The sequence below is a fragment of the Ruditapes philippinarum genome, unplaced genomic scaffold (assembly GCF_026571515.1).
Source record: "Ruditapes philippinarum isolate M1 unplaced genomic scaffold, ASM2657151v2 ctg281_1_1_1_1, whole genome shotgun sequence".
In the NCBI taxonomy this organism is placed as follows: Eukaryota; Metazoa; Mollusca; class Bivalvia; order Venerida; family Veneridae; genus Ruditapes; species Ruditapes philippinarum.
This window is the reverse complement of record NW_026851635.1, coordinates 4,423-129,363: the sequence shown is the minus strand read 5'-3', so window position 1 is coordinate 129,363 and position 124,941 is coordinate 4,423. Positions and strand designations below refer to the sequence as shown.

General features: G+C 32.6%; 4 protein-coding genes and 3 long non-coding RNA genes across 10 annotated transcripts; 3 read left to right on the top strand and 4 right to left on the bottom strand.

The window, feature by feature from the left end:
* Nucleotides 1-5,322: 5,322 nt before the first annotated feature.
* Nucleotides 5,323-7,879, bottom strand: LOC132725114 (uncharacterized). Its single transcript, XR_009625011.1, has 3 exons — nucleotides 7,578-7,879; nucleotides 5,826-5,976; nucleotides 5,323-5,622 (listed from the first exon to the last, which is right to left on the bottom strand). It is a non-coding gene; the product is annotated as an uncharacterized LOC132725114 (long non-coding RNA).
* A 36,850-nt stretch (nucleotides 7,880-44,729) lies between these two features.
* LOC132725059 (E3 ubiquitin-protein ligase RNF113A-like) lies at nucleotides 44,730-53,205 on the bottom strand. The gene is made up of 8 exons (XM_060710092.1): nucleotides 53,062-53,205; nucleotides 51,982-52,058; nucleotides 50,802-50,903; nucleotides 49,804-49,911; nucleotides 49,104-49,213; nucleotides 48,422-48,528; nucleotides 45,518-45,607; nucleotides 44,730-44,887 (listed from the first exon to the last, which is right to left on the bottom strand). The coding sequence occupies exons 1-8, from the start codon at nucleotides 53,159-53,161 to the stop codon at nucleotides 44,790-44,792; spliced, it is 792 nt and encodes a 263-aa protein (XP_060566075.1). The 5' UTR covers nucleotides 53,162-53,205; the 3' UTR covers nucleotides 44,730-44,789.
* A 9,482-nt stretch (nucleotides 53,206-62,687) lies between these two features.
* On the top strand, nucleotides 62,688-78,316 carry LOC132725480 (UBX domain-containing protein 4-like). 2 transcript variants are annotated; one of them, XM_060710717.1, is made up of 12 exons: nucleotides 62,688-62,847; nucleotides 67,839-67,944; nucleotides 68,450-68,478; nucleotides 69,301-69,419; nucleotides 70,047-70,225; nucleotides 71,187-71,241; nucleotides 71,934-72,103; nucleotides 72,552-72,674; nucleotides 73,363-73,465; nucleotides 73,996-74,118; nucleotides 74,313-74,533; nucleotides 75,900-78,316. In XM_060710717.1, the coding sequence occupies exons 1-12, from the start codon at nucleotides 62,766-62,768 to the stop codon at nucleotides 76,021-76,023; spliced, it is 1,434 nt and encodes a 477-aa protein (XP_060566700.1). In that variant the 5' UTR covers nucleotides 62,688-62,765; the 3' UTR covers nucleotides 76,024-78,316. The 2 variants fall into 2 exon arrangements, with proteins under 2 accessions (XP_060566700.1, XP_060566634.1); XM_060710651.1 differs by having other exon boundaries at nucleotides 71,187-71,268.
* On the bottom strand, nucleotides 63,863-64,862 carry LOC132725626 (uncharacterized). Its single transcript, XR_009625092.1, has 2 exons — nucleotides 64,477-64,862; nucleotides 63,863-64,035 (listed from the first exon to the last, which is right to left on the bottom strand). It is a non-coding gene; the product is annotated as an uncharacterized LOC132725626 (long non-coding RNA).
* A 1,473-nt stretch (nucleotides 78,317-79,789) lies between the features above and the next one.
* LOC132725266 (uncharacterized) lies at nucleotides 79,790-106,761 on the bottom strand. 3 transcript variants are annotated; one of them, XM_060710401.1, is made up of 9 exons: nucleotides 106,617-106,761; nucleotides 98,554-98,719; nucleotides 96,380-96,620; nucleotides 95,217-95,427; nucleotides 92,695-94,037; nucleotides 92,154-92,238; nucleotides 91,768-91,902; nucleotides 90,602-90,782; nucleotides 79,790-90,097 (listed from the first exon to the last, which is right to left on the bottom strand). In XM_060710401.1, the coding sequence occupies exons 1-9, from the start codon at nucleotides 106,692-106,694 to the stop codon at nucleotides 89,880-89,882; spliced, it is 2,658 nt and encodes an 885-aa protein (XP_060566384.1). In that variant the 5' UTR covers nucleotides 106,695-106,761; the 3' UTR covers nucleotides 79,790-89,879. The 3 variants fall into 3 exon arrangements, with proteins under 3 accessions (XP_060566384.1, XP_060566451.1, XP_060566526.1); XM_060710468.1 differs by having other exon boundaries at nucleotides 92,154-92,235; XM_060710543.1 differs by having other exon boundaries at nucleotides 95,217-95,412.
* Nucleotides 103,651-104,913, top strand: LOC132725690 (uncharacterized). The gene is made up of 3 exons (XR_009625101.1): nucleotides 103,651-103,988; nucleotides 104,519-104,605; nucleotides 104,774-104,913. It is a non-coding gene; the product is annotated as an uncharacterized LOC132725690 (long non-coding RNA).
* Nucleotides 106,762-109,815: 3,054 nt separating the features above from the next.
* On the top strand, nucleotides 109,816-112,611 carry LOC132724964 (C-type lectin domain family 10 member A-like). Its single transcript, XM_060709989.1, has 5 exons — nucleotides 109,816-109,948; nucleotides 110,113-110,198; nucleotides 110,543-110,633; nucleotides 111,897-112,119; nucleotides 112,509-112,611. The coding sequence occupies exons 1-5, from the start codon at nucleotides 109,906-109,908 to the stop codon at nucleotides 112,528-112,530; spliced, it is 465 nt and encodes a 154-aa protein (XP_060565972.1). The 5' UTR covers nucleotides 109,816-109,905; the 3' UTR covers nucleotides 112,531-112,611.
* Nucleotides 112,612-124,941: the final 12,330 nt, after the last annotated feature.

Here is a 124,941-nt window from a genome sequence, read left to right as displayed (position 1 = left end):
GAGAATAGAAATCTACATGTATTTCAGAACTGGTGACCTTGACCCAACTGAACCATAACTCCAACCAAAGGAGAAGACCTCAATTCCATGTTCCTACCAAATATAAAAGACATCTTTCAAAAGAATAATAATAAAAAACACCTGTAAAAATGTTTAAAAATCTATTTTTGGCATCGGTGACTTTGGCCTTTACCCACAGGACCCCCAAAACTAAACCCCAAAGGAAGAGAACCTCCCTTGGCATGTTTGTATTAAACATGAAATACATAATCTTAACAATAAAGGCTTAATGAGCAAAAATGTTATAAAAAATCACACAAGTGACCTTGACACTAGAGACCCCTTACTCCATGAAAAATACACGGCCATTAATGGTATCCACCTACCAAATATGGAGGATATCATTAAATAAATTTTTAAGATAAATCCAACTTACCGGAATAGGTTAACCATACAAGATCCTATTTTCAAAGTAAAAAAAAGGAATATAACTTAGGAAAATGGATGGCAAAATCATGAACTTTTTATAAATAAGTAAGTGTGGAAATTATGAAGCCATAAGTATTCACAGTACTTAAATAAATCCAACTGCCGGTTTAGGTTAACGATATTCATTCTCAAACTGCTGAAAATGACAATAACTTGATTAAAATTTATGCAATAATTATGTTACTTGCCAGGATCAAGTATATTGTATTGATTCATAAATGTGTAAATTATGAAGCCATTTGTAACGAGTAGATTTTAGGAAAAAATCCAACTTGCCGTTTTATTATTTTGATCGTTCCATTTTTTATAACATGACACCAATTTTAGGGCTGCCAGGCTCCTAGGACTGCCAGCTTTAGGCTATTAGACTACAAAGTTAAGTGCCCTAAAGTAAAGGCGTTTTTTTTCCCATAATCATTGCATGTGTATGTGCTTTTGCATGACCTTTCATAGTGATTTTACCTGTATTTTAAATTGTTTCCATATTTATAATATAAGTCACTAACTTTAAACTACTTAGGGGCTGCCGACTCTAAGCTGTTGGATTGCCAAACTTCAGGTTGCAAAGCTGACATCGATAGGCTGTTAGGATGTTAGGCGGCCTCCTCAGAATTACTAGGCTGCCAACGTAAGGCTAACAGGGCGTTAGGCAAACTCCTAAGGCCAGGGCGTCAGCAATTTAGGCTTCCTCTTCCAACAGCGAGACCAATTTGCCTCCTCAGTCAACTAGGGCCATCAGACTGCCACCTCAGGCAGCCCTGTCTCTTCTTCCATTTTACAGACACAATTGTACTAAAACTCTAATTACAGAACAATGTCAATTTTGCAGTTTTATCAAATAGTAGACAATTGTATAATTATCAATATGTACTTGCATAGATCAGCTAAAAATCGAACGCAAAACAAATATACATTTATTTTTACAAGATGAGTATCATCGCCGCCTAAATTGTAGCGCAGTTCCATATATAATAAATTCACTCGCTTTCAAATTGAGTAGGCAGATTAAATTAATATGATACAACAATAAAACTTGAGTTCAACATAAAATTACATCTTGCGACATTTAACGGTAGTGTTGCGACATTTAACGGTAAGGGAAATTCGTGCGACATTAAACGTTAACATTGCGACATTTAACGTCAAATGGTTTTGCAACATTTAGCGGCAAGTGCGACATTTAGCGGCGTTGCGACATATAACGGCGCCACAATGATCACCTGGCCAGCGGCCGTTAACTATTCGCTGATTGGTTGCTTTACAGAGATCAAGTAAATAATCACCGAACCGATTTGACGTAGTATCTCGAGAAATGCGAGGCATGGGATTATCAATAGTTATTAAGTCACCAGTACTGATATTTCTGTCAAACTGAATAAAATCAGCTTTACAACCAGTTCTACTATTAAGATCGCCTACTACAAATATTTTGCCTAGCAAATTATAGTCCATAATATCTTGTTCAAGTTGTGAAAAACTATCAATATTGTAAACGTTATGTACAGGGGAAGCATTTCAGGTGCGATGTATGTAAAAAAATATATATATATCATCTCTAATATTGAAAATGTTTTATCTATTTTTTTAACCAAATAATCAGTCTATAGAATTTTAACATTTTTATTCTTGCTATAGTGTCTTTAATATTATACCACAAGTCGCCCGCTTGACGCTTACCTACGGTGTTAAATTTGCCGATATGAATGAATTGGGTTTGAATAGCCTTTAGTTCAATATTTGACGATTTGTTTGTCCATGTCTCATTAGACGATGATATATCATTTTTACATAATATGTTAAAAATCCTTGCATTTTTTTTCCACAGTAAGTCCTTCTACGTTCACGATATATATTTTAAAATCCCAACTTGGTTCTAGCATGATTCTCTATAAAGCTGATTGTTAATGTAAAGTTTGTCCATCTTAAGGTATGCTTCCATTTCCATCCTCGGCGGGCCTGTTACATGATAGGGATTAACTTCCGGCGTTGATCTACTATTTCTTTCGGATACTGTTCTGATATGCCATAGATAGATCCCTTCAGCTCCTTAGCAGCTCGTCGCACCCGCTCACGATCGGGGAAGTCCGTGATACATGCATTAACATAATTGATATAACTAGGCTCATATATTAAACAAGGGGGGGGGGGTAGGCATTGGCCCCAAAGCGCTCATCTGACATGTCTGATGTCAGACAGTTTTTTGTGTAATGGTAAATTTTGAGTCTATGACATCTCGACCCCTTGACACCCCGACCTCTAAGACATCTCGACCCATGACACTTAGACCCCTAAGACACTTAGACCCCTTAAATTGACCGGACATTTCGACCCCTTATTCTATAATGTTCTTGAAGACGTTCACATCGAAAACATAATGATAAAGACGTAAATATTAAAAAAAAGATTAATTTGTTCCAGTACTTGAATACTCTTGAACCACCCTTAGGATATATGACATGCTTTTTGAATTTGTCTTCTGATGTTATATCCATGGAAATGCAGGCTTCATAACCTGTAACCCACTTTCAAAATTCCACTTTATTTAGTTCTCGTTAAGGGCAAACGCATTGTTTTCTTGGAGATCATATGCCGCTTTTCATGGAATGGCATCAACGTGTCACATTGAAGGTTCCACATGAACACATCTGCGGATGTTTCAAAATTCCAAATTTTACCAGTTTATGTTCAATGTTGATTACTGCTTAAGCCGGTGCTAGGGGACATTGACGGTAACTTGCACTTACCAGTACCGTCCATGAACAGGCTCAATCAGACCGAGCCTGCATCATTTTCAATTTGGCCGTGTCTGGCTTTCTCTCTTTTATATAACTACCACTCAAGCTTTACTATTGTTTAGCATAAATAATTATATTTGATCCTTGATCTCATTATTGTTGTCATTTTAAAATGTCATTTATTTGTTTAAACATGACCCGGAGTTGGAAAGAAAAGATATTCCAACTATAAACTTTTCTTATTTTTATAAAATATTCTATTCTAATTTGTCTTCTACCATGCATAAATTAATGAAACTTTCTCCAAAGACCGAAAAATCCTACATTTCAATGCAGTTTTTTTTACAGTATTTTGCCATGGCAAACTTTATGTAATTGCCATGGCAAATTTGCCATGGCAAATGTAGGACAAAAAAAGTCCCATGGGAAATGCAATCTTTGAATGCATTTTTATAAAAGAAGTAGTAAAGATAGGAAAACAAAACATATTAACTTTTAAACGTTTTAGTAAATGTAACACAATTTAAGATAGTTTTCATTTTTGTTAAGAAAAAAAGGATTGAATTTGCCAAAATTCCGCGTGGCAAAAAGAAACCGGCAGCTATTTTTCAATCTTATATATAAAACAAATATTTTTTCTTTTTATTTCCTGCTTTTTAAGGGATTTTTTTACTGATTTTGTCGCGTAAGGTCGCGAATTTCCTTAAAGAGTATCGCATATGACGTCACTAATATTTTAAAAATAAAGAAATTGTTAATTTTCAAATTTTGTTACTTTTTTTAATATGTTTGATAAAATCGATTTTTTAAAAAAGAAAAAATTTACGTAAACAGCATTTTATTTCCTGTTTTCCCCATTTGTTTTTATTTTTTTTAAAACCCATTCAGTTATTTTAGTCGGCTAAGTAAAAATTTAAATTTTTATAATTTCCTATTTTTTTCAGAATTATATTATATTTAAAATAAAACACTGGAAAAGAAATAAAATTTTTTGATTTAAAGAAAAATATAGATTGTATATAATTGTATTATCTGAGAATAAATCTTTATCCCCCTAATACCAGTTCATAAAAGCTTCAGGGCTTTACGGATCGGTTGTTGACGCTCGCGGTCTGACCAACTCTCTTTGCATTAACGTTGATTTTCTTTGAGAAACTTCACGTTAAACGTGTTACATGCTTGCAATTAATTAAGAAAACAACAAGAAAAAATGAATTGAAACTTTATATTAACGTTAAAGTAAAACATAGGTTATTATCCAAACGATTATATGATATCTTATATTTTAAGTTGTTGAGTAAAAAATATATATCTATCTAAGAAGTCTCAAACGCTTGCCCATCGTACACAAAAATGTTTAATGAACTCTCATCGCACACGGGAAACACAGTAATTTAAAGAAACACTCAAAACAAAAAGAGTTACACTGTTCAGTTAAATGATAACGGCGGAAACCTCAACAATAATCAAAGTCATCCAGGCTGTAAGACTTGAACCATCAGCTGTTAAAGAAAGAAAAACTATATATTGAAGACGGTATCAAACGACTTCTTTTATACTCGTAGACTAATACAGACGGGGTATGGCAAAATGATTTTTCATGCCTTATTTAATAATGTATTTGTCTCAATGAGTGAATGTGAAAATATCCTTGTTTAATTAACAATATTTTTATCTTAAATCTCTAGTACGATTAATAAGATAAAGATATTATATCCAAAAGAAAAAACAACAACTGTAAATTCAGTTATAATAACAGTGGAAATATTCAATGCTTCCTTAAACATACGGATTCGATTCGTAAAAATAAATTTGTATTCGGGTCGGATTATTACAATAGGTTGTATTCTTGTAATTGTATGATCAGTCAATACTTCAACGACATAAATTAATTAACTTTAGCAAACGATCTTCACTTGATCTATAGGAAGAGAAATTGTTATAAGCATTCAAAAAGATGCAAACGATACCATGTTACCCTCTATCCGTGATGACTTATGTATCTTATTGTCACGATTCACAATTGATGGTTTGTTACGTTATAAACAAAAGGTAAAGTTACATCTCGTATAATACTCACATGATTCTCTAAATGGTGCTACTGGAATAGATGTACAGATCTCGGTATTCAATTGTTTTGCACAACAGAAAGCCACCTCTTCATCTTTGACATTGTATACGTTAATGTCGAGAGATTGCGATATACTTTTACCATTATACTCCGAGTCAGCAATGATTGGCTGATAATTACTTGTGATAATAGAGTTAGTTGAGGCTACATCTTCATTCCCCTTATACCAATTTAACATAGCTACAGGGTTTGACGAATCGGTTGTGCAGTTTAGGGTTAAGGTTTTATCATCTTTACTTGCAGTAATGTTGACATATGTTGGTGGAACTGAATGAAAAAAATGTTACATCTTTTCATATTATTGCATTATTTAGTGTCACATTATAAATACTATTTAAGTTGTGCTTAAATATTAACTTGGCTTATAATAAAATTTAGATACCTTTACATCATTTAAAATCAACGCAAACAACAACAACAGTAACAAAACACAACCACAAAAAAATAAGTTTTTACAACAATTGACTTACAGTAAAACATATTTTTTGGAGTAAGTGTTAAGATGTTCCCAAGGTTTTTGTAATGGAATTTGCATTGGTTTTCTTCGCGACCGTTACTTTCTTTTGTTATTCCTATTGTTGTTACAACGCCACACAATGTTCGATTTTCACGAGTTAGATCCTATGTAAAGCAATAAAAATGTAAACAATGACAAAATGCTTTATAAACCTGCGACGAAATGTTTTCAATACCAATGAATGAATATCAAATCCAGCTAGCGCTTACAAATTTCAAAGCCTGAAAGTTCGAGGAAAATTTGGGGCGTCATGGATTTCAGTTACATAAAAATAGTTAAAGCTAGTTTTGAGCTCACTGGTTAAAGGTAACGTATGCCAGGGGCAATAGTTTCAATGGAATACTATTCGAGATAATAATAATTGCACTACGGTCTAAGTAACAGAAAGAGCATCGAAACACGAGGCTATCTGATTTGTACGAGGCTATCAGATTGCCGAGTGTTTTGATGTTTTTTCTCATTTGTATCATAGACAAAAATGAAAACAAGTTCCCTGTTGTCACATTATGAAACCCCAGAAAAAAGTCAAAAGTAGCCCAAGAACAATCATTTGGATATGATATTTCTGTCACTATTCCGTTCTCTGTTGTTACAATAAGTAAACCCCAAGACAATGAGCCAATCAATAGGCATGTTTCCAGTTAATGTGCATGTATATGTATACGATTTAACTCTGACACATTTTCAATAGAAAGGTTCCCAGACTATGATACAAATGGGTTGTTGTATCATAGTTTGAGGACCTTTCTGTTGCCCATTGATCGGCTCATTTTTGCTGTGGTTTACTTATTGTGACGGCAGAGAAAGAGAAAGCGATAGAAATATTATACTCAAATGCTCGCACTTTGGTTACTTTTTTCTGGGGTTTCATATAGTGACAACATGGATTATGTTTTTTTATGTTTAACTATGATACAAAAGAGAAAGAACATCAAAACACTCGGCAATCTGATAAATATTCGGGGGATACGCACTCTCGTCCAAATCAGACAGCTTCGTGTTTCGATGCTCTTTCTTTCACTTAAAGTAGCTAATTTCATGGCAGCTATAAGATCTCTGCAATATTCTTCCGTGGTATTAATACAGTCAGTTAATCTAATATGAGATGTGACTTTTTTAAAGATAATTTAGACCCCGTTTTGAATAAGTCCATTTGTCAGTTCAATTAAAACATAGCAAAAATAATTTTAAAAAATGCCTTTACGTTCTGTGCAAAACCCATTTATTGTTGTCAATCGCATCTTCTCGGTCCTCTGCGTTTAACTGCAGATAAGGACATTCAACACAATGGTATAAATAAAAAGAACAGCCTAACCTCAGCTCAAACTAATCATGTAGACAAAAGTGTATTTAATTCTAGGATTATTTAGGCATTTTATATGCATGATATCGTGTACAAGTCCCTTTTATAGGCATACGAGTAAAATAAATTATTTTGATATGAACTATTAACAATCCAACTGTACTAACTCCGGGAGTATTATGAATAATAGTCGAGTTGTTCCGATTGTCATTATTGCATATAAATTTATATCAATAGCTCGATGCTAGAATATAACTGTTTAGGATATGAAAGTTGGGACACAAATGTTATGAAAATAAGACTTTGACAAACATACCAAAGTTCCATGGATATAATTGTCACTGTAATTTAATTCAAATCATATCCTACATTTAGGAGTAATGCCAAAGGAACGGAACTTACTGGTTCACAAGGATATGTCTTATTGAAAACAATGTCAGGTGTGTGATAGGAATAAGTAACAAAAAATATTTGACAAGGTGGGTTACAATGGCAAATACAAGTAAGCACCGCCGTTGTATTCTCTGTTGAAGCTGCAGATAAATTCGCCACGGGTAAATAATCTGTGAAAAGAGTAAAAGTTCGAAATGTTATAATTTTTCCCTACGAGAAATATGATACGACTTATGAAAATGTGAATCTATAAACATAAGAGCAAGAGTTTGGTTATCATTTAGAAATTGCACTCATACGGGATTTCTATCTGTTATCAAAACAACATGAAGTAGCTTATAATAAAATATAAGCATTGATGTCCTTTCTATAAAGATACTGTCAGCAAATGTTTCTCTTGTAAACCAATTGGAACGGTCATAATTCCACCTTAATAAGTAGTATTGTAACTGGAGAATTTTTACACATTTAAGAAGTTGATTTAATCATTTACCATACTGTTGAAATCAATTTGATGCGTTGTCGTACCCAGATTGACACTCAATAGCATACTTACAACCGCATGCATGTTACTTGCATATCACCACATAAAATATAATAAAAATTGTGTACGTACATTGAACATCAAGTTCTGTTGTCTGACTGTTACCCTTATCATCTGAACATGTATAATTGCCATCATGTTTCAGCAATACCTCCACGATAATGAGCTTTCCTATAAACAACTTTATGCCCACTTCATTTACTGTTTCTCCGGTAACAAGAGGGTTCGCCAGTCCACTAGGTCCAGTCCATGTTGGATATTGCACGTTTAAATCGCATGGAAGGGAAGCCGATGACCCTTCATTTCTTTCTACCAAAGCAGCTTGTGCGATACCTAAAATGATCATGGTATCAATTGAAAATATAAGATTTGCTAAGGAGCTTAGCTGATACTTTACTATTTAAAAACTTTTTATAAAGATTAAAGAATAAAAAAGGGACAATAAAATAAAGATGTACTGTCCTCGAATTTCAAGTAAAAAATAAAGAAGTGAATAGAATTAAATACAACTTTTTTTTATAATACCTATGACCCAATTTCTATTCTCCTATTATAAATAAAAGGTGTATTTCTTTATTAAAGACTACTTCCGTCTTCATATTCATTCATAAAAATATTGTTATATATAAGCAGGATAAAAGCTGATAGTTACTATGCTAGAAATAACATATACTACTTGGAAGAATCTATGCAGAAAGGTAATCAATACGCAAAAATGACTACTACAACCATTATCACAAGTGTAACAAAACGTTGCCAGCATCAAACCCATCATTCTTTACGTAAACGTAAGTAAAAAATACCATTACTGTATCAAAAGTAACTCTACGCGAATAATGATGGAACAGTCAATGCAGAAGTTGTAGTAAGAAGGTCTATCCTTGGTAATATCTTAATGACCAATTCATATATGGTGTCGATAAAGTGTTTGCTCATTTAAAACGGCAAACCACTTACTACATTGACAACCATTATACAGCTATGCTTTATTCACGCTCTGCTACAAATATTTATTCTTTAAGGCTTTAATTGAGCGGAGAAAGAGATGAAATTCACGTTGAATTTTTTTATCAGATAATCAAGTTACAATATAAAATGCAATACTTACAGTTTTCCTTATCAGTAAAAGTTAATTTTATTGCGTTGGCAACGTTTGACAATACAATATAAAAGCATTAACATTATCTCTTGCTATATATAGTTAATGGTTATCTTAGTCGAGTAACAACATGGGACTAGGTAGTTGAATAACATTAGATAGGAAGATGGTTGAAGTAAAATACATCGATGCATATCAACTCGTGTCCTTGATAGATTTAAATAAAATAATTTAGCGAATCCTTCTTAGTGCTCGCCTGCAACATGACTTATATATATTCACCTCCAACAGATATATATATATATAATTTTAATACTCTGGTAGCATTTTCATTGTCTTCTCTTAACATATTACTTTGAACACACCAATATCATAAAAGCATTATGTTTGCGCTAGACACAAATTTCAACCTAAAATGTATTTACTTTTTGGACATTGAAAAGAAAAATATGTAGGCAAGTTCATGCTATCGACAGTTGGTGAATCAAATAATATTTTCTTGTTTTGGAAAGTCTTCAGCATTTTTGTGCGACGACCATTGTCATTTATCAACATGACGTTTCCTCAACATGTTGCGGGTCATCGTTTTTTTTCTGATTTGCCATAAGATAAAACAACCTTGATGAATGGCGGGACCATCGCATATATCAGACTTGCTACACTTATCGACCATATGGTTTTAACAATGTTAATGTCATTTATTTATTTTTCTTTGGTGAAAAGGTGACTTCACGGATAGAACGTGTGCCGTTTCAGTCGTTTGTACAATTTGTGCTTTATGGCTGACTTCTATGAAATGAATCTTCTGTTTAAACAAGTGTAAGTTTGAATGTCTTAATTTAAGGATATGTATCTGCCATGAAGACACTTATTACTAATGAAGCACATGACATACATACTTCAACTTTGTGCTCAATTTTCTACATACCATTTTCGAGTAGATCACAAAGTTTAGTGAGCGACAGACACAGCTTGCGTAGACGTATTTTATGTTGCAACTTAACAGTTGTGATGTGGTATATGTTGTAAAAACCAAAAGTTATTTCATTATATTAAATATAGAACTGATTTTTACACGGAACAGTATGTATTGAAAATTGAAATTTTGAAATTTAGAAAATGTTCAGCGTTGTTTTGAACATGATGACTGAACATGATTGATATGTTGGTGTCGAACATGTTTGTATTGTGATGGAAATGTTGTAGATGAGTTTCATTTTGTGAAGACTTTGTATACATATATTCGCATTAAAGTATTTAACTGCCATTTAGTTTGATGTTCCAACACTGTTAAAGATTGTTTAAAGGAGGATAATGCCAGGTTCTGATATAAACACTATAAAAACTTAGCAATGCATATTTTTCATGCTTTTCAAAAGACATATTTATTTATCTGTGTAAAAGTAATTTCATTACATGTACAACTATTTTCTCATATTATTTTATTTATATTGTGATATTTCACATTATCGAGTGAGATAGCGTTCTTGTTGTTATTTATTTCATTTAGAATCACCGTAGTCACGTTTTTAAAATAAATGCATTTATTAACAAGCAAACTCTTTGAGCCGAGTACTGATTATAACTAACACAATAATTGAAGACATAAGGCTTTATATATATATATATATATATATATATATATATATGTGTATATCTGTCATGGTGTAAACAGTATTATTTTCTGTGTACATGAAAAATATTCAGGGCAATAACAGAGCCATAACTCTGTGTTAAAAAGTTATATCTGGACATGCCAATGAGATGTTAATTGCCTTTTTGTATCGGTAGTTCCCATACACTTTTGTTGAAATCAGTACAGCAGTTGCAAAGAAAGAGCAATATTGCTTTATATGCATACATGATACTACATAACTACTGAAGGGCCATAACTCTGTAATGAAGGGTCTGGTCTGAACAAGGCAACAAATTATGCACATCTCCTCATGATATTAATGTTTCCCATAAATTTTAATTGGATTCCAGCCAGTAGTTGCAGAGAAGTAGCGGGGAAATAATTATAGCTCTATATGCATAACTAATCAAGGGCCATAACTCTGAGTTAAAGTGTCTGATCAGAACAAGCAGAAGATATGCTCATCTCGTCTTGGTATTGAAGGTTCCCATAAAGTTTCGTTGAATTTCAGCCAGTAGATGCAGAGAAGTAGCGCGGAAATAATTTTGCTCTATAAGCATAATGCAAAACAAATTAAAGGCCATAACTCTGAGTTGGAACAAGCCGACGACATGCGCATCTTCTCTTAATATTGATGATTTCCATAAAGTTTCGTTGGATTCCAGACAGAAGTTGCAGAGAAGAAGCGTGGAAACGTTTATTGCTCTATATGAATACTGCATAACTAATCAAAGGCCATAATTCTGAGTTAAAGAGTCTGACTGGAACAAGCCACCGATATGCGCATCTCCTCTTAATATTGATGATTCCCATAAAGTTTCATTGAAATACATCCAGTAGTTGCAGAGAACTAGCGCGGAAACAAAATTCGGACGGACGGATGGACGGACGGACGGACGGACAACGCCAAAACAATATCCCCCTTCCGATTTCATCGGCGGGAGATAACAATAATAGCAACGTTAAAATAAAAAATTACCGAAAAAAAAAACGCTACTCACCTGTACAAAACAATATATAAAAGGTATACTGTTTAAAATGCATACTTCTTTATACACAACAGTCCACTCGATATATAGCGTTTCAATAAATTCCAAAACATCTTTTAAATAATTCCAGCCGTGCCACGTGCAAGGTTTAGTTTGCATTCTATTGGGTACTTAAACTTGCTTGCATTAAGGATATTGCATGACAAAGACATGAAAGTATCTTTTGTTACATTTAGCAATTAATTTGATTAAAGCAATAAAATCAAAGTGAAAACATATTCATTCTTTCTTTTTAACTGTCCATATTCTGGTAGTCATTTATGAAAAGCCATTAACGAATAAGTTTTTTTAGGTTGTACAAAGTGCTGGAAAAGCAAAGCAAAAATTACTAAAACCATTATGATTTTATTATGATGTCTTTTATATTTTCATCTTTTTTCTAAGACAAAATTTCTTTGTTATTTGCTAGTTGGTTATTTCTTTTACAGTGTGTGTAAGATGAAAACAGAATTAAAATTTCTGGACTTTGAATTAAAATTACAAAAAACACGTTTTACTTTATGAGTGTTTTTGAAAAACTTACATTTGATAGTATTGACTAACGTTCCTTTAATTTGCTCATTTATTTATTCCTTAAATTCTTTGTGACATATTACTTCTACTAAATGTAAAACCGAGAGGTGATTTATAGGTGCATTTACATAATTGATATAAATTTGCTCATATATCAAACAAGGTTGCCATTGGCGCCAAAGCGCTCAGCCAAAGACATACTGTTTTTTGTATAATGGTAAATATTGACACTGGAGGCAAACTTTGAATGACTTTGGTAGAGGAATTAAATACATGTTATTTTACACCAAATATCAAAGCTCAAAGCCGTGTACCTTCATAAAAGAAGAATTTATAAGTTTTTTACTATAAGTAAAAATGAAAATAAATGACCCCCATCCCCTCCCCGCAATTTTGACCCAAGGACTATAATGTTTCAGGGGAGATATTATTTAGGAAAGATGTGTTGTTGATTCGTGTTGTCGTGTTGATTAAGAGTAGAGATAATGATTGGCTTTGACGAAAAAATCGAATTTTAGTATAAGCAAGGGGAGTCATTGGCCGAGTGGTTAAGGTCGTTGACATCAAACCACTTGTCCCTCACCGCTGTGGGTTCGAATCCCGACAGGGACTTTGGATTCTTTCATGTGAGAAAGCTATTCAGCTGGTTTACGGAACGTCGGTGGTTCTACTCAGATACCCGTTCGTGCCCGAAATAATGGAGATCTTCCTCTACCCCTAAAGCTGGAACGTCGCCATATGACATATAATGTGTCGGTGTGACCTAAAACCCAATTAATCAAACAAGCAAATTAGTATAAGTAAACTTATAAAACCCATAATCATTACGTCAAATTTGAATAAAAATTTATTTCAAGTCAAAATAAGATACTTCTGATCGAGACTCATAAAAGGGATGTCAAGCCTTCATACGACAAGAATACTGATGATAATATGCCCAAAGCAAGATGAAGTCATCAAATTTTTCATTCCCATCGAATTTAATTCATTTAATTTGAAGCTTATTACTCTTTACTCCATGCAAAATGCTTCGCTATTAAACTAAGGCAAGATAGTGAAAACAGTTGGGACATACTGTTAAAAATATTTCTTTTACTGCGAAATAAAACGACTTTCTAGTTTGTTTAGTTTATATGACTGATCGAAACGCAATATAATTAAGTGTATTATTGTCGTTTGAACAATTAATCCCACTGTACTAACCTGTTAATATAAACGAGGTTTGATCGAAAAGTTCTCGACCCGATAAACTTCTAGCCACTACACTGATATTGACACACGATACGTCGATACCGATATCTTATTGAAGATTACTGACCTAGTTTCTTGCGGTATTACACAGATTAAGTAACATTAAACACACTTTGATGAGGTTAGGGCATCGGTATATATTCCGTACATACTACATTATCTGTTATCTATTATTATTAGATAATGTAGTATGTACGGAATATATACCGTGGGTAGCCGATGACGAGGATAGGGGTGTATCATTTAGACCAAATAGAGAAAGTTGAAATCAGGGCCTTCTTGAGTACCTCTTGAAGAAAGGGATGTCCCCAAGGAAATCCATGAAGACTTCATTGATACACTTTGGAAGGAGTCACCTTCCTATAGCACTGTGAAAAAATGGGCTGCTGAATTAAAGAGGGGCAGGGAGAGGATTGGAGATAATGTGCGGCCTGGGCGGCCAAAAGAGGCCACCAACGATGAAACTGTCGAAGCTGTGCACGATCTGGTCATGGGCGACAGAAGGCGAGACATGCTAAGCATTGCTAGGGAAGTGCGTATAAACCTTGGTTTTGTTCAGGCAATTCTGACTGATGACTATGGCATGTCAAAGGTTTACGCTAGATGGGTCCCCAGACAGTTGGCTACCAGGTTTGACATTTCAAGATATCTTTTGTCTCGCTACGAGGTTAAACCTGATTTTATCAACCGGTCGTAACTCGGGATGAAACATGGGTCCCATCACTTTGGTCCAGAATACCCGTCCCCCCCCCCCCCCCCCAAAAAAAAAAAAAACAGAAACACAGAGCATGTAGTGGAAGCACCCTGGCTCACCCCCTTCGAAGAATTTCAAGATTCTTCCCAATCCCCAGTTTTTATTCTCCGGATCTGGCCCCCTCTAACTTCTACCAGTTTCCGAAACTGAAAACCTAGCTTCTTGATAGACGTTTTGGAAGCAATGAAAGTGTCATGTGGGCGGTCTTTAACACCAAAATTGAGAGTTCCGAAGGGTTAAACAAGTTGGAGCAAAGGTGGGCAAAGTGCATTGATGTAGAGGGTGATTACTAGTATATTGAAAAATAAGACCATTAGTTGGATTCTCTGACTACCGGAAGTAAATAGGGCCAAAAGCGTTTTGATCAATCCTTGTTTATATATTTGATCATTTTCATGTTTCCACGTGTGTACTTAAGGCACCGTAAAAAATCTGGTAATGCGTCTATAAATCAAATATTTATTCAGTAACGTCGATCGAAGAAAGATCTTTCCATGTGGGGTTTATGCTCTTGAAGAAATTCGGTGGGGAAATCGACTTACTGAGCTATTGAGACCATTGCACTTGTCTATCTGGCAATTTGACATAGATTCGACCTTCAAGTCTTCCATAAAATGAACAGTCTTCCATCAAATAAAACATACTTGTAAGTAAATCTTAAAATTATACAGCTATATATAAAGTATGGTGCAAAAGAAAATAATGCCAGTAATTATCAGTCGAAAAGATTAAACATGTGGTGTTAGAATTCAGTACATAAAAACAAAACACTTACGATTCCATTAGATATATATCATATCTTTAATACAAAACGCAAACTTAACAACTGAAAATAATTCAAAATGTTTGAAATCAAATGTACAGCAGTAAATCGAAGAAGCTAATGTGGAAATCACAAAATCACACTTTTTCATCAAAGTAATGCAAACTTAACAAAGGCAAAAACCAAAATGAAAATCGAAAACAAAGTCACTCCTAAATGTCTATTAGTAATGTCTCCGTCGGGATCTTTAGAAACGACAAGGTTCTCCATCAGCGTCTCTTACAGATGTACATCGTCGCCTTATAGACCTTACGGTGCGGATAGTCGCCTGTGGAATATGACGCCATTCGGCCAGTAGGTAGTGTAGTGCGAAAACGCTGGTGAAGACGAGTAATTGTAGACCGATGGACACCAAAACGGTTGGCGCTTTTTTTGTAAGATAGACCAGACTGAATCTGTCCTAAATCTACACAGCGGTTATTTCTTTGTAGAAACTTTGCATACAATTTGCTAGCAAGTCTTCAGTAGTGTTTGAAATTTAGCACCTTTTATAGAGGAAAAGTGTGTATATGCAATATCCAATTGAGCTTTTACGATTTCTAAAACTGACCATTGGAAAAGTTTAATATTCATTTTCATTAAGATTTTAATTACTCATTTGTGTCTAACATTTATAGAAAGGTGTGAAAAACAAGTTAATAATTAACAGTTTAAAAAAATAAATAATTTCATTTTATAAAGTAACCATGAATTGGTTCAATCTGTTTTTCTTTTGTAATCTTATCACAATTAGCCAAAAGTGTTACTTTTGATTTTTCGGGTACTGTCTTTATTATGCAATAACTTCATTAAAATGCAACTATTTTTCATAACTTTGGTATCTAAATGACCGGAATGCATTCGGTTTTATGAAACAGATAAAAAATATTTAAAAGAGATATAATTTACTTGTTAAAATGCAATTATCCCGACCGTGCGTTTTCATTGTCCTTAAGTATATATATTATAGCACATATTTTTGTGACAAGTCAGAGTCATGTTGAGGTCGACACACTATTTCTTCGAAACATGAAATGTTTTGCGAATTGTTTTGTGCTAGATTAACGATGTATTGTTTCAAAAATTCGCTGGAATTATTAAAAACTTGGAATCATTTTACAACGCCTAGCAGTAAGAAATTTTATAAGCTATTTCCTACAAATCGATTAGCCCGCCATTTACTTTTTGTCCAGAAAGATACGTTGTCTCGGTCGGAAGTATGATATTTTGACTTTGCGCGGAAAAGTTGTGGTAAACGCCCTTTCACCGTGTTATTAACATAATTTGTATTCCATCAAATAAAAAATAAGAATTCCTAAAAAAAGTCCAAAACAACAAAATTGAAATGTAACAGACCCGGGTTGATTAAGTCTGTTCATGCACAGTATTGTTAAGTGCAAACTACCGTCCATGTCCCCTAGCACCGACTTAAGCAGAATTCAACATTTAAACATTTAAATGGCGAGATTTTGAATTTAGAATCATCCGCAGATGATGTCTTCATAAGGCGGTTATCATGGAACCTTCAATGTGACACTTTCTTGTCACTTCCGTGTCATTCCATGAAAAGCTGAGTATGGTCCACTTGTGTCTTAAACGAGAAAACAATGGGCGAAACTAAACAAAATAGAAATTTGAAATGGGATCAGAGGTTATGGAGCCTGTACATCACAGATAAGACGTCAAAAGACATAATTAAAAAGCAGGCAACATATCCTAAGGGTGCAACGTATATTTTTTGGCTCTCGTTTTTTTATTTTATGCTAAAATGTGACATATATAGGAGTTAACTGTTTGTGGGACAATTTGCCAGTGTAATTTATGTAATTTATATTTTTCTGGTCCTTCGGGATCATTGATGCCAGCACTATTAAGTGTTGAGAATTGAGTACCGCTCAAGCCGGTGCTAGGGGGCGTGAGGGATGTTGCACTTCTTCAGTATCCCTCATGTACAGACTCAATCAAACCGAGTCTGCAATTCTTATGTAATTTGGTTGTGATTAATGCTTCCGAGGGATCACTTTGTTTCCAGATTTTTATACTTCACAACAGCAGGTGTCAAGTGCTGGGAAAGTCGCCCCGCACTTCACTTCAGTGTTGTTAATATTTTTTCTGGTCCTTTTGGATCATTGATGCCAGCACTATTAAGTGTTGAGAATTGAGTACCGCTCAAGCCGGTGCTAGGGGGCGTGAGGGATGTTGCACTTCTTCAGTATCCCTCATGTACAGACTCAATCAAACCGAGTCTGCAACTCTTATGTAATTTTGTTGTGATTAATGCTTCCGAGGGATCACTTTGTTTCCAGATTTTTATGTTAAAAACATCAATACATTTATGTAAGAAATTATACGTTTTAATCAGAAAATGAAATATTCTATGTTTCTAACATTGGATAAAGTTTTATCTCAACGTTTACCAACAATACAGGATTGTGAATGTAACGGTAACGATAAAATAGATATTCTTGATAAACGACTGCAGATATAACCGTAAGCTATAACAATACTACCTTAAACAGTTATGTTACATAAACAGTCATTCCGTTCTGATTAAAGATCATTGTGTTTATGATTTCATCAGTCGACATTTGAGCTTGTCATATCGCCATCACGTCATTACGTCAATATAATGAACATAAATACTCCAGTTTCCTCGCAATCCAACAAACGAGAACTTAGTTCACCTATTAATGAAATTGATTTAAAGAGGAATAACATTAATCAAAGAGATGAGTCTTCCCAGTACCACCGAAGAAACTGAATTTTCAAATGAGAAAAATCCTGTCCCTTGTATAACTATACCTCAAGAAGAAATGGAAAAAAATTGAAATCTTCTTGTAACAACATTCGAATGTCAGATCGAATCTTCACAAAATTGTTTCTTGTGTAACTGAAAAGCTGACGTCTAGAATTGTAGCCCTGGAAGTTGTAAATAGTGAATAGGTCAAGGACAACAATAATTTGCGTGAACAAATTAAATATTTCCAAGACTCATTTGAGCTTCCTCGTGATGACCTTGAACAATACTCACTTCGCAACAATATCAGAATCTCAGGCGTGAAAGAAACAAAAGATGAAGACACTGGAGAAATTGTAGCTCAAATTCGTTCAGCAGCAAACACAAATATTTCAATAAATGAGATCGACCGTTTGCATCGGGTTGGGAAGCCTTTATCTGGTAGACTTCGTGACTATATTGTCAAATTTACATATTGTCGCTTACGTCAACACTTATATACACATCGCTCCATTACAAAAGATTGCGGATACGCCGGCACATATCTGAATGAAGATTTCACCAAGAAGCGCAATTATTTACTGTTTCGAGCCAGACAATTAGTTCGTTCTACACATTTGATGGGTGCTTGGTCATCGGATGGCAATATTCTCGTTAAAGACAATAAATTGAAAGTACACCGTATCCAATAAGAGCAACAAATTGATCTATTCCTTCTCAACCCACAAAGAAATGAAGGATCAGCCTAGAATGTTTAACTCTTGATGTAAAAACTTTTCCCGTTATGACATTGAATATGCTGAAGTTCAAAGGTATAACTGAAACATACATTCTGAGCTAATTAATATACAACATAAGTGAATCAATGTTGTATAAATTATATACTTCATATTTTGTGATGTATTTAGCGTCTTATTGACAATAAGCTATTTGAAACTAACGCACTGAACCATGTAGTTAATTGATCTACTCGTTCCAATGTTTTGTATGATAAGTGATAGTAGTTCAATTCTTCTTTAAGACATGCATCTTTTGAATCGCATTGTTCTTAATATACACACTAGTGACAAAATTGTAATGTCATGAATGTCATTTGTAATTTATGTTGTTGATTTTTGTGTTTCATTATATAACGATCCCAAACATTTTTGTTTAAAATTTGTTACACTATCGCAATGTACAAACATAAATAACATAAATCACATTAATCACATGTACATGTACCTGGACATAATTATTACGGAAAATCTTATTGAGACGTAATGGTCTATTAAAGCTGAAAGTCTTTTCATATTAGCATTTAATACATGGACACTTATAAATAATGGTCTAACCAAATATTGATGTCACAGCCTTAATTAATGATTGTTATTTCAATATGTCCACGTTTTGATTTTTTGAGTGTAATACTAAGACAGTTTCAAAACTATTTGTTATAATTACACGTAACATGACCTATATAATTATAGACAGTTGTCTGTTTCAAATAATGAATATCACTTCCTTTTATAATGTGTGTTCTAACGCACTTTTTATGAATATTTATATTTTCTAAAAATTGTGTATTCTACGTTAGTTTAAGATTCAAGAGTTGTCTATTTAATGCTGATTTGCGCCAACAGAATTGCAATTTGTTTCAATTTTTATGTATGGGTAAGAATACGAATGTCGACTTATCTATTTTAGTGTTGTAACCTGCGTAGAATGTACTTTATGTGTTTATATACCGAATAATCAGTAAAGATCAAAGCAAATATTTATCAAAAATTTGAGTAAGTTAACATGTTCACGAATGTCGTATATCATCGGTTTCTTGCTATACTCGGTCATGCATATAATCTTATACATATGTAATGGTTAACAGTGTGAGTTACTAATTTGCATTAGTATATGATTGTCTGATAGGTATTTTAGTTTGAACTAGTGACAAAATAATCTTCCATAAAAACACCTAACGTGTAAATATGTTGACGACCAAATGCAGATTAAATAATATTTTATGCTAGATATGAATCTGTACTATAACGTGACAGTTTTTCAACATTCCATTAATATGGTTCCTCAAACACTATTTTATTTAAATATTATGTTTCCTTTTTTCTTCCGTATTTTTTTGTTTGTTTAGTTTTACTTTTTCATATTGTTCCGTTTTTAAGTTCGTTGTTTCTTTTTTTTCCCCTTAATTTGTCTATTGTAAACTGTTATATTATATATGTTTGTGCTGTTATTTGTAACCAATGCTTAGTTTTATTACCTAATGGGTAACGATTTAGCTTCATACAGAGCCACCATTGGACTTTTTAACTGTAGATTTCAAAAGCTTCATAAGAATGAATTATTTCTATCTCAATTTTTCCCTTTTATTTCGACTGAAAATTTCATTGCTTTACTTATTACTCTTAAGTTATTTTTTAGTATGTTTATACGGAAAATTTTAACTTGCGTCTTAAATCTAGAATTTGTATTTTTATTAACGATATTATTGATAAATTCAGGAGACGTTGAAATGAATCTGGGTCCTCTAGTTCTAACTTCTGATGAATCAAGCATATTAATTCTACATCTCAACATTAGTTCTATAAGAAACAAACTTGATTTTTAAAGGAAAACTTGTTAGACTACGATATTCTTTGTTTTACTGAAACACACCTTACAGACAGTATAGGAACCAATGAGTTATTACTAGAGAGTTCACACACTTAATTGTGTTTATCGTAGAGATGTAACTGCTCATTCTAGTGGAATTATAATTTATGTATCTGAAAATTTACTTTCATGTAGAAAAGAAGGGTATGAAATGCATTATGTGGTCGCAATATGTTTAGAAATGAAGTTTCTTGCAATTTCCGTGTTACTTTGTTGTGTATATAGAGCTCCAAGTAAACCCGTAGCTTTTTGGAATGCTTTTGGAATAATGATTGACAATGCTTTGGATAAATATGAAAACATAGCAATTGTAGGTGACATTAATGAAAATCAACTAATAAACAATACCTATCTTAAACAAATCATGCTTTTATACAATCTTACAAATGTTATTTCGTCACCAACTAAAGTAACAAATTCAACATCTACACTAATAGACCCTATACTCATATCTGATGGTTAAAGATGTTTACATAGTGGCGTGATAGCAGTTCCTTCTAACATTAACGACCATAACTCAACAAATATATTTTTCAAATCTGCTTAAGATGTCATAAAGCAATAAAAAGAAAAGTTTGGATATACAATAAAGCTGAGTTTAAATAATTGTATATCAAATGCAAATTGGAATTTTATTAATAATACATGTATAAATATATTGACGATGGTGCAGTACAATTTACAGAAAAGTTTATCGAAACGTCTGAGAAATTTATTCCATATAAAGAAGTAACAATTCGGCCGTATGATAAACCATGGTACGACTCCAAAATTAGATTATATCCAGACAAAAATCAATAACCATTGGACAATGTATAAACATTTAAGGAACAAAGTAAACAATCTAAAGAAAAATGACAAGTTTTATTCTTATTTAGAGAAACAAATGCAAATAATTCAAGCAATATTGGAAGTGAATACGCCATTTCATAATCAAAGCACAGAAGGCGCTGAATTTGGTTGTGTCTCAGAATGTCAGAAAGGTGTTCGAAGGTTGTGAGATTATAAACCAATTTGTTTGTATAGTGTCACCAATGTTGTTTCCATTGTTATATACGGTAGTGAATTGGCTATAAGACTTATTGCAACACTAATATTCAATTCAATGTTAATTTGGCAGAATACCATATTATTCTAAATTAGAGTTTGTAACCCTTATCAATTTAGATATATTTTGTTCACGGTAAACGTGTTGTTTAACACTGAAGTAAATAATCATGGAGCTGAATATCGGCATGTATATCTGTAAGAATAACACAATATATGAAATCTTCCACCAATCGGGAATTATTTTTTCGTTTCGAAAATTAATGCGCCTGTCATTTGTCAATCTTTACGCAGTGATCTCCCCTTAATTTTTCGGCGTTAATGTATATATGAAGGGAAGTAACCGCTTCGAGGAGTTTGGACTACTCTCGGTATTTGCAAATAAGAACATCAAGGTCTGAAATTTCGCTACCATTATTTGTTTGGTCTAACGACCCAAACAAATAAAACAGAAAGATGTTCAGAAATCATTCCGCCTTTTTAGACTACAAATAACGATGGTGAATAATCCTTTTATTTCTCAGACGTAGAGAACGCCAATTGCTTAAATACATATTATGCCTCCATTTCTCATTAAAACGATACTGACAAGACCCTTCCCACTTTAGATGATAACATACATTCTATTATTGCTGAAATAGTACTAAACGAAAACGAAATAATTGATATTATAAGGAATTTAGATATAAATAAGGCAGTAGGTGAAGATCTAATTAGTCATAAATGGCTCAAAAACATATGTAGTGCTGTGTGTAAACCCCTATGTTTATTAATAAATAGGTCACTAGCAGTTTGTATATTTCCTTCCATATGGAAATCCGCTATTGCAATGCCTCTTTTTAAGAAAGGTGATACAAATTTAAATTCAAACTATCGTCCGTTTTCATTGTTAAGTTGTATAGGAAAATTAATGGAAAGAATTGTTTATTAACATAATATATACAATCATTTAATAGTCAATAATTTGCTTTATTCGAAACAGTCAGGGTTACTTTAAGGTCATTCAACGATTTTTTTCAATTATTAGATATATACCACCAAATAGTTAAATCTTTAGATGATAGAACATTTTCTTGTGTAGTTTTTTTTTGTGACAAATCAAAAGCGTTTGATAGAGTATGGCACAAAGATTCACTTCTGAAACTTCAGAAAAATGGTATCAACGGCAACTTGTTGAAATGGATAGAAAGTTATCTAATTAATATAAGTCAAAAGGTCTTTGTAGGGCCTTTATCACAACCAATGACTGTAAACGCAGAGGTCATCCAAGGCTCGGTGCTTAGGCCACTATTCTTCCTTGTTTACGTTAATGATTTTGTAGAAAATGTGTTATGTATAACTCGTTTATTTGCAGACGACACCTCTTTGTCTTGTACAACATCATCAATATTCGATCTGTAAATTCAACATCTACACTAATAGACCCTATACTCATATCTGATGGTTAAAGATGTTTACATAGTGGCGTGATAGCAGTTCCTTCTAACATTAACGACCATAACTCAACAAATATATTTTTCAAATCTGCTTTAAGATGTCATAAAGCAATAAAAAGAAAAGTTTGGATATACAATAAAGCTGAGTTTAAATAATTGTATATCAAATGCAAATTGGAATTTTATTAATAATACATGTATAAATATATTGACGATGGTGCAGTACAATTTACAGAAAAGTTTATCGAAACGTCTGAGAAATTTATTCCATATAAAGAAGTAACAATTCGGCCGTATGATAAACCATGGTACGACTCCAAAATTAGATTATATCCAGACAAAAATCAATAACCATTGGACAATGTATAAACATTTAAGGAACAAAGTAAACAATCTAAAGAAAAATGACAAGTTTTATTCTTATTTAGAGAAACAAATGCAAATAATTCAAGCAATATTGGAAGTGAATACGCCATTTCATAATCAAAGCACAGAAGGCGCTGAATTTGGTTGTGTCTCAGAATGTCAGAAAGGTGTTCGAAGGTTGTGAGATTATAAACCAATTTGTTTGTATAGTGTCACCAATGTTGTTTCCATTGTTATATACGGTAGTGAATTGGCTATAAGACTTATTGCAACACTAATATTCAATTCAATGTTAATTTGGCAGAATACCATATTATTCTAAATTAGAGTTTGTAACCCTTATCAATTTAGATATATTTTGTTCACGGTAAACGTGTTGTTTTAAACACTGAAGTAAATAATCATGGAGCTGAATATCGGCATGTATATCTGTAAGAATAACACAATATATGAAATCTTCCACCAATCGGGAATTATTTTTTCGTTTCGAAAATTAATGCGCCTGTCATTTGTCAATCTTTACGCAGTGATCTCCCCTTAATTTTTCGGCGTTAATGTATATATGAAGGGAAGTAACCGCTTCGAGGAGTTTGGACTACTCTCGGTATTTGCAAATAAGAACATCAAGGTCTGAAATTTCGCTACCATTATTTGTTTGGTCTAACGACCCAAACAAATAAAACAGAAAGATGTTCAGAAATCATTCCGCCTTTTTAGACTACAAATAACGATGGTGAATAATCCTTTTATTTCTCAGACGTAGAGAACGCCAATTGCTTAAATACATATTATGCCTCCATTTCTCATTAAAACGATACTGACAAGACCCTTCCCACTTTAGATGATAACATACATTCTATTATTGCTGAAATAGTACTAAACGAAAACGAAATAATTGATATTATAAGGAATTTAGATATAAATAAGGCAGTAGGTGAAGATCTAATTAGTCATAAATGGCTCAAAAACATATGTAGTGCTGTGTGTAAACCCCTATGTTTTATTAATAATAGGTCACTAGCAGTTTGTATATTTCCTTCCATATGGAAATCCGCTATTGCAATGCCTCTTTTTAAGAAAGGTGATACAAATTTAAAATTCAAACTATCGTCCGTTTTCATTGTTAAGTTGTATAGGAAAATTAATGGAAAGAAATTGTTTATTAACATAATATATACAATCATTTAATAGTCAATAATTTGCTTTATTCGAAACAGTCAGGGTTACTTTAAGGTCATTCAACGATTTTTTCAATTATTAGATATATACCACCAAATAGTTAAATCTTTAGATGATAGAACATTTTCTTGTGTAGTTTTTTGTGTGACAAATCAAAAGCGTTTGATAGAGTATGGCACACAGATTCATTTCTGAAACTTCAGAAAAATGGTATCAACGGCAACTTGTTGAAATGGATAGAAAGTTATCTAATTAATATAAGTCAAAAGGTCTTTGTAGGGCCTTTATCACAACCAATGACTGTAAACGCAGAGGTCATCCAAGGCTCGGTGCTTAGGCCACTATTCTTCCTTGTTTACGTTAATGATTTTGTAGAAAATGTGTTATGTATAACTCGTTTATTTGCAGACGACACCTCTTTGTCTTGTACAACATCATCAATATTCGATCTAGAAGGAATTATTAATCATGATTTAGAAGTGATGTACTTATGGTCTTAAAAATGGCTTGTAGATTATAATCCTAACAAAACAGAAGCGATTGTTTTTACTTTACAATCCAAAGATAATAAACCAAAATGGCAGTCATACACATTTAGGTTTAACATTTAGTTCTAATGGAAAATTGCACGATCATATCAAAAATATAACATTATCTGCTTCTAAATTATTAGGTACAATGAGAAAACTGAAATATTCCCTTAAAAGTGAAATCCTAAACCAAATTTATATTTCATTTCCTTAACCTCTTTTAGAATATGCCTCTGGGATGGGTGTACAAATTATGAAAAAGATACCTTAGATAAAATTCAGCATGAGGCAGCCAGAATCGTAAGCGGTCTAATCCGTTCAGTTTCTTTTTAAAATCTATATAAAGCAATTACTTGGCTCTCATTATCTGATAAAGGAACGTACCAAAACTTATTTTAACATATAAATTTCATAATGGAGATGTTCCTAATTATTTAAGTAATATTGTTCCAGAAATAGTTCATAATACAACACCATACAACCTTAGGAACTCAGAAGATTTAAAATTTGCAACTTTAAACAGACGAACTCATATATTTTCTTCTTTTTTGTGCCTTCGTCCGTGATGCTATGGAACAATTTGCAGCCTGAAACAAGATCTGTAGAATCTCTGTCATCTTTCAAATCTCTATTAAAGATATCAACCTTTCTATCTACAGACACTTCAAAATGGTACCTAACAGGTGAAAGAAAACTCTCTTTTTCACACTGCAGACTGAGAAGTGCATGCAGTAACTTAAATGTCTACTTATTCTGCAATCATTTGTCACAGGATTCAAATTGTTCATGTGGTTATGAGATAGAAGATGTTAACCCGTTTTTGTTTACTTGTCCGAAATATTGAAATGAGAGAATAGATCTTTTTTTACCAAATAAAGGCAATTTCACCCTTTCAATGTCTAATTACTTTTAGTTGGTAACAAAGAGTTGTCTTTAGAAAATAATAATAAAATATTTCTAACTGTTCAGCATTTCATAAAAGTAAACAAACGCTTTTGATTTTGAAATCAAACCAGCACAATCTCAATAAATATTAATGTTCTTTTTCTTTCAAAACAACAGACAAGATTTTTTTCTTCTTTTTTTTTCTTCTATATTTCATTTTCTCAAAATCTTTTTGCATTCTGTTTGTTTTTGTTATATTTGGCAAATGTACATGTTTTCTAAGTCATTGAAACGTAAATTATACAAAAATCAGTTACATTGTTAAATACTATTCAAACTAGAGAACATGTGCACCCAATCATTTTTATTGTAAAGGACAATAAAAATGATTGGGTGCACAAAATCTAAAATCATTTTTTAAAGCCATGTACTATGTGTGTGTGAGTTTTGTTACTTCTATCTAACTGGTAGTCATTCTTGTAATATATGTTATTGTAACTAATTGCATCACGGACGACCTGTTGATAATGTTGAGAGAACTTGTGGGTCAACCCTTTTGCCAAATATGTCATGCCATTGTATTGTAACTGTTTACATGTATGTATATGTATTTTTTGGCAATAAAATATGTTTAAATCAATTGATTTGTGTATAATTGTATTATCTGAGTCTAAATCTTTGTCCCCTTTATACCAGTTCATCAAAGCTACAGGGCTTAAAAATCGTTTGAGCAGTTGAGGGTCATGGTCTGCATTAACGTCGATTTTGTTTTGAGGAACTGCATGTAAAACGTGTAACATGTTTACAATTCATTCAGAAAACAACAACAACAAAAACAATAAATTGAAAGTACATATTAACGTAAAGGTTAAATATAGGTTATTATCCGAACGATTTTATGATATCTAATATTATAAGCTTATTATAGATTGTTGAGTACAAAATATATTTCTATCGAAGATGTCTAAAACGCTCGCCCATCGTACACAATAATGTATAATAAACCCTCCTTGCACACCATCGATTTCCATGGGGAAACACAGATAGAGTTATACTGTTCAGTTAAATGATGACGTTGGAAACCGCAACAATAATCAATGTCATCTTGAACCACCAGCTGTAAAAGAAAACAAATCTATATTTTGAAGACGGTATTAAACAGCCAGTTTATGTCAAAAAGAGTGTCATGCCGTATTAAAATATATATTTGGCTCAATGAATGATTTTGAAAATATCCTGGTTTAACAATATTTTTATCTTAAATCTCTAGAACGATTGATATGATAAAGCTATATGTTCAGGGGGGAAATAAAAACTATAAATTCAGCTTTGAGTTATAATAACGGAGAAACTATTCAATGCTTCTTTAAACGTATGGATCCGATTCGTGAAAATAAATTTGTTATTTGTTCATCGGATTATTACAATAGGCTGTAACAGATGTTTAATTTTATGTGATTAAATTCTTGTAATTGTATGATCAGTCAATATATGAATAAATTAACTTTAGCAAACTGTTTTCACTTGATCTATAGAAAAAGTAATTGCGATAAGCATTCAAAATGATGTAAAAGATACGCTGTTATTCCATAATCCGCGATGACTTACGTTTTAATATGTATCGTATGTCAATATATGAACAAATTAACTTTAGCAAACTGTTTTCACTTGATCTATAGAAAAAGGAATTGCGATAAGCATTCAAAATGATGTGAAAGATACCCTGTTACCCATAATCCGCGATGACTTACGTTTTAATATGTATCGTAAGTGTATTATCACGATTTTTAATTGATGGTTTGTTACGTTAAGTTACATCATGTATGATACTCACATGTTTCTCTAAATGGTTGTCGTTAGAATTGATTTACAGATCCTGGTATTCAATTGCTTTGCACAACAGAAAGCCATCTCTCCATCTTTAACATCGTCTACGTTGATATCGAGAGATTGCGATATACTTTTACCATTATACTCCGCGTCAGCAATGACTTGCTGATAATTACTTGTGATAACAGAGTTATTTGAGGCTACATCTTCATTCCCCTTATACCAGTTTAACATAGCTGCAGGGTTTGACGAATCGGATGTGCAATTTAGTGTCAGGGTTTTATCGTCTTTATTTGCAGTAATGTTGACATATGTTGGTGGAACTGAATGTAAAATATGTTACATCTTTTTACATGTATTAATTGCATTATCTATTGTCACATTATAACTACTATTTAAGTTGTGCTTAAATATTATTTTTGCTTGATATAATAAGTTTTAGATACCTTTATATCATTTACAATCAACGCAAACAACAACAATCGTAACAAAACACAACCACAAAAAAATAAGTTTTGACAACAATTGACTTACAGTAAAACGTATTTTTTGGAGTTAGTGTTAAGATGTTCCCAAGGTTTTTGTAATGGAATTCGCATTGATTTTTTTCGCGGCCGTTACTTTCTTTTGTTATTCCTATTGTTGTTACAGCGCTACACAATGTTCGATTTTCACGAGTTAGATCCTATGTAAAACAATAAAAATGTAACCATTGACAAAAATGCTTTATCAACCTGCGACGAAATGATTTCAGTATCAACTAATAAGTATCAAATCCTGCTAGCGCTAACAAATTTCAAAAACTGAAAGTTCGTGGAAAATTTTGGGCGTCATGGATTTCAGATTAATTTAAATATTTAAGCTAGTTTTGAGATCGGAGCTCACCGGTTAAATTTAACGTATGCCAGGGACATAATGGAGTACTATTCGAGGTATTAACTATTGCACTATCAAACATGTAAAGGTTTTAATGGGTCGTGAATTAAAACTTTTAACCGTTACACTAGTTAATTTCTTTGACATTATAAATGGCAGCTACAAGAACTGAAATATTCTTCCGTAGTATTTATACAGTCAGTTAATCTATAAAGAGATGTGCCTTTACGTGCTGTGCAAAACCCATTTATTTTGTCAATCGCATCTTGTCGGTCCTCTGGGTTTAACTGCAGATAAGGACATTCAACACAAAAATAAAAAGAACAGCCGTACCTTTGCTAAAAATCATGTAGACAAAAAGTATTTAATTCTGGGATTTTTTAGGCATTTTATTTGCATGATATAATGTACAAGTCCCTTTTACAGGCATACAAGTAAGATAAATTATTTTGTTATTAACTATTAACAATCAAACTGTTTTAACTCCGAGATTATTATGAATAATATTCGAAGTGTTCCCATTGTCATTATTGCATATAAATTAATATCAATAACTCGATGCAAAAATATAATGAAAACTACAAAAGATGTTTGCATTAAACTCTGATTTTAGAAAATTTCAAAACATTTAGGATATGAAAGTTTGGACACACATTTTATGGTTCACAATTTGAGCTCATTTAAATACGACTCTGACAAACAGACCAAAGTTCAATAGATATAATCGTCACCGTAATTGAATTCAAATCATATCTTACATTTAGGAGTTATGCCAAAGGAACGGAACTTACTGGTTCACAAGGATATTTCTTATGGAAATCAATATCAGGTCTGTGATAGGAATAAGTAACAAAAATATTTGACAAGGTGGGTTACTATGGCAACGACAGGTAAACACCGCTGTTGAATTCTCTGTTGAAGCTGCAGATAAATTTGCCATTGGTAAAAAATCTGTGAAAAGAGTAAAAGTTTGAAATGTTATATTTTTTTCCTACGAGAAATATGATACGGCTTATGAAAATAGGAATCTTTAAAATCAAATTCTAAACATAAGAGCTATAGTTTATCATTTAAAGAGTTGCACTCATACGAGATGACCTTATTTTCTGTCATCAAAACAACATGTAATAGCTTATAACGAAACATTAGCATTGATGGCATATCTATATTCATGGTACTGCGAGATGCTCTCAGCAATGTTTCTCTTGTAAGGCAATCGAATAGGCCTTAATTCCACCTTATTAAATAGTATTATAACTGGAGTATTTTTACACATTTAAAAAGTTAATTTGATTTCATGTTCCATACTGTTGAAATAAATTGTATGCGCTGCCGTCCCCACATTTATATTCAATTGCATATGTACGTTTTGAATGAAACATTACTTGCATATAACATAAAATATAGTTGACATTGTGTACGTACATTGAACATCATGTTCTGTTGTCTGACTGTTACCCTTATCATCTGAACATGTATAATTGCCATCATGTTTCAGTGATGTCTTTATGATAATGCGATTCCCTTTATACAGCTTTATGCCCTCTTCATTTATTGTTTGTCCGGTAATAAGAGGGTCCGCCAGTCCACTAGGTCCGGTCCAAGTTGTATATTGCACGTTTAATTCGCATGGAATTTTGGCCGATGAACCTTCCCCTACTTCTACCAAAGCAGCATGTGTGATGCCTAAAAAGAAGCATGGTATAAACTGAAAATATAAGATTTGCTATGGAGCTAAGCTGATGGTTTTCTATTAAAAAAAAACAATTATAAAAATCAAAGAATAAAAAAGAAATAATTAAATGGCGTCTTCTTTCTGGACACCGGTCGATATTCTAAAGGTACCCGGCAGACTGCCGTACGATCTTCTGTTATCTGGCCTGTTTGTAACAATCGTACGGTGACGGTAAAGTATACGTGCGATATCTGGTCGGCTGTCGGACGGTATTCATATGGCATGCTATCCCATTTTCCAGCCGTTATTCACACCCCCTCTTTGTTGGCATTTTTTCTTGTCTTCTTCTCCTCTGATTTCTCCCCCACCCCTTCTTTGCTTTCTGTTTTAGAAGGTTAATTACACTCTGAAATCAAAGTTTTCTATAAAAGATTGTAAATGAAACTTGAAAACTTTTAGAAACCTCCATGGACGTGTGTGAAAACTGAGAGAACAATGTGTGCAATTGAGTTTCTAAATACTCGCCATCGGTTGCCCGTATAGGCGAGTCCTCCAGAAGAGTATTAGTCGTTCTAGATGTTTGAGGACAGCGCAAGATACAGATAATAAGGTGTCCCAATTTCAGAAAAATATGAAAAACAAGATCAATAAGGAATGCGGCGTTCAATGAACGCAAACCCGACACTATCTAGCAACACAGGATGACCAACGTCAGACTACAAACAATCTTCTCCTTCTTTTTTACCTATACAAGTGTTTAAGTACTCATTCAGGGGACCTCGCTTTAAAGTCTCGTCTGAAAGATTCCTAGTAATTTCAGTTGGTCATCCCGGGAATCGAACCCACAATGTACAGATTACAAGGCCAGCGATTTAATCGATTCAGCTCTGCACGCTGGATAATGAGAGAATGGTGCTATTATTTATAATTTACTCTGATGACTTTGGCAGTAAGCCAACTTGAATATACATACCAGAGCACAGTTCAGCCACCGCATCTTTCCTGGACAGTCTGTCAAGCAGTTAAACAGTAAAAATCTTTTTTACTTTCGCAAGGTACTGATAACATCTGTACAATGAAAGTGACTTTCACCGTCGTCCGAGAATTGAACACAGGTCAAAGGCTTTACCTGCCGTAAGGTCTGTTTAATAACCCTAACGCTATCCTTACGGACATTTTAGGACCGTACGTGCGACGTACTGCATCCATCCGGGTCCCGGTCAGTAACCTGCCATGACGCCTTCTGTGACCGCTCAGATACCGCTCGAAAACTGAAGGAATATTTGGCGCCCAGGAGGTAAAAATTCTAACCGGTATGTAACCGATAACAAAAGGTCTCCGGCCGGGTATCGGAGGGTATTTTACCGTGTCTTCTACGTTGCGCTGGCGATGTAACGGATGCCGGAAGAAAATCACTCTGCACTAAAATTCTCCGATTACCCGTACGGTGCCCCACCGGTCACTTGACACCGGAGGGTCACCGACCGGAGACATTTAAAAAATTGACAATTTCAGCCCGTTCAGGCATCAGTACTCGATCGTAAACCTAATCGGAGTGTAATGTGACGCAGGCTTTAGCAATGTGTATTTATCATGCCTTTAAAAAAGACACATTTATTTATCTGTGTAACAAGTATATCTATTTTCTTGTCTTTTTTACTTCCATTTCGATTTTCACCTTTTCGAGTGAGGTAACGTTCTTGGTTAAGAATCACCGTAGAAACGTTTTTTTTAAATAAATACATTTATTAACAATAATAACAACAGTAAAATAAAAAAATACATAGAAAAGACGCTTCTTACTTGTACAAAACAAAATATATAAGGTATATTGTTTAGTATGCATACTTTTTATACTAAACAGTCCACTCGATATAGCGCTTCTACAAATTCTAAAACACCTGCTTTATATTTCCAGCCGTGTCACGTGTCTTTGCATTGTATTGGGTACTTTAAAAACTTGATTGCATTAAGGATATTGCATAAAAAAGACATGAAAGTATCTTTTGTAGCACTTAGCCATTAATTTGATTAAAACAATAAAAATCATAAAATAAAAGTAAAATTTTATTCATTCGTTCTTTTTAACTTTCTATGTTCAGAGAGTTAGTTATAAAAATTCATTAACGAATAGGTGTTTTAGATTGTACAAAGTGCTGGAAAAACGAAGCAAAAATTACTAAAACCATTATGGTTTTTATGATGAAATCTTTTATAGTTATACAAAATTGTTATTTGCTTGTTGGTTATTTGTTTTAGTGTGTGGGTGTGTATGTGTTGGATGAAAACAGAATTTTAATTTCTGGACTAGGAATTTAATTACAAAAAAAAATATTTTGTTTTAAGTGTTTTTGAAAAACTTTCGTTTGATAGTACTTAGTAATTTGTTCTTTATCTTATTTCTTCATTTTTTGTGACATATAACTTCTTTTTAATGTAAAACCGAGATGTACATGCATTAACATAATTGATATAAAATGGCTCATATATAAAACAAGGGGGGCATTGGCTCTAAAGCGCTCACCTTAAGACAGACTGTTATTTGGGGCAAACTTTGAACAACTTTGGAAGGGGATTTATACATAATATTGTATACCAAATATCAAAGCTGTAAGCATTGTACCTTCAAAAAAGAAGAATTTATAAGTTTTTACTATAAGCAAAAATGAAAATTAATGACCCCATCCGCTCCTCGCCATTTTGACACCATGGCCATAATTTGAACAATCTTGGTAGAGGACCCCTACAAAATGTTTCATGACAAATAGCTAACCTCTAGCCTTTGTCAATTCAGATGAGATTTCTATTTTTTCTAAATGTTTACTATATACATGTGTATGTAGTATAGGGGCCATATGAGCGCCACTTACTGCGCTACTGGAATTTTTCATTCCATCGAATGTTTCATTTAATTTTATACTCTTTACTTCACGCAAAATGTTTCGCTGACTAAGTCAAGATAGTGAAAACAGTTGGGACATAATGTGAAAACCTATTGCTTTGATTGCGAAATATAGCCACCGTATAGTTTATATGACTGCTCGAAATGCAATATGAATATGCATATTATTGTCGATTAACAATTACACCACAATAATAACCTGTTTTTTTTAAATATATATTTGATATGATTTTCATGTTTCCACATGTGTACAACTTGGTTAATAATAAAATGTGAACACCGCATTATTCGTCCTTAAATCACCGCATTTATTTTTTTTCAGTAACGCCGGTCGAAAAAAGATCTTTCCATGTGGGATTTATGCATTTGAGGAACTTCGAAAAAATAAATCGAAAAATATCGACTTACTAGTCTACTGAGACCATTGCATTTATCTAACCGGTATTGTTGACATATATTCGACCTTAAAGTCTTCCTTAAAAAGCATTTTATTATTAAAACAAAAAGTGAACAGTCTTCCATCAAATGAAACATATTTGTATGTAGATGTAACTTATTAAGTACGGTACAAAAGAAAACAATTCCAGTAATTACCAGTCGAACGGGATAAAAATGCGGTGTTAGAATTCAGTGATGTGCAGTGCTCCATGAGTCGTGGCAGTATGACTTTTTCCACCATAAATTCCCAAACAACTTATAATAGAAACACGCCATTTTGTGTGGAACTTGAATTATGCTTAACCATTATACACGACCTTTTGTAAACACTATCTCTCCGAAATATGTGATGTTTTGCGAATTGTAAAACACAGGTGAATGCTTGACATTGAGGAATCTTCTCATTTTCCCTCGGAACGTGCTCGTCGCTGAGAAGGCACAGGGCATCGGCAGAAGATTTGAAGACTTGGGATGGCGCAAAAGATCAGAACTTGTACGAGCTGCCGATGGCCTGACTAATGCCGAGAGAAGCGGCCCTACAAAGTAGGCTAAGACGATGAGAATGGTGTGCTAGGGTGGGTGAGCGCCTAGTACAGATAGACGGCTTGAACGGGCACCAACAGCTCTTTTACAGGCTACCCTTTCATTATTTCTCAGGTTACTGTACATTTAGGTTCACATTGACCGCCGTACAGTGACCTTCTTTTGGCTTAACCTTTATATCTTTGGCTAATACTCCGTGGAAAGGCATGAACCACTTTGTGCTTCAAAATTGACTTTTTATGGGCATGACTGGTGACATGCCCGTCGTCCGTAATCGACAGCGAAAGCTGCATTTTGTGCCCTTGCGGGCGGATGGCCCTCAACACATATACATTGAGGAGTTTGTATGTTTGCAGCGCGATGAACAAGTCTTTAATCCTAAATGCTATACCTACTTTTTATATTCTTAGCTGCACAGTGCATAGCGTTGTCATTTAAAGAAGAAAGAAAGCAATGATTAACTTTAGATAAGCAAAGAAAGAATAATTTATTAGTAGAGATATAGAAAACGAGATAGAGGGAAAATAAATATTAAATAGGATTTCATACGATATTCAATTTAGTAGTTGTTATATACGTGTATTAATCATTATTTGTCTTTCAAGTAAAAGACAAGGAAGTCTCGAAGGAAATTATATCTATATATTTAATTCAATTTGGTGATTCATGCACATTTGCTAAGTAATTGAAATCATTTGTCTTAAATCAAATAATCATAAGGCAAAGAAACCGGAGGAAATTTTAATATCATATATAGTACAGTCCCTGAGGATCTTTTGTGTGCAAAAATGTCCATAGATAAATGTTATATCAATGTAAAGCTACATATTTGAAATTTACATAAAGTTTGGGTAGACATGTCAAATCATGGTACGTTTTGAGAAATCCGAGATGGCCGCCATCATGGCCGCCAATGTATTGAAAAATGGCTCATACGCATTTTATTAGTTATTTTTGTATTTATTTACAGTATACGTGGTGAAAATGGGGCCTTTTCCATTATTTATACATATGCTCTGGATTTCATAGATAAATTCTGCTTAAAAAAAGCATGAAAAATATACAAAAAATCGACAAAGGGTTGACATTTTTTCGTATAAGTCAATGCATAGCGGAGAAAATGAATATTTTTACCAGATATTACAAAAACCTGGACAACCTCTTAGTTATTGTATCCTTACTTTTATCTTTATTGTGTAAATATGGATTCTGATATTCCTAAAGTGGGTGGGATACACAACAATTAAGTCCCAATTTCTAGTGAATTGATATATTAGGATTATTAAGATTAAGAATAACTAACATGCAGTGAATTTTGAAATGTTCTTAAATCTATACTAATTTTGTAAAGGTAGATTTGCATTCTACCAACAATATTAATTGGTTCTGTTGACATGGCAACCAATTGGTAAAATAAAAGACACGTAAAATAAAAGATTCCCGGAACATACGAGGCTTTCAATTTAAAAAAAAAAAATATCATTACAAGCATGTTGTAGAAATAAATGTCATAATATGTCATAATTATGCATTACAGACCTCAAAAATCTGGAAACAAAAAGATCCCAAAGTTGGGTAAAATTACGCACACTGTTGCAATTGAAACATAAATAAATCATCTCAAACATCTCTTCATTTACTTTCACGAAAAGAAATACAAATTTGAAATTTAACGGCTTTAACATGTTTGCTGAATCGTTACTGTTGCAACACACTCAGAGAAATAAAAATCGCTCTGTCATCAGGACTTAAATTTTTTAGGTTGATATGCAAATAGTTTTACAAATTCATAAGAATTGTATAATTGTTGATATTTTATTTAAATGTTTAATAATCTTACTTATTTTCATAATGTTCATAACTATGACATATATATATTTATTGACTAAAATACATTTGAATATGTTTTATATACATTGTATAAGAAAGACACTTTATAAATTTGCATGGTGTTAAAACAACAACAACAACAACAACAACAATAATAATAGTAATAAAAATAATAATAAATTAACAAGATTTTCAATGCATTTTCGTCCTTTTTTACCAAAAATCAGCAAAATATGTTTGTAAAACTTTCGGAACGATTTTCACAACAATTAAACGCCCCACTCACGCAAAAAAGTATGTAAATTGTCGTCATGTAGTTATACGCTATAACTGATCATACAGGTAAGCATTCAAAACAATCTCAAAGACATTGGTAATCATATCAATGTCACAGTTTCATGATTTTCTTATCATCAATAAATATTAATAAAACATGTGGAATAACCCGTGGCTGAACGTATCCAAAATTGATATAAACAAGTCATTATAAAAGTGCAGTCTTAAAACCATAAATATCATTGGAGAGGAGGAAAAATATCATTTCTCATATTGTCCGGTAACATGTAATGCACATGGACACCAATCTGTTCTGTTCAAGATGTTTTTGAATATGGAATCAGAGGTTAAATGTTTTCTTTATTTGCATAGGCCAAATTTCACTTTCTTATAGACTTTGTAATTCTGATTTTTCTTTATAGATGACCAGAATGTGTAATGCACAGACACAAACTCTTCCTCCATCAGTAAAGCAGGAAAGTCGTCATATGGCCTTAAAGTGTTGATGCGAGGTAAAATCCAACCAAATATCACTTGTCACATAGTGACATAGTAAGCTTTTCGAATTTGGTCGTCCGTCAAGTAGGCTAGATTTCATAAAATTTGGCAGAAATATTGTTTTCTTGTTGTTGTTTTGCACGGATCTTTACTAACTGGGTTTATTGCATATCTTGGTCACAGAAGTTAAAAATAGAACTGACAATGTGTAATATTTTCAAATTTTCTCAGAAATAAAAAGATCTCAAGCTACATTGTGTAACTTCTTCAGAGTGAACTCAACTAAGCTTGCTTAAATTATAACCATGTGATCAAAGTTCGCAAGCTACGGAGGTAACTTGCTTTACACAGTGTAAATGCATGTATAGTAAAAACATGAAAAAATTCTTCTCCATAGCTGCAGGAAATAAAGCATACATATTTTATAACACATTGCCTAGTAGATTATTATTAACTTTGCTAAAATCACGACCCTAAGGTCAAATTCATTCATGCAAGGGGTCACTAAGGAAAAGCTGGAAAAAACGCCCTTCTCCCGAATCGATGCATACAGCTAAATATTTCGTATGTAGCCTTGTAAAGCTCACTACTTAATTAATTCAAATCATGACCATAAGGTGAAAATTTGACCCATCCCGGGGTCACTTAATTTTAAATGGAGACATATAGGAAGAAATCTTAAAATTTTTTTTTCAAAACCAAATGCCTAGAGCCTAGAATTTTAGTGTAAAACATTGTCAAAAACATTGTCATAGACACCATCGGGTCAAAGTTGACGCAGCCCCAGGTGTCATTTTACATAGTGTTACATAGAAAAGGCTTTGAAAGTTATCTTCTCCAAAAATAAAATGCTTAGGCATTTATTGTGAAGCATTTTCTCGTTGACTTTTATTAATTTCTGTCATGATATTGTAAATACCAAGCTTGTTTAAATGACGACCTGTTTGATCAAAATTAACTTTCCAAAGGTTTACTTGATTTACATAGTCTTGTATAAGAAATCCTTAAAAATCACCCCGTAAACCCAATTGTTTAGAGCTTGTGAGCTTTTCTTGTAGACTGTATCACGTTTCTTCAAATTATGTTTGGGCCCGTCCCTTGGGTCATTTTATTTTACACATACGTATATAGGAAAATTCTTAAAAACCTATTTCCTTTATGAATGCAAGGTACGGAATTTGAATATATTACCTCTAGAATGTAAACAACATTTTCCATAATTTGGGTTGTGTGACCTAGTTTTTGATCCCAGATGACCCATACTCAAACATGACCTAGAAACCATCTTTTTGACTAATTTCCAGGATATTTGACCTAAACAGAGTCCTCTATAGTGTAAACAAGGTTCTCTCATATTTGGGCTGTGTAACCTTGTTATTGACCGCAGATGAACTATATTTGAACGTTAGCTAGAAATCAAGCAAACAAACTTGCCGACCAATTTCCAGGATGTTTTGACCAAAACAGTAGCCTCTTAAGTGCTTATGATGTTTTTCAATATTTGGGCTGTATGACCTATTTTTTGACCCAAGATGACCAATATTTGAACTTGTGCTAGAAGTCATCTTAACAACATATTTTATCTATATCTAGGATATTTGGACCAAAACATTAGCATGTTTTTCCATATTTGGGCTGTGTGACTTTTGTTACCTCAGAGGACTCATATTTGAAACAGCCCTAGAATTTCCGACTAATTTCAAGGATATTTGGACTCAAATAGTAGTCTGTAGAGTGTTATTCCATATTTAAAAACTTATCCCAGGGGTGGGCCAATTTTGACACTAGAGGCAAACTTGAACAACTTTGTTAGAGGTCATATATAGATGATATCATATACCAAATACCAAGCTCTAACCAATATATCTTCAGAAGAGGATTTTTTTAAACTCAGTTTCACTAGATGATGCTTCACACAAAATATCTAAGCTCTAGGCCTTGCACTTTAAGAGGAGAATGTTTTTTTTATGTTTTTACTATAAGTTCATAATGAAAATCAATGACCCCCTGGGGCAGGGCCAATTTTGACCCCAGGGCTATAATTTGAACAATTTTGTTAGAAGTCCAATACACAATGTTTCATGCCAAATATCTAATCTAGCATTTGTCAATTAAAAGAAAAAGATTGTTTAAGTTTTTACTATGTACATATAAGAAAAATCAATGATCCCCTAGGCTGAGGCCAATTTTGCATAGAGTTTCATGAAATTATGCTTCACACAAAATATCTAAGCTCTAGGCCCTGCACTTTCAGAGGAAGATTTTTAAAGATTTTATTTTAAAAATCTATTTACCCTTTATGACCCAGATGTTGAATGGAGCAGAACCATTGGAACAAATTAGTAGAGCTTAATGCTAGGAACATCCCAGGAAAATTTCATCAAATTTGGCCAGGCGATTTATGAGAAGAAGTCGTTTGTATAATAAGTTGACAACTGACGCACTGACATAGTCAAATTACAATCATTAATACACCTTTTAATGAGAAATACAGCAGGATTAAGAAGACAGTCAATTTTCATAGCATAGCCAGTTGTACTTCTTTTCTATGAATTAGCCATATGAACCCAATTTTCTTATACATTGGAACATTACTTTGTATGATTGGGTTTTACATCAAACCGACACAGTATAGGTCAAATGGCCATGTTATAGCGTTACTGATGTAGGAAGACCTCAGGTGCCCTTTTTGCATTATTTCAGACACGAACGTGCACCTGAGTAGAACCACCGACGTTCCGTAAGTTAGATGGATAGCTTTCTCACATGAAAGAATTCAAAGTCCCTGTCGGGATACGAACACACAGTGATGAGGGGCAAGTGGTTTAGTCAACAACTTTAACCACTCTGCCAAGGAGGCCTCTTGGAACATTAGAAGAAAAACTTTTACTCTGAGATTGCAGCCTAGGTTTGACTTAATTGTCATTATTGTGTAATTATATTTATATAATGCAATCATTGTGATCATTATCAAGGCTTTCATTCCTGAATGTTAGAGAAAAAGTTCTTTTGTAGAAAAATGTTATATTGAATGTAAAAATGCATATACTTCTTCAAATTATGTTGTTAAGTATGATTATACGTTAATGGCTTAATGATCAACGTTAGTATAAATGATGTACAAGTTGAAGAGTAATGTTAACTTTTTTATGGAATCTTACACTTGTTACCACTATAGACAGGACTATTTAAATACTAGTTAACATAGAGCTAAATATTCCCCTCAGAAATGGCAGCAAATGTTTGATTATTTTTCTTGTGTACTTTGTGTATTGTGTTACTCTATCATCCATGTATAAAGAAGGAAAATAAGTAATGAAAAGTAATATAGTCATTTAGTTATATTTTAGTTCAATTGAACGGTGAGGTATTTGGAAATACAACAATGCAAAGCACCATGAAATGCTTCCCATGACGTATTTAATTAAGTCTTATGTAGAAGTAAAACTGTATAACTCTTTATAAAATGATTACAAAAATTTATATCACAATATTGCAAACCTTGAAGGCAACTGAAGACACTTCTTGGTGGACAACATTTGTTATACATGTAGAATATTTAGGACACAACCGGAATATATTTGAACAAGTATAGGGAGAAACCATAATGGACAAGCCACAAAAAATGTCCCATATTGTGCTGAGCAATTCAATGCAGTATGGTTTTATTATTGACCCTTAAAGATCGTTCAGCACGACATTATTGTTGTGTTTGTAGTATTTTTAGTTGCAACTTTACGGCATTTTCTAGTTGGGTGGTTCCAATATTCCTACTTGAATAATGTTGAATCACCCTTAGGATATGTTGCCTGCTTTTTAAATTTGTCTTTTGACGTCTTATATGTGATACGCAGGCTTCATAACCTCTGATCCCCTTTCAAAATTCCATTTTATTTAGTTCCGCCCATTGTTTTCTCGTTTAGGGCACACGCTTTTTATTACTCGGGGACCATACGCCGCTTTTCATGGAATGGCACGGAAGTGTCACATTGAAGGTTCCATGATAACCGCCGTATGAATACATCTGCGGATGTTTCTAAATTCAAAATTTTACTATTTCATGTTTAAATGTTGAATTCTGCTTAAGCCGGTGCTAGGGGCGTGGACGGTAGTTTGCACTTGACAGTACCGTTCATGAACAGGCTCAATCAAACCGAGCCTGCAACATTTTCAATTTTGCCGCGTTGGGCTTTCTTTAGGGATTCTGTATTTATCTATTTTATGATCACATTCGTGTTATTTGTGCCGTGTGGCGGCTGTAAAAAGAGCCGCAACATTTTCAATTTTGCCGCGTTGGGCTTTCTTTAGGGATTCTGTATTTAAATTCTAATTTTATTAAAAATCATTCAGTCCAGGTATATACTTTTTTGTCACTAATTGGTGTTTAATTCTGAAGCAGTATGTAGAAAGGGTGAGGCACTAATGTTCCATAACTTTACATAAAACATTTGTATTTATTTCGTAAATTAAACAAGCATTTATGACAGAAATATATTTCAACCCGTAGACAGACAGACAAACAAGACTGACTAAGAAAACCAACATTAAATGACGCCAAGTAAGTCCCATATCCTACAGAACAATTTCATTATCAGTAATGAAGAAACAGTGTTCATTCTGAAAGAGAAAAGGTCAGCAACACTGTAGTAATAAATTTTGGATGTTGCATAGAAAGGTAATAAATATTTGTGTCCAACAATCATAGGTTGAAGTTATATAACAGTGGATTTGATATAAATCTTCGAGGACCCAAGCAGGGAGCAGCACAGACTAACCACCCAATCAATACATAACAACGAGCTCCACTTAGGTGGCGGTAACATAAAACAAATTTAAGAAATAAAATTGATGGATAGCAAAAAGGACTAATCAAAGTATGAACGATATTTCATTAAGATATAAAATATTGAAGTTTTCTGCTGACAGCAACTAGGAATGACAACTATAATTAATTCTTCGAAAAAAGTATTATAAGATTGAATGTTTACTAAGAATTATAATCGGTAACCTAGTTTGAATATTATTTTATTTTCATTATTTAAAGTTAAAAAAACCTGAAACTAATTAGTTTGGAAACAAAAGTTCATTATATGGATGTTTCACCTTAAAGTCAATCAAGAGTATATAAAGTGTTTAATTTCAACTGAGACTTGGAATAACTAATATATATAATATATCAGTTCAATGAAAACAAATGCTTTTCTACATTTTTTCTTTCAACGGGTTAGTCTTCTCTCAGTAAACTTTTTTTTTAATTAAGAAAATTAGTCATTGGCTAAATTTTGACTGCCAATATTAATAAAACAGTAAACAAAGAAAATAAGCTGATACAAGAAATTTAGTTCTAAAAATATTACTGACATTCAACAGTATCTTATATCAGCTGGTATTTGTACATGATTATTTCTCCTTTATTTCACATATTTTCATTATAATACAGGAATTTTACATTAGATTAAATATAAAGATATTTAAAATCAATAACAATCACGTCAGTTTTCTAGATTTTGTTTATTTTTAAAGTGTTTGATAAAACATATTAAAATCTTTATGAAAAAAAAACAACAACAAAAAACAGGATAAATAAAGAAAATCCATCATTTACTGTGAATTAACTTAAATTTTGTGGACATGAAATTTCGTTGCTTTTGTCATAAAGAACAATTATTTTTGTGGGCACTTAAATTTGGTGGACGTTTATTTTTTCCAAAAAGGTAAAATGTAAATAATGGTGATGCAATATAATCTTACAGCAGACAAAATGAAAAATTTCGTTGAATCTTTTTAATTCATGGATTGACCTATCCAAGAAAATAAGTGCACAAAGTATAATAATGATTTTGCATGTATTTGTCATCTGCATGCTAAGTTTTGAAACTCAAATAAATAAACTCCTCGCACTTCACTAAATATTATGATCATCAATCTGAGCACTAAATTGGTAAATGTAAAATGTACATTTATGCATTACATTGACCAATTGTTCAGGATTGGCATTGCTTAGTAAAAAACAAACATTTTGAACACAACTGAAATCTTGTAGGGTAGTGTTGTCAGTCATTATCATCATCACTATCACTATCAGGGGTCTGCAATTCCTTCTTCCTTCCTTTTCTTTAATTTGGCAATCAATTCTGTAGGGGAGATAAAGTTTCTGATATATAAAAAGCTTGAAAGAACAATTTAACAATGTAAATACTCAATTGGAGGAGGCATACTTTTTCATCATTGTAAAGTTGAGCTAAAATCACCTCTCTATAAACATCTGAATGTCATATTTTTTCTTCAAGTTCTTGTTTGATTAAATGCAATAAAAGTTTCAGAAGCATAGAAATGTTCACAATTCCATGTGTTTGCTACATGTTTTCATTGGCTTTTTAAAACAACTTTTACAGAATGAAATATTCTAATTAACACATCTTTTTATTACAAAATCTGTCAATAGATGACAACACAACTTATCTAACACTGCACACAGTTAAAGGAAGACAAAACTATGAAAGATCAATTATGATATAAATATAGTTTATGTATCAGTATCACGACAGCACTCAATGTTCACATTTCCGCATCATAAACAAACATTTGACCATATAAAAAAGTTTGAACAGAAATTTTATGCTCTTCATAGCACATGTTTTAATCATTCACAGCTGCCATTACTTTTGTGGATACAATAACCTATTTGACATTGTGTATTACCTTTTTGCCGGGTTAAATACTCCATGGTCTGTCATTACAAACCAAAACATCTCTGAGACTTTTTGTACTGGGCAAATGCACACTTTTCACAAAAATGTTTACATCTACATAAATAGAAACAACAGAATACATCAACAAATGCTCAACATCATGATAAAATAAAAATTCTACTTAGATATGGTTTATAAATTTTTGACAACAAATAAGCATACACTAAAACTGAAGCAAGTTTAAAGAGGTAAACAAAGGCAACTGCTTGACTATTCTCTTTATTTAATGTAAAATAACGACTTTCATAATGTAGGTATCAACAAAGAGAGGTTTTTGGGATATTGACCTTAGAATTAACACATGTACACAAAGGGCCATAAATCAGTCAAAATTCAAGTCAAAGTTATAGGCCTTACAGGCTTAGACATTTACTTCCAATTCTGGTCATCAATATACATGTATCTAGATTCAAGTGAATACCTTCTATAGTTTTGAAGTGACATCCATATATCCCTATGTAGATTAATGATAGTTCATGATAAGGATATTTCGCTGTGTGTCTCGTAATATGATTTGCATTTACATACATATTATGTATGAAACTTAACAAATTATTTGCTGATGGTGATCCATTTGTAGTTCAACATCATCAAATACTTCAAGTAGTATTAAAAAAAATGTCCATGTTAACTATAACCAGAATTTTTTAAGACACAAAGGGCAATAAATCTGTCAAAATTAATGCTAGAGTTATGGGCCTTGGATAATGACCTCCCATTATGATCTCAAAGACCTGTGTGAACTTGCACACAAAATATCTTAAGTAGTTCATGAGTTGAACAAGATGCTGCATGTAAAACATTAACCAAAGTGTTACCCTGAAGCTGACATCACATTTAGTAGGATCATTTTACATAGCACACCGAGTTATGTTTATCAAAAATCATACAATGGTGTATGCCCTCTTTATTTTATCACTTAATTAATGCATGTTTTTTCACCTTAAATGTACACCTTCATTTGCAGTTTATGTTATTTTAAGAGTGTCATTGATGATATTTTTAACTGACTGAAGTCCCATTAAAAATGGTATTCAATTGCACATTGCATATTTATAAGTGGTTAAAATATGGAACATTCTACCCATCAAATAGATGAATATAAAATCTAGTCAATATCATTATACTTACTTTGTAATGACAGGGTTAACAAAAGATTTTCTACATATAAAACATCTGAAAGGGAGCTCATCCTCGTCGCTACTGATCTCGTAATTCTCCTCCTCTAAAACAAACAACTTCCTAACATTACTATACTGGTTACATGTCATCAAAATCACAAATTTTATCATATCCCTAAATGTACAAGATCTTTCTAATTTCCATATTAATCATGTTCTTTGCATTGTAAATTTTTCACTTTGTAAATAACATGCAATGCTTAAACAAAAGCAACTTAAATGAATTATAAGATTTTAAATATGAATGTAGTAGTATGGAATTCAATGTATTATATGAAGGATGATCCAGAATTTGTTTAAAAATCCTGCAAATTTTCATTTTGTCTTCATTAAATTTATACACATGTACCTGTGTTAAGTTTAATGTGTCATGTATGTACATTGTAATCGCAAATTATATTATTTAATAACCTTCAGTACAGTTTCAGTGTGCTTTTAAATAGCATGGTAATGCCACAGCAGCAAAGCTCATAAAATATATTGTTGAATTTTATAATACACCAAAATTGCCTGAAACAAACAGGGATTTTGTAAAAAATTTGAAGAAAATAATTGTTAAGATATGCATGTACTGATTATAATTTCTTTTATTGTTAGCTTTTTTTTTTATTGTACAGAACTACAGATGATATACTTATTACTCATTAATGTACTGTTTGTATAAATGTACTTACGTCCATGTCCGTATGTACCTTGCTCCATCTCCCTTTCTAGTTGCCAGCCATGTTTATAATCACTTCTGTCATGCAAAAATTTACAACTGTCTGTAAACATATAAAATTTAGATTTAATAAAACATTGTTTTATCTCCTTTTTTCAGCTTGGTTTTCAGTCACATAAACAGATACTGTAAAAGGTCTTATGGTGACTTTCCAGCTTACCTGTTAAGGAAGATATCATACGCCCTTTACAGGGCTTCCGTTAGGTTTCAATATTTTGAAGTCGGAAACTTCAAATTGTCTGACATTGGAAGTCACATTATAAAGGGAAAGGTATATATTGGAAGTCACAAGCCAAAATCAAGGAGTAAATAAATGACTCCCAGACTTCCACTAATGGAAGCTTTATATTAATTATTTCAGGCTGGGAAAAGACCAATGAATAGAACCAACAACCTAACATAATTTATGTTCAAACCTTTCTAAATTAAGAGGTATTCATTTTCAGTGGACAGATTCAAACTCACAACTGAGCTAATTTATAAAATGTCATTAACATGAGCCACTATGCCCAGGAGATCACTTAATTAATACAAAATTAAAGTAACTCTCTGATCAAACATTCTGTAAAATGAACATAATTTTTCAAGTTGAATCAGCAATATATAGATAATGTAGCAACTTTCCAGGACACTGATAACACTTAAGTTTTGCCACCTTGACTATATTTCAAGCAGAATCTTACTCTAATCAACTTGTCAAGGTCAAAATTAATGACACTATTGTCTCGACTATATGTGTGAGACCCAAACCTCTGATAAAATGTAAGCAGTTAGGAAAGAACTGAACATTTGTATTGTCATTGATAATTTCTTAAAACAATGAACTATTGATGTCTTTCCTCAAAGCTCATACTTTAAATTTTGGGTGAAAAAAATACAGTGGTTGTCAAGCATTGTAGGATAAACCCAATGCAAAAGTACATTTTATAAATGATACTCATTCACAAAAAATTCAAAAATCAAATACTCATTGCCATAACATCTAACCCTGATATTAATTATGTCTCCCCCACCTCGGGGGGAGACATATTGTTTTTGCCCTGTCCGTCCGTCCGTCAGTCTGTCCGTCCGTCCGTCAGTCAGTCCGTCCATTCTTCGTTTCCGGATGATAACTAGAGTTCCTTTTGACCTACAGCCCTCAAACTTCATAGGATGATTGGTCTTATAGAGCTGATGATCCCTATTGTTTTTGGGGTCAGTAGGTCAAAGGTCAAGGTCACACTGACCGTTGGTCAATTTCTCGTTTCCGGATGATAACTAGAGTTCCTTTAGACCTACAGACCTCAAACTTCATAGGATGATTGGTCTTATTGAGCAGATGATCCCTATTGTTTTTGGGGTCAGTAGGTCAAAGGTCAAGGTCACACTGACCGTTGGTCAATTTCTCGTTTCCGGATGATAACTAGAGTTCCTTTAGACCTACAGACCTCAAACTTCATAGGATGATTTGTCTTATTGAGCAGATGATCCCTATTGTTTTTGGGGTCAGTAGTTCAAAGGTCAAGGTCACAGTGACCGTTGGTCAATTTCTCGTTTCCGGATGATAACTAGAGTTCCTTTTGACCTACAACCCTCAAACTTCATAGGATGATTGGTCTTATAGAGCTGATGATCCCTATTGTTTTTGGGGTCAGTAGTTCAAAGGTCAAGGTCACAGTGACCGTTGGTCAATTTCTCGTTTCCGGATGATAACTAGAGTTCCTTTTGACCTACAGCCCTCAAACTTCATAGGATGATTGGTCTTATAGAGCAGATGATCCCTATTGTTTTTGGGGTCAGTAGGTCAAAGGTCAAGGTCACAGTGACCGTTGGTCAATTTCTCGTTTCCGGATGATAACTAGAGTTCCTTTTGACCTACAGCCCTCAAACTTCATAGGATGATTGGTCTTATATAGCTGATGATCCCTATTGTTTTTGGGTCAGTAGGTCAAAGGTCAAGGTCACACTGACCGTTGGTCAATTTCTCGTTTTTGGATGATAACTAGAGTTCCTTTTAGACCTACAGACCTCAAACTTCATAGGATGATTGGTCTTATTGAGCAGATGATCCCTATTGTTTTTGGGTCAGTAGTTCAAAGGTCAAGGTCACAGTGACCGTTGGTCAATTTCTCGTTTCCGGATGATAACAAGAGTTCCTTTTTGACCTACAGCCCTCAAACTTCATAGGATGATTGGTCTTATAGAGCAGATGATCCCTATTGTTTTTGGGTCAGTAGGTCAAAGGTCAAGGTCACAGTGACCGTTGGTCAATTTCTCGTTTCCGGATGATAACTAGAGTTCCTTTTGACCTACAGCTCTCAAACTTCATAGGATGATTGGTCTTATAGAGCAGATGATCCCTATTGTTTTTGGGGTCAGTAGGTCAAAGGTCACAGTGCAGTGGGGGAGACATGCGCTTTTTTACAAAAGCATCCTCTAGTTTATTATTCATTTATTATAAACTTCGAATCAAAGACACATTATTTTAATTAAGTCAATCAAAAATTAACATACAGGTAGTTTATATCATGGGAACATTCAAGGCAATGTACTACTGCTGGATTTCACTAACTGATACTTTGTGTTTGGTTTAACAGCGCACAAACACAGTTTAGGTCATATGGCGCTGAAACAGAAAAGATGATTTTGGCTAACCGCAGGCAAACTTCAAAGCAATGCCAGGGATCAAAACTACCTCCCCTGCTGGAGCTAAGAGATACATAGATTCCAGTTATTCAAACCCATTAAGTAACCTCTTATGATTAGTACCTGTAATTCTTATGCCTCAACCCTTAAAAGGCAACCCCTCAGCCACAAGGGGCAATATTATGGCAGTATATCACTGTCTCTGAAATCACAATACAACATGAAAACATACCTCCAAAGCCACACATTCCAGTTTCTTTATAATCTTTACATATATCAGGCTGATAATCCCACCTTACTGTTGCTCTCAAATGAGCAGGTGCCCGCAGAGGTCCTTTCCTACAAAGAACAAAAATGCATTTCAAAGGTAATTTCACTACTTACATAAGCTACAGCTTTAACAATTCAAGAAAAAAAAATATTTTGAATTGGGTTTAAAATAATTAGATCTATAAAATATAGTGAAATAATTTATCATTTCTTTAACAAAATGTACATGTGTTTATCTAGTTCTGGGAACATTATAAGTGGCATGATGTACCTTTCATATTCCTTCAAATTTTTTACAGTCTTATACATGTAGATACATCTCAAACATTGACAAATTTCATTTCATCTAAAATATACATATAAATTTTCATGAAGTCTTTTACAAAATCTTGATTAAATTTTAAGAGTTGATTTATTTACATACAAATGAATACAATTTAGTTTGTAGTTACCACAGTTTAATAAAAAACATTGGTCTGTTGACAGATTTTTATTAGACATAACAAAGTGTTAATTTATGTTTTAAACTATGAAAATAATGTAAAAGAATATCTTGGTAAGCAAGTGCAGCAACTTGAAAATATGAGCTATTCCAAGTTACTTGCTGAGAGTCATGTATATGATAACAAAAAACAGAACTGTACCTGACAGAGTTACTTGCTGCATTACCCTGAGCCGTGTCTCTCTTTTCATAGAACACCTGATAATTGTTGATCCCTCTGTATACCTTGTCATCTTCTTTACCTTTTAACTCCTGTACAGTGAATACTTCAACATTTAAATTTCTCTCCTATACATTACATGTAACATGAAATATTACCTGCATTGTCACAAAATTAACTGTCAAACAATTAATACATGTGAATATATTCATATTTTTTTCTCCATCGTTCTTTTTGTATTTATTTTTAATTATATATCCTACCATGTGTATTAAATACACAGGACCAGCAAAATCTGATTTTGACTATCTTGTCCATTTTATCTGAATATATATATTTTTTTACTTGTATATACAATATAAAATTTATAATTTCTTGAAAAATTCACTTGTCCGTACAGACAAATAATTTTGCCACCCCTGCTACAAATGGCAACTTTCCAGCTTTTGCTCTCAGAAAAATAACAAAGATACATAATATTCAAGAGACCACTTAATTAACACAGAATGTATGAATAATGATAATGAGTTATTATGCATATTTTTCCCAAATGTTTGAAAACAACATTGACCTACAACATTTAACAGCAGAAAATATAGCAAACAAGTTATTATCTTTTTTCAAAATGTTCAAATTAATCGGCAAAAATTTATATTAATTATTATTTAGATAACATACAAACCTTGTTGACTTCTTGCTGTTTCTCAAAGATAGCCCTGGCATCATTTGCTAGGTCCGTATCAATCTGAACTGTTGATGTTGCACCCATATCTTGTGGTCCCTCACTTTTCTACAATACATACATCATTATCACATTTTAATTCTGAAGTTTACTTGATAAAATATAACTGATGGAACTGATACAAATGTCACTGTTCTGGAGCACATAGGTCATCCCCTACCTACATAGCATTTTGTCAGTAGGGTATAACTAGTTTCCAAGTTGATACATTATATTGACATAAGTTATACTAAGCTCTTGACAACAAAAAAAGACAAAGGGTAGTTACTTTAAAATTATGTAAATGAGAGTTGTGGTTCTTGGGCACTGCACTTCTCCTGAATGAAATATATCCACCTTTTGAATTTCAAGATACCCCAAACAGTTTTTTGAGCTATGCCCCATACAAACTCTCACTGCAGACTGATAAACAAACAGACCAGCTAAAACCAGAAATATCACCTTTATAATTTTTTAGTTTTCAAAATGCCTAAATTTCAAACTTCCTTCAAAATCTATATCATCTGAAGATTGTGAATGTTATATTCATAAATTTTACACGTGTCTACATGTACATTGTTATCTCATTTGCATCAATTTCTAGTTCGGTTTTCAAGCTTTCCTTAGTTTCAATAGTTTTCAAATGAAAAGATGGCAATGTGTCTTATAAATATTCTAATAAAGTTGTTAAAAGTATGGCCTAGCTTCTGTTCTATTAGGAAATGTAGGAAATCTATTTTTAGCTTCAGTGTTCTGGACAATGACCCAGTAGACAATAAGTAGAGGTCCATTGAATATACTTACACACACAAATCAGATATCATTATATGTCAGTCAATAATTGAAGGTGAAAAAAGAACATTAAATTTTATGTGATAGAAAAGTCTGAAGAACAAACAAATTTGCATCTATTTGCTTCACTGAAAAATTTCGTTACCATAAAAACAGAGATGACTTACCCCTGTTCTAGATGATTTATAAGTCACTGCTACCGACTTTCTTACATCCACATCACTGTCACTGTCAGATATATCATCATATCCAACCTTCTTTGTCTTCGTCTAAACAAAATCAAAACATGGTACTAAATAATAAGGAAATCAACTTAAGTAGTACTTCATGGAAAATAGTCCCCAAGTCATATTTTTTAAATTTTTACTTCAAAACTAACTTCACCCATAATCTGCTAAATATCTTAAAAGGACATGTCCTGACAATACCATTCATTGTTTAATTTTTAGTTATTTTGCTTATTTTAATACTGCACGCTTTTTATTGGATAATTGTGACGTTTATATAGTTTTATGTACACGGCTGCTGTCGATTTATAAAGAAATATCGCTTTATTCCTCTAAAAATGATGCTTGCTGTATCATAAATTAGTTATAAATATTTCTGACAGGTTATATAGCTGTATATAAAGGGTTGTTTGCAATATAACCCTCACCTTATATTTACACACAACCATTTATATAGGGCCATATAACCTGTCAAAAAATCTTTATAACTAATAACATATACTGGCTTTGTAGGGAATAGTGCAGACCCTGATCAGATTGCACAGTTTTTACTTGTTGCATGGGTAGAAGATGTTGATAGTGCAGGGTTATCAATGTTCCAAGTTTGTTTGTTTGATTTTTTAATTCAAAAGGTAGCACAATCATAAGTTAACCAAGAACTATAAGGTTATTGATTTTAGATTTAAACATTTTAAAGATGTTTTCGGAAGTTTTCATAGTGACATAGGCAAAATTAAAACTGTTCAATACAGTAGAATTTCTATAAACTGTGCATGTTGTTACAATATGATGACAGCAATATTTTGAGAGGGTGGGAGTTAAGGGAATGTTTCTGGATACTTTAATTAAAAAAAATATCAATAGCACGGTACTTACTAGTATATGTATAAACAGTACATTGACCCTTACAAGCATGAGCTTTAAGTCATAAGCCTTTGTACCAGTAAAGAACTTGGTCAGTAATCACATCCGTGAAGTTTGACAAGTCAAGTATATCTAAGACATTTTGCAGATTAACTATAAGCAGTCATGAAATGTGAGTTGATAGACTGATTCACATGTTCTCACAACATACGATCTGTCTTTCCAAAATAAAGCTAAAGGAACTGAAGGTACTTACTGACTGAACCATTCTTTGTGGTCCTCTAGCTCTCTTTGCTTTGATAACAACGTTTCCGTCATTTTCATCACTGCTCTCTAAAAATAGAAAATATTAACAAACTTTGTTACAAAGTGAATTAACAGTTTTCAAAGTAAATGATTAAATATTGAGAGCAGAAAAAAGTTTATGTCAGAGCGATCTGTCTTTCAGACCAACAAATTCATGAACTAAATAATATAGGTCAGGTGCTGAACATTAAGTCGTGATTCTGGTGAAGAATGTGCACAGGCATGTCATGGGAAAATATAGCACTTTTAAGGGAAAATATGCCTAGTTTGGGCTAGGTTATAATTGTTTGTAAAATATAGGGGAAAAAATCTGTAGACAGATGTTTTGTGGCACTATTGATTTGAACTGGTGTGTAGAATAAAATCATCACATAGTGACCAGCCTTAACAACCAATCAAATTCCACGAGAATACTAAAAAGCACCTGCTTCACATAAAGGGTGAAGGTCAGTATATACAAGCGATAATATTATTTGTTTTGCTTAAAGTTCCTTCTTCCTATATAGTGTGTTAATAAGGTATTTCTCTGTGTATCAGGCTATTAAAAAAATACTGTAACAAAATGTTTTATAAATATTGTCAAACCAAGTTTAGTCCTTTGCCCCTTAGCAGTCCTTAGAGGTGCTGCAACAGTCATAACGTCTATCATCAAAATTATAGTTTATCTTAAAATTATACATTTTTTGTCACTAAACATACTACCATATCTTATAAGAATGACCTAGGAGGTATTTTAAGGTCCTTTCAGTTTGAGCCTCCCTAGCAGTCCTTAGTGCCCCTTAGCAGTCCGGCAACTCATTGGGTAATCCTCTGAAGTCATATTTGAAAAAAAAATGGTTGGGTACCCCTATATAACAAGATAATTTTTATGTGTCAGACATTTCATTCTAGATGTGCTGGAAAAATCACCTCAATAAGAAAATCAATGCATAAGTCTGACCTCTTGGGCATTCGACATCGCTTATAATATTCGTTCAAGTATGAAAAAATGGTCAAAAATTATGATAAAACTATAGCTCATGTAATTAACCTGAACCACTTGATTGTGATTTACGCTGAAAATGAGGTCTTCTTATTGTTTTCTTAATAAATGTGCACACTTTTTTCTCCTCAACACTTTCGTCGGCCATTTTGAATGTTGTGCCTTAATACCGGAAAAGACCGATTGCGAAATGAGTTTTTTTTTTCGCGAAATGAACATTTAACATATTGTATCCTGGTTGTACTATCTACCGGAGTGTAAGCCTTATTAGGCCCACCATCATATAATACAGAAAAAATCTAGGATAAAATAGTTATTTTCTGTAGAAGGTACCATTTTTTGATGAAAATAAAAATCATTCAAAAGAAAATTTAACTGTACTGTACATCAAAAAGATCGTTCGTATCGATTTATTCAGGGAATAGACATATACACATATACACATACAATTTTATCACAGATATCAACTTGCATATATAAAAACACACACATATAAATGCAACAAAATTAATTATAAGATTAATGAATGCGTAAGTTCTATGTAACCCTAGGATAGCCCATTAAGCTAAAAGCTTATTTCCAATGGGGTCCATTTTCTGTAAAATTATTACACTAACTTACATAATAATAAATGAGTTATAAAGAAGTTAAAATAAATGACAGTTTTCAACAATCAAGACACATTTTTCAATATAATAAGATCTGTTAATAACCTCATATGAGTGGCAACCATCTTTGTTTTTAAGTACTTAATACCAGGAATGACTTTTAAGCAATCAATAAAAAGTTAAAAACATATGTAAATGGTCTATATTACTGTTAGTGATACTAAAGTTCTATTCAATATTTATCAGTTATCACACAGTAAAAGGGTAACAATTTGATAAGCATTGCACACACATTCAAAATATAATGTTGCATGGGTCCAAATCGTTAGCAGTATTACTGGTTTTTATACGTAAAACACATTTATGTGAATAGGGTTATTAAAACTTTGAATTTTCTTCAAAAAATGCTATGTTTTGTATGAAATTAATGAGAAAAACACTTGCATACAAAAGAAATTTTTTATGTTAGTATTGTTTGTAATATCTGGACATTCCCGGTACAAAGTACCTCCCGGTATAAAGTACCTTACAAGTGGTGAGGTATAAGTCGAACACGATAAGGTTTACATTGATCGGTCGTGCCATTATGACATAATGGGTTTTGCAAGTTATTCAGTTATATGTGTAGACGTAGCCAGTCGGCATATATTTCTAATGAGTTCATGTGACTCAATGTAAAAAGAACCTGAAATATATATATCCAAGATATATTTATTATGCAACTGTCAATGGTCATGTGGCAACTGCATCGATGCATACATTTGTCACCTGACCATCGGCGATTCAGTTACGGGTGACAGATTACAATGTAGTATGATTGTATTGTCTATCTATCTCTGGATACTGCCAACCCCTCTTACGAGTGTTAAAGGCAGGAATTTAGTGCACGTCGGATTGTTAGTAAAAGGTGAAGAGAAAAGCTAAAAAGAAAAGTCCAAACATTGACATGCTTGGAAGGTGAGACTGAAAATGTATTCTAGTCATGGTTAAAATGTTAATAGTGAAACAAGATGATAAGAGATAAAATAGTTTAAAAACACTGGGAGTAAGACTAGTACTGCAAGCCCACAACTGCCTGTTTGAACTGACTCAGGTTGGGCAGGGTGGCAATGTTACTAGGAAGTTTATTCCATAGTATAATGCTATGAGGGAAGAAAGAGTACTTATGGTAGTCGGAGGATACCTGTATTTGACGTAGGGATAAGGGATGCATATGTCTGGTTAATCTATGTGGGGTTTGAACATAAGTTGGGAGATTAATTGCAACTAGGTTATGGTATATCTTATAAAACATTATCAGTCTACAGTCCAGTCTGCGATGTTCAAGGGATCGCCAGCCCAGTTCTTCCTGCATGGCTGTGACACTAGAGTGAGGGGAGTAATCCCTTTTAACCCATCTTATTGCACGTCTCTGGATCATCTCAACTTTGTCAATATTGGTTTTAGTATAAGGAGACCAAATAGATGAGGCATATTCAACCTGTGGGCGGACCAGGGACTTGTATGCTAGTTCTTTTACTTTCTCATTTTTAGTGATGACGTTTCTTTTAATAAAGCCAAGGGATCTGTTTGCATTGGAAGTTATTCGAGATATATGTGTATTAAATTTAAGGTCAGCAGATAGATCTAGTCCGAGATATTTAGCATTTGTAACAGACTCTAGGATTTGGCCATGGAGCATATATTTGTGTTTAATTATGGTCTTATTTTTGGTGATATGGATGACTTGGCATTTTGAAGGGTTAAACTCCATGTCCCACTGCTTCTCCCACAGAACCATATTGTCTAGATCATGTTGGAGAGTTGGGGGGTCTGAGGAGGAATTGATGGTTAGGTATACAGCAGTGTCGTCTGCAAATAATCTGACTTGGGATTTGAGGACAGAAGATGGTAACTTGTTGATATATAGAAGGAAACAGAGGGGCCCTAGGACCGAGCCTTGGGGCACTCCAGAGGTAACTGGGACTTCAGATGAGCAGTCACTATCCACAACTACTGTCTGTCTGCGGCCAATAAGGAATGACTGTATCCAGTTTAGAATTTGAGGACAAACACCATGTTCTTGCAGGGTATCTAAGAGTTTAAGATGGTTTACTTTATCGAAAGCTTTGGAGAAGTCAAGAAGTATAAGATCTGTTTGTTTGCCATTTGAAAGGTTGTTCACAAAGTAATCAGTAAGTTCAATGAGTTGTGTCTCACATGATCGTCTTTCTCTGAATCCATGCTGAAGATCAAAGAGTATGTTGTGGGTGGTAAAGTGAGAGGATAGTTGAGAGGCAACTATATGTTCGAGTGTTTTACAGAGGATGCATGTAAGGGAAATTGGGCGATAGTTTGCTGGATCACTTGTATCACCTTTTTTGTAGACAGGGCATACGTTTGCACGGGTCCAGTCATTGGGAATATTACCGGTGGTCAGGGATTTTTGGAAAAGAACTGTAACGATGTCAGCAATCTCTTCTCTCAGCTCCTTCAGGACAATTGGTCTAATGTTGTCAGGGCCGGCAGCTTTGTTGGCATTGAGGTTGGCGAGGAGCTTTAGTACACCTGCCCTACCGATGATGATGTCATTCATTTGTGGGTACTGACAATACTTTCTGGGATCCATGAGTCTCAGTTTTTGTATACATTGATTTTTAAGTGTGAGTGGTATAATTGGTGAGAAAACTGATTGAAATTGTTTGTTAAGAATGTTTGCTTTTTCAGTGTTATTAATTTTGAGAGAACCTGACTTTTGATCTTTTAATGGAGACACACTTTGTGAATCTTGTTTAGAGTTTTTTATAAGTGAGTATAGTTTTTTTTTGTTAGTAAATAGTTAACATGAAATGTAAGGTGGATAACGGGATTTGAGATCATGGAGTAAAATGGATTGTAATTAATGAAATGGACTGTATATAAAAACGACACTTCATATAATTTTAATTGTTTTATTGATAATTTTCAATAATTGTGACACAGGCTCCCGCAGATTAATAACAAATCACAAAGACACTTACAATATAATAATAACTCTATTACACATGTATTACATTTTGCATTTTTATTGCAATATAGAAAATAAAAATGAGTATGGACACGTTATTCCGAGTAGCGAAGTGGTAAGAGAGTTCAGATTACGAAGAGTTCATGTTAAGAAAATCATTTATTTTTTCGAGTTCAAATCTGCAATTGTGCAACATTTTGTGTGTCTGAATGTTTTTTTTCTTTCAGAAATTTTTTTCATATTCTCTTTAATAAACCTGTGATTTATTTAATTTTTTGTACAATATAAATTTAAACATTAACTGTTTATAAAAATTGAATGTATTTGATTTTATCATGCAACTACCATGGTAACTGCCCGATAACACTTGCCTGATAATTATTTTTGATATCAGTTCAGTAACCTGATATCAAAAATAAGTCCCGCCCATTTTTAACGGACTTTTTTTTCAATTGCTTATACATGTATTCTCATTTTCATCAGCATGTGAATTCTTCAATGTAATCTCATACCCTTACAAGTCTTGAATCAAGATGCGATATTTATTTACTTATTATTTCGATTTCAATTAGGAATAAATTCGACAGCGAATAGTTTTAACACCAACTAAATGAGTGACGTCATTATAATTATAGTGCAGTAAAGTTTATGTGATTCTAAGAGATTTTTTGGATCGATGTTTAAATTAAAGGTAAGAATTTTATCGTGTTAGGCCTACATTCTGTTGTATCTTTTATCCGAGTCGAAAGAAAAAATGGCCGCCATTTACAAATTCTAAGTTTCAGGGGCGGAGGAATTTGTTGTCAAGAATTATTTCTTTGAACAAAAATCCCCTTTTTTACGAAATTCGCTGTTTAAAAGTAGATTATTTTGTTATTTTGACAGTTTTTATGTGTTACATGATAAATAGAAAAACATGCTACTGTCTTTTGATATCAATTTTATCAGGCTCGGCTGATGTGGGCAGAAGGGCTCGGCAAGCTTCGCCCTTTCTAGCCCATATCAGCCTCGCCTGATAAAATTGATATCAAAAGACAGTAGCATGTTATTCTCTATTTAACAGTCATTGAACAGCTTGAATAGTATTTTCAATTTAATTATATGTAAAACTCTCAATTCAGTTTGCTACATTTTTTGACAATTTCGACTCATTTGTATTTTTGTATATTTGATTTTCTTCCATTCCTCATTTATCACTCTAATCACGACTGTGTTTTTTTAAACTTATACATGTATGTAAAACTAAATAATCTCTAATAGTATTGTGTAAAAGAAATTCACAAGGAACTAAAATATCTAAAAACAAAAAACAATACCCAAAAAGAAAACATGCCTGTTCCAGGAATCGAACCAGGGTCGCTACACTGACAGAGCCAACACTCAACCAATGCGCTATTACGCCGAACAGATAAAATATGAGTAATTGTTTAGGTGATTAAATATTTAATAGGCCATTTATATAAGAATTATCGACACCCCTTTTGTCAGTATTGATGTAAAAAGATAATGATAGGAATAACGAATTCGGGCTGTACTCAATAAATTTGAAAGACAACACGGTGCACCTTATAACTTCTTTATTTCTTAACCAATTTTTTATATTTTTGAAATAAAATGAAAGATTAGTTCATAACCTTTTTAGGGATGCCTTGAATATAAAAATGAATTAAGCAAAAGTAATACCTTTTTCATTCATCATTTTCCCTCTGAAATTCCGTAAGAAAAAAAACGGCGCCCCATTTTATAACATTTTTATTTCTTAATCAGTTTATATAATTTTGGTATCAACTTAAAGAATATTTCATAAGCTTTCTATGTATATCTTTATACTAATATTGAATTAAGCAGAAGTAATAAAATTGTTTTTATACCGAATTTGAGAGTGCGGTATTCAGAGGAATATGAAAAAAAAAATTGAAAAATAAATTTTAATACTGCTACTTAATTCATTTTGTTATTTTAAGACATCCACGAAAAGTTTATGATGTAATCTTTCATTTGATAACAAAATTATTAAATTTGATTATAAAATTAAAAAAATTAATAGGAGCTGAGCGCCGTGTTTGTCTTAAGTATCCAATTTGAGAGTGCGTTAAATAGAAGGACAATGAGCTTTAACTACTAGTGATGAAAAAAGTTCATCTTTATGCACATGCAATATGGACATCGATGCGTTACTTATTAAATATAACATTTTTCTAACCTTTGTCATAATAATTCAATTTGTATTTCATTAATTGTAATTTGTATAAATTTAAAGTGTAAAAATCTAGTATGCAACTTTATCATTTTTCCACATTTACTGCTAAGAAAATCAGTGAAAGACGCCAAGCACTAACGTCCTGTATCTAAAATTAGCTGTATGACAATTGAATGATTTTTACATGCACTAAACATGTTTGCTTTGAGAAAGCCCGTTATTTGAGTTTGTTTAGAGCAAAAATGCAACAATTTTTGGTAGAAATATGGTTTTAGCGTATCTGCAGGATAGACTGCAAAGTGCAGACCGGTGGAGGGATTTTCTTCGCCATTAGGAATGACATTGCTGTTAAAGAAATGCATGAACTTGAATCACAATATGAAGATATAGGATGGGTTAAGTTAGACTTAGTTGGAAACGTGTCTCTAGTCATTGGAGGATACTACAACTAAGCCCCAAGAACTAGTCCCAAAAAAACTTTCTGGAATTTGCAAAATCACTTGAAAAGGACCCAAATAAAATACCATCCCTGGGTCAATCAATATACCAAGAGACTGATCAGAAAAAGAAACCAGGCCTTAAAAGGGTTAATAAATCAGGATCATCTTCTTATCGTAAAAAGTTTATTGACGTGAAACATCCAGTGCGAAAAAAGGTTAAAGAACCTTATAACCAGTATCTTGAAGACATTATAAATTTAAGTAACACTGATACCCAAAATGGTACGAACCCCAACTCTAAAAATCTGTACTCCTTAATTACAAATTCAAAACAAGAAACATCTGCTGTCCCCAATAAAAGTATGAAAATAAATTTCCCAGGCGATAGGCAAATCCCTGACAATTATAGGCCAATTTCCTTGACATGTGCTTTGAGTAAGGTTAGGGATCACATAGTTTTCTCTCAAACATAACATCCTTTACCAACTCCAGCATGGTTTCAGGGAAAATGGTTTTGTGTTACGCAACTTGTTATATATGTTGGTAAAATAGTTGGTCACGGTTGGTCACCCCAGTATATGAGAAAAAAACAAGTAGATCTGATTCTTTGAGATTTCAGTAAGGCTTCCGATAAGGTCAGTCATGAAAAAGTACTACTGAAAAATACATTACTATGTTATTTTGTAAAATGGGTCAAAGTTTTCAAGATAACAGACAGCAGTCTGCTGTGCTAAATGGCAGCAGCTCAAACCCCATCCAAGTATCATCAGGTATCCACCAAGACTAAGTTCTAGGACCCCTCCTGTTTTCTGCCCATATAACTGACCTCCTATAAAACATAAATTCCCAGGTCCGCTTGTTTGCAGACGATACTGCAATATATACATTGTTCTGACATCTGCAAATCAATCAGTCACCCTCCAAAATGACATAATGGTTCAAAAAGTGGGAGTTGGAGTGAGATGAGTTTACACCTCCAAGTGTCAAGTTATCCACGTCATCCTATACCAACACAATAGAGGCTGTCAAGTTGTCTCACGCAAGAAAATGGGAAAAAGTAGGAACATTTAAATTGCAAAAAAGTAGGAAAATAGTAGTAAAAAGTAGGAATATTTACCAAAAAGGTAGGAATATTTAGCTGTCTTACCTTATTAAATATATATTGATTTGTATTGTTTGATTTTATAAACCTGTCATTTGCAAACTTACTGTACGGTCAATACACACAATATATCATGGAGATTAATGTATATGTCTGTGAATATATTAAAATTCGACAAAGAATCTGTAAATTTTGTGAGATGCGCGCAGGAACATGTGATAAGATTTAATTTGTTTCTATGAAATAATTATGCTGACCTTTATAGTGTAATAGAATAAACTATATACTAGTTTATAATTTCTGAATGTCCTATGTGTTTTAAGATCGAAACCGCATATGTCCTTATTTTATTTCTTATTTACAAATATTTCATCAATATTGAAGCTATAATTGTTTTTTATGCTGTTCTTATTGTTTTTAATGTGAGTTGTGCTAATTCATATTGGTAAAGACTATACTCTTTTGAATAGCATGGTTTAAGAATTAATTTTTAAATTTCATTCCGAATTAAAATCAATAAATGTCATTTCAGTGCCGTAAAAGACTATGCAAAACGAGACAAATCAAAGTTTCCTAAGTTGTTACATATCCATGTAGACAATTTGCAAGCACTTGACCATTTTCATTAAAATATACTTAATTAGGTCTAAAAAATGACAAAAGTAAGGATCAAACCACAGACTTCTCATATATTAGGTAACCTCTTAACTGACTGTGATATTGCGGATGTGATGAGAACCCATACAAGATAGTGTGACTTTTTAAACATTATTTGTATAATCCATATTTACTCTCGTAATCAATACAGACAGAACCGAAGTGCATGGAATCGAATATTTAAATGATTGCAACAATGTATTCATTAATGAGAGGCCAATAATATCAGAGTAGTCTCACTAAGTATGTCTTTCTGCGGAAAATATACTTTATTGGGTTGAAATACGTTCAAGCCAATTCTTAAACTTTCAAAAGATAATTCTGCCCTCCATCTGCTCAAGGCTCAAACCCATCTGACTGTCACAGATAACCTTAAATAGCATGTGGGACAGCCAGCGAGGGTCTTTAATTGTGTCACACAGATGAAAGCTTCTTACAGTCTTATTACAATCACTTCACTTCTGTCCTTAAACACTGATTTAAAAGTACAACTTCATTTATATTGCCTTGAGTTCTTAAAAGTATGAATTGAAGACATTATACTGTTGTATGTGTTTATGTATATTACCTAAATAAATCGATACGATTATAAAAAGTAGGAATAAAGTAGAAAAAATTAGGAACACTTAATTTAAAAAAGTAGGAAAAAGTAGGAAATATTAGGAAAAGTAGAAACAACTTGACAGCCTGCACAATACTACCTAAATGGAGTCCAATCAGAATCGGTGACCTCAGCAAATGCATAGGCCTGGATATATCAGAACACCTTACATTGTGTGTATGCAATGCTAACATAAACAGGACATCAAAGAAAGCAAACAAAACCTTAAGATTCCTACGCAGAACATAAAGGTTAAATCCAAGTCCTTTGCTTACCAGACGTTAGAAAGACCCCAATTTAAATATAGATCCGAAGTATGGTCTCCCCACACAAAATACACATAGATTTAATTAAGAATATTTACATTGAACATGTCTCACTCTAGTTTTCCAGCCCAGTGTCTTAAATTTAACATTTTTAATATTATTCTTTTATCCTCTTTTTAAACAACCCTTTTTGCTATTTTGACGCGCAGACATGTCTATTTGGAAAGCTTGGAACTTTATTATTTGGAATGAACAGATGAATACGATTCGTTAATTGTCAACTGAATATTGATGAACCATTATTCTATATTTGATGTCCTAGGTCATGGTCAGGGTATTGTATTGTTACATGGCCAGCGATTGGGTGAAAAAAGTGCAGGGAAAATCTATTCTTCAATATATACATGAGGTGATTGGATAAAAATGGGGTATTTTTAAGTATGAAACTAATTTAGAAAGTAACACTACATTGTTTTGAAGAAAATAAAATATTTCACGAGTCTCTATGATAATTTGTCTTGTCTATTTGCATTTATAAAAAGTGTATGTCAGTCCTGTGATCAGCAGAAAAATTCAATGAAATGGGGGTAATCCTCTTTGAAGTCATTTTGCAAAATAATTGGGTGGTTACCCCGATATAACAGGAACATTTTATGTGCCAGGTATTTCATTCTGCTAGAAAAATCATCTCTCTAGCATGAAAACTCAATTTTAAGGTAGGATTAGGGACCATTTCTTATAATGTAAGTCTATGGGAATATCAATGTGCGTGTCTGACCTTATTGACGAGTAAGACAACTTTTTTGGTCGTTCGAGTTTTAGAAAGGCCACGTAATTTTTCATAACTTCCTGTTTCATAAAAAAAACCAACTTTTGTTTTTAAAATATAAAAATGAAGTGGTTTGATGGGAAAATACCAGATGCAATTCAAGTGTCGAAACGAAATGGATCTTTGTTTATGGTTTATGTTTATGGTAAGCAATAAACTTCTGGGTATGACGTATAAATTTCCATTGTAATACATTTTCGCGATATATGCCTTATTCTCATGATTCTGGAAAAGAGTCAACTCGGCCCTATACCAATTCGGCACGGGTCAACTCGGCCCACTTTACAAAAGTATATATAACGTTTTTACTTTGCTTTGCATGTTGTTAAGGTAAATGAATAATAAGAAATATCTTATTATTACGTATATAGTTATAAATTATACTTCTGCCGAAAAAAAGTATATTTAGAAAAAAATTGTTATTTATTTGGTTTATATTTATAAACTTTCTCTGTCGAACTATGTATATTGAGTGAAAAAGCAAGACTTGTTTCCCTTAGTTTCTAATGCAAATTTAGCCGTGTTTAAATCGCTAATTTCGGGCGATTATATGTCCGATTACACCAATTAGAAGCTGGTGATCTTAGCTTCCTCTCAGTATATATTTCAACACATTTTTTGACACTGAAGGTATTTAAATTTACGGTTAAAACTACCAGGAGTCAGAAATACAGTGAGATACGCAATCAGTTATCTTTACTCACAATTCTACTGATAAGAAAAGCCTGTCTGCTGCTAGTTCTGAAAATGTCAATCCGCGTTTTATAAATAATAACCAGGGCTTCCACTAGGATTTTTTTTTAGGAAGTCAGGACTTCCTTTCAAGGAATTTTGGAAGTCATGAGGTAAATTTCTGGAAGTCAGTTGTTCTTACGCGTATAATTTTCATGTTTCAATGTTTGATTTATAGTATGGGATGATACAAGTAAAAGCAATTATTTTAATCAAAAGATTCTGAAAATGTCATTCCTTTTATTGTTTTAAGTTCAAAGTATCTTTACATGATTGTTGGGTAAATATTTTCAATAGAAGTAAGAACGTTACCCTGAAAAGGACTGTATTGTTGTTATTCAAGGACAGTGGTAACCGTGTAGAACCCTTCAGTGATAACATTCAAATAATTGCTCATTGGTATAACAAAAAAAAAAATATTTCCAGAAAACTTTTAATTCTTTAATCAATCATTGTACAAGTAGATTCTGAAATGTGTATGATGGGTTCTTCTTTTTCTACCTCTGTATCAGTACCATACAGCTGTTGTCTCATGTGATCAGCCTGCACAGCATTTTTGTGGATTCATTGTGTTTTAAAAGGGTGGATCTCTGTAGATTTCCTGAAATAAAAAAAAACATGACATCCTTTAGCATAATCCATTGTTATTTTTCTTATTTGTAAAATAAAAATTGTTGTTTAAATATCTCTTGTGTTTAAAATTATAAAACACCGTTTTTGACCAAATTAATTTTTTTAATTACATTTTTGAGATACGCCAAATTGCAGAAGTGAGCGTTGAGACATTTTGAGAGTGGGTAGGGAAAAAGATTTTTAAATGTTACTTTGCTTCTCATAATAAGCGAGTGAAAAAAAATAAAATCAAATCAACATCTATAGAATGTGTGAAAATAAAACGTCTTTAACTTCAAAAAGGAAAAAAAATCAAAAGACAAAAACACGCTTCGCCGACTCGGCAAACTTTCGGATACATTCAAACTTACCGATGCACACAATAATTAATAAATCATTTTATCTAATTAAAGTAAAAACAGATACCTACCACAGTTTATGTCAATTAACTATCCATTATCCGTACAAAACAAACAATTAATCCAATCACTTTGTTTTCACGCTTATCAAGGTCATAAATCAACACTCGCTAATTCGTCACGCGCCAGGTGCATTCGCATAATTTCACCCATCGATGTCATGTCAACCATTCAATTCAGGAGGCGGAGTTAAATAAATAATCCAATCGTACGCCAGGAAAGTGAGAAAAGGTCGGAAAATGGTCGTGGCGTACGTCGCGGCTTACGATTTTCGCCGTATTCCTAAATTTTTGGAAGTCAGCGGTACGTCATTGATCTTAATTTTCGGCGTACATATACGATTTTCGGGCGTAATTTACGGCCGTACGCCCGTTAACGGAAGCCCTGTAATAACAATAATAACGATAAAAAGTGATAACACAAACCTAAATATTAATAATTAAAAAGAGGGCGAGTTGACCCGTGCCGAGTTGGAATAGGGCCGAGCTGACTCGGGGGCCAAGTACGTTTTAGGGCCGAGCTGACCCGGATTCCCTTATTTTCATCGATTCATGACTTTAATTCAATCTATGACCTAAATGTTTGTCACAAACACTTGTGCAATGACGTTTTGCGAAAACTTAAAATGTATCAGTCGGCACTCGATTTGACAATAAAATCAAATGATAATTATAGATTCTACTTAATATTAATAAAAAGTCCAAATCTTTCTTTGTAAATGTTAAATGTGAATGAATTGGTGGTGTTCAACCAATCAGAGAAGCGTTTTAAGTGTTTCTGGATATCTTGTTTGCCATATTTTGTAACTCTTTAATCAGAGTTGTTTCTACATTATGCCCAACCAAGGATACATAGTGAGTTAACAGGTGAAAGTAAAATAAGTAAATGCATGTATTTAGTACCACTATAACTATGTAAATGAATTGGTGGTTTTAAACCTATCAGTGAAGTGTTCCAAGTATTTCTGAATATCTTGTTCACCATATTTTGTTACTCTTACTCTTGGAGTTGTTTCTACCTTATGCCCATCTAAGGGTACATAGTGAGTTCAGTCAAAATATATTGACGTGCCAAAGCTTGATACTGAGATATTTTCGTTCTGGGGCAGAATCTTGGTTTGAATAGAGGCGAGATATTGCCCAGACACGAAAATAGCACAATATCTTGTCGCGCAGTACAATTACTTGGACTAATAGTGAGTTAATTGGTGAAAGTTAAAACAACTTTACATTTTGCCATAATTGATTAATTCCTTTGAATGTTAATGGAACTTAATCAACTTATATGGCCCTGACAAATTAATCTGTTAATATCCATTTGTATTTACCTGTAATGTTAGATTTATAAAAAGAGTGGGGCAGTCTATGTATAATTATTTTAGATTTATATTTTATCCTTAACATTTTCCAGTATCAACTGCTGGTTAATCACCTTTATTACAGTCAATCGTTTAAAATATATGAGCATAATGCTTACAAAAATGCGAAAATTAACATGAAATTAGGTGCTACCTATAGTGTGGAAAACTCATATGATTTATGATTTAAGCATAACATGTTTAGTGTTCATCTAAACCAGATCTTTCTTGCACTTTGTTAGAAAATCCCGTCCGCCATTTAAGTTAATCTCTAATTTATCACAGTTGTTGTTTTAATTTTCTAATGTGCTAAATTATTAAAAAGGATATATGTTAAAGTAACTTTTTACATTAATTTTATCACCATTACTATAGTTCTTATCTGTTATCAATGAAATGCGTGTTTATTTTTTTGATTTTGTACATCATTCTTTCACTGGCAGTGTTATATGGCAAGCGTCTTCTAGCAATAGTCTGAATTATGTAGACGCTCATAATAAGCGGTCTGATATCTATATTCAACTCGAAAGGATTTCAAAGTGGCGGCACCCAGTTAACTATGTGGTCGAGGGGTTAAGAGTCGATGACTTCTAATCCAGTTACCTCTCTGGCGTGGGTTCGATCCCCGGGAGATGCTTTGGTAGTTAAGCACGGAGGAAGGTAGTCTAGTACTGATGTAACTCTCCAGGAACGATGGTTAGCAAACTACCCGCCTATTTGACTGAAATACTGTTGGGAAAAGGCGTAAAATGAAACAAACAAACAAAACCCAGTTAACTAAAGATTTTTCTCCAACTCGTTAGATATATATTTTTTTATTGATTAAGATTTTAATGTGATTCTAATTTAAATTATTCAAATCATACATGTTATCTAAGAGCGGCTGTGCTTCAGCTCTCCTGGGGACGCTCTTGATGCTCGCGGGGGGGGGGGGGGGGTATGGACTATAGATAGCTTTCCTTATTAGTCGAGTTAAAAAAGTATAAAATCGCAAAACATTGTCACAACTAGTTTTGACAAAGTGTGAAATAGTTTAGGCAGCAGTGAATACTCAACCCCCAGTTCTGAAAATGTATTGTTTTTATGCCCCCACAACGTGGGAGCATATAGCGTTGCACTTGTCCGTCAGTCCGTACGTACGTACGTCCCGAAATCTTGTGAACGCAACTCCTCTTAAACCGGTAGGCAGATTTTGCTTCAACTTACAGGGATGAACAACCTTAATGTGTAGATGGTAGTAAAGGAGGGAATTTTTGCTGGGACCAAATTTAACAGAATTATGGCCCTTTGTTGATTTTTTCACTAGATACTTATAATGTAGAAATTTTGTGAACACAACTCCTCTTAAACCGGATGGCAGATTTTACTTAAACTTCCAGGGATGAACAACCTTAATGTGTAGATGGTAGTAAAGGAAGGAATTTTTGCTGCGACCAAATTTAACAGAATTATGGCCCTTTGTTGATTTTTTCACTATATACTTATAATGTAGAAATTTTGTGAATGCAACTCCTCTTAAACCGGACGGCAGATTTTGCTTAAACTTCCAGGGATGAACAACCTTAATGTGTAGATGGCAGTAAAGGAAGGAATTTTTGCTGCGACCAAATTTAACAGAATTATGGCCCTTTGTTGATTTTTTCATTATATACTATGTAGAAATTTTGTGAACGCAACTCCTCTTAAACCGGATGGCAGATTTTGCTTAAACTTCCAGGGATTAACAATCTTAATGTGTAGATGGTAGTAAAGGAAGGAATTTTTGCTGCGACCAAATTTAACAGAATTATGGCCCTTTGTTGATTTTTAGTTTTCAACTTGTGGCACATTTAGTCCAAAAAATATTTGACCTAGAGTCATAAGATTGACAGAACAGTGGCGTGTGGGGGCATTCGTATCCTATGGACACATTTCTAGTTTTTAAATAAATATAGTTAAGGCTAAAATATGGGGAACACTTATTCCAGGTATGTATACAAATGTATGCCCTGTTTTTTCAAACTTCAATTTTTTCAGGGAAAGATGATATGTCACAACAGATGAACAGTACATGGGACAGTGAGGCAGTGTCTAAATGCCTGGAAGAAAATGGTGCTGTTGCTGTCAAGATTGAAAGTACTAGGTTAGTCAATTGTTTATAGATTTTTTTAAATTTATATGCTATTTAAATGTAAGAAAAAACCCCAGCAAACCTAAAAGCTATAAATATTGGTTCAAAAATTTGTTTATATTAAGTTCATAAATACAATTTTGAATTAAAAAATGACAATTTATAAGTCTAATTTGAGGATTTGATTATGCTAAAGTTTCGTTAGTTTGGTACTTGGGTCAAATGAATTCATTTTGATTCTGTTTCATAATATTTTAATCTGTGCTATTTTAACAAGTCATTTGTTCATTTGACTATGTCAAATGATGTCCCATGAGTTTGTGATGGGGATTTCTAATTAATGACTTATATACCGGTACTTAATTGAATGTGATAGAATGTGTATATAAAAAGCAACTTTTTTCCCAAGAATGATGATACTCTATGGTGAAATAGAAATAAAATTTGTATTTGTCAAAATAAAGACTTAATAATTATTGTTTTCCAGTGTAACACCATTTTGTTTTTATAATTACAGTGAAGAGTGTAAATTCTTTTCACAGATCTGTATCCTTTTATGATGTGAAAACAACCGTACCCCTAAGTTCTAGAAACATTTATTGACTTGACTATTCAAAGAATAGTTGGGCTATTCTATTTACTTGGTGATGTGTATTTGCATAACATTTTAGTTAAAGTTTTGCATGCAACTTTTTGTATAACAATATGTGTCTTCAACCACTTAGATATTTGCTTGTATCTTCACACACTTGTGTATGTGAGATCATAAAAGGAGGTCACTACATAAGGCTGATAAATCTAGCATGGTTTTTGACAAAATTATTACCCTTCATGAACTTACAATATTTTTTGTTAAAGTTTTACATATCCCTCAAAATTACTGAAGGTTTTTACTTTAAACCTAAAACATGTATTGATGATCATGATTGATGGTCTATTTGCAAGGCTCATAAATCTGACATGGATTTTTTAATCTTAACTGGAGGTCACTATCAAATGCCCATTATTCTTGGCATGGATTCTGACAGGTTGTCTTTTGTGAACTAGAACATTCTCGGTTAAAGTTTTGCATGCAATGTACTTATTTGTCTAAATCCATTTGAAACTAAATGCATGTCTTAAGGATCATAATTGGAAGTCACTGCCAAAGGCATGTAACTCTTGGCTTGTTGACATAGAAAAATGATTAGGCCCTTTGTAATTATACAAATTCTTTGGTCAATATCCAAGATTCATGCTTTGTCATGTATGTTTTCAGTCCTGTCATGTTTAAAAAGCCTCAGTGAAGTCCCTAGAGATCTATAGCACTGGCCTATATATCATGAAAATGTAACAGAATAGATCTATAGTCCTTAAAATATTGCCTAGATCCTGTAGTGGTTGTGCCATCTGTATTCTGTATAGGAGAAGGGGGGGTTCCCCTTGAGGTGATAGGAGGGCATGTACAACCTGACGAGTTTGTAAACAAGTTAAAACAAGTGGAACAGGTAAGAAACAGAACAATTTTGCTTTTTATCTGATTCTTGAAATTCATTAGAAATATTATGAAAAGTTGCAAAGGAAATTGTTCATGTTTAATAAATGAATTAACTATTAGATAAGTGCAAAATGTAGACTCATAGTGAATATTTTAATGTGTAGATTTAATAACAGGCTTGAGCTTTCTATATCATTTATTGGCTATATAAGTGGAATAGATTGTCATAAAGTGAACATATGTTCCATGTATCTTACATGTACTTAATTATATTGATTGTCTACATGAACTTGTCGTTAATTATTTCTGGCAAATGTTTCACTGCATGAATATGTATGGTAATGTAGATTAAACAAAAGTGCACAATAATCACAATTGTAAGTATCAAAGTTACATATGAGAATAATAATTGATCTGTGACAAATATTTGTAAAACAGTTATTGACTGTTTGAATAATATCATATTTAAGATACAAAGGTATTTTCATTTGACAGCAGATGTGATTTATAATTCTCTTCAAACTTTCATTCATGTACGGACTACTAGTATTCAGGATTACATGGTCATTTCTGAAATAAAAATGTTGTAGTTATTACATGTACTCTTAAATATTTCTTTATTACTTTATACAAAAAGATGCACGCTGCACAGAAGTCCAGTAATACCCCACCCACACCAAACACAGGTCAGCAGACTGCTGCATCGTCACCTACAGATGGGCAGGTAAATCTGCCAGGTGCAAGTAATGAGGCATCAACTTCACAGACAGGAGCAAGTGGTGACCCTGCTGTTCCATTAGAAGAAAAAGTTGAACGGTAATGAATTTTATTTAATGTGTTTTTTATCTAACAATATCGGCATATTGTTTAAAATTAAGCTGTACTCTCTATATAGAATCTTGCCGTAAAATTTTGTATTGATTTTATTCAGACATTGGATGGACAGGTCATGAAGCATGCTGTTTTGCCTTGTTGTCTGTAGAGAATAGTAGCTATTAAATCTTATTAGACTAGAGCTTAGACTTGATAAACCTGTGAATATAAAAGCTTGTCTTTGATGTGTTGAAATATAACCTGAATGTTCAAAGGTCAAATTCTCAATATTTAGGCTTTAACAACAATATTTATGAACAGATGACACAATTATCTTATTGGTTAACTAGGAAGACTAGCAAAAGAGAAATTACATACAGAGATTCTATTCTGAAATGTTTTTTAAGTGTAATACATCAAGATTTCCAGTCGATTCATAATACATAGGAGTGAGCTTGTTGGTCAGTTGATTTTATGATTTTTGGCTGATAACAACATTTATGAAACAAATTGTAATCAAACTTGGTTATAAGGAGTTCTCACTTGGGATTGCTTTGGGGTCCCCTAGGGTCAAGGTTACTTTACATACTAAAAAGAGAATAATGAGCCGCGCCATGACAAAACCAACATAATGGGTTTGCGACCAGCATGGATCCAGACCAGCCTGCGCATCCGCGCAGTCTGATCAGGATCCATGCTGTTCACTATCAGTTTCTCTACTTGTTATAGGGTTTGTAAGAGAAAAGCGTGGATCCGGATCAGACTGCGCAGATGCGCAGGCCGGTCTGGATATATGCTGGTCGCAAACGCACTATGTTGGTTTTGTCGTGACGCGGCTCATATTGATTTCTGGAGGATAAACTAGAGTTAGGAATGAAATGACAATGTTCACACAGTGTATGTATTTTGACATAGCTCTAACAGTGTGATTACACATTAAGGAAAGTTTGTTTTATCATTTAAGGGCAAAAGAGTTGATGGAAAAGAAGAAAGCAGAAAAGGCACAGAAAGAATTTGAGGTTGGTATAAGATCTTCTGATAAGAATGTGAGCACTTATTTGTTATTTGATAACTTAATAAACAAAATTTAAAAATGTCTTGTTACAGCTGTTGTTACATCAAAAGACAAGATACAACACAATAGAGAACAAGCCACAGGTCTATTATATAAGTGGAACAAATTGTTTCTTTGCTTGCCACTCAGCATTGACAGGATAGACATAAGGGAAATTCACATAACTCAGGGAGGTCATTATAATTTGACATGATGGGGGTGGGTTACAGTGTGGTATTTCTGTGAAGCAACATTATAAGATTAGGCAAAATGGTTACTTCTTCAAATTGAGGTTGCATTTATAAACAGTTTAATCTCTGCTGAGCAATACCCTTTGTTTGAGACAAAGATTTTCATAGTTACTAAGTGGTGTTGTTCTAACAGCAAGGTTAAATTCATTGTGAAGGCTTACTTTTGGAAGAATTGATACAGTTGTTGTGAATAGGTCAAAACTGTTATTGCAGTACAGTGTGTTGCTTTTCCAGTGCTTGCAAGATATTTGAAGTGTATCGAGTGAGATGCGGGTCTCTGTAATTCAAAACTTTTTAAATATATTAAAGCTTATAGAAATAGCAATTGAAAAAATGACTGCTATGTGCTTATTTACAATAAAGAAGTATTAAAAGTATTGAAAAACAAAAATATTTCTTACTACAGAAAAGTCGAGAAGAAGAAATAAAGAGAAGAAAGTTAGGATCTGATTTACAGAAATTAAAACAAACCCAGCAAGAAACACAGATGAAAGAATTAAAAGAACAAATGAGGAAAGATAAAGAGGAAGAAAAGAAAGCTAAAGAGAAAATAAGACAACAAATTGCCAGAGATAGGTACAGAAAAACTTTGTATTTTATTATTTAGGATGTTAAGATCTGTATAGTTTCTTTGAAAGATAGCATTAAATATTACTATTAGTTTGTCAGTGCTTATGGTTGGTGATCCATTTACCCAGTGATAGTGAATATTAATGAACATGCCTTTTATACATCTGAAAATTCAGAATTAAATGTTTTGAGCCTGGCTGTCTGTTTGTAAGCAATTTTGTGTTTGCACTTTACTTTTTGGACAGATCAAAGGAAATTCAAACTAATTGGCAAACATATTAACCATAATAAGACGATGTGGAGAGCCCAGGTTAGGGTGCCTCGGGTCAAGGTCACGCTAAGTCATTACGAAAGAATTTCAAAAAAAAAATGTTTTGTTCAGTATCTTTGAAATAAAAGTTATTAGGCAGTTAAATTGAAGTTTTGTGTAAATACAAGTTTACATTGATTACAGGGAAGAGAGACAGGTAAAGTTTACGAAGGAGAAACAAGAGAGAGATCAAGCTGCTGAAGAGAAGAAACGCGAGAAGTTAGTGGAGCAACAGAGACTTGCTGCTGCAGAGGAGGCAAGAAAAAGGTGAGACTTGTCAAGTGGAGAAGTTGTTTTATTAAACAATAGATAAAACAACAATATTGAGAAGAAATGTTTAATTTATGAAGTGCAATTTTCATATGGAGACAATTTCTTTAGCATAAAAAGCTAAAGATTTTTTAGCGAAGTAAAAGAATATAAGAAAATAGATTTGGTTCTAAATTATGTAGGCCTGGGGTGTCATATAGTAAGAAAAACAACATACAGTGCTATATTACGTGGAAATCATATCAATTATTTATTGAGGACAGCATAAGCTTAGTAGTAGTACAACGTATATAATTGCAAAAGTGATAGCTTCATTGACAGCTAAATAAAATGAATTAGCACTGAAGAAAAAAGTCCAGTTTGGAAATTGTTGGTTGGGAGCTTATGATACAGCTATATAGGAAAGTTTGTTATAGAATTACTAAAATGGGGAAGAAATTGTGTGTTTTATGAAGTTACATGAGAAGTTAAAAAACAACAACACCAAATTTTGATTTAAGGGGAAAAATAAAACCACCCTTGGTCATGTTACAAGGAAGGAGGAATTTAAATATTGTAATATGATATTATAAAATCATTTCTGTGTTTGATATTATTTTGATTTATTTAATATGTTAGTTTTAGTTTCCTGGTTACTAGGAAAGAATAGGTGTTTAGGGGAATTATTGTAATTAATTTTTTGTAGTGAGACAGCTAGAATCCAGGTGAGACTGCCAGATGGTTCATCAGTTACACAGAGTTACCCTTCAACTGAACCTCTGCAAACTTTACACAGTGTCATTACACAGGTAAACCTTAATATAACTGACATTATTTATGAGGGAAGATAATACTATAGAAAATATATGAAGGTATCCAATGCAGGTTCTTAGTTTTTGAAAAGCTTTAGTAGGACTTTGGAGGTAAATGATTTTGTTTGAAAGAACAACTACTTTATACCCCCAATTTCAAATAACTCCCTGAAAATGATTCTGCTCCCTTTTTAGATTGAATACACTTTGTTCATTATCAAAAAAATTATAAAAAAAACTTGACATATGTGACAGCAGAAAAAAAGAAAAAGAAATAAAGATAACTGCATACACTATTCATACACTTTTCTTGTTAAACTAAACTTTTAAATATTGTGCCATCATTATTTGTTGATATGTAAGGTAATTAATGGTAAAAAAAAATAATTGATTAACTGCACACAAATTAAACTAAAATTTTATATATTTTTGTTTTTTGTTCATGGAGGTAAATATTACGATATTTTAGAGTTCAAACTATATTGAGTTTTATAAGCTAATTATAATATTGGTATTTTATTTTCTAGAGAATTGGACAAAATGTCACACTGTCTACAACATTCCCAAAACGACGTTTTACTGAAGAAGATATGTCAAGGTCATTTGCTGACCTTGAACTTGCACCAACAGCTGTTTTGATAGCCTTACCAGTAAGTGAATACACTATTTAAATATAGAAATTATATTTTCCACTTTTGTTTTCTCAGTTTTGTGAATGTTTCAAGCTCAGAAGATTTTCCTTTGAATCGAATCGAAAATTGATTCAGTGTTGTACAAAATTTTAATGTCACTATTATTTCAATGTTAATAATTTACAATGTATGATTTATTTCTGTTATTTTAGACCAGTGGTACAACTAGACAAGCCTCCTCTTCTTCATCGACATCATCACAATCTGGTGGAATGGTCTCCTTTATATTATCTCCTTTTTTTTTCTTATGGAACTTTTTGTACTCTTTACTGTTTGGAGGTGGAAATAGTGATAGCCCACCAGGAGCTTCTGCTAGTCAATCTTCCTCAAGCTCACAGCCACAGACGTCAACAAGAGCTAACAGACCTACCACGTAAGTTATGTCATAAAACTTTTATTCATGTGAGGAAGCATCCAGCTAGTGTACAGAATATCGGTGGTTCTACTCAGGTGCATTAAAAAGAGGCACCTAAGGTCTTCTTCCACCAGTAAATATGGAAAGTGGCCATATGATCGTTACTGTGTTGGTGCGACGATAAAAAACAAAACAACAAAAAAACCTTTTATATGTCTAGAATCCTCTGTGTTGAAGGTTGGCACTTGCCTGTTACACTGTGGGTTCAAATCTGGCAAGGGAATTTAGATTTTATCATTTGGATTTGATAATGTTAGAAAGCAATACAACTAACTTTCAAATGGTTGATGGCTTTACTGGGGTGTCTGTTTATGATATAGAGGATATTTGTTTGTTTTGCATGTAAGATTGAAATATAATTTCACTGAGTGAACACCAGATGCAATATTTTCACGAGTGGCGTAGCCACGAGTGAAAATATAATAGCTGGTGTTCACGAATGAAATATATTTCAATCTTATATGTAAAACAAATAAATTTTCTTTTTATTTTATGCTTTTTAAGTGATTTTAAGTATTTTTTTACTGATTTTGCCGCGTAACGTCGCGCATTCTCCTTTGTGACGTCATTATATCATGACGTCACATCAAAAGTTTTGAAATATAGTTCTGTTAAATTTCTCTAATTTTGTTAGATTTTTAACATGATGTATGATGACATTGACTTTCTTTTCCTAAATAAACAAAATTTACGTATGACGGCATTCATTTCTGCCTGTTATTCCATTTGGTTATGATTTTCTTTTCATTCGCATTTAGATATAGTCCGGCTACAGTGAAAATTATATTTTATAAATTTCACTAGTGGTTTATCAGAATATAATCATCTGATATATTGTAATAAAACACTGGAAAGCATGAAATAATTGACTGCATCAAAAGTAATAAGTTATTACTTTTGTTTAATCAGTGGTAAAAGTTTAAGTGAGTGAAAATAATTGACTAGTACTTTGCGTTTGTAAATTTATTTCTGAATTTATCTGAATTCTGTTTTATTATCTGATAAAAATTAAGTATGAATTCCATATTTCTTATGTAAATGTGTTTGTAAAATAAGGTTAATACACATATGTTTGACTTTAAATAATAAAAATAATGATTGCAACTTTGTATTTGCTGACACAATAGCTCAAAGCATAGAAATTGTTTGTTTTATTCTTGTTTGATTAAAAAAATTTTTTTATTAACCATAGAAAAATTATACTGCCAAATTGAAACTCTTGTAATATACTCTCAACTACATAGCCTTTACATGTATAAATTATTTGTATAAAGCAATGTATTGAAATAGTACCATGTATATATTAAACTTTCTTTCACTATAGAGCATATCAAAGACGAGGTGGGAATACTGGGCGCCCGGAAGGTAACACAAGACGGCTGGCTGACTTGAGAGATGATGATGATGATATGTCCACGTACAACGGCAACTCGACGCAACAGTTATGAAAACACACTGTATACGAACAATGTCAATAGATTTTAGTTTGGATTATTTAAACATGATAGAAGTGTCTGTTAATTACTTCTCATATATACATGTGTTATTTAGAGTCAACATTTTTCTGTTATACTACATTAAGCAAAAACTACACTATTTCTTGTGATAATGGGCAAAAGCTGATGATGGTGGTAAAAAGGCAGTTTGAATCATGTTAACTTTCTGGAAATTAGATGCTTATCAAAACCAGTCCATCGCTAGAAGATCACAACTTTAACAGTTGTAAAATATGTGATAGTTTAAAATGTGCGAAATGTGAATTGTTTATTATATCTGTGTTTGTCAGAAATCCATATCTGGGCTCAGCTCAAGGTGTTCCAGTGTGAGGGGGAGTGCACCTTAAAATATCATGAAAAACTTAACATGGGTTGTTAATTTGCAAAATTTTACATGTTGCATATTTTGTGTCAGAAAGTTGTATTAATTTTGAACAAGCAATTATCATAGTATTGCAAGCAATCCATAAGTCCCCTACCGGTAAGAGCCCAAGCAACATTCTGAAGGGCCATTGGCCATTCACTTAGGTTCCAATTTTAAGTAAATTTGTTGTAAAAGTTCTTTAAAAGTGATCACAGGAAACAGTTTTTATGTACAGACAGACGGACTGAAGGACACTCTGAAGTTATTTTTTAAACATATCGCTGTTATCAAAATATAACATTTTTAAAATCCTATCATGATTGAAGAAGTTGGAGTAAAAATTACCAATTTCTCAAAAAAAAGTCTAAGTTCAAAAGGGGCACAATTCTGGAAATAGTCTTGCTAGAGTATTGAACACTCACAAATGTTGAGTGATAATAAGAAACATTTATATGAAGTTTGAAGTAGATACATTCAGAAAAAGAAGTTATTAAAAAAAACAATGTTTTTTTCATGAAAATTTTAAGTTCAAGGGAGGTAATTCTGATAAATTTTGTGCTAGAGTTGTAAACCTTGTCACATATGATGTGGTTGATGACAAGCAACTTATATTTAAAGTTTGAAGAAAATACCTTAAGAAATAAAGAACTTATAGTGAAAAAACTTAAAAACTAGAATCAGAAATCTTGAAATTCAGTCTATTTGTTGCCATAGCAACCAGAATTTTCAACATAAGATAAGAAAAGGATGTGCATAATTTCCATACTGCCATCTACCCATATGTCAAGTTTCATAAACATATTTTCAGTACTTTTTGTGTTATCACTGGATCCAGGTTATGTGTAAAATTTGCCATATTTTCAGTCTATTTGTTGCCATAGCAACCAGAATTTTCAACATAGGAAGAAAAGAAAAAGACGTGCATAATCTCCATACTGCCATCTATCCATATATCAAGTTTCATAAAAATATTTTCAGTACTTTTTGCGTTATCGCGGGATCCAGGTTATGTGTAAAATTTGCCATATTTTCAGTCTATTTGTTGCCATAGCAACCAGAATTTTCAACATAGGAAGAAATGAAAAAGATGTGCATAATCTCCATACTGCCATCTATCCATATATCAAGTTTCATTAAAATATTTTCAGTACTTTTTGCGTTATCGCGGGATCCAGTTTTGTGGACGGACGGACTGACTGACGGACGGACAGACAGACGGACAGAGGGTAAACCTAAAGTCCCCTCCGGTAAACCGGTAGGGGACTAAAAAGCTTATCATAATACTTTGTATGTTAATTTTGTGAGTTTAAAACAATGTACTGTAGAGTATTATTATGTTACCAGTTCTTAAAGCAGCATACCTACAGATTCATACTAATTTGTATGAAAATTTTGAAAATATATTAAAAAGCAAAATATTATGAAGTGAATAAGGAAAGTAATTTACACATTGCAAACAGCACTTATAAAATATGATTGTAAATACTGCAAAATCACTCATGTTAATTATTTCTTAAAATCATAGTACATTTTTCTCTTTTTGTTTTTCTTGAAATATGTTGGCTAATCTTGAGGCTGCATGCAGCTTTAATAATATGGTACAAAAATGCATTTCAACCCAGGTTGTAGTCTTCATAGCAGTCATATTGTTACGCTTTAAAGGTATTATATGCAAATTTTTTTTGACAAAAACAAATATTAAACTTGATATTTTTTCTTGCGCTCTGTTTGTGCTGTATTAAAGTGCTATAACAAAAAATAAATGTATGTATGCATGTGATTGTTGTACATAGTTACATTTTTATTTATCAGAGATAAAAATACCATTTTTGTTGATGTCATACTTTATTTATAAAAGATTAAAAGAAAAAAATCTCAAAAGATATTTTTTGTTCATTTTAGTCAATACAATATTATCATATAAATGAAGAAAAAGTTAACATTTCATATCTTTATAAATATGTGTCTTTAATGTTACAAGATACAGAATCTGCTGCTGCAGCCTTGTCCTTCCTCAGGTGAGGGTTGTGTTCTTTGTCTTTCAACACTTCTTTATACACCTTTGGTGTTCTATCAAGAATTATATCCAGCATTTGCTCTGTATTAGATCAACAGTGGACAAAATCATGATAATGGGGAATCGTCTGACAATACCACATAACATTTGATATATAACATGTATTAATAATGAAATCTGTTTGATATGAAGACCTTTATAAAACGAAGGTTTAACTTGGAAATAATGTAAGTGAATATACAGCTTTACTGCGTAGCTTCCGTAATAAAACTAGGTTAATTGACAGAAAATTAATTCAAGAAAAAGTCACATCAACCATGCCAAAAAGTCCTGCTCATTTCTTCAAAAAAAAAAGTGTAATCTTGAGCTTCAATAGAACAGCCTGCTTGACTTGTCAGTACTTGATATTGCAATGTGAGGTGTTTGGAAATTTTGTTGGAAAAATTGTATTCTTTGACCAAAATTGGAGTTACGGACCCTCACAAATCATAGTGATATTTTGTCAAATAATGGAAATAAAACACTTATTGGGGTAAAATGTACAATAATTAGGTTATACAAAAAAAGAAGCCAATATCTGGCAAGAAAAAATTACTTCAAAATTATTTACCATTTTTCATTTAGGGTAATAATCAATGAAGAATTTTTTTTAGAAATATTTCAAGGGTTCAGTGAAAAAATTGAGATGGTACTCGATTAGGACAGTCCGCAAATATCATTACTAGGCAAGAAAGTTTACACTAATTGCTTAGTACTGGTTGGTTCCAGATTTAAGTGTTTCTGTGGGTTTATAGCAAAGAGGGCAATGATGACCCTTTTATCACACACTTGAGGAAATGGTCATCCTTGTTCAACAGACTGATGGATTGGAGCAATTTTTGGACTACCTTATGATCATTGCTTAACAGATTCATCAAAACATATTAAAGGTGTTTTTTTTCTATTTATAGCTCTGGCTGCCATTTTGTTAAGCAAACAAACCAGAACAATTTTAATGAAGGACATTGTTTAAAGTAAATTTCTATTTTCAGCTCTAGCTACCAATTTTGTTCAACTTAAAGTACCATTTAAGTACATCTTATCTTTATAGTGGACCAAGGGTTATTTCTGTACAGTCTCTTCACATTCACTTCAATTTGACAATTGTCTGACCAGACAAGTGTATCAAGTTTAAAGTGAAAAGCACTGATAGTTTGAGAAAATGTAACATTACCTAGTCCTACACATCTTCATCTGAAAATGGGTGTGGCAGGTAGAACTCCTCAAGGTTCATCTACAAATTAATTTTTTTTCCTTGAATGTGGAGCTATAGACTGATGAAAAAGAGAACAAACAAATTTCTATTTTGAACAATCATGCTTTTAATTTTTTGTAGTTGTAAAAAGTGAACCAGCCTATTTTCATAGTTGAATAGTCATAAATAACACCAAAACTAGAACTAGGTTCAAACAATATAAATAAACATGAAATTGAATAGTTTATAAAACAATCTATGCAGTATGCATCATTTTTACATATCATTTCATATATTTTTTTAACATATAATAATTCTGAAATATAAGATCACAGATTTTCTAACTTGGTCAAGATAATTTCTTTAAAACCTTTCAACAAATTTTCACAAAACTGAAGGTGGTTTATATTTATAACAAGGCTCTTAACTACACCTTTAACCTGCTGAATGTATGTTATATATTGACCCAGCTTTGATTTTGGAACAGTCCATTCAAAGTGTAATATCAAATTACAAATGAAATAAGCTACCAATAATATATAGGTAAGTCAGACTGCAAAGGTGTGTAGGCTAGCCAAACTTTTTATTCTTGATTTTAATACCAGCAGGTTAAGATCGTTTTTAAGACTACATTTAATTATGTAATCTGATTGTAACCTTCTCCATAACACTGTGTTATGGGGATAATAGTAATAATTAATAAACAATTGATTATAATTCTGATAACAATTTTTTGACAGAACAGTAACATCATAAATATTTCCTTTCTAAAGAAAGATGAAAGAAATCAAAACAGAAAACTGTGCATTTTGATAATAATTAATGGTGAATCAACAATATTCTCAAGTGAGATAAAAGAAGTCTTCCCAGATACAAATCTGTGACCTTTTTCTTTGAACACGATTTTAATAACATTCTCTTCTTGTAAATGTTGACAAGGTGATAGAAAAATAGTGAATTCAACTTTAAACCAAAGTTCAGTGAAATGATACAATTTTTTGTTTGATTTTTGTACAGTCTTAAATTCTATTAGATAATTGAGCCGCGTCATGACAAAACCAACATAATGGGTTTGCGACCAGCATGGATCCAGACCAGCCTGGGCATTTGCGCAGTCTGATCAGGATCCATGCTGTTCGCTTACAAACCCTATTACAAGTAGAGAAACTGATAGCGAACAGCATGGATCCTGATCAAACTGCGCGGATGCGCAGGCTGGTCTGGATCCATGCTGGTTGCAAACCCATTATGTTGGTTTTGTCATGACAGGGCTCATATCATTTCAGTCAATATTAATATATAAATGCATTCATGGAGTCAGAGTATTTTTCATGCAAAATTAGACCCACATGTATGCTATCTATTTCATTATAAAACATTATAATAAAAAAAACCATAGGAATGACAAACATTTTCCTGAATCTAGCTGTTATTACATACTGTTTGACAGGGTGCTATTTGTTAACACATAAAGTTATACGTGTAGATATGTTTTTAAACCTGGAACTTTAAATAATTAATAGTCTGTATTTAAAGAAATATACATGTATTGTTAAAACTAACGCAGAAATGGTCAACATTGTTATCACATAGCAAATAACATCTCTACTTTAAATTTTAATACATTTCATCATTATTAATTTGTAATAAAAAAAAACTAGATTGTATGGCACATTTTAAAAAAAAATTTAACAAGCACTTCTTTTTTTTTTATAATTTATTGAAATCACTTTTAAAGAGTTTACTGATCAATTCATTTATAAAACACACAAAAAAATGCTTATAAATAACATGTAATAACTATTTTTTCTTCTTCTTTTAGTTACTATGGCAATAAAAATTATAGGCTACTGAGCTTTAAGAAATTTGAATGTACACTAGTTACACAGACAAATTGTGTAAAATCCATTAAGTTCTGTTTGAGTACACAGAAACTTGTAAATTCTACTGATGGTCATTTACAAAAACAAACATTGTAAATACCATTTAGCACATGATTGTTAAAGCAACTTTCCCTCTGTTCATAGTTTCTAAAAAAAAAAAACATGCTGTGTATAAAACTAATATAAGCTACCCTTATCCCAAACAAAAGCACTTCTACAGTTCTTTGTTTTTACACCTAAATGACTTGTTTAAACTAGACACTTCTACAGACTTTCAGATCTAAAATTTGATTAATGGCTACGTGCATTGACTATATATTATAAAACTAATGACAGATAGCCAGCTATCTCGCCGTTGACAATGTTTAAAGTGAGTAAGTAACTAAATAAAGATCTTCATTCTAATCAATACCTACAACATGAATCTGAACGCATCACAAGGCAACTTAATATTGCAGTAGGCCAAAATATTCTCAAGATTGTTGCTATTCTTAAAGCATTGTTGCACTATTCTAATTGTCTAAAAACTTTCATTTCAACATTCATGTTTGGAATTATTCTAAAAGTTATTATGCATATCATTTAAAAAAATTGCTCAGTATTTCAAATACTTGGGTAATTCAAAAGATTCAGTATCAGGTGTATGTAAAGTTCTTACAAACCATTCTCGTTTAATATACACAATCACATTCAGATCATGATTTTGTTTTGAACATTTGTCAAAATCACTAGATAATACTTTATCACTTGGCAATATATGTAAAGTAAGTTCCAATATGACCTCTTTGAGTACAGGTTACATGTTTACTGATATCAGTAAATACACAGAGGAGTTAGTATGCAAAAGATCTATGGCCACAAACTTAACTCCTCTTTAAAACCATGACAACATGATGATCCAACTTCTAATTTATGTTTTGTATTTGATAGGTCATAATGGAACAGCTTTGTGTATAAAAGAGAATAAATTGCTTATCTTAAATATGAATTTACAGATACTATAAGTTCCATTAAAACAGCAATTTGACAATGTTCAGTTGTTATTTTATCATCATATGTGATGAATGTGATGAATAATGAAATTGTTTTTACGTATTTTTCATGCCAATAAACAATAAAGTAAAAAATCTTCAGTGCTGTACATCGACAATATAGTATTAAACAAGTTACAATTTAAAATGAGGTCTCATCTCAAGCTGTATATACAGTGCAAGCTCCTTACAATATCCAGAAACTATCCAATCTAAATTCTTGTTGCTTAATTCTATTTCATTATTTTGGTCCCTCTTTAAAGGTCATACTAAATTTGACAAAATGTGTCCCAAATACAAGACAACATGATCTAAAGCACTAAACAATCAACTAATGTTTGAATCACTGTGTAGGCAGCATCCTTTTTTTCCATGAATATCTTCCAGATTCTCAAATATAATTTAACTCTTTTTTTTTTTTTTTTAAATATAACAAATATTTTTTTATAATATAAAAATTACAATGTGCATGAAACTGATTAAAGAATACACCTTTTATTCTAAATAACCTTTTCAAACTACTCATTTTTTGGTTTTAATAGCAGTTTCTTAAACCCCACTTAGAAAATCTTGCTTTGTTATTAGTTAAAAACAATGACAATTTGAAATACAGGGACTATTGCAGTTTGCTTACTAAACAATCAGGATGAAATTCATAAAAAAAAACAATGCCATCTAATAACATGAATTCAAACAGTAAATGCCACTAATATCACAGTCAAAATACATATATATATAATTCTTATTTTGTAATACCAATTTTATATACACTACTGGTTATACCAACAACAACAACAGAAAAATGCAATAAATATAACTGGAAAAATATAACAACTTTCTACAACTTTAAATCTGAAAAAACCCGAAATCACAACACAAGTTCATTTATATTTATACAATATTGTAATAATTTTTATACATGTTCTTTATCTTATTCTATTTTTAACAGGAAAAAAAACACAGGCCCAAGACCATAACTAATTTCATATAATTTACAATTCCTGTATTGTCTATTGTATTCTAACACTAACTAGATGACAGGGCATAAGTAAGTATCTAAAAGTACTGTAAATACAGCGTTCTGTCAATCTTATACATGTACATATATATTTTTTCATTAAAATACATTGTTATCTTGAATCCATTCTTCTCGTTTTTGACAAAAGGTGAATACACATATATTTCACAGGGAAGAATCACAATAAAAAATAATATCTAAGAATCTTTAAACCATGACGATTGAAATTAATAATTCACTACCAAATTATCATTCCACATTTTGAAAGCGATTATGCATGTATAAACTGAAAGATGTTTTTTTAACCATTATTATTATTTAAGTAGTTTTGAAACATGTAGTTTATATTATTATGATATTATAAGCAACAGTATTATGCATCAACTCTTGTGAATAGGCACACACAATTAGATAAAATCTACTGACCATTTGATCCTCAGACCAAATATGAAAATCTTTCAATGAGCAAAAAAACAACATTGTTCCTGATTTAGTAATGCAAACACGAGACAGTGAAAATAAACATATTCATATATAAGTTAACATTTTTAACAATGAGGCAGTGACATTGCCAAAATAAATGTTTGCAAGTAGTAAATATAGAAAATAGTTGGTGATCAAGTCATGGTAAAGTGAGACAAAATACAAGTTAACTGTGATCAATTTGTTACATAAAGAAATTGAAACAGAATTTCACATCATACTATCATTTTATAATAGGCAAAATAAAGAATTTTGAAACACTTAACTTTTAAAAATTGCAAAATATTTATGAGATAATATAATATAACGAAACATATTTTAATCTAGCTTGAATGCAATAAATTCTTAAAGCTTATTTGAACACTCCCCAGACAGCTTTGTGGAAATAACCAGTACTGGAATCATATCAGGCAATTTCAGGTCAGCCTTTGACAAAAATGTAAAATAATAAAGGAAAGCCCCGCATATTTTAACACTTCATTTCAGATTTTTACAAGCACAGATTTATTCTTTTGTTCACATAAACAATTATGAATTCACAGATGTTGTCAGTTTTTGTGTATATAACTTATTTTAAAATTCTTTTCCTAACAAAGTTTTGTTTCAGTGCAACAATGCTGAAGATGAATTAAACAAGAAAATTAAATATACATGGTAAGTAAATAAATAAAACTAGAATATCTATATATTTATGAAAATAAACTAATAAATCTACAATATAACAGAAAAAATACAAAATATAAAGCTAAATATGTAGAAAACTAATATTCTATAAACTAAAATCAAACAGAAATGCATTTTAAGACAAGCCAAAATACTATTCTAAATAACTCAACACTATTCTACAGGAAAATCAAACACAAAAACATTAAACATCAATATCTCAATTGGAAGAAGAACACACAGATAAATATACATATACACATGTACATGTAAATAAATTTAATATATACATGTTAGTAAACTTCATATACTATACTAGCATATGTATGATGCCAATATTGTGGGATTCATACAAATCTCGTATACCTGCACATGAAAAATATGGCAGACATGTTACCTTCTTGTTTCTAATAAACACTAGTTACTCACGGCTGGTCCCAAAGGCATCATGCAGTTTAAGTAGTTCAAAGGGAGAAGTGCCATTCTTACACCCTCAATTATTTATTAACATAATTCAGTAATATGTATACACTTTCCAAATAAAATTGCAGTTCCCCTCACATTTAATTAAAATTCATCTCCTAATGTCTCCTTTCAATTTGATCAAATTTTTTAACGATGAATATCTCAAAACAATTTTATATAGTATATCAATTGTAAATAAAAAATTATGAGTGTCCAGACTCTTTTTAAATCATTGATGACTTATTTGCTTTAAAATTTTCATACTGAATGTGAAAAAATGAGATTACTAAACATAGAATCAGCAGTTGACCTTTACAATTTTTAATATATTTCTTTTCGCAACATTTGTGACTTTAAAGAGGAGTTAAAAAAAAGATCTGTTTGTGGAGAATGATTTCTACTACTTTTAAAACCTAACTACAGCAGTTTTATAATAAAATTTATATTTACATCTTCTGAAGGCATGACACAGCAGCATGTGGCATTTAAAAGGACTCCACTGAGGTTTTTGACTTGACAGACCGAAAATTTGTTTCTCAAGATTTGTAAACCATTCTGCTTAAACTTCCAGATCATATGCTCTCTCTTTCTGTTTTTTCCCCCAGAATAATAACTGAAATTGGACCGAGATTGGCACCAAAAAATAACTTTCACTAAAATTCAGAGTGTATTCCTTTATCATAGTTTGCTTATTTTTCTGTTTAAGTGCCCATGTTTATATTTGTATGAATTCAGAATTTTATAACTTAAGACTTTTGTAACTTGATTGAGTCCCTATAACCTGTGTATGTGTTACATTTACGGATTTTTCATTATCTAACTTTTTAATGCTCGTAAATCTTTCATTTTAAGTAACTGTGTCTACATTCACATTAAAATATACTAAACTATAACTCTTGCAAAATATTTGCAAAACTTAAATCTTAAACAATATAATTGCAGTAAATTTGATTCACAATTTGATCTTAATAATAGCATAAGCAGTGATATATGCTCCGTCATGAGAATATTTCATTTAACAATCAGTATATCTATCAATTACATGTCTGCAAGTTTTGCTGTTTATCTTTTTACATTTCCTAAACATTCTCTTTTACAGATTCTAAATATTCTCTTTTACAGATTCTATAACATTAATTTTCCTCTCTGCATTTCATTTTTTAAATAGTCTTTAACCGCTTTTTTTTATTGCAACATGTACTTAAACAATGTACTTAAATAGTCATTTAATCAGAAAAGTAAAAAGATTACACATTTACCCTGATAAACATGTTATGCCTAAATCATGTACAAATTAAGAATTGAGGCTCCCAGGATATAAAGCTGTCTTACTTTGATGCTTTATGAAAATTTCTCAGATGTTTAATTCAGAATTTGAGAATTTGTGAACTACTAAAAACAGGTGTACAGACAACTGATATTGGTCACTTTAAAATTGAAATTCATAAGACAACCAATCAAATGACGGGTTTTAAGACAGGTATTTTAAAACTCTTAGACCAGTACAATACAGCAGATGTCAAAATTCAAGTTTTGATTTTAACAAACAATGATTTGTGATGCAATGTATATAAATTAACATGATCTAAATATGAATTGAAATGATTTTGAATAAAAATAGTTTTGATATATACACAACATATAGGAGCATTAAGGCAGTTGTACATCTAAGTGGAGACAACACTAGATAAATATGACGCTTTTAAAAACATTTAAATAAATAACACAAAGAATCCAATGTTACAATCAACATTTTCTTCAGGTGATGTTATATATAGCTGCACATTTAGACATTGTGTGAAAATATTGCTTCTTCATTTTCACTGATTTGTGACAAATACACAAGTCAGATAAACAACAACATATACATAAGGTAAAAGTAAGTAGTAATATTTGGGTGAGATATGATAAACTTCTGATAGTAGGTCTTATTTCTAAGTATACTTTAAATCGTTCATCCAAGTCAATACCTTAACTTTCAATAGTATAATATATCTAGATGAAACTGCTTGTAAAAATGTCTCTATTATACAATTTCAATTTTCAATTATTCATATTTTCCAAGATCTCTGAACAAGTTTGACCTAATGCCTTTTAAGAAGTTTGATTAAAAACACAAATAAATCACAGTGTGTTAAACATATATTGCATTTTATATTCTTTGAAACACATAAAAATAACATAGGCTAAGGCCATGGCAACCTATTCAGCAACTATTTTTTATATACAAGTTTAAAGCTTAATTGGTTTTGTATCATTTAAGCTATATGGTCCCTAAATAAATTAAACCACGTTGACAAACTTTGGCTAATTCCATTATATATTTTAACTTGAATAACATTTATGCATAATCTATACAGCAGTGAAGTATGGGGGTTTTGATGCAAAAAAAATAAAGACTGCATAATTTTATAGGACCAATTCTGGTTTAAAGTACAATGAAAATTACACTATTTGTGGGGGTTACAATGTAAAATAGCACTGAGAAAAAACAACAAAGGAAATTAAGATTCTGACTAGAGAGAAATAAAGGTGTACAAGACATAAATACTGTAAAAACATTTGCTTTGAAAGACACACATCAATGTAGTACATTTACATTAAACATCAGATGAATTGCTTGCAAAAATAAACATGATTTTCATATACATATATATATATTTATATTCTATATAGAGAGGGAAAAATGTACGAGGTTACATTGTGCATATATCTATTGCTATAATTTGACTAATTGCACAAAGAGAAGTCTATGCAAAATATTTAATAAATATTGGAATGTTTATATCACAGAGCTTACAACCTAAATAACATACATACTTTAATATAATATTATTTTAAATTACTTACAATGCTACACATATGACGAGATAAAATCATTTTAAATTCCTCTAAGCCAATTTCTCTTTGTTTCTTTTAAAAGAAGAATAATGCACAAATTTTGATATATTAGAATATGAAAAACCTTACATGTTATCTATATCTAATAAACCTGCCGGAGTGCAAATAATTGGAAGTACATTAGAAAAAAAAAACATATTCACAATAGTAGCTGATCAGGAGACATGGTGAGCAATAAACACAAAAATATAGTATGATTTCATCTCTACATATGCAATAACAAGCACAGATACATTTCTGAGGATTATTTTAAATTTTCTGATGCACTGTCAACCGTGCATGTTTTACCTTAAAATAATGACTGGTAAAGGGGTACAAGAAAAATGACCAAATAAACTCTTCTTTTTTAAAGTGTCCCTTTTTTGTTTTCTCTACCATTGTGATTGTTTTCTTTATATTTCAGTCTAAAATATTTTGTTACTTTGAACAAACGTCTCTTACTTATGCTTAAGTGTAAAAAGGAAAGCATTCAACTTTTCAAATTGTCAACAACAAAAAAAAAATCAATATCACATCTATTGTCAGACCTAATTAATATTAAACACTATTTACTTACTCAAACCAGTAAATAAAACAAATAAATATTATACTTATCATCATCATATCTAATTGATAACGAACACTATACAAGGAAAACAAGGTTAACAATTGAAGATTTCCAATTGTCTTAAGCATAACTACATATTTTTACACCACAATCTCATGTATGACTGTATGTATAGCTTATTTATATTTTAACTAATCAAATATATTTCTCTATTTACCTACACAGTGCTAGTTTTAAAAGCCATTTAGCTTTTCTAAGTTTCAAATGTTTACATATATCTAACTTTAGGCACAACAATAATAAGACCAGGAAGACAAAAACACTTAGATAATAAATCTCAACTTGAAAATTATGTTCACAAGATTTATATAGCATCATTGAATGATCATACCTAACTATAAATAACCATTTCTTTACTCCTTAATATAATAAGTTTAGATTACAATTAAAACAAAAGGTCAAATTGATAAAATACAATATGTGATTAAATGAAAAAAAACATCAGTATTCTAAATGATAAACTGAAAAATATGGCATCAACTATCACTTTCTCTAGATGCAAGAAATAATTTTTACATAGGTTTTTCAAAAAGTCTTACAATAATATTAAATGATTTATAACAATTATAATGAGATTCCCTAATTTCTTCACAACTGAAAGTAAAATTGAAGCAAATTGTCAAAATAAATATTTGAAAAAGAGTAAAGGAAAAGAAAAAAAAACATCATAAAGTATTACCTGAGCATTTCACAGCATTTTAATACAACTGCTCACAAAATTGTAAGTTACTTTGAAATCTTCAATATTTGTGATTGGCATAATCAAAGATAGCTCTACTTGCATTTGTTAGGTCATGACCAGTTAAAAGAATAAGACAACAAAATCCCAAATACCTTAATATCTAAGAAGTCAACTTTATCAAAAAATTAAATATGGTCATTAAAGTTATAAAGAAACCTTATCCCAACAATACCTGGTAACTTGGTAAGTTTACGATATTAAAAATAACTAAAGCGTAACCACAAAAGCAGTACTTTATCTGGGAAATAAATGTAAAATAGTTACTCTATTCAATGCCTCACAACATTAAAAATGTTCTACAGGACAAGCAATCTAAAAGCACTTCTGTAAAGTCATTTTCTCTAATACAACCCTTAATACTTAAACCCTGATAGTTATTCAGCTTCTTCCTGGATCCGTTTTATTCTACAGGAGTGTTTGTCCGACTTGTCCTCACTACTACATGGTTTGGCACAACTCTGTAGGTTTTCAGTCCGTCTGCCTGCTGTAGTACAATACCCTGCTTCTCAAGGTTTGGATTATCTTTTGTTGCCATCTGTAGGGCACACCAGTTAGCAGTTCTAGCCTTACGTGTCAATACAGTCAACTCAGATATAGCAGCTGCCAATGCTAAAATATCTGAAAATAAGTGTGCATAAAAATTATGAAATCAACTGAGTAAGTAAATTAAATTAGAGGCCACACACTAGTTTTAATGATTACAGGTTAGTTTATACCCTTATTGTGTTTTAAGAAAGGAATTTGGATTTCTGAAATGAAATCATACAGAGAAACCATTTAACCTGTACTAACAATAATCAAATAGTGTGCACTCTAATGATTTGAATAAAATTTTAGTCATATGAAATATATTTTTTTTTATAAGAAGTACACCTGTGCAAATAAGCAAGAATTTAAGATACTAAAATTCCCATTAGAATTTTGAGGCTTTTAAACATTACTTTAAATATGAACTTATACTGTTAGATTCATAATACATTGGTGTACAATAACAAAACTGCCAACACAAATTAATGCACTTTATCAACTTATGTATCAATAAGAACTACTGTAGATTATAAAATTTTTACATAGAACATAATCTTAGGTAAGGTTTACTTGACTTTTCATATATATCCTTACCTTTTTCATCATGCTGCCTTGGGCCACCATTTCTATGTCTGTTGGCTGAGTTCACAATCTCCTCTTTTCTCCTGGCCTGTACTTTCCTGATAGCTTCTAGCCACCTCTCTAATGATGAATGTATGCTGGGATGTATATTCATATCTCGCAATTTCTCCATTTTCTCTATCAGTGTTATTATCTGAAAAGGTCATGCCATGTATTGTTTTATGAAATTAAACTATAAAATGAATGTTATATATTATCTAATCTTATTATTATATATTATCTAAGAAAACAAGTGAAATCACTGAAATATATTCCCTAACACTCACTTTAGTTCTCTTTCAATGCCATAAATCTATGAAATCTTTTTATTTTATATTCATCAAATTATGGAATACACCTTACTTTGTACAGAATAAATTATATCCTACAGTTGTTAGATATTTTTTTCTTTTTGGAACCTTTAAATTATTTGTATTAAATTTATATTTACTACTGGTGGCTTACTAATTAATAACAGATTTTACCACAAACCCACAATTTTTTTGCAATTCACTGACCTTTCACTGTTGTACATATATTTTGACATTTGCGTTATTGTAACATAATGTAATGTCACACTAAATTTTTTTCAACTGAAAGCTGTTCTTATTTTGGGTATGTGATATCAGTGTTTTTTTCTATATATAACTACTACCCTAAAACGGTACCATTCCCAATAGAAAAAAAACATTAAAATTCCCAATTTCCAATGTTAAATTCCCAAATTGGCTGTTCAAAATGCCCACATGGCCAAGTGATTTTTCTTAAATCATTTAAATCCAACATATTCATATAAATCACCACTCAATAGTTCTATCTGGACAGTAGAAGCTGTTAGCTATCTTTATTCATGATGTCTAATCTCATTTGTAGCTGAAAAAATGCATTAAAAAAATTCCCAATTTTAGTCAAAATAACACGTTTTTTTCCCAATCAGTCTGGTACCGGCATCATTCCCAAAGTAGAGGAAAAAAACGCTGGATATATTGAATATCATATTTGTGTAGCTAAATCCCGGAGTTGAATAAAACAATATTATGCGAGCCTCTCTTCAATGATTATCCACTATGTATTGTATTGCACTGTATTGTATTGATTCTCAAGTCTAGAAAAATATAGACTTAAAAACTGTCTCCTACCCTTGCATGTTCTTTGAAAGAGTCTACAACAAGCCTATCAACACGTGATGGATTTGACGGCAGTCTGGGTACAACAATATTGTTTGCACTTGATACTTTCTTCCCAGGATTCTGTCTCGCTAATTCTGCTTCAGTCTGATATATAACAACAAATGTGATTACAACAATAAATCCTTATTTAGTCACATACTTTATCATCAAGAAGTTATAAATGACTTCATTTCCAGCATATAAAATGGCACAATAAACTGAAATAACTCTCAGGTTGAAACACTTTCCCTTTACATTCTATTTATTTAATTTACTTGACTTACTACTTTTCAGCAAAAATTGGCATATTTTCATACAACAAACTTACAATTTATATGCTAGTAAAGAGCTTTTACCTTTTTCCTCTCTGTTTCTACTTGCTTAAACTGCTCATAGCATTCTTCCAGTTTGGTATGTAGTTCATTTGCTGGTCCACTCCTTCTAAATACAGACAGAGAGATATAAATTTCAAATATTGCAAACAGATTTCGAATGTCTGAACCTACTCTTGAAAAGATCCAAGAAACAACTGCATATATAGAAGATTACATCTATGATCAGTTTAAATTGCTATTCTGTCTACTTTCTACTAACTGATCAAATAAACATAGTTCTCATAGAAACAAGCAGATTCTTTTAGCATTGATTGTAATAGACACATACGGGTTATCTATTGAACAAAAAAAAAAGATCCTCAAAGAGTTGACTAAAGTGGGTCTACATTCAAATATTCAAATAAAAAAAACCCATCTAAAACATGGGAGAGCAAAAAGCATACATTGAAACCATAGGTAAACAAAATATATCAATTACTGTTTTCAAGTAGAATGTTACTAAGAACTGAGATTTCACCTATAGTTAACATTTTCTTCACATAAAAAGAATCAAGTTGTTTACCTTTGTTGCCTGAATGTAGGTACGAAAGGAGGATAGCCATACACATAACCTGGCTGAACACCTTGGTAAGCCATGTCTGTATACTGTACTGGAATCATACGCCCAAATGCATCAATTGCTACCAAGTCGAAACCCTCTGGTGGTATAAATGGCTGCTGTAGTATGGTACCAGGTGGGAGCATTAATGGGACTTTTGGTGCCGGATACTTAAGAAGTTGTTGTTGTGGTGGTACAGTCGTTAAAAGATGTGGTGTTTCAACCATTACTTGTCCACCTATAACATCTGTTTGAAGTTTATCAGACTTCACATTTTGTGGGTCAGATCTCCCTTGTACTGTATACAGCTGTGTTGTTGTTGGTACTGGCTGTATAAGTACTGTTTGAGATGACATGTTCTCCATATTTGTAAGTACTGATGGCACATATTGTAATGGTTTTGAAGTACATTGTGACAACATCTGTTTGCTGGCAATAGAAGCATTGTCGAAACCTTGCAATTCTGATGCAAGACTACTGTTAGAACTCATAGGGATTGAGCCAGGTGTGCTTGGGTTAGACCAGGCAAAACTGCTGCTCTGGGCACTAGAAACTCCACAACTACTTGCTGTTTGAGTCAATATTCTTAATGGTTGAGTTTTATGATTGACAAATGAATTCTTGATATTTCCATTTGTGTCTTGCGACAGTGAAAGAGTGCTCTGGCTTCGGTTAGATGCCGTTACAATTGGCTTAAAGTCTGTATTTCCATTAAGAAATGAACTCTGTGTTACCTGACAAGTATTAGGAGAATAAAGATCTGCTCTGTCAAAGTTGTACTTTAACATATCTTCGTCTGTAATTCCTTTATCACCTCTAAATGTGAGAGCACGTTTTGCTGAGGAATTGGTTAGAGATTCTGCAATACTTTTTACATTATTCAATAAGTTTTGAGTCTGCTGAAAATTGTCTGAATTGTGCTCAAGATCACATTTTGAATTCACAAAAGGCTGAAATGCTGAAGTTATTGAAGTTGAGTCTGGTTCAAAATCTTTGTAAGCAGCTATCCCTCGATTAGGTGTACCCATCTGGACATTATTGAAATGGGTATTAAAATCCCTTAGGCCATTTCTTACATCAGACTGATCAATATTTTGTGCAATGTTCTGCATCTCAAGAAAAGAATCTGTGTCACTGGATTGCCTGCTAGATTGAGAAGTATATGAAGAAATGCTGCTCCTTTCTGAAAGTCTCCTACGAGAAGGTGTTGATGGGACTGGTGAGAAAAAACTAAAGCCTAACTCATCACTTGTGGTACACATTTGTTGGTTCCTGAAGCCTGTTGCATGCTTACCCACCTCAACATGCTACAATAAAATATAAGTTATAATAGATCTTTTTATAGCATAAATTTTCAGTAGAAAGTTCATTATTTGGGTTTTTACACAAACTTGAACAGTAAATACCAAATTCTCCAAAAGCTATAGACAACTAATCTCAAATAATTGCAGAATTAGCTGTGAGAGACAATGAAAACTCAATGTCCCAGATAAGTTGTCGATAAGTTGTGAAGAAGAAATTGCACCTCACAAGTAAATATATATATATAACTTTACTGTGACATATTATATTCGATAGTTAGTGAAAAGAATATATCAACTTGAGTGACTTTGCACTTATTGAATTTAAGATTTTAAATTTATTGGCCCAAATTCCAGTTTTGTATTTATTCTACTATATATTTAACTAAATTTTCTTTAATTTACACTGGCCCGAACTAATTTTCACTGGCCATGGGCCACCGTGCCAGTGCAAAATTTGATGACTGCTTCGGCATACAAGGCATTATATTTGCCTAAAACTGACAAGATAATATTTCATTGTGTGTATAAACAACAATTTTAAGCAATCAGTCCGACAACTTGAATACAAGGGATAGTACTGCAGGCAGTAGACTAGTATTAGAACTGTGATGATTAGTCGGATGATCAGATATTCGCGATTCAGACCATAACAATATGGATTTGTAAACCCTAGGTCGCTGAATCGTGATTCAAACTTAAATCATTAAAAGCCCTAATTACTGTTTAATTAATGTATAAAACCTTCAAAAAAAACTTTCATTTCAATATTTAACTTCCTCCTGTTTACATTTCACATGCATTTACCCTGTTCTCAATTTATTTTCAGCTTAAACATTAAAATATTATTAAAGGAACAATGTAAGTCATTACTGATATTCATTTTTTTTTTTAAATATGCAAACAACAATTAAATTTCATTTAGTATTCATAACAAGGAAATTTTTTGTGGTTCAATTTGAGAATCATCAGGACTAAATGGCGGATCTGATCACCACTTGGCTGGCAATACACAGCTCTAATAAAAATTGTAAAGTTTCATTTTTTAAAATCACACAAATGTTAACAAAAATAACCCTGTAAAATTAAACAAAAAAATACAATTTTCTTGATTACTTTATGTTAAACTAAAAGACTGATTTTCCAGAATGTTTGGAATCTAAAGTCACATGCCACAAAACTGACCTGTGATACTGGTCCGCCCACTGTGTTTAATCTGGAGGAAGGTCTTGTAGCCTGAATGGTCTGTTTGTTGTAAAGCTTATCCTCCCAATAGTTAGGTGTACTGTGTAACTGACCAGCAAAAGGTAATGGAGATCTAACATCTGATGCCCGTAAAGATGCACTGTCTTCTAGACCTGCTGACCATACACTGCTCATGCTGAAGTCAACATTTCTAAATACACAACAATTTAAAGGTACTATCTTTATATGCATATCATAAGCTTTAAGAACATATTTCTCTGCTGTTCAAAATATCAATACACACAAACAGCAAGGCATAATTAAGAAAATAAGTTACAAATACATGTACATTAACTTAACATTTGTTACTTGAGTTATTTGGACCAAAAATATCCCAACAAACATTTAAAACATTGCTCTAAATAGGATTATTTGAGCTGGTAAATTTCAGTACAGGTACAATGTTTTTTACTTTCAATTACTTTTTATTTTTCAAAAATATAAATACTTTTTAGCCTTTCAAGTAGTTTTTAACTACATTTTATGATAAAAGCAATTTTACTTTTATCATAACTACCAATGATACCAATGAAAAAGAAGACTACATTGCTGTTGTTTTTATTTTTTATTTTTTTTAAATCACACTTTTCAGTCAAAATTGGGCAGATAATTAAGTGCAATAATTAAGTGAAAATCCACGTAAGAATTATAGACTTTGATTTGTGACCATTAATTATGATCTTGAAGACATGTGATAATTTTCAAATGAAAACTTTCAGTAGTTTTGAAAATTGATGTTGCATGGAGAATTTTTCAAGTTCAAAAAGGGCCATAAATCTGTCAAAATCAACACCAGGGCTTTGCACAGTGACCTATAAAATCTCAAATAAGTGAGTGTAGTTATCTTAATTCTTTAGTGGTCGATGAGATATGATGTTGTACAAGAAGTTGCATGTGACATGAGGTCAATCAACATTACCAAAGGCAACAATTTTAACACTTTACAAGGCATTGCACTTATCAATGAGATCCTTCTGTGAAGTTTCAAGTTAAAACCTCCACTTTTTTCCTGAATCTGGTTTACCCTTTTTTCAACTTTATAAGGAATGATACTATTTTTTCAGTTTTTTTCTTTATGCCAAATAGGCAATAAATAACTATACCTGTCAATGAAACTGTTTGATGCTACTCTACTTTTGCCATTGTCTGGTTCTGATGACCCCAGTCCATCAAAACCAAACAGAGAGCCATCATCTTCTACAATCTTGTTTACCAAGTCATCAAGACCAGAGAGTTTATCACTACTGCAGCTCGAATTAAGATTAAGTTGATCCAAGTTCAAGTGGTCGAAAAATCCAGAATCAACAGCTGATGCAGCACTCATGTTATGGCTACTTGCAGCTCCTGTACCAATCAAATTTAATCACAAAATTTTACCATTTAACAAAATGTAAGTACAAACAAGAGGGCCATGATGGCCCTAAGGTCGCTCACCTGTATATAGCCCCCCCCCCCCCCCCCCCAATTTTTACCCAAGGGCTTTTATTTGTTTATTTGAACAGACTTGGTAGACACCCATAAGAAGATGTTTCATGCAAAACATCTAAGTTCTAGCTCATTAGGTTTTTTAAAAGAAGATATTTTAAGTTTTTACTATACACATATAGTTAAAAACAATGACACCCCTCGGGCAGGGCCAGTTTTGACCCCTGGGCTTTTATTTGAACAAACTTTGTAGATATTTACTTAAAGATGTTTCATGCTTAATATCTAAACTCTAGCTATTTGGGTTTTTTCAAAGAAGATTTTTAAGTTTTTGCTATACACATATAAGGAAAATCAATGACCCCTGGGGCGGGGCAGGTTTTGACCCCAGGGCTTTTATTTGAACATACTTGGTAGACACCCATTAGAACATGTCTCATGCTAAATATCTTAGCTCTAGCTCTTTGGGTTCTTTGAAAGAAGATTTTTTAAGTTTTTACTATATGCATATAGGGAAAATCAATGACCCCCCGGGGCGGGGCCAATTTTGACCCCAGGGCTTTTATTTGAACAAACTTGGTAGACATTCACTAGAAGATGTTTTATGCCAAATATCTAAGCTCTAGCTGTGACGGTTCTTTAAAAGAAGACTTTTTAAGTTTTTACTATATGCATATAGGGCAAATCAATGACCCCCCCCCCCCCCCCGGGCCAATTTTGACCCCAGGGCTTTTATTTGAACAAACTTGGTAGACATTCACTAGAAGATGTTTTATGCCAAATATCTAAGCTCTAGCTGTGACGGTTCTTTAAAAGAAGATTTTTTAAGTTTTTACTATATGCATATAGGGAAAATCAATGACCCCCTGGGGCAGGGCCAATTTTGACCCCTGGGCTTTTATTTGAACAAACTTGGTAGACATTCACTAGAAGATGTTTCATGCCAAATATCTAAGCTCTAGCTCTTACAGTTCAATAAAAGAAGATTTTTTAAGTTTTTACTATATGCATATAGGGAAAATCAATGACCCCCTGGGGCGGGGCCAATTTTGACCCCAGGGCTTTTATTTGAACAAACTTGGTAGACACTCACTAGAAGATGTTCCATGCCAAATATCTTAGCTCTAGCTTTTACTGTTCTTTAAAAGAAGATTTTTTAAGTTTTTACTATATGCATATAGGGAAAATCAATGACCCCCTGGGGCGGGGCCAATTTTGACCCTAGGGCTATTATTTGAACAAACTTGGTAGACACTCATTGGAAGATGTTTCATGCCAAATATCTAAGCTCTAGCTCTTAGGGTTGATTAAAAGAAGATATTTAAAGATTTTTCTTTCGGTTGCCATGGCAACCAGAGTTCTGCATGGAATTAAATTCTTTGAACAATTTTTAAAGGTGACCACCAAAGGAACATTCCTGTGAAGTTTGGATGAAATTGGCTCAGTGGTTAATGAGGAGATGTCATTTAAAGCAAAAGTTTACAGACGGACGCCGGACGGACGGACGCCGGACGAAAAGCGATCACAAAAGCTCACCCTGTCACTTTGTGACAGGTGAGCTAAAAATATAGTAGTGAAATTGAAAATATTTTTTTCGAACTTGATTTCTACTAAATACTTTTCTACTTTATAAGATAGAGAGAAACTTTGGTATGGTTTACAGAAAATCCTTTATAAATCTTGCAAAAAAATAATAAAACTATATATCATTTTTATTTAATTTTGTGACTAATGCCCAACCAACAAAGCTTAGTGAGAAACATTTAAGTTGTTCAAAGGGAGCATAAAAGATATGCTTAAAATATTTCATAATCTAAATCTATGTTTATTTTCATGTACTTTATATTGTTACCTGCAGGTCCTGTTTCATCAAAAGAAGTGTTAAATGACAATGGATTATATCCATGCTTTTGTTTTGGTGGTACATGACGGGGTGGCAAACACTCTCCCCAGCTTGACTGAGCATCCTTCAGATTTGTCATTGCTTGTGGCGTAGATCTCTCAGAAGAGCTGTCATTCTGTAAAGATAAGGAGAAAGTTAAAAAAACCATGGTCACAAATTTTATTTCACAGTAAGGGGCCCTTTCCTAAAATTTTGTGATGTCACACAGTTTAATTCGGTATCGGCGGAATTGTGTTCACGCAAGTTATTACATGTCGCAGTATTTTCTGAGCTTTGATGCATCCTGGGGAAAAGTAGCCAAAATACCGCCATATCGAATTTCCGGAGGTACATTGAAAAAAAAAAAGACAAAGCATTTTCTACTTATATAGAAAGCAATAGTTATTTATTCTAAAAAATACAATACACACTTTTCCACACCAATATTTCTCCGAAGAAAATCTATGTAGTAGACAATGTAGAGAATAATTCACAGATATTGCCGAAGTTGAACGAGAGTGCAAAAATTGGAGACTTATGGGAAAAACTGAGTATCACCGAAGCGCGCAAAGGATTCTGCCCATTCTGAATGTGATTATCGTCTATTTTCAGAGTAAATTTGAGTCTTACATTTGATTTTTACAAATTTTGTTGGTCAAAATACAGGGGAAGCACATTTTATGAAGGGCAAGTAAATTTGAAGGGTAACTGACCCGGCTGCGCGAGTGACTGTAGAAATATTCATCAAGGCCTGAATTAGTGATGACACAAAATTAGTTTATCTATGATTCTATCTATATGAAGATCTAGATAGAATATTACCCAGCAGGCACTCAACGTTGTTTCAACGTTGAAATATGGTCGTGACGTTGTTCAACCAATATTCAACTATGGGCGACCATATGGATATATTGCCAATGTATATTCAACGTTGATACAACGTTGTTTATGGTCGAAGATTAACATTTAGTTTAATCATTATATAAACTTTATACCAATTATTTTGTGTTATTATTCCTTTATTCTAACCCTCACGTGATTTTGTCACTATAGACAAAGAAGGAAAAAAACTGGTGTTAAACTGCCAATAAACACCGGTTATGGACTACTTGTATATGCGCTGTTATTTTTTCACCCTCGATTGTATAGTTTACAAAGCATTTTAAAGCAACAATAAAAAGCATTTTTATTTATATTTTCAGTTCGTAAAATGTTTTCTTTTCATACAATACCGAAATAATATCTCACATACACTAACGCCACATATCAGATCCATATCAGTCAATAAATATTTTGACAAAACGGCGCCAATCTGTAAGCAGCGTAATGACGTCATCCTAAGTAAACAACTAATTCATAAACAAGAGGGCCATGATGGCCCTGAGGTCGCTCACCTGTATATAGGCCCCCGGAGCAGGGCCAGTTTAAACCCCAGGGCTTTTATTTGAACAAACTTGGAAGACACTCATTCAGGGTTGCCAGCACTTTGGTGAAATAAAATTCCCTGACTTTTCCCTGACTTTTCACTGACCAATTCATGTTTTTCACTGACCAAAATCGTCAAACACATAAATGGCCCCCTGACCTCCCCTTTAGCCGTCCAATCCTCCCATTATATTTTTGCATGTAAACTTGTATTTATTTTCCAAAATATAAAACATTTACATCAAAGTAATGATTCAAACATTGTGTTCTACTATTCTTAACTATTTCTATTCAAACGCAGTGTGACTTTTGGTCAGTGAAACATATGACATGAAAATCAGAAGAATCATAATGTAAGCATCTGTATTAGAAATCACATAAGTCACTCTTTCCTTCCTAGTAGTAACACATAAAACACCAAGACTATAAGAGTAATACTTGTATGACAAAACTTAAAATTCAAACATCTCTAAACTATAAGAACAATAAACATTTAACACAGTTACTTGTATAAGGCATCATGATAAACTCCACTGATTGTGAAAACAAGAACATAGGGCTGTTTTGGCATATCATGAAATAATCACTATAAAATTAAAGACTTTGAATGAGTGAAGTACGTTAGTGTGAAAAAAAGTTAGTGTGAAAAACATAGCATTGCATAATTTAACCAGTTTCCATCATGTTTGCAAGACAAATCCTATTGTACAATTTCTTAGTGTCAAAGCAAAAAGCAAAGAAGGGCTTTTAATTACTAACAAAATCTAGTCAGTATACATGTATACCAAACTACCATATTGGCATATAACCTGCTTTGCTTTTTGCTTTGACACTAAGAAATTGTACAAGAGGATTTGTCTTGCAAACATGATGAAACTGGTTAAATTATGCAACAGAAATTACATATTAGTCAGCTCTGGAGGCAAGGGCTGCAAAGCTTTTCAGTCTTTAGGCTGAATGATGTTCTAAGGTAAATAATGGGTATTATAATCACTAAGTTAACATATAATGCTTCTTAATATCACAGTTTACTGTTATTTGAATTTAATGCTTAACTGTGAGAGTGATAAAGTCAAATATTAAATGCTTAAAGACTGCCATAGCCAAGAAAGACCTTCAATGCGTAAATTTTTCGACCTTTGAAATAATTTTTCCCTGACTTTTCACTGACTTTTCAGGATTTTCATTTTTCACTGACTAAATTTCAAAATTCCCTGACAATTCCCTGACCTTGAAAAAATACCCAATTTCCCTGACTTTTCAAGTCCGCTGGCAACCCTGTCATTAGAAGATGTTTCACAATGTTAAGCTTTTACTACACACATGTAATGAAAAACAATGATTTCATCCCCCTGTTCTCCCCCCCCGGCAGGGCCAATTTTCACCCAAGGGCTTTTATTTGAACAAACTTGGTAGTCATCCATAAGAAGATATTTCATGCTAAACATCTAAGCTCTAGTTCATTGGGTTTTTTAAAAGAAGATTTTGTAAGTTTTTACTACACACATATAGTTAAAAACAGTGACACCCCTGGGGCGGGGCCAGTTTTGACCCTGGGGCTTTTATTTGATCAAACTTTGTAGACACTTATTAGAAGATGTTTCAAGCTTAATATCTAACTCTAGCTATTTAGGTTTTTTCAAAGAAGACTTTTTAAGTTTTTACTACTGCATATATAGGGAAAATCAAGACCCCCCGGGGCGGGGTCAATTTTGACCACAGGACTATTATTTGAACAAACTTTGTAGAGACTCACTAGAAGATGTTTCATGCTTAATATCTAAACTCTAGCTATTTGGGTTTTTTCAAAGAAGATTATTTAAGTTTTTGCTATACACATATAAGGAAAATCAATGACCCCCTGGGCGGGGCCAATTTTGACCCCAGGGCTTTTATTTGAACAAACTAAGTAGACACACATTAGAAGATGTTTCCTGCTGAATATCTTAGCTCTAGCTCTTTGAGTTCTTTCAAAGAAGATTTTGTAAGTTTTTACTATATGCATATAGGGAAAATCAATGACCCCCTGGGGCGGGGCCAATTTTGACCCCAGGGCTTTTATTTGAACAAACTTGGTACACACTCATTAGAAAATGTTTCATGCTGAATATCTTAGCTCTAGCTCTTTGGGTTCTTTAAAAGAAGAATTTTTAAGTTTTTACTATATGCATATAGGGAAAATCAATGACCCCCTGGGGCGGCCAATTTTGACCCCAGGGCTTTTATTTGAACAAACTTGGTACACACTCATTAGAAAATGTTTCATGTTGAATATCTTAGCTCTAGCTCTTTGGGTTCTTTAAAAGAAGAATTTTTAAGTTTTTACTATTTGCATATAGGGAAAATCAATGACCCCCTGGGGCGGGGCCAATTTTGACCCCAGGGCTTTTATTTGAACAAACTTGGTACACACTCATTAGAAGATGTTTCATGCTGAATATCTTAGCTCTAGCTCTTTGGGTTCTTTAAAAGAAGAATTTTTAAGTTTTTACTATATGCATATAGGGAAAATCAATGACCCCCTGGGGCGGGGCCAATTTTGAACCCAGGGATTTTTTTGAACAAACTTGGTAGACACTCACTAGAAGATGTTCCATGCCAAATATCTAAGCTCTAGCTCTTAGGGTTTTTTAAAAGAAGATATTTAAAGTTTTTTCTTTCGGTTGCCATGGCAACCAGAGTTCTGCATGGAATTAAATTCTTTGAACAATTTTTAAAGGTGACCACCAAAGGAACATTCCTGTGAAGTTTGGATGAAATTGGCTTAGTGGTTTATGAGGAGATGTCATTTAAAGTAAAAGTTTACGGACGGACGACGGACGGACGCCGGACGAAAAGCGATCACAAAAGCTCACCCTGTCACTTTGTGACAGGTGAGCTAACAAGCTGACGTTATTTCATACATACAAGAATGATAAATGGGGCACTGATGTAAACACAATACGACGTAAGTTTTTATTGTTGAAAACTTGATAAAATATTGTTTTTTTTCTATTATTTCTTTTGTTTAATAATTTCTATATCTTCGCAACAGTAGGGTGCGAAAATCGAACAGCGTTCAGTGTTTTTTTTCTTTATATAACTACTACCCTAAAACGGTACTGTTCCCAATAGAAAATAGACATTAAAATTCCCAATTTCCAATGTTTAAATTCCCAAAATGGCTGTTCAAAATAACCACAAGCCCTAGTGATTTCTCTGAAATCATTTAAATCCAACATATTCATATAAATCACCACTCAATAGTTCTCCCTGGACAGTGGAAGCTGTTAGCTATCTATATTCATGATGACTTATCTTATTTCTACCTGAAAAAATGCTTTTAAAAAATCCCAATTTAAGTCAAAATAACGCATTTTTTCCCAATCAGTCTGGTACTGGCACCATTCCCAAAGTATAGAAAAAATACACTGGCGTTATACGAAAAACGGCACAGGAAGTTATTTCCGCTTGAAAAATAACACTAGTGATTTTCCTTATTTTATTGTGTTAGAATCGAAATAACATCGGCCGGAGAGGTGTATATCGGCTACGGCCTTCGTACGGCCTTCATGGTTAATTCCTACGCATCAAAACTCCAAACCGGTGTTAAATAGCCAATATACACCTCTCATCTTAATTGAATTAGTCTGTAAGTGATTTTTATCAAGAAAATTTGCGTTACAATCTTTTTCCGGATATTCAAAATTAGCGCTTAAACAAATAAAGTTGGAGATAATTTTTCACTTTCTATAAACGCTTTTAATATTAGTAAATATGTTTTGTTGTTTGTTGTTTTATTTTTTAGTTCTTTATGGATAATATTAATTAATTAATTGATATTATTCAAAACCCCGTTTATAAAATAACGCTGGTCAGGGGAAGTAATTGTTGCGGTCCCTGATTTTGTTTGTTGTCTATGATTATCGTTCGTGCAAATGGGGGCGCTGTTTCGAAATTTGAAAAACAACACGATTCGGCAATTTATTTGGATTTCGGAGGTATTACTATAATGTTTTACTTTAGTTTACTGATTATTTTCTATAATATTATTATTTATTCTTAAAATTCTACTTTAATTTATTCTACGAAATAAATGAGAGATGAAAACACATGATTGAGTTGATTTGACACGTTTTCGCGACCTAATTGAATGATTTGGGTTCGGTAGGCCTTGTAAACACGAAGTTATTGAGTTCTTTGGCAATTTATGATTTAACAAATCTTGTCTTTCTTTAATTTATTTTTCATATTAAACATTTTTCTGTACTATATCCTAATTAAAATTTAATCAATTATAAAATTGAAACCCATATAGTAGTTCGGCCCACATAATTTACGTCCCAAGACGATTCGTCAATATAACTATGTTTATATTTTAGTGATAGTATAATACAGTGTTAATTAGTTTGAAAAAAAAATTACATTATTATGAAGTTAAATAACAAAGTTGGGTGTTAAACTTTAAAGTTTAATAGTCGTAAATTTATTGGGAATAATAAATCTATTTCTATATTATTTTATATTCTAGATCCTGGTCCCGGCTGAAATTTAGAGTATTGGCACTATTGCAGCTGTAGCCTGTAAACCATACATTCAACATGAAAAGGACTGTCAGGTTTGTTAAATTGAAATTAATTCTTATTAATTTATATATTTGAATTTCTTTACAATACAAAGTATAATTTTTTCAACTAGTCGATATTTATCTTGTCTTAAAATATATTATTTTCAGAATATTCCTGTAACATTATTAACATAAAATTTACATGTTTGTTGATTTCAGGATGCTGCATAAAATGGTCTTAGCTAGAGCCTAGAATGATAATTTCTTGGTAATATGCTGCAAGTAAATGACATGGAGCAGTTTTTCTTACCAATCATTCACGAATTCGAAAACCTAGCTAAACGCCATTTTCCGGTACATTCTGTACATAGCTCTGGGGAATTCACGTAATGGAGTGTAATAGCGAACTCGTTGTTTTCGGCCTTTTTTTTAAATTAAATTGAAATAAAACAGTTATTTCTTTATTAAAAAATAATTGAATATCATTGTATGAATAATTCCATACAAAAAATAAAGTAAATACAAAGTTTACGCAGAAAATAACCTTATTTATTATGGAAGATTCCACTACGTCTGTTTAAATTTTATCGATTTTCATTATAAACAATTTATTTTTTACAAAAATTTGCATTAGATATTAAAGGAATATTGATAATTTTCAAAATCATTAAATTTTTTAACCTTAAACGGTAAAATAATGATAGTAAAATAGAAATATCATGTAACTGTGTTATGTACTTCATTTGGTGTAATTCCCCAGAGCTAAATCCGCAACGTACCGGAAAACGGTGTTTAGCTAGGTTTTCGAAAAGGTCAATAGGTGAGTATTTTAAATAGCTTCTTTTTTTAAAAAGATTTTGTTGTTTTATGTACAGAATTTGCTGTCAATATATGAAACTTAGCTATGTTTCAATTTCTATGCTGTTTTATGATGTAAATCTTAGAGATAAGCATTTTAAGATAAAAACAAATCACCAAGTTGAGTAATTATATGTATAATTTTTAGATTGACCAAGTCACTTTTAACTACAAACTTCTTATTTTTATTTGAAGAAGCGGTAAGAAACAGCCAAAGAAGTACTCAAAAACTTGACATACCCAGAAAGATCTAGAAGAAAAGATTGGAACAGATTGTAGCTTAATTGTTAAACTATTAAAGTGAATTTAAGCTGCACTTAAACTGTATTTTTGAAATAAAATATCTGAAGTATTTAATATTGTCTTGATATTTTGTTAAATATGGTTACTTTGCTTTATATCCAAACAATAAAGTATGACCAATGGGTTTTCAATGTTGAAATGACATTGAAACTTCAACGTTGTAACGTTGAAGCTGCAACGTTGTATCAACGTTGAAATTTCAACGTTGTTTCAACTTTCAAATCCGAATATAAATCCAACCTTATTTCAACTATGAAATCTAACCATAATTCAACATTGAAACAAAGTTGATGTGCCTGCTGGGTATATTCATGAATATTCATTGCTGAATTTATTTAACTCCTCAAATAAGATAATAGATCTATCATGCTAGCACAATAGATCTATAATTTTATTCAACTTGTTCAATAAATTCAACTTGTTCAGTATCCTTTAGAAAAAAAGTTAAATAAATCTATTTTATCTGATACATGCTCAAGTGGCAATGAAAACAACAGGATGTTGCATATCAATATGAACAATAAACAACCAAAAATTTACTTTTATTTCACAACATGCATTGTCAGCATTGTTTCTATGCTTTGTAAACAGATATCAACAAAACGTAAACATTGAAAATCTGGCAACTGATTACAAGTTTTCTTTGGCGGTTTAAGAAGCAAATTATATTTTTTATGCTATATTACCACAGGGTAAAAACAATGTATTATATCAAAAGACGTTTTTGCGTGCATTTTGTGTTTTCACATGCGTTACGTCATTCATTCATGATTCAAAATCAAAACAAAAACAAACCTCCGACCAGACGAAATTTTGTATTAGAAATCAATGAGATAAAATATCAATCGACTTGAAAGTCACAACGAATAGATAAAACTATATACTATAATTCTTCACATACACTACGAAATGCTGTCTTGACGTCATTTGTTCCTAACAGATTAAAATTAGAACTTCTGTTTACCGCAACCACCGCCATCAAAAGAACATTTTCTCGTATGCTAAACAGCTGTTCGAAAACCTCGTTTTGAGATCGAGATTAAGATAAACGGAACGCGGAGTGACCCAATTGCAAATTTCCGATAATTTCCGCCAAACTTCGTAACATATGAGCCTATAGATACTTAAACCCATTTACCACCTCACAGAACAAGGGCCCCATTTGGTAGGCCTATGGGCCAATGAACAGTTATAGAACTTTATGCTTGTACATTAAAATGACATTGTCTCAAAAAGGCAAGTTAAGCACCACAGCAAAAATAAAACTAGCATTGTTAGCTGTGTTACTTGCACGAGATTTTAATATCATTTAAATTAAATGGGCATAAAAAGATCGGAAATTTATGAACTTAATTAGATCTACTCAAAATCTTTTCTATTCTGTGCATAAACATTATAACAGCGGCAAACCTCTTACAATAATATGGCCCCTATGTAATTAACTCGTTCTGGATGCCCAATTTAAGCACAATTGATAACAGACTGGGGTCAGTACGTTTTCTTAATTTGCAGTGGCTCTGACCCCCATACCTGTGTCCAAGACCCCGTGCGCCTTATGACCCTGCCTGTTAACTTCTCGCTTACATCAATTCGACCTCCCACAAAACATCAATTTCAACGTCCGACTTTTTGCTGACGTTTGACATCTGCAAACCATGCAACCAGTCCCCCCCCCCCCCCCAAAAAAACAACAAAAAACAAAAAACAAACAAACAGAAAAAACATGACCTAAATCTTTTCTTAAAGTCGGGATTGGTGGATAAGGTATTCAACCGGTAAAATTGAACAAGCCAAGTTATCAAGTTATTTACGTCACATAAAGAAATCCCAAAACAACGTTTACTGCGCTTTCATATTGAGTCCAACATTTTAAGATTCGGTTAGGGAGTCTGCCTTAATTACATATCTCAGATCATACCCTTACTCGTGATGCATACATGACTGTATGCATACATTTATGTATTAGACAGTAAATTAAACATGTGAAATCAAAACTAGCTTACCAGACGGCAGTCAGACCCAAGATTAAATACGGTTCTGAAGTATGGTCTCCTGCACCAAAACACAAATAAATCAAATCGAAAATGCCCCCAAAAAGCAGCGCTTTGGAGCAGGTAGATTATGGTTAGACATATACCTATAAACTAAATCTCTGACGACACATTTATAAACAAGAACTATGTTAGGTTAGCGCTTTTTCTACAAGATTCGCTATGGTGTGAATGCTATCCACATCGAGAAATCCTTGACCCCACCGCCTCTCCCCCAAACATCACGCCATGGCCATTCCCTGAGCTAGCTAGTTTATTTAATTTACAGCAACTTCAGAGTTTTTAAAATTACCTTTCTTTTCTAGGATTGTCTTATATTGGAACCACTTACCCGCCTCAGTTGCCCTTTCACTACCTCAGATCAGAGCATCCACATTTAACATTGATCATGTCTCACCGCAGCTCCTCCAATTTTAATATTTTTCAGTCATTTCGCCTTTCATTAAAACTCGGATTTTCATTAAGTTCCGTGATTAAAGGAACAATCTTTAATGAAAAAAAAAATCAAAAAAATTCAAAGCAACAATTTTTCTTCAAAATTATGTGTAAGGCCATGTTTTAAAATTTGGGTAATTTCAGGTATTTTCATCATTTTCTGTTATTGAAAAGAAAAATCTACAAAACAACAATTTTTCTTCAAAATTATATTGTAAGGCCATGTTTAAACATGGAAAAAGGCGATTTTGGGTAATTTCATGTATTTTCATCATTTTCTGTTAATTAACCCAATACCAGATATATACGCCTTTCTACGCCTTTCCCACCCCTTTTTGTTGTCTCAAATGGTTAAAAATGCCTTATTTAGGCCCTGACACTTGTTTTTGTTTGAGAAATGTTGTTTAAAAAAAGTGACCACTTTTTCGGCGCCCCCCCCCCCCCCCCAAGAAATACATCAGGGGGTTGCCAGAAGGGGGATGTGCCCCCTTCTGTTTGGGGGTTTGAAGGGGGCGGCAGCCCCGCTCATCGCCAACGTTAAAAATGACCCCCAGGTCGAGCATAAGGTAACGTGAAACCAACGCTGAAAAGCCTTTGACTCTATCTCAATCCATTAAGAAGTTGCAGCATTTGATGGAAAAAATCAACGTTTTATTTTTGTCCAGAACATAACTTTTTAATATCAACCTCAAACTGTATAGCTTGATAGATTTATAGAGGAGCAATGAAATGCACATGTATGATAACTCTTTACATTATTTAATCATTTTATTGCCCTTTGTTTCCTTTTTTGCATAGTTTTTGTCAAGGGATGCAGTTGCCAAGAACGTTAATTCTCCACATGATAGTTTTAAAGTTAATACAATTTGTTATTTTATGCTTCATTTTTCCGGGCTATAGCTCAAATTGCTTAAAAGATGCAATCTTGAAACTTCATAGGTGAATAGCTCTCGAATACCAGCTCTGTACGTTTTGAGTTATTGCCCCTTGCTGGGTATTTAAAAATTGACTACTTTTCTCCTATTTGGCAGGGAATTGGGCAGTCTACGAGTGCTTCCTGTTATATTTATTTTATTAAGGGAATGCAACAGCGGGTTTTCGACCTGACATGACTCCGAGATGTAGGTCTAGACCAATTACTTGTGTGCACACTTTCAGATCATTCGCATACTCATGAAAAAATGCAACGCTATTTTCAGAAATCGGGATAAGATAAAAAAAATCGATTTTCAAAACGATTTTAAATTTTATTTACTGAGTATATTTCTTAGTTATCTTTTGCATTAGCAGCATAGTTTTTGTTTTAAGTGCCCCAGCTGATCTATGTAAGATATTCAAACTTTATATTTTATGCTCTTTGACCTCAGTGAGTTCCTTTTATTATAGACTCCCGTCATAATCGGTAATCGTTTGTTGGATTGCACCATGCGCATGTGCATGACATTAACATATTTATAAAGGTGATGGAAGCAAATCATGTCTTGTTTTATTGAAAACTGTCGTTTTTTTCAAACAGGACGACAGCTCAACACATAGCCATGCTTCGCTAAAGCATTAACGTTATGTCCTAAACAATTAAATCTGATTTTTTGAACCTTTAAGTACATATACAGACCTTTATCTCTGTGTATATGACACCAATGTTCTTATCTGTATTTTAAACGACTGAACTTTGTCTTTTAAAGATTTTCTTTTGCATTTAAAATGTTCATGTTCATAATATTGATATTATTTTTTCAAACTGTTGGTACGTATAGTTTGATGCATCACATCATCCATACTATTTCTATCATCACTATTGTCGTGTTATCATTATCATATTTCTTGTTTTTCATTTGTTTGTTTGTTTGTTGTTTTGTTGGTGTTTTTTGTGTGTCAAAACTGCCGTTTATAACAAAATTTCTTTTACAGCCACAGCCTGTCCAAATGGATGGGTGGGTCACAATGGATCCTGTTTCCTCTTCAGTCATGACCGGGAAGACTGGACAGGGGCATATGTAAGCATATCTAAGATAACCTACTAGGTACCGTGAGTTTTGAGCTCTGTGATAGTTAAGCGTTTTGTTTCTCTAAAGTATACTTCACAAGTACATGTATATACATGTATTTCAATTAAGCTTAATCTTGAAATAGTTTTTATTATAATATCGTACACAGCATGATCCTTTAGAGCAAAGAAATTTGATATAATCGTGTTTATTGTACAAGGAGAATGATTAAATGAATTTCAGACAAAGATATTGTTGAATTTCAATCGTTAAAGGTGTCCTTCGAACAAAATCAGACATAAATTAGCAATACGATATATGAATCGTATGCACGTTAGAATATCCATTTGCAGGAAATGTGCCGGATCATGAAAGCGCAGCTTGTCGAGATTCATAGTTCCATTGAAAACGACTTCCTGCATGAGCAGACGAAATCTTCAGGCAGTAGGTTACTTATATGAGCCTTGTCATGACAAAACCAACATAGTGCGTTTGCGACCAGCATGGATCCAGACCAGCCTGCGCATCCGCGCAGTCTGATCAGGATCCATGCTGTTCGCTATCAGTTTCTCTACTTGTTATTTGGGCGAACAGCGTGGATCCTGATCAGACTGCGCGGATGCGCAGGCTGGTCTGGATCCATGCTGGTCGCAAATGTACTATGTTTGTTTTGTCGTGACGCGGCTCATATATTATGGGGTTATTATACATTGTACTGAGTGCACTAGAATCAGTATCGTTCTCAATAATGTACACAATGACCTCTTTATTTCACTTTTTTACTTTTTGACAGAACAGATTAAATCAAGTTCAATAAGGCATTGATATAAATTTTTGACCAATGAGGCTACATGAGTTGTGATATACATTTGATATGGATGTTTTGGACTATGGAAATGGAAACGAGGCTAAATTGATAAGATTGGATCCGATATAATGATTTCTGTTGGTACATCACGTGGTTCTAACGCAGCCGAAAGTTCATTGGTTATATTTTAAAAGGTGTGCATTGACAAAGACTAAAAGAGTAGAATATGCATCTCTTCATATATGTGTATGTGTCTTAACCTTGCTTTCGTAAGATAATAAAATATTGATTTCTATTTATAAACATTAAATTTCCATGCTGATTGTTTGCCATTTCCCTTTTTTACATAAATAAAACTTCATATCCTTGTCAACTTATATGATGAAGGATTTTATTCCCTATCAAAATTCATATAGGTAATAATTTTATCGCTTGTCAAACTTAACAAATTTTATTTCCCTTTTATACTATTTCAATTGAGAATACATAGAAAATCGGTTTCCTATTAACATGCATCCATTAAGGGAACTCCATTGAGGTCCAAAATAATAAAAAAACAACTTTTTTCTCTCTATTTCTTACATAGATAAACATTGACACTTAAAACAGAAATATATGCACAAGATAATTAAAAAAATACTCAGAAATAAATTGAAAATCGTATTTTTGTGCTATTCTTACCTGATTTGAGTTAAAACCGTTTCAATGTTTTTCAATATTGGATCATTTTTCACAATTTAGAAAATTATTCTGGATAACAGTGAGAGCTAATGATCTGAAATTTTGCATACAAGTTAATATCAAATGAAACTTTAGTCTCAAGAAATTATTTTCCAGTTAAAAAACCTTAGTGGAGTCCCTTTAAACTATTTAAACGATAAACACGGATTTTGTTTCAGAAAATCATTGGATTTCTCTAAGTGATGTAAGTGAAGAAGGTAGTTGGACCTGGATGACAAGTTTAACCACTGTCGGTGACTATATGAACTGGTATCCTAACGAACCAAGCACGACTAATTCTCTCAATGAGCCCGAAAACTGCGCTGTTCTATATACATCAGGACAATGGAATGATGCTGTGTGCTCGGAACAGAACTACTATATATGCGAAATCATAAAAGAGTGAGCTATTTTAATTTATTTGCAGATGAAGTCATTAGTATTATCATCATCATACATAGAACGTCGTCGTATTCGTCCTCCTCCTCCTCCTCATCATCATATCACCATCATCATCATTATCTTCTTCTTCTTCATCATCTTCATCATCATCATTTTCATCATCATCACTTACGTCATTTAATGTCTTTTTTACATATAAACTACGAATTTTATTGTTCATATTTTTGGAACAGTATCAAAGAAAGATTTATATATGTATATAAAAGTATACCTCAGACTATACGGTTTTGTGTTAGACAAAATATATCCTTTACATATGACCTGTCTTGCTGATGTAAATATAGTATGTGCTTTAACTATCATTAATTTTCATTTGTGTTTACTTCCAGCGAGGGTCAAATCATTGGGTAAAGGAACCTCACAACAGGAACATAAACAATAATTCATATTATTACCTGTAAATTCGAACGAAAATAAATATAAGTATATTTATTTGTATTTGTTTTAATTGAACACACAGAATCTATCATCTCCATATCAGAAATTCTTATATAGCACTTCAATGATATTTTAATCATTTGTGTCTTTTGCAAGATCAAATGCTTCTAAAGTTTGATAAGACTGACGACCCTGTAGATTTGTAAGCGATTCTGTACCAAACTTGTTACTCTCTCGTTTTATTTTTTTTAAACAATATGTCCATACAGTAAAGCGTAACCCATTTCGAACGAAACTCTCGCGGACAGCCTTCAATTCAAGTGTTTATCCAAATATCCTCGCTGTTGCAAATTTAAAATGTCTTAAATTACGCATATCCTGATGATATAAAATTAAATCGTCTTCGTTTTTATATTGCACTATTCTGTGAAATGATACAAAACATTTGTCGCAAAAGAGTGAAATTTTCAGTCATATTTTGTAAAGTTCGAAGTATTATGTTGTAGTTAATGTATTAAGGAATTTTCATGTAACTTTATCCACATGGAGTAATGTTTTACTTTTACCGCGGTACAAGATAAACCGAGATGTATCCATGCAATTTGCATCAATTTACGTTTTGGAGATGTCTCCGATTGAGCCCGTTTTAGTAGCTAACTTCAAACCACTTGTCCCCCACCACTGTGGGCCCGAATCCCCACTAGTAAAACTGGAATGACGTCATATGACATTCACAGTGTTGATATACAGTAAAACCAAACCGTAAAAGTACGAAGGATCAGACATTGATCTTTATAATTTGTTTAAACCTTATATTTGCAGATGTTTTTTCTATTACACGTTTGGCATATACTTTATTTGGCTGACACCACTTGACATATCAAATGTGTCTGAGTAAGCTTGATCCCATTTTCTCTAAAGCCAACTTTGTTTGTTTGTTTGTCTGTTTGTTTGTAGAGCCTGTTTGTCAAGGTGCTTACCGAACTACTAAACTTAATTTATATTTTCCAATCAGTGATCAGCTAATATCATGAATATTTCATACAATTATTAAGGATTTTATTCTTTTTTTACGATGAATGCAATAAAATAATGTATTGCCGCACTGATTAATACTCACTGTATTTACTATTATGCACATAAAACATTTTTAAAGTGTTTCTGTTTTCATAAAAAAAAAGAATAATGCCATTTCATCATACAGTTTTGTCAATGGACAAAAAGTCTTGAATTTACATTTTCCTATTTAGTTGAATATATCCTTATGCATATAGTCACAAAATTTCATATTAAGATTATAGTAAACTAGTCTCGATATCTATTTATTTTGGTCATAAACTTCAATGTAATGAATGAAAACAACATAGGTTTTGTCATCTTTATTTCAGTTATTAAACATCTATATTACGCAATGCAGTGGCTTACCACCTAGCTACAGTACATGAATGATTAAATGCCTAGCTGGAAGATAAAAAATAAGATATAGAGGATATTTGTTTAGTTCAGTGTACAAGATCCGAATATATTTCACCGAGTGAGCACCAAAAGGAATATTTCACGAGTGGCGCAGCCACGAGTGAAATATGAACTTTTGGTGTTCACATGGTGAAATATATTTCAATCTTACACTAAACTAAACAAATTTTCTTTTTATTACATGCAAAGAAACGTTTTAAAAAGACATTTAACCTAAACTTGAATGAAAAGCGCGCCAAATAATAATACAACGTGACGTCATTTACGACGTCACGTCATTAAGTTGGTACCCAGTACTGTGCACGCTGGTATTTCACTGAAACAACATAAGGGGCTTAAATTCAAAACAGTGAAATTATCAAAGTGGTAATTTCACTGTTTCAAACAGTGAAATTACCAGTTTTATATCACTGATTTATTTATATAAACCACCGAAAAGCATGTAATAAACAGTTGTATATAACATATGAGGGATGTTGCAAAAGTAATGTACCTTGCATTCGTTCTTTATAACAGCGATTTCTTCTGAATATTTTGACGCATTGTCCTTCAAAATGCCCTCCTTAATCTATCTAAATACATGCACACCTTTTCAGTAGGTCAATCCACTTTTGGAAGCAGTTTGCGTCTTTTCAGTGATACTGATAAACTGGAGATATAAGGGCATTTTCGAAACGTCTCTCTCAGTCATTGAATTTAGCACTGGCCCAGTGGCCCATGGCCAGTGAAAATTAGTTCGGGCCAGTGTAAATTTTAAGAAAATGTAGTTAAATATATAGTAGAATAAATTCAAAACTGGAATTCGGGCCAGTGAATTCAAAATCTTAAATTCAATGACTGCTCTCTTTCCAAATGGATGAAAAGAGAAAAAAACTGCAAAGAGGCCATGTCTGGCATAAAAAAGATAAGTTAAGGATAAAAAAGTAAAGTAAAGATCGTAAAAAACTTCAAGACTACAAAAACTCGGCGACAGCCTGTGCCTTGTGAGCAGGCTTACACTATCATGCAATTAAGAAGTCCTATTATTGGGAGTGGGATTTGTAGTGTTTTAACATAATACTAGTAGATAGGCTTTTATGAAAACAAATTATCTTATAATCATTGATTTTTCTCATTTTAACGAAGAATGTACGAAGAAACAACAATCTCTAATGAACTGACTAACTATGAGTAGTGAAATGTGGAAATAACAAAGCATTATATTGTTTGAGTCAACCTGTTCTTGTCATGCAGCAGTGCTTAATGCTAGCTACTGTTCACAATCGCAAGCAGAGTTCAACATCTAAGGAGGCAAATGGTCTTCTTCAGGAATTTAGACTAACATCTGCAGATGTACAATAGTACATAGTATATACAATAGTGACACATTATAACACTATTGATAACAAGTTTGATATAAATGAAATGTATACTCCATCTCTTATCATAGCTTATCTTTCATGGAATCTACTGCCAGCAAGGTGGACAGTACACCAATTCTCATTTGACGCAATGTTTAAAGTTATTATATTGATTCTAACAGTTGGGACTGTAAAAGCTGGTATTCTTTTAACTTCTAAAACTTATTTATTGATAGAAACTTTCTTGATATGCGTTATCGTAGCTTTCAAAACGGTTTTTTTGTAATTGCATTTCGGTGTAAATTTTTTATGATTATAACCTTTAAAAAATACTTTGTCATTTCACGATCCAACGTTTCTTGCTAGCATTTAAAAAAAAATCCCATTTTCATTCAATCACCTCATGACTATTGAATTTTACAATTTTCCCTGCACCCTTAGCCAGTTGCTAACCATGTTACAGCACAGTAATCTGACCATCGTTGGAGAGGTCATGCAAGCCATTTCATATGGAAAACTTGTTCCGGTTAGGTGGTTTCCTGCTTACATCTGTTGGTGCATGATTAAACGGGAAACCAGCCGCAATCGTGCCAATCGCAACTTTTCGGCCTTTTCCGTCACTCTTCGGATTAATGATAATAGCCGATGTAGACTAGTTCCAATTGCAATCGTGACAATTTGGGCGATTCCGTCATACTGCGGAATCAGACGAAGTAATATTACGGAAATCTAAGCTATTTTAGTTACTTCGGTAATCCCAGTTTGTTTATTATAAATAGGATTTCTATTTTTACTTGATTGATCGGTTTAAACCGTAATAAATTATAAACGACATTGTTCCGTTTCAATTGTTTTCAAGACGCAAAAGTTTGTTTCTTTTAATTGTTGGCGACCGCGCCGAAGCGCGGCGCCTTAAGTAATGAAATCAGATTTTGTGAAAGGGCGACAGCAACTTCTCGAGCCTTTTATAGTTGTTCATAATAATAGCCGATCATTCCGATTGGTATGAGGGTGCTTGATTATTAATTAGTCGCGATTTGTACAATGAATAGCGAACTGGAGAATTTCGCAATGCAAACATTTTCAAATTAGAATCTAAATAACCTTTTCCGTCAATAAATCAGGGTATTTCTATTTATCATTTTGTAGTACACAGTGGATTATTATGGTATGTTATTCCGAAAGCTGTAAATAGAATGATGAGTTGATGACCTAAATATTCCGAAAATCTATTTATAGATGGATGTACTCCTGTCGGTAAATCCCGGTCTCTCCTGGTCTATTTTGACGACCGGCGAATAGTACCACACGTTTATTGTCCGGTCTCTCCCGGTTTTGGAGTAGATGTTTGATATCGTAACAGAACAGAACAAATATTTTTACAGATAAACACGGAATTATTAATAAAAATCCGTGAGATAAATAAGCTTTTTTTTCAAAATGAATGTTTGTCACTTAGTTTGGTTACAATAATTAAGAAACACAGACCAACTCTCAAAATTATCGATTATTATTATAGATAATTAAACATACAATTCGAAAAAAAAACCAACAACACACATCGCATGTTTTATTTTATCTATATGAGATAAATCAATAAATATGTACAATAATTGAGAAAAAATGTACATTTTTATGGCATTAATATGACACTATCAACTTTGAAACATTTTATTTAATTTGTTATTCGTGTTTAGTAAAGATGCCGAGGAATTGTTCAAAGTTACAAATCAGATTTTATGAATTATTCAATTGATCGATAATTTAAGAAATGATAAAGAAAAATACAAATGTACATGTATATGGTTTAAGAATAAACAATATTATTCAGTCTATTTCAAATAAATTATGTCATATGGAAAAGAAATTAGAAACACTAACAGTTTTGGAAAAGAAAGTTGATACTTTTGAAAAGGATCTAAACAAGCTTTGGACAAAAATGAATGAAACTCAGAAAATTGTAACAGAGAGGGTGAGTGCTATTGAGTCCAATGTTGAAAATTTAGAATTCACTGATGGTAAGCAACAATCCGAATTAGATCAACTATCGAAAACAAATTCTGAAATGCGTAACGAGCTAACTTATCTTCAATCTCAGAGTATGCGCAACAATATCATTTTTGGTGGGATTGAGGAATCTCAGAACGAACGGCCGCATGACACTGAGTTCAAAATTCGAAACTTCATGGTTGAGAAGCTGAAGTTAGCACAGGACTTGGTAAATTCAATTGTTATAAAACGAGCGCATCGTACTGGTGTACAGGAGGCAGACCCCAATAGGCGTCGAAACAGGGTTATTATTTGTAAATTTGCTAGTTTTAAGGATCGAGAGACCGTGCGTAAACAAGGTCATTGCCTGAAAGGTACTTCCTTTTTCGTGAAAGAGCAGTATCCAACAGAGGTAGCCGAAAAACGACGCAAATTGGCACCACAGCTTCGTGCCGCTAGAGACGAGGGCAAGCGAGCGTGGTTGTCTTACGACACCTTATATATCGACGGAAAGCCGGTACAACATAAATAGGATTTCCCGGAGAATGTGCTGAACATTATTGCCTGGAATTGCAATGGATTAACAGAAGAGAAAATCACCGACCAGGACTTTGTGAATTTGATTAATAACCATGACATTATTTTTTATCTGAAACTTGGACTTGTAGTGACTCTAATATAAATATTGATGGGTATTCTTGCGTTAACTGTTATAGAAAATTTCGAAACAAGAGAGCCAAAAGAGATAGCGGTGGTATTGTAATCTATATAAGTGACTTGATCAAAGATGGAGTAAAAATTGTTAAAAATAATTTTGACACTATTGTATGGTTAAAGTTGGATAAAAGTTATTTTTGTTTAAATGATGATGTTTATTAATGTGCTTTATACTTATGGCCGGAAGAGTCACCTATTACTCAAGTTTATCAGGACAATTTGTTTGATATTTTGTTAAATGATGTTGCTTACTTCGAAGATTTTGGTAAGGTCATGTTAATAGGTGATTGGAACTGTAGGGTAGGAAACAAACACGATTACATCTCCTTTGATTCATGCGTTAATGGCCTAGATTATGATAATTATACCCCAGATGTTTCGTTGGGACGGGCCTCTTCCGATATAATATGTAACTCGCGTGGTACACAAATGCTCGAATTTTGCAAAGCAACCTCATTACGTATTGCTAACGGTAGAATCGGTAACGATTATAATATTGGCGATTTTACATACTATAATAGAAATACGTGCACTACTATTGACTATCTCGTTCTATCTGCACGAGATTTTCCACTGATTGATTCGTTCACTGTCTTACCTTTTAATCTGTATAGCGATCACGCGCCGATAACGTTCTCACTAAAAGTAAACAGTAATCAAACCGAGCAAAACTGTGATATCAATTTTGAAACAACGGTACACTATAAGTGGAATGCTGCGTATAAATCTGCATTTAGAAATGATGTTATCGCTAAGCTACCGCAATTTAATGAAATTTTGTCTAAAATAAACACTGATAATATTACTAATGATAATATTGATCAAATGGTTGATTCATTTTCTGCGCTTATTCAAAATACTGCTGATCCATATTTTAAACATTATTCGAATTGTAATGTTTATAGCAACTGTAACAAAGAATGGTATGATAATGAATGCAGAGTTTCGCGACAAGAGTATCAACAGGCTCTCAGTTCCTTTAATCTTAATAAAACGCAATCGAACAGGGATTTACTATGTAATGCTAAATGCAAGTATAAATCATTGATAAGAGAAAAGAAAAGGGCATTTAAGCTACGTAAGTCTCAAGAATTAAGTGATTTACGACGTAAGAAACCCCGGGACTTCTGGAAACATTTTAAACAAAATAAAAAGGATAATACAAGCAATATTACGCCAGCAGAATTTCATGAGTACTTTACAAGTATGTTTAACGAATTACATGCGACACAGATTGAAGAAATCGAAAACTTTGTAAATAATAATGATTTTAACGTAAATAATCCCACGTTTGAGTCTTTGAATATCCGAATTACCACAGAAGAAGTTCGTGAAGCAATAAGTCGTATGAATCGTAATAAATCCTCATGTCCTGTTGATAATTTACTTAATGAGTATTTTATAGAAACTGCAGACATACTTGCAGGGCATCTAACCGACTGTTTTAATAAGATATTTGATTCAGATCTTTTTCCTAAAGCCTGGTCATATGGTTATATCGTCCCAATTTATAAAAAGGGGGACAAAAAATGCTCCCAATAACTACAGAGGAATAACACTTAATAGCAACTTCGGAAAATTGTTCACTAGTGTTTTAACAAAGCGTGTTGAAAATTGGTCAAGTCAATTTAACATATCTTCGGATGCTCAGTTCGGTTTTCATCACGGTGCAAGTACAGTCGACGCGATTTTCGTTTTAAATTCGTTAATCGAATATTTTTTATCACAAAAGTTACGCCTTTATTGCGCTTTTATAGACCTAAAGAAGGCCTTTGATTCTGTGTACAGGAATGCTTTATGGTTTAAGCTCTGTAAGGTTGGTTTGGATGGAAAAATACTTAGAATATTCAAAGCAATGTACGCTACTGTGAAGTCATGTATAAAACATTGTAACACTTTTACAGAATTTTTCGATATTTCGCTAGGTTTGAAACAGGGCCTAAATAATTCGCCAATTTTATTTTCTCTGTTTTTAGAGGATATTGAACTTTTTCTACAAGAAAATATTGATAGTGGTATTTCATTATTCGATTTGTGTTTAATTATTTTGCTTTTTGCAGACGATATGGCTATTCTTGCTAAAACTCCTATGGATTTACAAAACAGTTTAAATAAATTATATGAATATTGTATGAAATGGGGTTTAGAGGTGAATACAAATAAAACCAAAATAATGGTTTTTGGGAAAAGAGGGCCTTTAAAAGATAATGAAAATTGGTATTATGATAATATTCTATTAGAAATTGCTGACAATTTCAACTATCTAGGCGTAGTTTTTAATTACAATGGGTCTTTTACACTTAACAATCAATACGTAATTGGTAAAGGTTTAAAGGCAATGTCTGTTTTATTAAAAAGCATCAATAAATATGAGTTAACCCCTAGCATTGCGTTGCAGCTTTTTGACTCTTTTGTCGGTTCAGTGCTCAGCTATTCTAGTGCAGTTTGGGGATTTTCTAAATCAAAGGATATAGAGCGATTACATCTTAAATTCTGTAAATCTATATTAGGAGTGAAACAAAGTACTTGTACTGCAGCTATCTATAGCGAATTAGGTCGTTTTCCATTATTTATTAAACGATATGTGCAAATTATTACATACTGGCTTAAAATAATTAATAGCGATAATATCATTTTGAAAACTGCTATGTACGCTTCGTTTGAATTACATGAAAATAACAATGTTGGGCTTCTAAAGTACATGGAATATTAAATGAGTACGGGTTTTCTGATGTTTGGAACAACCCATTTCAATACGAAGCCAAATATTTTGTTAAACTTTTTAAACAAAGGATGATTGACTGCTTTTTGCAAAAACTTTCTAGCGATATTTCAAACAGTCCATTGTTAAGTAATATATATGTACATTTGCATAACTCATGGCAAACTACCTGAAAATTCTCCATAACAGAACTTATAGAAATTGCATAGCAAGATTAAGATTATCGTCACATAAACTTCTGATTGAAACAGGTAGATATGGTGCTAATAGATTACCCCGAGAGGAACGCATATGTCAGCTTTGCGATAGTAATGAAATAGAGGATGAATTCCATTTTATATGTGTTTGTTATAGTTACTCTAATATACGTTCTCTTTACATTAAGCAATACTACTACAGAAGACCAAGTATGTTCAAATTGATTGAATTATTAAGTACTGAAAAGAAGTCTGAATTAATAGGTTTAGGTAAATATTGTTATTATGCTACAAAACATCGAATTGAACTACTAAATGCTCTGTAAATCAATGTATAAATTTGTCTCTTTATATTTAAAAGTGATATTGTTATTTCTTGAAATAACTTGATAATATGTCTAGTATGAAACATTGTTAAATGGAATCTTATCACAGCATATGATTAAGTTTAAAATCCATTATTTTTATATCTTAAAGAATGTAAACGCTTTATAATAGATAAGCTCACTTTAGTACTAAATGGTGTTAACGTTCATTCTCCAAAAATATGCAAATTGAAAATTTGTGCTATAACTTTGTTCATGTACCATGATATTGTATTTGATTGTACTATATTAATGTGTGTAATATGACTATGTACTGAATGTATACGTCAATAAATTATCTATCTATCTATTATATATTGAAAGATTAACCATAATTTACTGACTTTTTGCAGTTAAGTTTTGACTTATAATCGTCGGTCATTATGACAATTGAATTCTTAAAATAGTAGTAAACGTAAAAATTCAGTATTAAAATAGTGCATAAAACACAAAAAAAGAAAAGCAAACAATATTCATAAAATCTGTATTTTTTTATTAAAAATATATTACAATTAGTGTATAATAAACATTTATGCTTTACATGATCAACATGGTAATATAACAAGTGTCTTATTGTTACTAAGTGTGAACAGATACCTTAAGAGGGGGTCTTCGCTAATAGCGATAACATAATAAGGGACAATTACACAAGTGTGGTGTTGATCATGCGTTACTCAAATGGATTATAAATGATTGTATACATGTATATCCGTTGCTATTAATAATCACGATCATAAAGAAATAACAAGTAATATTCTAATTTCTAGCATGCCAATCAAATTTATAAATAATGAACACTGTCTTTCGTTCCTTCGTTCATAAGTGATATACAATTCTGGTAAAAACCAATGAACCATTGAACAGTTTATCAACATATATCTACTAGTTCATCTGCACCTGATGCATTTCTTGCTTGGACGCCCTTTGATGCTTTGCATCAATGCTTTTCTTGTTTTTTGTCTGTATTAGTTTTATTATGGAATGCCGGTAGGGACATGCCACTTTGCTTATTTGCCAACTACTTAATTGCTTATAAATTTGCTAATTGCTGATTTGCCAATTTGCTGATTTGCCGATTTGCTTATTTGCTAATTGCTTATTTGCTTATATACATAATTTTTTATGCTATTGTCAGGCGACACGTCCGAAAAAATAAATTCAGAAAGTAGTTGTTTTTTTTAATTATCTTGAGTTTAAGTTTTAGCTCCACTATTCAGCAATGCATTGGTTTTCTTGGTAACTTGTTTTTCTGTCATATCTCTGTTACTTTTGCTGATTCATGCATCTTACTGCAACTTTGCATAAACTTTGCGTTAGTACATGTACATGAAGAAGCTGTGCCCGTTATATACTGAATGTCAAGGTCACCAATGCATTGTACTGAGAAGCCTTTGCTTTTCTGTCATATCTCTGTTACTATTGCTTATATCTAACTGTAACTTAACATAAACATTAAATAGGCAGCATGAATACACAATTATCAAAGAGGCTGTGTTCATTATACCCTAGGTCATGATCATGGTCATGGTCACCTGATAGCATGTAACTATTACAACATGAAGAAATGGAAAAGTGTGACCAAATTTAAAAAACATTGAACCAAAGCAAAATGTTGATGCATACACAGACAAAAGTGATCTCAAAATCTTACAGAGCTAAAAACGCAGCCTGTTGCTTAAGTGCAAAGACAAACACCCGTGTTAAGCCTGCACCAATTAATGTATCATTCGTGATACTATTTGTTCGTACCACTAAAATGAGGCCCTCTGTGACAAATCTGCTGAGAATAACAACATTTTATATGCACATAAAATAAGAAATAGTTTTGTTTTCAAATTCTTTTATTTTTCAATCTTTACCCAATAATTTTCACTTAATATATGACTAATCAAGTGTTCATTATTCCATCAATCTCTGACTTAAGCTGCACAAACAGATCTATAGCTGCAACACATTATAAGGCATTCTCAAGCACAGATGCTGGAGGGTCAGATCCTGCCCCTAACGTGATATGCGTCTGTAAACACTATATCAAAACTATTTCAAATTTTATTTAAATACGAATTGGACATTTGTTACAAACGATAAAACCATTAAGTATTTTTATTGAGACTTGGTGGTTATATGGTTATTTTTTTCATACCGGTATATGTAAAAATTGCTTGAAAACCAGTTTTTAACGATGTCCAATTCGTGTTTAAATATTAAAATATTTTAAAAAGAGTGTTTACAGGGGCACGTATCACGTTGGGGTACGGGATCTGACCCCCAAGCGTCTGTGTTTCAAAGGACATGTCAGCCCATCAGTTGTTTACATATATCTGCGTAGGCATCACTGCAACTAAATTCATTGACCAAACAGTATTCTTGGAAAAACACTGAATTTACAAGAATGCTGTTGGTAAAAGTTAACAGATCTGACTCAACTAGTTGTCTGTAGTCAGATTTTCCATATATTTCCGGCACAGTGTAAAGTATTTCTATTGCAAAAAAGCAAAATTAGCAACCATTGGCAAATAAGCAAATACGTAAACCAGCGGTTAAACAATAAGCAAATTAGCAATTCAGGCAATTGGCAAATAAGCAAATTTGTCGTTAAGACTATCAGCCATTAGCAATAAGCAAATCGGCCGATTAGCAAATAAGCAATTCAGCAATTGGCAAAATTAGCAAATTGGCATGTCCTACGGCATTCCATACTACCCCAATGAGAATGGTGGACTGCAGTTAAGGGTGGTCTTGCTTACCAAATGTTTTCAAAAACATTATATAGTGTGTGAAGTAAATGTAATAGACACATAAAGGTAGTTCAAAAGCGGATGTTTTCAGTTTGTACTCAGTTTGTAGTCAGAAATAAATTAAGTGATAAAAGGGGGTCACGGAACTCATTTTCGGAATATCTTTCCTTAAATTTGAAGTGGCAAGGGCAGATAATTCACAATCAATTTTCGTTAACAAAGTCTTATTTTTCTACTTTTCATGTAACTGTCTTCGAGTGATTGTGAAAAACGTTTAAAATAAAAAGGATTAGTTTGTTTGACCTTTCTTCTTTACTTACACCTTTATCAACTTTCTTTAGAAAACTGTCACATTTAAAACAATTTTAATTCCGTACATAAACTGAAAAAGGGAAAGGTGAAACATTTATGTTAAATGGAATTTCATGAAATTTGGTATTTTGACCAAAGGTAAAAAAACTTGTCAGAATTTTGTATTAGTTATCTGCCCTTGGAATGGCCTAAATATAAATAAAAATAATCAAGTTCAAAGTCAGACGACAAGACGTGATCAGATGTTTCAGCTTCAAATGTTTCTGTAATAATAATAATAATAATCTAAGATTCAGCTTTCATTCATCTAATATGTATACTATTATTTGAGACGATTTTAAAATTCCTGTATCATCGACGACTCGAGGGCCTTTTTAATTAGTGATGTTAACATGTTTCCGGCTAAACTAACACACAAACATAATTAAATTTTCAGGGTTTACTAATTTTCCAGGTTTTCTTCCCTAAGAAGATCTTTGTGTAAAAAGCGGGCAGTTTATATTGGTTAGTTCAATTCTAATTATATTG

What these genes read in the sequence shown, in the direction of transcription:
- LOC132725059 (XM_060710092.1), bottom strand. Translation starts at nt 53,161, where the DNA reads ATGGCCGACGAAAGTGTTGAGGAGAAAAAAGTGTGCACATTTATTAAG. An exon ending in TGGAATGTGTGGCTTTGGAG is followed by an intron (nt 45,608 to 48,421) that starts GTATGTTTTCAT and finishes ATATGTTTACAG; the next exon opens with ACAGTTGTAAATTTTTGCAT. An exon ending in AGGTACATACGGACATGGAC is followed by an intron (nt 44,888 to 45,517) that starts GTAAGTACATTT and finishes TGTTTGTTTTAG; the next exon opens with AGGAGGAGAATTACGAGATC.
- LOC132725480 (XM_060710651.1), top strand. Translation starts at nt 62,766, where the DNA reads ATGAAGTGGTTTGATGGGAAAATACCAGATGCAATTCAAGTGTCGAAA. An exon ending in TAAGATCTTCTGATAAGAAT is followed by an intron (nt 71,269 to 71,933) that starts GTGAGCACTTAT and finishes TTCTTACTACAG; the next exon opens with AAAAGTCGAGAAGAAGAAAT. An exon ending in GCAGAGGAGGCAAGAAAAAG is followed by an intron (nt 72,675 to 73,362) that starts GTGAGACTTGTC and finishes AATTTTTTGTAG; the next exon opens with TGAGACAGCTAGAATCCAGG.
- LOC132725266 (XM_060710401.1), bottom strand. Translation starts at nt 106,694, where the DNA reads ATGGCGGTGGTTGCGGTAAACAGAAGTTCTAATTTTAATCTGTTAGGA. An exon ending in TGATGAAACAGGACCTGCAG is followed by an intron (nt 96,621 to 98,553) that starts GTAACAATATAA and finishes TGATTGGTACAG; the next exon opens with GAGCTGCAAGTAGCCATAAC. An exon ending in CTTTCAAAGAACATGCAAGG is followed by an intron (nt 90,783 to 91,767) that starts GTAGGAGACAGT and finishes TGACCTTTTCAG; the next exon opens with ATAATAACACTGATAGAGAA.
- LOC132724964 (XM_060709989.1), top strand. Translation starts at nt 109,906, where the DNA reads ATGTTCATGTTCATAATATTGATATTATTTTTTCAAACTGTTG. An exon ending in AAGACTGGACAGGGGCATAT is followed by an intron (nt 110,199 to 110,542) that starts GTAAGCATATCT and finishes ATCCATTTGCAG; the next exon opens with GAAATGTGCCGGATCATGAA. An exon ending in GCAGACGAAATCTTCAGGCA is followed by an intron (nt 110,634 to 111,896) that starts GTAGGTTACTTA and finishes ATTTTGTTTCAG; the next exon opens with AAAATCATTGGATTTCTCTA.